Source organism: Dendropsophus ebraccatus, chromosome 3 (genome assembly GCF_027789765.1).
Source record: "Dendropsophus ebraccatus isolate aDenEbr1 chromosome 3, aDenEbr1.pat, whole genome shotgun sequence".
In the NCBI taxonomy this organism is placed as follows: Eukaryota; Metazoa; Chordata; class Amphibia; order Anura; family Hylidae; genus Dendropsophus; species Dendropsophus ebraccatus.
Genome location: NC_091456.1, coordinates 161025995 through 161145994, shown reverse-complemented (window position 1 = coordinate 161145994; position 120000 = coordinate 161025995). Strand labels below are relative to the sequence as shown.

The 120000-nt window shown below is 42.4% G+C and overlaps 2 protein-coding genes across 3 annotated transcripts; one reads left to right on the top strand and one right to left on the bottom strand.

The window, feature by feature from the left end:
• Positions 1-25724: 25724 nt before the first annotated feature.
• Positions 25725-26892, bottom strand: LOC138786561 (putative uncharacterized protein FLJ45035). The gene is made up of 2 exons (XM_069963545.1): positions 26478-26892; positions 25725-25792 (listed from the first exon to the last, which is right to left on the bottom strand). The coding sequence occupies exons 1-2, from the start codon at positions 26890-26892 to the stop codon at positions 25725-25727; spliced, it is 483 nt and encodes a 160-aa protein (XP_069819646.1).
• A 14813-nt stretch (positions 26893-41705) lies between these two features.
• Positions 41706-71408, top strand: TBCA (tubulin folding cofactor A). 2 transcript variants are annotated; one of them, XM_069964709.1, is made up of 4 exons: positions 41706-41878; positions 67256-67361; positions 70168-70254; positions 71171-71408. In XM_069964709.1, exons 1-4 carry the CDS (start codon positions 41826-41828, stop codon positions 71249-71251), a joined length of 327 nt encoding a protein of 108 aa, XP_069820810.1. In that variant the 5' UTR covers positions 41706-41825; the 3' UTR covers positions 71252-71408. The 2 variants fall into 2 exon arrangements, with proteins under 2 accessions (XP_069820810.1, XP_069820811.1); XM_069964710.1 differs by lacking the exon at positions 41706-41878 and adding an exon at positions 50422-50485.
• The last annotated feature ends 48592 nt before the right edge of the window (positions 71409-120000 follow it).

Sequence of the window (120000 nt, the reverse complement as noted above, 5' to 3'; positions counted from 1 at the left end):
GTTTGGATAAAGAGTGATGAAAATAAATAACCGGAGCTATCTCTTGCACTATATTCCCCTTATAGAAGGTCAAGCCTTGGACATGGTCATTTATTTTTCTCCGCACAGCCACAGGCATTTCTTTTTATATTCCAAACTGCCTTGTGGTCTCCTTTGGCGGATTATAAATGTCTCCTTCTAGCTGTGATTTGTTTAATCCGTGGAAATGGTGCCGGTTGTATGTAAACAAGCCAAGTGCAGAATGGAGGCAGCCACCCATGCGTGGCCAGCCTGCCTATTTGTCAGAAAAGCTTCATAAATACTCAGCCGGTCTGGGCAAGATGATGTCTCCATTTTTGCCAGCAAAGGGCATTAGAAGACAAAGGAGAGGCAGCGCTGCGTGTAACCTTTAAGGGACATATAGAGTGTGCGAAGCCAGGAGCTGTTTATAAGTCACCGCCAGGATGATGGTCATCTTAGCGCTCGCTATATGGCATTTATTAAAGGGTGCATTATTCATTAAAGCTGCATTATCCCCAGAGAGGGGAAGCACTCACAAGGTTACGACACCTTTTAACAGACACACACTGTGTTAAACGTATTTGATTTTCCTATAGTAAATGCTTTCAGGGCTTTTTTTTTTTCCTTTTTTTCTTTTTTTTTCCCGATGATATTTTCTCAAAAAAGTGCTTTTGTTTGCTCGCTTGCGGTTTTTATGGCATCTTTTCCTCCAAAACAACATGTGTGTATATAAACATTTTATGAAAGTATTTGCTCTTGTTTAATGAGCTTGGAGAGGCTTCATTTTCTAATCATCTCCGACTAATGAGGAAGTCCCAGACTGCTCCTATAAACATCAGACGGAGCAACATGGAAGGGCTGTCTCATTACCAGCCGGCAGCCATCTTTAGTGCCGTTCCCTGCCGCCGCCGCCGATAGCCTTTTCGTTTAAGTGCAAGTAGCGCTTTTATAGAATTGAAATAAAATTCCTAGCCATAATATTTGGAATGATTGTTATGTGGAGTGTTGTGTTATATTGTTCTATTGTTTACAAATACAAAGTAATATTATTATTATATTGTAACATTCATTATATGTAGCTATGGTGAAAGAAAGGTCCAGTTCTTAGGATCACCGGGGTTTACTTTCTGCTGGATGGATGAAGAGCATGGCTCAATGACTGAATAATATATCAGGTCATGCTTTGGGGTACAATATTCTGGGCTGGTTTGTGTTTTAATATACCTTTATAGTTCTCAGAGCCTAATTTTTCTAAAATAAAATTATCTAAATGACCACAGAGAGGAGTTTATTGCTTGTACAGAATTACCAGAGATGCTTTCTTCCAGAAACAGCGCCACTAATGTCTACAGGTCGTGACTGGTATTGAGGCTCAACTTTATTCAAGTGAATAATAAAAGGGCAGACTAAAGGACCAAGTGGTCTTTTGCTGCCGACAATCTTCAATGTTTTTGCGTATGGTGCCAAACTGCAATACCGCACACAACCTTTATATAGGAGTGGTGCTGTTTTGTTTTTTTTTGGAAAGCAACAATGTTTTTCTAATTCTGGACAATTGTTTAAATGTATTAACAGTATGAATGTAGTATGTGATGCCGCCTAAAGGTGGAAGAAGATAGCAAGGATTCATAATTTAACTCGGCAGAGGATTTTGGAATTCTGAACAAACATTCTGGACTCATTTAGATAAAAATATTAAACAAGGACATTCATTTTAGTGTAAAGTTCCGCAACTGGTATCTTTTGAGTGTTAGGATAGGTTCGCATATGAGTATTTTTAGCCAAAACAATTTTTTTTTTACATTATTGTAAGTAAAGTGTTTGTGTTTTTTTGTTTTCTTTTTGTTATTGCTGCTTATAGAATTTTCTAAATAAGTAGGTGGGACACAGCTTGAGGGGTGGGCTGGCTCTCATAGCCAGAGACAATTACTATTGTTTATATCAGAAATTAGTATAAGGTATAACAGCATGGCTACAACTGGGGTAGACTTCAACGTATGGTGCCCAGGGCCCCCACCCCATATATATATGGCAACAGATTTTTCAGACAATTGACTTTCAAACTATTTGAAAACAGAGCTTAACTTTAGGAAAGACTGATGCTAATAAATATGTTAAGGGTGTCATTGTACCTGCCTAAAGTGTTACTAGAGTATGTACATTCTAATAACGACCAGTATACAAGAAAAAAAAATTCAAATGTGGAATCAATATTTGGCCAATGGATTGCACTGATGAGCTTGCAATTTGGGAATCTGGAAATGTGGAAATGTAATGTCAGTGCCCTATGGTGTTTTTACACAAACAGATTTCTCTGACAGATTTTTGAAGCCAAAGCCAGGAACAGACTATAAACAGAGAACAGGTCATAAAGTATAGACTGAGATTTCTCCTCTTTTCAAATCCATTCCTGGTTTTGGCTTCAAAATTCTGTGTGTGTAAAGGCATCATTATAGTGATGATATAACAAAATCAATATTATAATTAAATTTAAAAAATAAAAATCATACCAATTCCATAAATATATCAATACTCATGGGTCTGATTATGGGCACATTAATATATGTTCAAAACAGAAACATGTATTAACCGTTTGCAGTTGATAGGAGATAGATAGATAGATAGATAGATAGATAGATAGGAGATAGATAGATAGATAGATAGATAGATAGATAGATAGGAGATAGATAGATAGATAGATAGATAGATAGATAGATAATAGATAGATAGATAGATAGATAGATAGATAGATAGATAGATAATAGATAGATAGATAGATAGATAGATAGGAGATAGATAATAGATAGATAGATAGATAGATAGATAGATAGGAGATAGATAGATAGATAGATAGATAGATAGATAGATAGATAGATGGATAGATAGATAGATAGATAGATAGATAGATAGATAGATAGATAGATAGCAGATAGATAGAGATAGATAGATAGATAGATAGATTATTAGCTCAGACATTTACTACATATAGGGGGGGATTCATCATTGCATATATGCCGCTTTTCTGATGTGCAAAAGTTGCAATTTTCTGTGCAAAAACTGCTTTTTTTTTTTTTTTGCAACTGGTTTTACTCCACCCTCGCCACTTTATTTTATTTTATTTTAATGTGGACAGGCTTAGATGGAGGAGACATGAAATTACTATTTATGTCCAATACTGATGTAAATTGCAGTGGTAATCTATGCCACCTCATACCTAACATGTCCTTATGTTTTCAGCCAATGATGCGGATGCTTTAGGAGGCGGGCACTTCTTAATAAATTAACTTTTTTCCCTTAAGAATAGCATATAAATTGCAAGTCTTTAGTAAAGTATATCTAATGCAGTCTTGGTTTAATTCAAAATAGGGACTGAAGTGAAGAGCAGGGCAGATATTCTTTATAAAGGAAAGCATTCCCCAATAATAGAATTAACTCTCCATTTATCTTAGTAAATTAGGCCTAACCAATGTTATCAATGGCATTTAATAGTGGGCTAAGTGGATTATTATACAGGTAAACAGGAGGTTATCGTTCAGTGAAGGTATCCAAACACAGCCAACTCATACATGTATATCTTGTAGAAGAGGCACCCTATTATAGGGAATTATAGAGGTCTAGACTATTTATATATGTGTATATATATATATATATATATATATATATATATATATATATACTGTATATATATATATATATATATATATATATATATACATATTCTGTCTCTAGGGTTGTTTGGGGAAGACCTATTACTAAGAAATTGTATCTGTGTTTATATATGGATTGATATGATCAGAGATTGGCTACTGAGGTCATGTGTCTATGCAGCACTCTCTTTTTTAGTTCCACCACAGGTTTTGGCTAAAAATACTGCGTGAACATAGCCTTAAGGGGCAGTAAGAATTTAATTGATTTTACATAATAAGTTAAGCTACCCAGTGTCTCCCTTGCTTCTCCCCACTCTTTGCAGCCGCTGGGGCAAACGTCAGAGTCCGTCTCTAAAGTGAAAGGCCTCTCAGCCAATCACTGGCCAAGGTAGTCCCATCCCGGCCAGAGATTGGCTGAGCAGCCTGTCACTTCAAAGGCTGGCTCTGAAGTTGCCCCAGCGGCTGCGGGGAGCAGGGAGAAGCCAGAAAGACACCAGGGAGAGCGGACTGTACTGATAGAAATGAATGCCACTGGCCCAAAATTTAGTAAACAAACATTAGGGCCACACAACATTGTCTTTTTTCCTTCTCCATTAGTAATGTGCATAACCTTAATGGTTGTGCTGATATTTACCTTCCTGACATTAAGCATCTCCTAAAAAACTCCCAACTGTGTAGACTTCCAAGAGCAGAACCAATGGGGATTGTATGTCTAAAATAAAGCCGCCATTAAGGTAATTATTATTACTATTGCTTAAAGTTGGTATGGTCACTTTACTATAAATTATGATTACGTTGGATCAATAATTCAACCATGAGACTAGTCTTTATACCAATAAACATAGAATTTTTTTTTTCCCTGTAAAAAAAACATTATGAATCCTAATCACTGTATTCCATTTCCTAATATATAATATATAATTCATTACAATAATGAGGCTGCACTTAGCCTGTGTTCACACTATTCCGAGGCTGAAAAATACACAAAATGAGCTTCAATTTGTATTGTATAGTTATTATGTATGTTTCATGTAAGAAGTTAATTGCTGTCAGTAAGAGGTAGAATTGGAGGGGCAGAGGAAACATAACAAACTATCCCAACCCACTTCTCCCTGTGCCTCTGCAGTGGTGGATTGCTGCTCCGAGACCCCTGGCTCCTAGATCTCCCGAAGAGCCGACATCATGACTCGGCTGATGGACAGCCCGCTCAGCCAGTTAGTGACTGGGGCGGGACACCACTACAGTCACTGATTGGCTGAGCATGCAGTCCATCAGCTGGAAGGGCATTCTTCCCCTCTGAGTCATGATGTCATCAGAACTTGGGGAAAAATGCCTTCTGGTGGGGGTCCCGGACATGGGGAGAGGTAAGCAATGATTGATTGTTATATTCTCCCCTGCCCATGCCGGCTCTTAGATTATAGAAATGGATGGACGTCTCTTTTAATGGCAAAAGGCATCCATCTTTGGCTGCAAATATGGTGTCCCACCACTGGTGTTTCTAGTCTTTACACCATTCGCAAAAGTCTGTACTCTAAAGTAGAAGTGGTAATGAAGTAGTACCCAAGTTTTGCCACTAGATGTCGCTGTTATGTGTATTATGTGTTTAGATATTGTATGGCTGGATGTAACTAAAGGGTTATTGTTTTAGGATCTGTGCACTAATGGGAGTTTTTTTCTCTTTTCCTCCTATCTCTGTCTGTCTCTTTTTGCACTCTCTTGTCACCCACTCACAGCACACCTTATAACTGCTGTAGAAGGAAGTCACATGGGCAGAGGAAGTGTAGCCTTACCATAGTGATTCTTACTCTGGCTTTTGTAGAGGAAGGACGGAAGCCAGATCGGTCCCTGTAGTAGCCGAGAAGAGCCTTGGCTCCTGCCAGGTCCCCTGTGGACAGTCTTACTCTGGTCTCTGTAGTAAACGGGTGCACATGAGACACATTAGCACTCTTTTCTTGAAGAAAGCACTTCCACACACTATGCAGTGCTGAACGCACTCTTAAAGAGGACAAATCAGGGATCACCCCAACCCATGCTGAGAACCAGTCTAAAAGAGCAGGACAGTATCTGGCACAAGAAAGGAACTGATCCAGATAGAGCAAAGTTGCTAGGAACCTACGTACTCTATCTCGCAGCGCGGGTGTAATCAGAAAATTCTGACCACTCTGCTCATCCCAGGTAACAAGGTCTTGGGCTTGTGTCACCGTCTAGAACGGGTCGCCCAAAACTGGAGGGCAATAGGTGGTGCAAAGACCAAAGAGTCAAAACATGGGCACAATTATTCTCTCTACTCTCAAGTATTCTACTTATTCTCCTTCTAAAGTTCCAACGGAGCACACTTCTACCCTGGGTTGGGACTCTCTCTAAATCCTCCTCTCTACTTCTCAGAACTTCTACTACCTCTCAGCACACAACTCAGTTGGCACAACTGTATCTCTCTCTCTCACAACTTCCCAGCACAGTATGAGTTACTAAAGATATTATCAAGTCAAGATCCTAATATATCACTGTATTGAGTCTTCCTAGAAGAGTTTTAACTGGACTCAGTGGTTATTCGCTAAGCACCTACACAGCCATTGCTTCCTCCTTGGGTCATCTCCCCTTTTTGTGGGTGGCGTTACCAATAGTCCAGGTGGGTCATAACTCCACTCCGGACCACCATGATAAGCACCCAAGGGACCCCCTCACATCCCGGCAGGTCACCAACCACAGGGGAAAGGATATAGCCAGCCCCTTTAAAATAAAAGCAGGTGTGCCAGCATACCTGTGTCCCCAACCAGCACTGGCGTCACGACAACCTAACATCTGGCTGAGCTATATCCCAACCAACCACCATAGAAGTGGCAACACGCGTTACCATCTAGCAAGTGACCGATCCAGCGTACACCACACAAACATTGTTCACGAACATTATTTGTGATTGTAATTTAAAAAAGTTCCATCTTTTTTACGACCATCCAAAAAAAACCTAGTGGGAACATAGCCTTGTTTTTGCCTTTTTTAAGTATTTTATGGCAATCATGGCTTTGCTTGCAATTTTTAAGAATTTCTATGCATTTTTATGCAAAAATAATTCACCAAAAATTTTTAAAAACTCATACGTAATAATATATGTATAAGTCACAGCGGTATGTGGATAGTGTTGTGTTTTCCTATGACTGTACATTCAAAATATCTATGTAAAATAGCCAGACTAATATGGCCTTAGAATACAACTTAAGGCTATGTTCACACTGCGTATGAATCCGTCCGTAGATCATACGCCGCCGTACATGTGCCGCTGAAACTACGGGCGTGGGAAAAATAGACATGCGGCCGAACCGTGAATATACGCCCGTAGTACAGTTATGCTTCCCTAGCTTGTTTCGAATCGATCTGAGGCAGGTCATTTACTTGGAAATCTTCGCCCAGCCCCGTAAACCGCACAGAACCTTTTGGATCGAAAAATCAAGTTCAATTTGGCTGAAATAAGTACTTTGTACGGGACCGCATGGAAATCCACGGCCGTGAGTTTCAACATTTCCGTCCTCAAACAATGGTGTTGTTCATTTTTCACAGTGCCGTATACGATCCGGCCGTAAGCTCATATGTAGTGTGCACTGTGTGGGCGTATATCGTATACTTTCAAGCGAACACATTATTATTATATATCATTATTATTATATATCATGCTATTATAGTGCGATGTGACAATTTCAATAGACAGCCCATTCAGTAGACATGGTGCTGCCTTGTTAGGTGATGTCTAAACAAGCGATGTTCTACATGGAGACCATGGGCTATGTCGTGCGCTGTAGCTTTACGGCAATCATGCATATGGGCCTCATTAGATGGCCCTTATTAAGTGCGGCAATCACTTCCTCTAATTACCATGGTCCTTTCTTATTTAGAGAAGGATGCCTGGTATTAGAATGGAGAAGAAGCTATTAATCAAACCTTTACACCTTCCTTATCGCAGGCGTGATGCTGAGGATTATCATAAATCTACTCCGATACTAACACGAGAATAATGAGTTCAGTAATGATAGCAATGATGATCATAATGATTTTAACCAACAAAGAATGGCTGAGATTTATTGCTAATAACGTGATACAGGAACCCCTTCATTACAACCTATAGGTACTCTTCATTATAGAAGAGAGGATAAGACAGAGTAAAGCCCCAGCATTTATTAGCTCACACCGCTAGCTGATAAATACTTATTTAGATTTTCCCTAAAGGCCGTGACCCTTGAAAACTTGTTTCCCTTAATGAAAGGTCTATGATATGGCATCCCTATAATTACAATAAATCAAATATAAAAATAAACACGGCCTCTTCACGGCACTGAATGAACCCAGGCGAATATCAATGAGGTGTTGGCGCAAAGAGGAATTGTCACTTCCGCTATTGTTATGTAAATGGGGGAGCTCCAATGCACTCGATCAGCAAGTATATTGTGCGCAGCACAGTATCTGACAATTGGCTCAATAGTTTTCAGTAAGACTATAGCAGGGTAAGCTGGGGTTACATAGTCTAAGAAGGTACTCACCAATTATCAAGGTAGCAATATAATTTGTCATTAAGGCATTGAAAACAGTAGATCTGTGGGGCTTAGAGGGTACGTATCTATGTATATGGTTAGAGTCACAGAGAAATAGAGACTAGGGGGTAGGTTTATTAATACTGTCTAACAGTCAAAGGCTAGGTTCACACGTCTTTTTTTGGCCATTCAACAGCCGTCTTTTTGGACGTCCATTATTTTAAGGTCAAATAACGTCTATTATTTTGCAATGTCGCCCGTGATTTCAAAATAATGGACTTTATATGGCCTCAAAATGGCGGATGTCCAAAAAGACGGACAAAGACGGGAGATTTATCAAACAGGTGTGAAGTAGATTTGTCTTTGTTGCCCCTAGCAACCAATCAGATTCTACCTTTCATTCCTCACAGATTCTTTGTAAAATTAAAGGTGGAAAAGAAAGTCCAGCGCAGCAGGGGACTAACAGGGAGAAGGTGGCAGTAAATGAGGAACAAGGGGGTGAGTATAGTTTTTTCTAATTAATAGAAAAATATATATATATTTATTTATTTCTCTTTTTTATTATTTATTTATTGTTTGAAGGCAAACTAATTTACATATTTTGTATATATTTTCCCATGATGCCCTGCCTTCAAATAAGTCTCATCAATGAAAATCAGCCATATCTGGAAGAGAAGAAAAATAACTGTGCAAAAAGTGAACCAATCATATAAAGTTTTATTCATTCATTTTAACCTTCCTATATTAACATAATTAGCAAATCACATGCTTCTTTATTAAAAAAAACAGAAGCTCCAATGGGCAGGACTCACAATATACTGATAATCTTCTACGACCTGTATCCTTTTCAATGATTTGTGTATATTATGTCTATTATTTTCCCGCCACCATGGCCTAGGCTGCAGCTATAGAACCAGTAAACGTATCACAAATGTTTACGTATGTATGTGCTGCTTACCTATATACCATTGTTTTGAGTAGATTTATATTATATGGTCACCTAGGTGTCGGCTAATTCGCTTTGTAAGACTAGTAGGAAAAAAATATTCACTTTATAGGCACGCAGGACGGTTTATTTGAAGTGAGTGACAACAGGATAGCTGCCATTTGAGTGGATTGTCATTCAATTAGCATATAAAGCAGGCCGCGGTCCTGGCGTCTTCTCTAAGCTCGGTCCTGTCCTGTAGAAAGCCTTTCGCCTTATGGCAGATCATTCTCTAAGTGAATAGAGATGAAGGCAGGGATATTAAGAGACTCTATAAAACATCCCGGACACAATTGTGTGATTGATGGAGGACAAAGTAGGAACAGCAGGACACAGGATCCTGGGAGAAGCCTCCCTGTCAATTGAAGAAAGCCATGGCTGCGAGCAGCCTCTCCTGGAGGAGTTTGCAGTCTATTTGTATGAGTAATCAGCTGGGCCCCCACTCTGTCAGCAGTGTTTACTCACTGATTTTCTCTACAAGACAGCCATTGACATTGGATGGATGGGGATAATCTGGCGCAGAACTGGTGGCTTTGCAAAGGCTACAGGTCGGGGATGGAGGCTGCAGGTGCCTGGGTCGCCCAGCTAATCTTCAGGCTCCAATCCATCATCCCCTATTGACATGAAACAGACAGAGCCAGGCAGGGGCAGAGACTAGGTAGCCATAGGGCGGATACACTGGGCAGCTATACTTACTGCTATACATAACATTATCAAACGTATAGTAGTAGTACCAAATATTCTAATATCCTATATAAACTCAATGCATGTTGTGTGCACAAATATCGACATGATATAATAAATACTATAAAGTATATAAATACTATATAATAGTATAGTATAGTACATAAAAGTATATAAATACTATATAATATACATAGTTAAAGCCCATCATGATATCTCCTTTATATATGCATGTTGTGTGCACAAATATTGACATAATATAATAAATACTATATAAAGTATATAAATACTATATAATATACATAGTCAAAGCCCATCATGATATCTCATTTATATATACATGTTGTGTGCACAAATATTGACGTGATATAATAGATACTATATAAATACTATATAATATACATAGTTAAAGCCCATCATGATATCTCATTTATATATATATGTTGTGTGCACAAATATTGACGTGATATAATAGATACTATATAAATACTATATAATATACATAGTTAAAGCCCATCATGATATCTCATTTATATATACATGTTGTGTGCACAAATATTGACGTGATATAATAGATACTATATAAATACTATATAATATACATAGTTAAAGCCCATCATGATATCTCATTTATATATACATGTTGTGTGCACAAATATTGACGTGATATAATAGATTCTATATAAATACTATTTAATATACATAGTTAAAGCCCATCATGATATCTCATTTATATATACATGTTGTGTGCACAAATATTGACATGATATAATAAATACTATAACACTATAAGTATATAAATAATACACGTAGTTGAATCCGATCATGATATCTTATATTATTTATATACTAAATAATCCTATTATCATTAATAACGTTAACTCTATGGCATCTTTTTTTTTTTTGTCTGTATCTGTTTCCTATATGTTGCGGCGTTACAATGATAGGGCGTCTCGGCCTTTGCTTATTCAGACTGACACGCCGCTGATAAAGCAGCAATATAACAGGGGTGTGTAGTCTAGATGTGGATTTGCTGTTTTTTTTTTTTTTTTTTTTTCTGGGCAAATATGTCTTTGAAGGGACTCGGACTGTGCGGCTGGAAGAAGATGTAAACTAAGAAGAAGAGATGTGATCTCCTGCTGCTGCCGATCTGGGAGGAATTGAATAAAATGACAGCCTGAGATTGGAAATGTCTTTCACCTAAACTGTCATATTTCCAACTTTATACTCGGGTGGAAGGGAGTGAGAAGGGAATTGAGAGAGAGACACAGCACACACTGGCTGCAAGGGGCTGCTACACTGCAAGGGGGTGCCATGATCAGTGCCTGCTGCTGCTGCCCTTCTACCCAGCCACAGACCCAGTACAGGTCTCCCCATCTCCTTCTTGCAGAAGCCACTAATTGCTCTGCTCCCTTCCTCCACACACCTCCACTAATTTCCCATTTCTTATTCTGCGGGTAGCTGGAAGGCGTCTGAAGGAATACAGCACATTCTCTTAGCTACCGCATGAATATAGTAAGTCATGTCCATCAAGTCATCTGTAAGGGTCGTTTGGTAAATTAACAGCTGTGCTGTATAATCAGGCATTCGCCACTGAGGCCAATGTGCAGCCCCGCTTAACCAGGTGAGATTTCAGCATCTAATGGGCTGGGAGGTATGACATAGATACTAAATTATCAATTAAACTTTACAGATAGCATTCCATTCCAATTCGAGGTCACAGATAGGTTATTAAGAAAATTGTACTTTGCAGAACATTTAATGCTTCTTCTTTTTTCTTTTTTCTTTTTTTTTTTAAAACAATAAAGTCATTTGTTGGAAGATTTCTCAAACACTCGGATTGATCACACAATGTCAGTAGTTTTCTCTGGAAATAGGAACAGATTTCATTTGCGAATGTAATAATGTTTATTAACTAAGGCCGGTGTCCAGGTATTTATTATAGTAATATAAAAAAAACTGTGTGAAATGTAAAAAAAAAAATTTTTTGTATTGTATTTTTTTTTATTAAATATTTTTTTTAAAGCTGTATATTTGTATATGGTAAATATTGATTTCATCGATGTTCCAATTGTACAACAATTCCGAAATATTTAGTAAATACGTAATATACATTCGGAGAGCCGAGAGAAGAACAGGAGGAGGTTTGACCACCGTGGAAGGTTTTTTTTTTATTTTCTACTATAATAGGAAGGCTGCATAACAGTAGATTGCAGATTGTAACCCAGCACCAGCAATACTAGCACTCTGTGACAATACAGATTTTATCGTTTTCTCTCTCTCTGTTCAGATAACGTGTGACTACAAACGTGTAAGGTCATTATTCTAACAGGTTTATTGTATTCCTAGACTACGTCGTAAAAATTGCTAACAAATAGAAGGAAAAAAATCAACGTCGCTTGATAGAAATTAAATATTTACTTGCCTGGGTTGATCCTTAAATTTAAACTAACACTGTTTACAATAATACAAGGGGAAACGTTAGGTGGCTGCAGTCGGCTGGTACTGAATGTGGCGGAAATAGTAGATTTATTTGGTTTATTTGGTAAGATCTAGCATTTTGTATACAGTGTAAGGCCATTTTCTCATGGTCAGTGACACAAAGGCAGCCTATATGGAAATGATATCCCAAACTACAGCACTGGTTAGCAAGCTTGCGATTCCTAAGCCTATTGCTCCCAGTGTCATAGAAATAGAAGAGGAGATACATCAATGTCACATCTGCTCAAAGCTCGTCATCGCCCGATGACGTCACCCAATGTTAATTCGGATATTGTCATAATAATTCTCGGGCTAATGAAACAAATTACCGAGTTTACATTGCAACTAAGTCTATCAACACGTGGGTCATGTTTGCATTATGGTGAATTTAGGTGTTTAAAAAAAAAAAAAAGAAGAAGACCAGAGGCTGCAGTGAGGAAGAAGTTAACTTGCCCAAGCTGTGTTTCTATTTTTCCAGCCCTCCTTAGCAGTTTATGTAAAGATCAGTGGTTTCTTTTTTTGTGCGTGTGTGCTGGAGGATCTTATACCCAAGGGGTCCCTGGCTGGATTGTGCACGTTTCTCTTTGCATTAGCAAAGCCCAAAGTCATCCAGTTTGCGCTAATCACCACAATTAGTCCAGAATTATCACCGGACTCTGACAGACGTTCCTTGTAACTCTCTTTTATTTCCAACAGCCCTAATCAGCAGCTCTCATTACAAACGCTGATTAAACTGCAAATTATCCAGCAGTGGCCCTGTTCCCGTCTACCAGCAGCTCGTTCAATATCAATTAAGGCAGCAAGCAGCAAATCTGCAGCCTCTGAGAGCTTCCAACTGCCTGATAGTGGCACTTATTAGTTTGGAAAACTAGGAAAATACTAATAATCAACAACCAAGGGAAAGAAAACCCAACCATAGACAGAATGGGGGAAAAATACACATCCAACCAACTCCTGCAACGCTCAATTATAACTAGTCCCGGTGGCTGTGGTCCTGACTGGTGACAGCCCACTTACAACAGGGGTCAGGGAGCAGGTAGGAACTAAAACTGTATTAGATAAGCTAATATCTTCAGCTTATTGAAGTCAGTTTGCTTTATAATGAATTGCATTAAGCCATATAAAAAATGTGAAATCTAACATCATTAGGTCGTTCCGGCTTCATTTCTAATTGACGCCTTTTTTTTTTTTTCTCGACTGACCTCCTCTTCCTCTAAGTGAAACGGGAGCTAATGACAGTTGATTTTATTTATTTATTTTCTCAAATTACATTTAGATACGCACATACAGAAGCATTGTCTATTTATTATCACTGATGGAACTGGAGGAGGGAAGTGGCGGAAGGGCGCCGCGCACAACAAAAGATTTTTAAGAGTTAACGCGAAGGTTGGGGTAGACCCGGCCCCGTGCCACCCTAAAAAGGTCAAAGGCAAAGAAATTTGTCATCTACCTGTCGAGAAAGGGAAGAAGGTGGACGGGGGAGGCCAAAAGAGAACGTCTCGTTGACATTGAATGGATTCCTCGGTGGTGTACACTTATTTAAAATGCAAATATGTCTTGACGTGTTCTGGACACAATTAGTATATGTATGACCTAGGGCGGAATTTCATAACTCTATATAACAAAGCTGTCTGATGTCCAATAAATCATATTTGTTAGCGGTCACTTAACAGGTACAATCTGCCACTTAATTCGTAATTAACTGTGCATAGAAAAGTATGCGGAGAGTTCTTTTAACCTTTGTGTGTCAAGTCATTATTTGTCAGGATGTGGCCTACAGATGTATTAGGAACAACGCAATGGTTTCTAACTAGGTGAGAAGGGCCTGATCAATAATGTAAACGAGCGTGGACTGCTAGATCGGCATTCGTTTACTGAGCCTATTACACGGCTTGATAATCGTTTAGAAAGGGCTGCACAGACATCGTTAGCGATGTCCATGCAGCCCTTGTCCTAAACTGTTATGCATTACCTGACCAGGCTCTTGATCTCCTGCCCTATGGATGCTTCCCAGCACTGTGTGAGCTGGTAGGCCGCTTAGCCAATCACTGTCTGAGACCGTTAGACATAGCGATTAGTAATGAGCGAGCATGCTCGTCCGAGCTTGGTACGCATTTGAGTATTAGGGAACTCGATGGTACTCGTTACTCAAACAAGCATCTTGCGATACTCAAGACAATGGCATCTTCCTCTTCCTGTATGTTTGGTGGCTTTTTCTCAGCGAATCATCATGCAGGAAAGTCTTTGGGAGCTGGTAGCATCACATGGGAATCCTACATATCGATAGCAGCTATTGGCTGGCCAGATCAAATGACCCTGGCATATAAGTATCTGGGTAGGTGGTGCTCGTGTCAGATGCATGCTGGAAGAGATTAGGAACATAGCTGCCGTCTGTCAGGGAGAGCATTAGGGAGGGAATAAGCGTTCCTGTAGGCAGGGATACTAGAGAAAGAACCCAACAGCCCTTGTAAGGGCTTAAAATCTTTATATTTTTTTTTATTACTCCAGGCTGCTGGCTGGGACTTGCAGTGCAGCTACCACAATTTTAGCAGCACACTGCAGTGATCGACTGCTGGCAGAAAGAGGACAGCAGGTGGTGCATAAAGACCCCAAAGAAGTCCTCAGTACTATTATATTTTTTGTGGCTGGTACTGCTGCTGGTACATTGTATTGCTGTTATTTGTAGTACAGCTGCATAGAACCTCACTGCTCATTGTCCTGTGTAACAGGTGGCATACACCATATACCACCACTTACACACAGACTATACGACAACCTCCAAAAACTAGTGTGACCAGTATATTTTGTCATCTGCAGCCAGTCTACAGGGTTGCTTTATTTTTTAGCGCAGCCATATCCAAGCTCAGTGCTGATTGTTCTGTGTAAGAGGGTGGCATACTCCATATAGCAGCACTTACCCACAGACTATACGACAACCTCAAAAAACTAGTGTAACCAGTATGGTGCGATTAGGCAGCCTCAGAGGTATCCATACATGCTGCCCCTGCTGTTTCCTGTCCATTTCCGTGGCATTTCCATAATTTTCTGAGGTTGACAGGTTCTCACACAACCTTCCCTGGGCCGAGCTTGGGTCCCCTGCAAAAATGGTCGAGTTTCCCATTTGACTTCAATGAACTCAAAATGAGCACCTGAGTATCGTGAAATATTCGTCTCGAGTAACGAGCACCCGAGCATTTTAGTACTCGCTCATCACTAATAGCGATGTGTTGGCGGCTGCCAATGATCTTGGTGTCAGACCATTTAACACGATCAGCCGATAATGATTACATTATCGGCCAATATGACCTGATTCGGCCGATTATCGCTCCAAGTATATGGCACTTGTTGTTTGCCACTTGGGGAGCTGTTTCTTCTCTGGAATGTTTGTATTGCAGAAATAATGTGTGATTTAGTCAAAACTAATTGGGTATAATTGCAGTGATATTTGTTTTTGGTCCATATACCGACTTAGTAATGTGCATTGAATTTTGTTTAGGTCAAATTACGAGAGAGGAGCACAACTCGAGCATACTCAACTGAGATAATTTGGCATTCGGATACCATAGGGTAAGGAAGATGGATGCAGCCCTAGGGAGCTCAGGAAAACATGGATACAGCCTATGGCTTATGTCTGTATCCATGTTTTCACTCACTCCCTATGGCTGCATCCAACTTCTTCAGGCACCTAAAGAAGTTACTCAAGTAAACAGTTTTTGTAGAATGAGTTAGGACTAGGAGGAAATATCTTACCTAGTAATGCGCGCTCTGGCCATCCGATGCTCTGTCCTGCTGCTGTCATAGCCTATAGGGCAGTCTATAGAGTTGACAGAACCAGGCTATCTCTGTCAGCATGATATACTTTAGAAGGTGCGGTAACATGAATGCAGAAAAGTAATAATGTGCTGTCAGTTATGACTAGAGGCGAAGGTCCAGCACAGATGGAGGCAAAACACATCCAAGGCCTGAGTGGGTCTTCAACCTGGGTAATGGCTATTTACAACTGCAGAGATGCACAGGTTATGTCTTCTCTTATTGAAGTTATTTACTTTTCCTTTTCTCCGTTCAACCCAGACCACTAAGTAGACTCCTTCCAGCCTCAGCAAAGTTTCCCATCCATATAACTTTGGCCTATCACTTTCCAGCACAGTCAATATATATTCTTCATCTTTTACTAAAGCCCAGAAGCTTCTCTTCCTGCTGCCCCTAGTGCCTTGATAGCTATAGTTATACCCACAAAAACAATTCCAGACAGTGCCCTAGCTAATAGTTCTGTACACAATAAGAGTGCCCCCCTTGTTCCCGTGCAGTTAGGGCCCTATTCCACCGGACGATTATCTTTCGCATAATCGTTAACGATTAATGATCTCAAACGACCGCTATTGCGAAAGACCTGAGAACGTTCACTCATTTCCACGGAACGATAATCGTTACTTATGATCGAGTTTTTTCTTCGCTATTTCTTCACTATTGCTTTCGTATCTACTGCGAACGACCGAACGATGTCTTTTTCAATGCGAACGATTTGCGAACAAGCAACGATAAAAATAGGTCCAGGTCTTATAAAGCGATCAACGATTTCTCGTTCGGTCGTTAATCGTTAACTGCATTTCAACTGAACGATTATCGTTTAGATTCGAACGATTTAACGATAATCTGAACGATAATCGTCCGGTGGAATAGGGCCCTTACAGTGTCCCATTTTGTGTCCATGCACAGTTATCATGCCAACCTAATGCACCTACACACTGCATTGCTTACAGTAATAGTGCCCCAAGCATAAAATGCACAATCCTAGTGCCCTATTCACAATAATTGTGCTTCCTTAGTGGCAGCATTCAGGAATAGGATACGTTTACGCAACTTTTTTCCTCTACGTTTTTGAAAAGAAAAAGTGACGTTCATCATTTTGCTGTTTGGTGCCCATCAGTGCAGTGGCGGCTGTTGGTACATTATTCTAGGTTAGGTGTGCTGATTGCCCTTTGGTTGTGTCTTTAATTGAAAAGTCCTTGAATTTATTAGTAAAAACTCTGTGTGAACAACTAAAAAATAATGCCCGCTGTTTGCAAAAAGAAAATAATTGACATAATTATTTTGATGTCCACGCAGACATCCGTTATTTTATACATTGTGTGCATTGGACGTCCGTCATTCCATTGACTTCAATTAAAGAAAATTAAATTGCAGCAATAAAGGATCTGTTTTTATATAGAAAAGGTGGATGCCTTTTTTTTTTTTTGACGTTGTGTAAACATAGCCATAATGTCCACTTACTACTTACTACTCCTACAAGTAATAGCGCCTTTTATTGCTCTCCTTACAGCAATAGTGGTCCCTACTGCCTTTTCTCTGGTCATGAGATAGACAACAATTCTAACTATATAAATGGACTGCAAACCACGTAGTAGAGACGTACTGTCATGGGAACACCACAACTAACAATTTTCTTGTACATTAAAGGGCTTTTAAGAATACAGTGGTACTTTGGTTTAAGATCATTTTGGTTTAAGAGTTCACAGTTTTTTTTTAATTGTGACTTGGTTTAAGAGCATTGCTTTGGTTTAAGAGCTCCCTGTACTGGGTTTGAGCGTGAATGGAGGAGGGGCATGCTCTGCATAGCGGGGTCTACAGAACTGTACTCTGACCCAGGAAGTCTCCATCACCTTCCAAATCATATCAGATCCACTTTAGGCTGGGGCTTACATCAGGGGACAAGACTGTGGAGGTAATCTCTCCATAGCTGTAACCTCTCTCCCTGGACAGAGAGTGCTGCATGTATGTGCCCACATCTGCCCTGCTCATTCCTTCATGCTCCCTGCAGTCTCTGTCCGTCCTTGTGTTTCCCATCCTCTCCATTACTGTACAGTAACTTATATTACATATTCTGCTGTTTCTGAATGTTTGTTTTATCTGTTTAACATGTTATTCAGAATAATAAATCATTATTTTTGGGGTGTGGAACCAATTGTCTGCATTTCTATGATTTCTTATGGGAAAAATTGGTTTGTTTTAAGAGTGGATTTGGATTACAAGCATGGTCCCGGAACAGACTCCAGAAGTATATACAGTGAAACATCTTTGAGAAAACCACCCAAAATTGCATTGAAAAGTCGTCTTCTATGGGGGTGTTCTTCTCAAATAAAATAGTCGCCGTATATACGGTCACTTGAAAATCCATCACAGAAAATCTTGCCTGGATAAGGGGATGGTCTCCTCCTCCTTCTATTAGAGATGAGCAAACCTGCCTAAAGTTCTGTTTTGCACAAACCCGAACAGTATTTGAATCCCACTGTCTAGAGAAGGTGGATGCAGCCTGAAGATTGCCCTAGCAACCAATCAGATTCCACCTTTCATTTTCCAAAGAGTCTGTGAGGAATTAAAAGTGGAATCTGATTGGTTGCTAGGGGCAACTGAGCCAGTTCTACTTTACACTAGTTTGATAAATCTCCCCCTATGTGTATTGGGTGGCTGTCATTCTGTTGACATCAATGTATTCTATTGACTTCAATTACAATAATAGTCACAAAAAGCATGAATCAAAAGTCATCAAAAAGTCTCAAGCAAAATAGTACCAAAAACTACAGATCATGGCACAAAAATGAGCTAGAAAGGTAAAAAAAAAAGCATTTCCAGAAGTCAGGAAGCAGCAGTTGGGTGAACCTCTAGGTTTTGTCCTTTTAGCTAGTGACAGGTCGTCTTTTGGTGGTAAAATAAAATAAAAGCTATAGAAATTGGGTATCATTGTTATCGTACTGACCCACAGAATATGAATAACTTGACCGTTTTACCGTAACTTGCATGCCAAACAAATGAAACCTCCCAAAATTTGAAATCTTTCTCTCCCCTCAGTGCTACAGTGGTTTGCAATAAATTAGAATATCAACAAAAAGTTTTTAGTTTTTTTTCCCAGTAATTCAATTCAAAAAGTGACCTCATATATTCTATTACATACAGAGTGAACTTTTTCAAGCGTTTATTTCTGTTAAAGTTGATGATTATGGATTACAGCCAACAAAACTTCAAAAGTCAGTATTTCAGAAAATTAGAATAATAAACCCAAAACACCTGCAATGGCTTCCTAAGTGTTATAAAAGGTCCCTTAAAGGGGTAGTCCACCCAAAAAAAATTTCTTTCAAATCAACTGGTACCATAAAGTGCCAGAGATTTGTAATTCACTTCTATTAAAAAATCTCAAGTTTTCCAGTACTTATCAGCTGCTGTGTGTCCAGCAGGAAGTGGTGTTTTCTTTCCTGTCTGACACAGTGCTCTCTGTTGCCTCCTTTGACCATGTCAGGAACTGTCCAAAACAGGAGCAAATCCTCATAGAAAACCTCTCCTGCTCTCCAGACTCGAAATAATACAACTTCCTGTTGGGCATACAGCAGCTGATAAGTACTGGAAGGCTTGAGATTTTTTAATAGAAGTAAATTACAAATCTCTGGCACTTCATGGCAGCAGTTGATTTGAAAGAAAAAAAATTTGGGTGAACTACCCCTTTAAGCCTCTATTCCACGGGTCGTTTAAAGGAGCAATATCGTTCGTATTCGGCCGATATCGGCCACTACGGACGATATACGTCCCGTGGAATAGAGTGCAACGATCAGCCGACATTGTTCATGTCAGCTGATCGTTGCAGTCGCTTGTTTTTCAACATGTTGAAAAACAAGCGACTGATATAGCAGCGATCTGCTGCCGTCGCTCCGTTGAATAGGAGTGTCGGCAGCAGATGCTGCTATATCCTATGGGCTGCCCGGACGATCAGCGATCCTCCGAGCAGCCCCTCCCGCACTCACCTGCTCGCTGCAGCCGCGTTAAATAGCGGCGGCAGCGAGCGGGAACGAGGAGCAAACGAGCGCTAATAGCGCTCGTTTGCTCCTCCAATCGACTCGTGGAATAGGGGCAATAGTCTGGTTCAGTATGCAACACAATCATGGGGAAGACTGCTGACTTGACAGATGTCCAGAAGGCAGTCATTCACACACTCCACAAGGAGGATAAGCCACAAAAGTTCATTGCTAAAGGAACTGGCTGTTCTCAGAGTGCTGTATCAAAGCATATTAATGGAAAGTGGGGTGGAAGGAAAAAGTGTGGTAGAAAAAGATGCACAAGCAACTGGGAGAACCGTAGTTTTAACAGGATTGTAATGAAAATACCATTCAAAAATTTGGAAGAGATTCCCAAAGAGTAGACTGCTGCTGGAGTCAGTGCTTCAAAAGCCACCACATCCAGACGTCTGCAGGACATGGGCTACAAGTGTTGCATTCCATGTGTCACGCCACTCCTGACCAATAAACAACGCCAGAAGCGTCTTATCTGGGCCAAGGAAAAGAAGAACTGGACTGTTGACCAGTGGTCCAAGGTGCTGATTTCAGATGAAAGTAAATTTTGCGTTTCATTTGGAAATCAAGGTCCCAGAGCCTGGAGGAAGAGTGGAGAGGCTGTACACAATCCAAGCTGCTTGAGGTCTAGTGTGAAGTTTCCACAATCTGTGATGGTTTGCGGAGCCATGTCATCTGCTGGTTTAGGTTCACTGTGTTTCATCAACACCAAAGTCGTCTACCAGGAAATTTTAGAGCACTTCATGCTTCCCTGTGCTGAAAAGATTTTTGGAGATGGAATTTTCATCTTCCAGCAGGATTTGGCACCTGCCCACACTGCCAAAAGTACCAATACCTGGTTTACTAACCACAGCATCACTGTGCCCGATTGGCCAGCAAACTCGCCAGACCTTAGCCCCATAGAGAATTTATGGGGTATTGTCAAGAGGAAGATGAAAGGCACCAGACCCATACAATGCAGACGAGCTGAAGGCTGCTATCAAAGCAACATGGGCTTCAATAACCCCTCTGCAGTGCCATCAGCTGATCACCTCCATGCCACATTGCCGCATTGATGCCGACATTCATGCAAAAGGTGCCCCGACCAAGTATTGAGGGCATTTACTGTACGGACATTTCATTTGGTCGACATTTCTGTGTTAAAAACATTTTTTTCAGTTGGTTTTATATAATATTCTAATTTTCTGAAATACTTTTGGCTTTTTGTTGGCTGTAATCCTTAATCATTAACTTTAGCAGAAATAAACGCTTGAAAAAGTTCACTCTGTATGTAATGATGGGGGGCCTAATTTAAGACCGGCGTATGAGTACGCCCATCTTGATAAATCCCCCAAAATGTGTACTTTTTAGGGCATGTCCCATTTACAGAAATGTTCCACAATAATATTGGCAGTCACAAGTATTGATTATAATATCTTATGTAATAAATTACATTCTGTAATTAAAGCAAAAGCTAAAAAAAGTCATATGTTTATATGTACAGTAATAGTTACTATACTTCTGGACATCATAAAAAATGAATATTCAAAAGAGAAAAATTTAAAAAAAAAAAAAAGAACATGAATAAGACCTTTACTGTAGATATTATAGCCGGGGAGGATGTTTAAGGTTGTGATAGAGAAGTTAATAGACTTCCTTAATGACATTCTATAGATGTATTCATTTCAGGGTATTGGCAATTAGTTGCACCTTTGATAGCCCTTACAGAATCAATACAAGAGCCTTAGAATGCATGAAGGACATTGAGCAGTAATCTCTATACTTCCATGGCTCAAGGTTTAGCAAAACAGAACACAATCCAAGTGTCTCTTTCTATATAATCTTACCTTATAATTGACTTCAGGTTTTGTGGATGATCAGACATTGACTGGAGATTGGACATTGACTAGTCTCAAAATAAAGTGAACCTATTGTAATAGGTCCGTGAGCAATTTAAAAAAGTTTTATTAAGGTTTTTATGTTTGTTTTTTTTTTATGGCTAAAGTACTGTACGAAATTGACTTGTCAGTTTGTTTTCTTAATTACATTTGGCCAACTAAGGCAATGTACATGGTATACATTTGAATACCCTTAGATCAAAATTCATAAATTTACCACCCACAGTGTAACCGGCAGGGTCTATTAAGTTTAAAGGACCAAAGGTAGACTTCTAACGTGTTTCCCAGAAAATAAAACGCCCTCCTAAAATAAGACACCCCAACTACCCTAGCAACTAGCCTAAAGTAAGGCATCCCCCTACTCCAAACTAGGGCACCCCCTGAAAGTAAGGTGCCCCCCGAAAGTAAGGCTGCCCGTTGCCACCCGCCGCCACCCAGGACACACCTAATCCCCTTGTGGAGCTTCACAGCCGGCACCGCAGGCAGCTTGGTCCATCTGCACGTCCTGCCGCACGTCCCACCGCACACTAACACACAACACTGCACGCCGCTCCTCGTCCCGCCGGCACATATCGCTGCACGCGGCAACCCATCTCGCAAGGATGCGAGTATTCTAGGGAGGTTCAGGGGGATGTCTTATTTCTCTCTGCCCCCATCCGTGTGAACAACTAAAATAATGTCCGTTGTTTGCAAAAACGTCCGCATTAATTTGACGTCTGTGCAAAAAATGTCTGTAATTCAATACACTATGGGGGAGATTTATCAAACTGGTGTAAAGTAGAACTGGCTCAGTTGCCCCTAGCAACCAATCAGATTTCACCTTTAATTCCTCACAGAATCTTTGAAAAGTAAAAGGTGGAATCTGACTGGTTGCTAGGGGCAACTGAGCCAGTTCTACTTTACACCAGTTTGATAAATCTCCCCCATAGTGTCTGTTTTTGAGCAAATATTAATATAAGACACTGTCTTATTTTTGAGGAGACACAGTAGTAACTGCTTTCGGTCTATTTTTTAGTGTACAGTATTATATTGTTGTTTTTTTTATTTTAATTTTAGGGACTCAAAAGTGAACGCGCCTATGGTTTTGACTCCTGTGAAATTACAGTATAATATAATCTATCTATGTTTGCGGCCAGGGCACAGTGGTAGAGAGATGCAAATGTTTGCGCAAACCCCCCTGCTTTGTGAAAAAATATTGCTGCCCTGCACTGAGCTCACCAAGTGGGTGGAGCTTTGCACAGAGGGGGGTGGCCTTCCTGTGTACCAAATTTACTACAATTTAAACCCGCTAACAGGCATAGACAGTAGTTGAAATCTACACCAGCTCCAAGCTAACATAGATTTCCTATGCTGCCACACAAGCAGCCTCAGAGACATAGGATTTATTGACTGGCCTGCACTTCTCTATAAATCCTGTACAGCTGACACAGCATGGGTTTTTACAAAGACCAGCATATTAACCCTTTAAGGACCGTGCTAACTTTCGTTTTTGCGTTTTCGTTTTTTCCTCCATGTGCTTAAAAGGCCATAGCACTTGCATTTTACACCTACAGACCCACATGAGCCCTTATTATTTGCGTCACTAATTGTACTTCGCAATGACAGGCTGAATTTTTCCATTAAATATGCTGCGAAACCAGAAAAAAATTATATGCGCAGTGAAATTGAAAAAAAAAAACGCAATTATTTTTCTTTGGGGGGGCTTCATTTTTACGCCGTGTGTCCTATGGAAAAACTTAGTTGTTATATATGTTCCTCAAGTCATTACGATTAAAACGATATGTAACATGTATAACTTTTATTGTATCTGATGGCCTGTAAAAAATTAAACCATTGTTAACAAATATACGTTCCTTAAAATCGCTCTATTCCCAGCCTTATAACGCTTTTATCCTTTGGTCTATGGGGCTGTGTCAGGTGTCATTTTTTGCGCCATGATGTGTTCTTTCTATCGGTACCTTGATTGCGCATATGCGACTTTTTGATCGCTTTATATTACATTTTTTCTGGATTTGATGCGACCAAAAATGCGCAATTTTGCACTTTGGGATTTTTTTTTGCGCTTACACCGTTTACCGTGCGAGATCAGGAATGGGATTAATTAATAGTTCGGGCGATTACGCACGCGGCGATAGCAAACATGTTTATTTATTTATTTTTATTTGTAAAATGGGAAAAGGGGGGTGATTCAGACTTTTATTAGTGGAGGGGATTTTTTTATTAATAAAAACACTTTTTTTTAACTTTCCCTCACAGTAATATGAAGCCCCCTGGGGAACTTCTATATACACAGAACTGATCTCCCATTGAGATCAATCCTGTGTATATAATAGAGCAATGATCCATCAGATCGGTGCTCTATTATAATGGTCTGCTGCAGACCATCTGAATAGATTGCCGAGCCGGGATCAGCGTCATTCCGACGCTGAGCCCCGGCCGGCTCATTAGAACGGATCTCCCCTCCGCGATTGCAGAGGGGAGATCCCCCACTGGACACCAGGGAGAGGGGGCACAGCTGCTATTCAAATGCAGCTGTCAGCTTTGACAGCTAATACACGCGGTCCCTGGCTACACATAGCAACCGGGGACCGCGCGCTGCAGAGAGGGCTCACGCCGGGAGACCTCTCTGTTTACTCTTAACGGCCGCATGACGGGTATACCCGTCATGCGTCGTTAAGAGGTTAAATGCCTGTCTTAGTAAATCCCCCCACATAGGTTTGATCCATTGTGCTCAATGGACACACAGTGCAGGTACACTATGGTATATGTCAGGATTTTGTTCTGTCGGAATGTGAATGTAGTTTTATATGTGACCTACTGATTCTTCCCCAATGGCCGATCTCTAATTTCTGGGAGATAAAGCCAACACCAGAGCCGTATGGCAGCAGCTTGCTTCCCTGTCCCAATTCCAACTGACCATGTGTAAATGGGGATCAGGAGACATTGCTGTTGGCTGAATAAGTATAGGTATCTGCAATGTAATGCTAACTTAAAGGGGTACTCCAGCGGGGGGTCCCTCCTTCTTCACTGAGTGGCTGAGCGGCCTGCGTCAGACACCTAAAAGCGGCCGGGAACCGGGCACCGGAGCGCTGCGAAGCGGGACCCGCCGCTGGAACCGGGGAGGTGAGTGGACGTCTTTTCCCTCGGCTACCTCCTCCCCGGTTCCAGCAAAAAAATGCCCCCCCCCCCCCGCTGGAGTACCCCATTAATAGTCAACCAATACAATTAAAGAAATTACAAATAGTTAAAGGTAATAAATTCTCTGCCTGAATCCATAGCTCTATATTCATATTTGTCCTTTATATCTTATAAGCGCCTAAAATAGAAACACTTTGAGGTTGTAATACCAAAATATAATCACTCTATGTAAAAATATATATTTTTTTAAATTAACCAACTACTGCCTATACAGAATCTCGAAGATCATGGGCCATATGAGAAAATAACATAAGAGGAGAATAGACAGACCATAGTGCCTTTTCCTGCTGACATCTTCAACATTTCTTTGTAATGAAAAACTAACACATTTCCCGGTAACAAACCACAAAAACTTTGTATTCAATTAATTAAAAAAAAAAAATAAATAATAATAATAATTAATAAAAAAAAAAATTAAACCCAAATGGATCGATTTATTTGTTGTAAACTAATTTGCGTGATTTTTTTTTTTTTTTTTTTAACATTATGAAGACAATTTACCTCCACTTTGTGTTCCTTCCACTTTTACAGACCTGAACCCGTTGAACCCTAAACAGTTTGTCAGCTAAAAGAGAATGAAGTTGAGATAATAATCATGACAATACAAATGCACGGATGAAGGATCTAGAAGAGGATGGGTCAAGAATGTGACAGATGCTGCCTGTGTCATGGAGATGAGTTGTGGTCTAATCGGACCTCACTTGTGTCAAAAGAGATAATTCAGGACTAAATGGATACAGAAAGGAGGCATTGACTAGATATAGCCGCCATTATCTCGTTGGGTAATGAGAATACATAAATAAAACAATCACTTGCGTGTCGGTAACTATCATTGAATCCTACTGATCTCTAAGCGGACTCCTTTTATCATAATGATTTCTTAATGTCCTAATAATGAATGTTTGTGATACTTCCCTTCAATCTGCTGCTGCTATGTACATGTTTGGCAATTAGGGACATAGGAATGACAAGTAAGAATAATGGTGGACAAGACTGGGGGGGAGCCACCATTAAAAGCCCAGATTCAAAGTCGTTAATGAAGAAAAAAAAATACTGTCAAGTAATTTATATAGATGATGCCTGGAAATGCCACTGGATTAAAAAGAAATATATACATGTTGTGTAAGAACTCCCGGCCTCTGTTTAAGTATGTATTAATCTATGGTGGTTACATTGGAAACTCAAGCTACTGTGCTAGGAGAGCAGGATCCCATCTCCTATGTGTGTACAGTACATGGGAAACATTATACCAGCTAGCTCGGTGACTGGAGACATCATGTGTGTTAGCTTGGTGACAGGAGACATTATATGAGCTAGCTTGGTGACAGGAGACATCATATGAGCTAGCTTGGTGACAGGAGACATCATATGAGCTAGCTCGGTGACTGGAGACATCATAACAGCTAGCTCGGTGACTGGAGACATCATACCAGCTAGCTCGGTGACTGGAGACATCATACCAGCTAGCTCAGTGACTGGAGACATCATATGAGCTAGCTTGGTGACAGGAGACATCATATGAGCTAGCTCGGTGACTGGAGACATCATAACAGCTAGCTCGGTGACTGGAGACATCATACCAGCTAGCTCGGTGACTGGAGACATCATACCAGCTAGCTCGGTGACTGGAGACATCATACCAGCTAGCTCGGTGACTGGAGACATTATAATTATGTGAACATACTAGCACAGAGGAATACTAAACACAGAGAATGCCTAAAAGCATAAAACTCAGCTCTGTCAATAATCTCCTTTACCTTGATCCTGGTCTCACATTGCAATTAAAACTGATGAATTTGTAAACAAATAAGACACTGTGCTTTCTATGGTTGTAAGACAACTAGCTGCAGCAGGAGCCTCCCACCTCTGCCCTGTTTGCTTTACATCATGGGCTCACGACAGGTTGAAAACTGACAGACGCATTTAAATGGGTTCCCTGGTGGTCCAGTGGCTGGATTAAAGGGGAACTCTGGATAAGAAAAACTTGTTTTCTATTAAAAGTACATTAAAAGTTATATAGATGTGTCTATACAATGTATTACCGTATCTGTGTGGTTCTGCCACACTGGTAGCTGATAGAAATCCAGGAAGTAAAAAAAATGGCCCATGTGCCAATTCGCATTGTCTCCTGCTCCCACTGCTCTCCCCCATTTGGAGACAAAGATTCCATGCCTCTGTCTTACTTTGTGTGTGTTTGCTGAGCACAGGCTGATGATGCAGAGAGGGGGCAGGGCATGATGTCACAGGAGGCTTGGCTGGATCCCCCAATCCCCTGAGTGATCCACCATCTCTGACCAGCCAGAAGCAGGTTCTGCATTAATTTTACTGATTGTGATGGGTGGGGGACTGTGATGATCAGCTGAGGGAAAGCATTGCATTCTGGGAACTGCTCAACCAGGAAGGACAGAAACACAATACAGAACAACACCCCACCACCACCACCACCACCACCACCAAACAAATGGATTTTTGGTAGTTTCAAAACTGGGATAGACAGGTAAGTAATGCTATATGCTTCTGCAGAAGTTTCATTTTTTTTTAACCTCTACCTGGAGTTCCCCTTTAACTAGTTGTGATGCAATTGCTACAAGCCGATCTGTCATACTTACTGCCCAAGTCCTCTTCTGATTCCCTATGGTATCCCCGGCTGGGCCATTATTTTAGGCTGTCTTCAGCAGCCTGAAACAATCGAACATCGATAACATTGATCAGTGCAGTACATATGTACCGCACTGACCCCTATGAGCAATCATGTTACTGCTCATAGGAGTTCCTTAGGGGGACTTAGTGTAAAAAAAAAAAAAAAGAAGTAAATAAAAATCATATATAACAAAAATTCCATTACCGCCCCCTTTTATATACATAAAAAAACTAATATATTTGCTATCGCACCATGCGGAATAGCCCAAACTATTACATTATCACACTATTTATCTCATACAGTAGACAGCATAAGCACAAAAACTTGCCAAAATGGAAAATTGCTGATTTTTGGCTGCATTACATCCATATAAAAATTAATAAACAGTGATCAAAAAGTTGCATATATGCAAGCAAGATACCAATAAAAACTACAGATTATGGTGCAATAAATGATGCCTCAAATAGCCCCATAGACCAAAAAATAAAATGAAAGTTATATAACTGTCCCATAGTTGTAATCTTAGGAACATAGATAACATGTTACTTTTACTACAGGGTGAACGGTGTAAATACAGAAATAAAAAATAAAAAAATTTCAATTTCACAGAAGAAATATATATTTTTTCGGTTTTGTTGCTTATTTTATAAAAAAATTCAAGTATGCCTTTTAAAAACGAGGAGGGAAAAACAAAAGTGTAAAAAACAAAATTGGCTGGGTTCTTAAAGAGAACCAATCATGGACCAATTTCAAAAATTTTTATTCCCTTATTAAATGTAATTATTTATTAACATTTGCAAATACTTTTCTTTCTTTTTTTCGCCGCGTTTTCGATTTATTCACTAATTAATTCACTGTCTCGCCATCTCTTTCAAGATGGCGCCCAGCCTTACTGCACCGCTACAGAGGAGTAGGTAAAGTATAAGATACAGACTGCAAAAGCAGTCAGTATCTTCAAGAAGACTATTTATGAAGATACAGACTGCCTTTACCTAATCCTTTGTAGCGCTGTAGTAAGGCCGGGCGATGCCATATTGATGACGTCACTTGCGTTCCAGCGGTGCGTTCCACCGTCGGAACGCAAGGGACGGAATCCAGATGGCGCCCGGCCTTACTGCGCTGCTACAAAGAAGTAGGTAAAGTATAAGATACAGACTGCAAAGGCAGTCTGTATCTTCATAAATAGACTTCATGAAAATACAGACTGCTTTTGCAGTACAGCGGTGCAGTGTGGCCGGGCGCCATCTTGATAATGTCACTTGTGTTCCAGCGGTGCGTTCCACCGCTGAAACGCACCGCTGAAGCGCAAGTGACATCATTAAGATGGCGGCGACCGGCCTTACTTTACCTACTTTAGATATAGACTTAGGGAAAGATAACCTTTTATACCAGGGACAGTTAAATTTAGATGATAGGTTCTCTTTAAAGGGTAACTATCAGCAGGTTAGGCTAATTTTATTTGCTGATAGCCCCCTAATGCATACGGGGTGCTAAGGAGGAAGGTATGTCTCTTACCTTTCTCCTCTGCGCTGTTCCTGTGTAATTAGTAGTTGAATCAATGGCCCGGAGCACCATTAGGAGCACTGGCCTGCCCCTATCGCGCTGAGGCCGCCGCTCCTAATGATAATCTATGGAGCAGGTGGGCTGGATCAGTGCTATGGGGGTGGGCCAGTGCTCCTAATGGTGCTCTGGGCTGTGGTTTTAACTATTAACTGCACTGGAAAGGCGCCAATGAGGAAGGTAAGAGGCATACCTTCCTCCTCAGCGTCCCTGTGCACAATAGGGAGCTATCAGCAGGTTAAATTAGTCTAACCTGTTCATAGTTCCCTTTTAAGAGGTTAAAGGGGTTATCCACCTAAGTGTGTGTGTGGGGGGGGGGTGTAGTATAGGTTTAGATCTTTGCTTGCTGACTGTGAAAGAAAACATTCTGGTTCCATCCAGACTCTAAGAACCTCTATAACACTTACAATGCACAGAGCTGTGACACAAAGACAGGTACATATGCCTGCATTTACTGACAGCAAGCAGATATAGAACTATAACGCTTCATATTACAGAAACCTAGGCTCAGGGACACATGTAAGTCTATGGAAGCAGCACAGGTGCATGGAGATGATGCAGATAATGTCTCCTGGGGGTCGGGTTACCAAGTCAATAGACAGCTAACCAGGCCCCCAGAGAGCAGATCACATGTACTCAGACCACAAAGTGAGGGGGGAAGCATGGTCTGAGTGGATTGAGAGTAGAGGATTTTAGACAACAAGAATCTATAAGAATGAGAAAAAAACAGGGAGAGGGTGGATGATAGGTTATACATGTAGATTAGACATAGGGTGGTATTGGGGGATTGTTTAGAATATTGTTTTTGTTACCTGGATAACCCCTTTAAGCTGATGCCTTCAGTTACTCTATATGTCACTAAGGATAAAAAGTAATTGCAGTCTACAGTATCCATATCACTATGGACACAGCGTTGCTCAGATCCGGTGGTGACTGGTGGCTAACTATAGAGTGAAGAAAGGTTAGTATATCATAGTTTTTTATCATCTTGTTATTAACAACATAACATCATGTAAAACGTTAGTTTTCTTTTTTATCAGCATGAAGTTAAATAATAAAAGTAAAGGACGACAGTCAGAAATGGCTCCATGTAATAAAGAGCTCAATGCAAGACAGCGGCAATTAACATTATTATTTCCATTTAATTGAAAAGCAGAGGGAATAGAGCTTTGATGTTGTAGCATAAAGCCACATAACCATTAGAGAAACGAAATACCGTATAGCTCAGTTCTTTAGGATTCTCTTTAGGTCGAAGTCAGAATCAAGGCCTTTTATCAAAGCCCTCTTTAATCTCATGTCTATTATGCAAAATGTAATAGCAAAGTTGTAATGTCTTCAGCAGGAAACACTATAGAGGTCATTTACCAACCAGTTCTATGTAACATACATTAATTTTACTTCTATGAGAATGTATTGCTAAGATGTAAATACATCCACTCTAATGGGGTCTCATATACAGCCCTTGTCCGACCTGTAGGTCATGATGCACCTGGGCGATAATACTAAGGAAATCCTAAATGGCTTGGGGCGCAGAATTCTTAGCAGCACAAAGTGCGAGCAGATTGGTCGAACTGTTCTTCAAACCTGAGCGCTTGGCATTTGACCTCTGGCGGCTGGAGAAGTTGGATGCCGCCCTGGGGTGCCTTGAAAAACATGGACACGGCCATAGGCAGCATTCAACTTCTCCAGTTGCTAGGAGTCAAATGCCAAGTGTTTGAGTTTGCAGTCTGTATAGTACAGTATGGAATCTAGGGGTAAAGAAGAGACCCCACTCCTACACAGTACATACATTCTGTTGTGCCCTACGCCAATAGCATGACGCATTATGGAATGTATGTAGAGGAGCAGGCTGTCTGGACTCCCAGCTTCTGTACTGTACAGCAGTGCAAGACTTCTAGGATGATGTCAGGTGTCACTTGTGGGAGAAAGCTGGGGTCCCACCAGTTCATGGGGCATAGAGCGGAGGACGAAGAAGGAACAGCTTCATCATCTGTGAGTAGTATTTGGATTATTTTCTATTTTAGTGGGTAATTTTCTAATAGGGGATTATCTACCTACAGGGGGCTTCTAACTAATTTGGAAGATTATCTACTTACTGGGGGCATTTATCTAATGTGAGGGGTGAAATTATCTACTTACTAGGGGCGTTACCTAAAGGGGGGACTTAACTACCGATTGGACACATCTACCCAATGGGGGGGTATCTAACTACTGGGGCATCTATCTAATTAGGGGGTGATATCTACTTACTAGGGGTGTCTACCTAATTGGGAAAGCAGGGGCATAGCTAAAATGTCATGGGCCCTGGTGCAAAATTTCAATTTGGGGCCCCCCCTTGACTGGTGACGCCATACCACTCCAAACCTACATATCCCCCTAACACCCTCACTCCACGCTGCCATTGCATAATACTACTGTACTGTTACTGCATAAAATCTACTATATATCATTCTCCCTCAGCAGTGACAGCTGGATTCTGCAGACTTTTTAAGTGATACATTCAGTAACTCACAGGGGGCGTTGTCTCTTCTTGTGACCTTTTTGCAAGTCGGAGTTCTTCACTCTTCCTTTTCTGCTCCTTCTTGCCCAGCCATCATAAAAACGTCTTCAGCCATGACTCGTCTCCACAGGATCTGGCAGAAAAACATTTTAGGCTCCTCGCCACAACATTGTCCTCATCTCTACAATAACTCTCCATGTGTACTGCGTCACACAGTATCAGTGCCCCTCTGTGCCCTCATGTAAGTAATTATGCTTAATATGTCCCTCCAAATAATAGACAAGCCCCTTATGTGCTCCCATATAGTTTATAGGTCCCCTCTGTGCATCCCCCCTGTAAGTAGTCCCCTGGTAGTTGCCTCCCCCCCACAGTAAATTGGTATGCTCCATGTAGGCAGTTCCTCCCCTCCTAAAGGGGTAATCGTGCCCCCATGTCTCATGACCCCTGGCTGTAAGACCCCTCACCCCAACCATGCTAACCTGGTAGATATTTCCCCTCATGTAGGTAAAAAAAATACATACTCACCAGGCTCTGCAGTCCTCAGGCATTCCTTCTATCTCCCTAGTGAGCTGAAGGTTTGCCCCGCGTGGCATCGGTAGGCAGAGCATCCACTCTATGACCACAAACTAAGGGTATGGGCCCGGCAGAGGATGGCACTAGCACACAGACAGACAGCCCACAACAGACATATGCACACAGCACAGACCCACCCCACACACAGAACACAGCACACAAGCCCACCACACACCCAGGACACAGCACACAAGCCCACCACACACCCAGGACACAGCACACAAGCCCACCACACACCCAGGACACAGCACACAAGCCCACCACACACCCAGGACACAACACACAAGCCCACCACACACCCAGGACACAACACACAAGCCCACCACACACCCAGGACACAGCACACAAGCCCACCACACACCCAGGACACAACACACAAGCCCACCACACACCCAGGACACAACACACAAGCCCACCACACACCCAGGACACAGCACACAAGCCCACCACACACCCAGGACACAGCACACAAGCCCACCACACACCCAGGACACATCACACAAGCCCACCCCACACACAGAACACATCACACAAGCCCACCACACACAAAGAACACAGCACACAAGCCCACCACACACCCAGGACACATCACACAAGCCCACCCCACACACAGAACACATCACACAAGCCCACCACACACACAGAACACAGCACACAAGCCCACCCCACACACAGAACACAGCACACAAGCCGACCACACACCTAGGACACAGCACAGACCCACCACACACCCAGGACACAGCACACAAGCCCACCACACACCCAGGACACAGCACAGACCCACCACACACCCAGGACACAGCACACAAGCCCACCACACACAGAACACAGCACACAAGCCCACCACACACCCAGGACACAACACACAAGCCCACCACACACCCAGGACACAGCACACAAGCCCACCACACACCCAGGACACAGCACACAAGCCCACCACACACCCAGGACACAGCACACAAGCCCACCACACACCCAGGACACAGCACACAAGCCCACCACACACCCAGGACACAGCACACAAGCCCACCACACACCCAGGACACAACACACAAGCCCACCACACACCCAGGACACAGCACAGGCTTACCACACACAGCACTATACACACAGAACGGCACCACAGAGACAGAGTGGCACGACGTGAACGGGCAGGACACAGACTTCACTTGGCTCCGGTGACCGGCCAGTATGTTCGCATAGTTGCCATCAGTCACTGGTAAGCCCCGCCCCCTGCACCCACCGCGGCGCTAACTACACAGGGCCAGAGGAGGAGAGACACCATGGACAACTGGAAATATGGTAAGAGACTGACCCATTATACTTACCATACTTCCTGTTGTCCATGGCGTCTCTCCTCCTCTGGCCCTGTGTACTCTGGGGCGGGGCTTACCGCGATGGGGGCGGGGCTTACCCGGGACTGATGGCAATTATGTGTGTGGGCAGAGAACGGGTGGGGTGCGGACCAAGAACGCATAGACGCCGGCGGGACGCCGGCTGTAACTGCTTGCATCCGTGGCTCTGTGTGGCCCATGAATGCAAGCAGCTTCGAGGACACAGCAAGGTGGCATGGGGGGCCTGGTCGGGCCCCCTGGCTGGCGGGCCGGGTCGCAACTGCGACCGTTGCGACCCCTGTAGCTACGCCACTGTGGGAAAGGAATAATGTACCTACTCGGGGCCTTAAAGGGGTAGTGCGGCGCTAAACATTTATTCACAAAATAACACACGTCGCGTCATCAGCTGCTCAGCTGCGATTGGCTGAGCACAGTTATGCTCAGCCAATCGCAGCTGAGCAGCTGATGACACGGCATAGGGGGGCTGGATGAGGGACGGATGGAGCGGTTCGTCCGGCCTCCCGAAGACGACGTCATTGTCACAAGATGGCGGCCGGGGGTCGACATGAATGAGGTAAGTATAATGCACCAACACTTCCGGGTCTAGCGTGGGTGGGGGGAAACACGGGGAAGGGGGCCATTCACATACATAACACACATTACAAAGTTGTATAACTTTGTAATGTGTGTTATTTTGTGAATAAATGTTTAGCGCCGCACTACCCCTTTAACCTATAGGGTATTACCTACCTACACGGGCTTCTTCCTAATGTGGGGAATTACCTACAGACTTTGGCCATTCACCTAAAGGTAGGGGGGAGATTACCTACATATAGTGGGCATTAACCTAATAGGGAGCCCATCTACCTATTGGGGGACAGATATCTAACTACTAGGGCATCTACCTAACTGGTGGGGCTATCTAGTTACTGGGGGTATCTACCAAATTGGAGGGAGGTCTTATCTACCAGCTGGGGGCATTTACCTAATAGGGGGAATTATCTATTTACTGGGTACATCTACCTAGGGGCCCTATTAGGTTTTAACGAACCTGAAATCGTTCACCACATTACACAGAACAATAGTTCTGATCCCAGCAAAAGAAGGAACAATTTGGAATTACACTGAACGATTGGTGAACCAATGTGGAATTACAGCGAACGATTAACAATGATTTTAGGGTTAGATCTAAATTAACGATCATCGACACACAAATGATTTTTCGATCGTTGCCTGCAATTACACAGCATGATTATCGTTTAATTTGAACTATTTCACAATTTTGTGTGTGATAATCATCCTGTGTCATAGGGCCCTAATTGAGAAGGGATTACCTACCTACTGGGGTAGTCTACCTAATAGGGGTGAGAATTGTCTACTAGCTGGAAGCATCTACCCAATGGGAGGAATAACATACCCACTAACTATGCAGGGCACCAATGTAAACAATATTTTGGGGCACTTCGGGTAGGGAAAAGGTTGGGGACATGCTGGAAAAGTGTGAAACCTAAGGGCCCTATTACACGGGACGATTATAATGTGAAAAATTCGAATTTAAATGATAATCGTTCTGTGTAATTGCAGGCAACGATCGAAAAATCGTTCGAATGTCGTTGATCGTTGATTTAGATCTGAACCTAAAATTATCGTTAATCATTCGCTGTAATTCCACATTCGTTCACTCAAGTTCAGCATGTTTTCTCTAATCGTTCAGTGTAATTGCACATTGTTCATTGTTTTACTGGGATCAGATGGAATAAACGATCACAGTTACGTGCGCAATAACAATTGTAGTAACGATCGTAACTAACGACTATCGTTCTGAGTAATATGGTGAACGATTTCAGGTTAACGATAAACAATCTAGTTTGCAATCGTTAGTCGTTAAACGTTAAAAATCGCTCCGTGTAATAGGACCCTAAGATGTTTTCCTGGTAGATTCTGTATAGACAAGTCTTGGTCTTTTTCTATCAGTGCCTGTCTATGTTTCAAAAACAGATCGGTTAGGAGGTGTCGACATATGTACATAACCATACACAATATGCAACTCTGGAAATGCCTTATACCACACAGGAAACAGCAGCTGTGTTTTATGGTTGGGTGGCAAACTTATGATAATCCTGGGCAGCTTCTCCAAGACACTGCGGCCATTGTACTCCTATAGCTAGGTCTAAGCTAAAAACTTCAAATTAAGTGGCCATGAAAAAAAGAGTTTTGCTTCGGCGGAGTCCATTTTAGTAGTGGAAGTGATATGATAAAAGCATCATGGCCTAAAGGAAGGACTGTTTAATATATGCAAAGTGCACTGCAAAAGGTACCTTAGTATATGTGTAATCCAATACATTAGGCCAATTAAGGCATCTCTGAAATATAACAGGCCAAGAAGAGGCATGGGTCCTATCGGCATGTCTCACACATGATTTCTTGGTGATAATTTACATTTTTTGAAGGTAATGTTAAGATATTAAAGTACTATTTAACTATCTTCATTTTACAATAGCCCTTCATAGTAATTTAAAAGCTCAAGAGCCAAGTTTTTAATGACAGTAAGTGCAAGGCAAATGTCATGGGCATAGTCAAAAAATTAGTATTGGAATTGTTTAATAAGCTCGTGCTATGATCTTAAAAGCTGAAATCACCTACCAAAGTGCAGGAGTCAATTAAAGCAGCTGCTCATTTATACTAATTTTTTTACTGTTTCTGTTACAGATACGTAAGATTAAACCAGTAATAAGGTCAATCCAACAGAAATTTCGGTTACCGAAATAAGTCTACACTTTATTTCTAATAGTCGGTAGTTTAATGCTCTCAGTATTAAGTACTACTATAGGCCCACTAACAAAAAGTGCAATGAAGAGTTCTATATAAATGACCTCTAGGGGTTTATATTGGGACCATTCCACACTGGTAACAGCCCTCTACTCGCCACATCAGGGTGTATGTCTGGTTTATGGTGGATTCAATGGTTGGGAGAATCAATAGGTTGATTCTGTTGAAATCAAAAACACTGAGTGCCCACAAAGGGGGGGGGGGCATAATAAAGACCCACGCACGTATATATTTTTTTTTACCTAGGTAAGGCTGGGTTCACACTGCGTTTTTGCAGTCCATTTAACGTATACGTTTTATGGAAAAAAAAAGGATGCAATTGTGGGTAATCCATTTTGATCCATTTTCCACTGACTTCCATCAAACAGATCAAATCAGATGAGTTTTTTTAGCGTACACAAAAACATGGTTGACCACATTTTTGCGTAAGTTAAAAGTAACCATTTAAAAACAGCTATATTATTTACATATGCGTATATGTTATACCTTTGTATACCGTGGATACTGTAAAAACAGCTATATTATTTACATATGCGTATATGTTATACCTTTGTATACCGTGGATACTGTAAAAACAGCTATATTAAATGGACTGAAAAAGCCCCACCCTTAAAAAAGCACTCCAGGAGATTATTTTATTCCCCCCAGGACCTGAAACCTGAACAAAGCAGCGCAGCGGGACATGATCATCACTGGTGAGTATATGCGCCAGCAAGGGGACGAATAAAAGTATTACAGTGCTTCTTTATGGGGGTACATTTGCTTTAATACGTCTCTTCCTTTCACACCTTAAGGCTGGGTTCACACTACGTATATTTCAGTCAGTATTGTGGTCCTCATATTGCAACCAAAACCAGGAGTGGATTTCTGTGTTTTCAATCCACTCCTGGTTTTGGTTGCAATATGAGGACCACAATACTGACTGAAATATACGTAGTGTGAAACCAGCCTAAAACATTTCAAAACTTGGCCTTTACCACCAGAATCTTCTAATGCACGAAAGTTTCTAAAGATTTACTTAAAGGGAACCAATCACCAGAAAATCATGGTGGCAGCTATATATACAGTGTTATATAGCCTGTAGCACTGTTCCCAACCATATAAGTAAACTCTATGGGGTGATTTATCAAACATGGTGTAAAGTGAAACTGGCTCTGTTGCCCCTAGCAACCAATCAGATTCCATTTTTCATTCCTCACAGACTCTTTGGAAAATGAAAGGTGGAATCTGATTGGTTGCTAGGGGCAACTGAGTCAGTTTCACTTTACACCATGTTTGATAAATCTCCCCCCTATGAGCGTTACTGGTACCCCCGAAAATGCACCTACGTATCTAGCATTGTATTTAGAGCTGCCAGCACAATTTTCTGGTGACTGGTTCCCTTTAAGTGCAAACAGTATTGAAAGCGACTGTAGCTGTTAGGTCCTTGCAAGACATTTAAGGGGTTATCTAAGTTTTTTAAAATTGATGGCCGGTAATATCAAGTTGCCCCCAGCACAACACATAGGTGCTCTATGAATAACTCCAAATGGGTTTATCATCTGCCTGATATTTTGGACTGAGCAAGTATCTACTAGTACTCTGATGGGCCAATCCAGTCCTATGCAGCAGAACTTCTGATTCCTAGTGTTGCACACATATATATGGAGTGGTCAGTAGCACGGTACTGACTGGTGTCTTTGTCTTTTCTATGTACTGTCCCTCATGGGAGAGTAGGATCTCTTTTTGGTTTACCTGGGTGCTTTTTTGCTTTTTAACATATAAGATGAAGAATACGGCCTTTTGTATTATTTCTGTTTATTGTGCAGATAACAATTTGTACTTTTTTTGATCAAAAATTCAATGTCTTTGACTTACATTTCTATATCTTGATGTATAATATTGTGCTTTCATGTATCTGGTGATTCTTTGCATTTGCAATATTTTATTTCTGTCACTTCAAGGACACAGTGTGATTGGATTCCTGTTTTCGCCCTGTTAGGGTACGTCCATACAGTGGTATTTTTATGCAGTTTCCAACATGGAAGCCATTAACAACATCTGTGTGAAATCTGTCCAGAGTAGGAGAGGTTTTCTTTGGGGATTTGCTACTGCTCTGGACAGTTCCTGACATGGAGAGAGGTGGGAGCAGAGAGCACCGTGTCAGACTGGAAAGAATACACCACTTCCTGCAGGATATACAGTAGCTGATACGTTCTGGAAGACTAGAGATTTTTAAATAGAAGTAATTTACAAATCTGTGTAACTTTCTGACACCAGTTGACTTAAAAACATGTTTTTTCCTCTAGAATATCCCTTTAACTCAAGCGACCTCTTGTAATTTGTGGTGGTCCCAGCGGTTATACCTGACCAATCTGCTGCTTATGTGCTGTGAAACAGATAATTCCTAAGTTGGTCATGGATATGACATTGTCACACTAGTACACCTAGTGGTTATTATTGTCAGCTTGGTTGTGTTATGAGCCATGACACTTCTGTATTAAAACATCAACATTACAGGTGGCAAATTGCAATATGCACTTTTCTGCACTTTGGATCTTTTCTTACAGCTAAATCACAATTGTAAGGCCTAGGGGCGGATTAACTTTATCATTACCCTCTGTAGTTACCCTCTGTAGTTACCCTCTGTAACTCTGTAACTATGGCGGCACTAGCTTAAATCTTTTTCCTCCATAATGCAGCCTGTAAAGGACCTGTGGTGACATCATTGTCACATGATAAGGTCCTTCAGTATGTTTTCTAATGTTACTGCATTGTCTCCTGGCTGCAGTTCTTCCCTGATTTGTGCAAAATTGCAGTAAAAAGCAGTGATTTTTATGCAAATCATGGCAGAACTGTAGCTTGGGGATAATATACCACTGAAAGTATAAGTCTGTTTCGGGGGCCATGGGCCCCCCAGCAGGGGCGGAGTGACTTTACCATAGGCCCCGGGCTGTTCACTAAGCCGGGGCCCCCCAACCCCGCTATAACTATGGCAGCACTAGTTTGGTGTTCATAGTACAGGATAGATAATGTCATGATGCACTGATTTATGCAAAATTGCAGTAAAAAAGCAGTGATTTTTTTTTTGCCAATCATGGCAGAACTGTAGCCAGGAGACAATACACCACTGAAAGTATGTCTTTTTGGGTGGCCATGGGCCCCCCAGGAGCTCAGGGCTCCGGGATACCGCCCCAAACTTACCTATTATAATCCGCTACTGCCCCCCAGGAGCTCAGGGCCCCGGGCTACTGCCCGAAATGGTCCTATTATAATCTCCTACTGGTAAGGCCTTCTTCGCATATGTCTGGTGGTCTGGGAAACTGACGTTTGAAATGATCCCATTGACTTGATTGTGACATTTCAAACTATCCAGCGTTTGATTCTGGATGCCGGATCACTGGACACGAAGGAAAGAAGAACGCATCTTGCAGTGGTCTTCTATTTGTCCTCTTCAACAACTGATGGTTAATGTATTAAAGTATAGGAAGCCTGATGACAACTAATGCATTTTTGTGGCATCAGTTGTCATCAGTTTCAGGATGCCGGACTTCCTATTGTATGTGAATCCGACTTAACGTGGTTATATAATAATCGCACCAATATACTCATTGACAAAAAGGAAATAATGTACAAGCGGGTGTAAAAGTGCCTCTCCTGCGCTTCTACAAAAAGACTCTCAGAGGCTACTTTTAGGTAGTGTACCTCTTGATGAGAGATGATTGCTAGACATCTGTCTATGATGCACTCAAAGATATTCTGATAATTTTGATGTACTACCCCATTCTGACCAAGCTGTTTGAAGCAATGGTTATGTGAGGGCATGCACAAATAGGCTCTAGATGGCCCAGACAACAGATCTGGCGACGAGTATAGGGAGTATCCATACTTTCCTTGTTTACCAACAAGACACAGGTGACACCGTGTTACACATCTTTTTCTGCCTGGACCATTTCCAGGCACTTAGCAATGGAAATTTATGCTGCGTTTACATGAAACGATTATCGTGTGAATACCCATGATAACGATCGAATTCGAACGATAATCGTACGTGTAAACGCAGCGAACGATCAAACGAAATCGTTCATTTTAATCTTTCAACAAGTTCTCAAATCGTTGTAGATCGTTCGGAAAAAATTTGCAGATCGTTCCGTGTGAACAGTCATTCGCCGATTTAACCAATGTGTGAGATAGGCTTAAGCGATCGCAAAATGATCGAAAAACAAATTTTCCGAACGATATATCGTTCCATCTAAACGCTGATCGTTATGAAAAAAAAAAATTGTTATTCCGACATCGTTAATCGTACGATCTGGTAAATTATCATTCCGTGTAAACGTAGCATTAGTGTTATGGGGCCCATAACGTGCCCTGCCATTAACAACCAGCCACCACTGCCATTGTTTGCGGTGGAGTGTATTAATGAGAAACCTGGGTCGGCGACCCCATTCATAATAATAATATTTATTTGTATAGCGCCAACAGATTCCGCAGTGGAGGAATCTGTGTCTTCAGTGGTTGCGTCACCATGGTTGGGTTTGAGAATATAAGTTATAAAAGCCTGGTGGTAAGCACTACAATCCTGCCTTTGCTTCCCTTTCACCCCTGGATGCATAGGTTACTTAGGTTGAGTGAACCTCGAGCGCGCTCAGATTCGTCTAATCCCGAGCATGCAGGATTGGATTACAGAAGTTGGATGCAGCCTGCGTCAATATTTTCCCTGACTTCATAGGGCGGCATCCATCTTCTGCAGTCACCAGTAATCAAATGCTGCACGCTCGGGTTTGGACCAATCAGAGCGCGCTCTAGGTTCGCTCATCTCTATTGGATACATGTTTCTGTGACCATAACTATTAGGTCGGCTCTATAAAGCAGGTGGGACAATAGAATATCTGGCAATATAGGTAATTTTAGCAGAACCATTTGTATACAGATTGATACTTGACAGAGACAGCTCAGCACTGTATAACCTATCCATCCCGTCTCATAGCAACGGAAGACTCGCGCGCATGCGCAGAACTAGCCCGACGCTTCACAAGTCATAGCAACCGTGCGCATGCGCAGGAGCTCCTCCCAGTGACAACTGCCGCCGGCGGCTCACGTTGTTCCGTCACTGAGCTCACTGCGCCTGCTCCGTGGTCTCGCTGGTGACGGCATCGCGCTTGTATCATCCTCGGTAAAGATGGCGGACCCACGGCTGAGGCAAATAAAGATCAAAACCGGCGTAGTGAAGCGGTGAGTGGGACGGACACAAGTGTGAATAGAGCTGTAGTGCGGCGCTGCCTCCTGGGACTGACCCCGCGGTAACGTATCTGCAGTATACCGCAGCCTCGTGTGCGGCTTCACGGCCCTCATGCCGCATTGTCAGACCGGGGACCAGTCTGCCGGTGTAGTAGTAGTAGTGGTTGTCATAGAGACGGGTGAGCGGAGTCACGTGGTCCATTGTGCACAGACATGTGGCGCGCTGCGCTGGTCTCAGGCGTTGTTCACACTTGGTGTGACTGGTGGCCGCACCCTATCGTCTTCTACTCCTAGGGACCACTATAATATGGCTACACCTTAGTGTCTCAATAATTCGGTCCATAGATAGAATAAGCAATAACTAGCTGATTGTATGGGGGGGGGGTCTTGCTGTTGAGACCCCCACTGATCACTAGAGCGAAGGGACAGAAGCGCCTGCCTGAGCGCTGCCTCCCCTCATGCTGTACGCAAGCAGTAATAGCCTTTGAGACTGTCCGTTCTGAGGATTAGCGGTGGTCTCAGCAGACGGACCCCGACTACTTATCGCAGCCGCCTGATCAGATACAGTATAAAGACACAAGGCTTAGCTCACCATAGACGCTGAGTGAGATGGTACTGTCATGTCATGTAGACGATGGGATGTACAGCAGAGAGCCTAAGGGCCCTATTCCACCGCACGATTATCGTTTGCAAAATCGTTAACGATCTCAGACGACCGCTATTGCGAAAGACCTGAAAATGTTCACTTATTTCCATGGAACGATAATCGTTACTTATGATCGTATTTGCGATCGTTTTTTCTTTGCTATTTCTTCGCTATTGCGTTTGTATCTACTGCCAACGACCGAACGACGTCTTATTCAATGCGAACGATTTGCGAACGTTTTTCGAACGAGCAACGATAAAAATAGGTCCAGGTCTTATAAAGCGATCAACGATTTCTCGTTCGGTCGTTAATCGTCAACTGCATTTCAACCGAACGATTATCGTTTAGATTCGAACGATTTAACGATAATCTGAACGATAATCGTCTGGTGGAATAGGGCCCTAAGGCGTCGGCAGTCAGTGGCCTTAAAGTGATTGTATCATCGGGTACATTCGCTTTTTTAAGTGTTGTACATAAATAGAATGGTGCAGGGATGCCGGTGTCACAGTCCTTTTTTTTTTTTTTTTTTTTTTTTAAAGGGAACCATTCACCCCGTGGCCCCCGGCAGAAACTGACATACAGTGACATAAAGGTCAATATACTTACCACATTGCTCCCGGTCCCGTCCCGGATCCCGTTGTTGACACGGAGAAATCGCCGATTCTTCTTCTCCCGCCCATTATGGTAATGAGCTGAGATGAGTCCAACGTCCATAGGAAACGATGGACGAGTCCAACTTATTCATGAGGTCCTCTTCTCGTCGCCGCCCATCCACGCCTCCTGGAACTTGATTGACGTCTTCAGTCTTCTGCCGAATTCCCGCGCAGGCGCCGCTGTGATGGTCTCGTCACCTCTTCTGCGCCTGCGCGGTAAACAGGATACGGTGTTCGAGCAAATCGGCGCACGCGCAGTAAACAGTGAAGCTGCGGAGCGGCTTCAATTGTGAACTGCGCATGCGCCGAAAATGACTGTCACGGCGCCTGCGCGGGATCCGGCGAGAAGAAAGAAGACGAGGAGGAAGAGGACCCGGCGTCAATCAAGTGTCGGAGGCGGGGAGAAGGCTGGACTTCGGACCCGGCGGCGCTCATTACCATAATGGGCGCGAGAAGAAGAATCGTCGATTTCTCCGTGTCAACAACGGGCTTCGGGACGGGACCGGGAGCGATGTGGTAAGTATATTGACCTTTATGTCACTGTATGTCAGTTTCTGCCGGGGGCCACGGGGTGAATGGTTCCCTTTAAACACTGCTTGGTTTCTGTGCCTGGCGCCGGTCTATTCCCCATGAATTACTGGAGATGGGCCTGCCGGGCCCAGTGTGACTATCTGCCCTCCCCTCTGTGACGCGGCTCCATTAGAATAACTGGGGCAGGGTCTTAGAGGGAAGGGGAGAACATAACAGGCCCGCCTCCAGTAATTCATGCCAGGCCGCTGGCCGGGAATAGACCGGCGCTGATCCATTCATGTAAAAACTTAATGCGATGTCTCTGCTTTGACTAATTGACACACAGGCTAAGGGTGCATTTACACAGACAGGTTTGTTTGACAGATTTTTGAAGCCAAAGCCAGGAATGGATTTAAAAAGAGGAGAAATTTTAGGCTTTCCTTTATGGCCTGTTTCTGTTTATAGTCTGCTCCAGGCTTTGGCTTCAAAGATCTGTCAGATAAATCTTTCTGTGTAAACGCAACATAAGCCCCGTATGTCAATCAGTCAAGGCAGGGAGGGAAGCGGCATGCATGCTCTGGCTCAGCATCAATTCTGTGGCACTTAAGAATTGTAAAGTGCTGCGGAATCTGTTGGCGCTATATAAATAAAAATTCTAATTATTCAGCTTCCAAAGAAACATGTAGTTTTATAACTCTGCAAATTGCCATTGATCTCCTCTACTTGTGTATTCTAGGGATGTCAAACTCGTGGCTCCCCAGCTGTTGCAAAACTACAATTCCTATCATGGCTGAACAACCATAGCTTTAGGCCTTTCTCACATATCTGGGAAGACTGTGGATCCATCCATTTTAAGGGCTCTATATACTCCAAATACTATGTGTTAGGGATTTGTGTTGGGCTCCTATCCATGGCGGAAGGTAAATGGGCGAAATGGTCTGTAGCTGCTGCACAAATCATCTATCCTGAATGAAGAAGTCCATGGTAATGTGACCGATTGAGGACAGTTAGAGATGTGCATCCGTAGTCCCATCCGTAGCTGCGGGTTTCAGACTAAAAAGAAGGATACAGATATGTGAACCAGGCCTTAGCTGTCCGGACATGATGGGAATTGTAGTTTTGCAGGTACTGGAGGGCCACAGTTTGACCCCTTGGTGTATATGATCACTGGTGGTCTGACCCTCATCCTTCAGCAGAATAAAGGTCTCTAATTCACACGCTTATATTTGCTGCTAGATCTCATGGACTTGGATAAAGTACCAAACACGTTTATGGATCCTGCTGTGCCCAATATTGTGGAAAAGTGTTCCCTTTATTCATTTTGTTGATTTTTCCATAGCCCTTTGAAGGGAACCAATCAGCCCAAAAGCTCCTATGCAGCCTTTGGCACGTACCGGCAGCGGCAGCTTTACATTGGAGAAAATGACGCTTAATCCCCCCGTGCGCTGCAGGTAGTCCCCTGGGCAGCTCCCCGCCCATGTCTAGTCACCGATCTCTGCCTGTCAGCGCGCTCAACGGGGATGATTGACAGGGAGAGGTGGCAGTAAGGGGATTCACTGCCTGTCACTCATCTCCGCTAACAGGGAGAGAGCAGTAACTAGACACAGGCGGGGAGCTGCCCAGGCGACTACCTGCTGCGTTGTCTATTCACACAGTGCGCAGGTGAATGGATTACAGTACCAGTCGTTTGAGATCCATAATATCTCCTCCACATACTGCACAATTTTTCCAGCACCTACATGTTACAATCATTTTGTTCATTTCTGTTGAGATTGTCAGTAGGAATAGAGATGAGTGAATTCACAGTAGCGATTAAGCAAAGTGCGTCTGGCTTTGAAGTCTGCTCCGCTCTGTGCCGCTCTTCCCCAGGTGCTGGGAAAAGATGGATCCAGTCCTGGGAAACTTCTCCCAATTTCCAAGGACTGGATCCATCTTTTCCTAGCACGGAGCAGACTTCAAAGCCCGCAGCCTGATGAGCAGAATGCAGATAAAAACGAAGCACTTTGCTCATCTCTAAATAGGAACTTCACCCTGTACAGGGTGACTGCAGTGAATTCACTGTATTAAAAAAAAACAACTGATGGTCAATTCTATGCTGAAAATTCCACAACATAAACCATGTATAAAAAGCGTCACCGCATTGGTGTCCTATAAAGGTAAATGACTTATACCTGTAACAAAAAATGTGGTGCATGCAGAATAGTGAATCGCCTCCATTGTACCATGAACCAAAAAACTGTTAAAGAAGTCCGTCAGATTACAAAATCCTGGAGGCAACAGGGGGGAAATTGATTACAAGTACTAACTTACCTGTCCCCGTGCCACGGTGAGGGCCATAGGATCCCCGTCAGGCTTTTGGTCTCCGGAGCTGACATGTCACGACCCGGCTGATGGACTGGTCGCTCAGCCAGTCAATGTGTGGGGCAGTTTATCAGCTGGGAGCGGCTTCCTCATTTCCCTCCCCCCCCTTAAAGTCGTGACATCCCGCAGCTCGGGGAGAGGTAATTGTAATCAATTTCCCCCCTTCCAACTGTATGATTTTATAATCCGCCGGACTTCTTTAATTTTCCGCATTAAAATGTAGCTAGGTGCTTTTATGGTGATTATGTACTGGCATATAACATGACATGTCCAGGTTTTAGGAGTAAGCTTGGCCTCCTCAAGTTTTCAAGTCTTTTCTTACAAAGCTTCAAGTAGCAATGTCCAATAGGATCTAGCCCTGGTTTGTTCTCAGTTATAAGAATCCCTGGTAGGTTATCGTTTGAGATATCCCCTTAAAGGGTTATTCTATTTCAGCTAATATAGGTTAACTTGTAGGGCTTGTCAAGTTTAACATTTTTTCAATTTGTTTTGCTTAGCCTCTTTCTGTCAGTGGTCAGACTGATATATATAGAAATACAGGGGGCGATTTATCAAACATGGTGTAAAGTAAAACTGGCTCAGTTGCCCCTTGCAACCAATCAGATCCCACCTTTCATTTTCCAAAGAGTCTGTGAGGAATGGAAGGTGGAATCTGATTGGTTGCTAGGGGCAACTGAGCCAGTTTCACTTTACACCAGGTTTGATAAATCTCACCCACAGTGTATACATACTGCATAAGATATATATCAGCCAGACCACTGCTTTTAGAGCAGACAGATGGTCGGTAACCTAGACAACAAGCTATTGACAAAAAAAAAGGAAAGAGCAGCATATCAGCGGGATGAGGCAAGTTTGCTAAATGATTGTATTTGCAGAAATATTTACATTGTCCTACAAGTTCAAAGTCAATCTGTACCCACAAACCGCTTGTACTGGAACACCCCAGGATGGGATTCCCCCTCTTTAGAGTTTTCAAAATCTAGGCCATGCATCTTTGAAACGGCGCTGCTAGATTAGGAGTGAGTACAGGATCTGCAGCAGATTTGATGGTGCAGATTTGAAGTTGCAGATTAAAACCAAATCTGCAGCTTCAAATCCGTGCTGATCTGCTGCAGATCCTGTATTTGTGAATGCACCCTAAAAGATTTTTTTTTTAAAGAAAATATCCATCACCTGCCAAATGGACCCCAGGACAGATCTTTGAAAGGTATCCGACAGTATAAGCGGTTATGAGGGGTCCACCTTGTGTGGGAAAGTCCCACTAATCTGGAGCATCTAAAACATGGATTAAGACCACTCTAATTCATTTTAGAACATAATCCCTTTCACAACCCATGATGCAACTACAGTATGTCATGGCATCACTAGTGGGGTATAGAGAGGGATCACGCCGGCGTGGTGAACAAAACTGACAGCAGCATTTAAATGCTGTTAATAATGCATCCCTGGTGGTCTAGTTGTTCCTACTCGCTGGGCTGGGCCTCAGCTATTTAATGAAACTGATCCCAGCTTGGCAATAGTTTACTCTGGGCTTCAGAAGCCCATAGTAATGGAGCCCCATTTGCAGAGATCAATGGATTTTTAAGCACAGAGGAAAAAGCAAAAGTGCAAAAATGAAAGTTACAAGTCACAACCAGCCAGACTTTACCAAGCCAAGACTTACTGCATCCCAGTTCTGTGGGTATTTACAACAAGAAGATATTCTTCACACGTTGAATGGTGTAAGAAGATGCAAGACCTAAAATTAAGATGGACGCAGGTAGTAGGGAAAGAAGAGAACAAAGAACAGGATATTGGCCACGATGAGATGGGGAGGAGGGCAAAGCGCCATACACATTATAGAAGGTACTCAGGACGCAGCTTTTTTTAGCCAGCTTTTTGTTAGGGTGCTTGGAGTCAGAGCTCCTCAGATCAGATATCGATGGCCTTTACCTCTTTAAAGCTAGAGACCTTGTTGGATGTTTTTCAGTGAAGTATGTTGTTTACCTGTCTGCAGGGTAGGAGCGGAGTGTCTGTTAGGTGAAGGTCTGACCACTGGAACCCCCACTGATAACAGAGCCCCCTTATTTGATTGGAGCAATGGTTGTACATGAATGCTTTCACATTTCAACTCTGTGAGCCGGGCGCAGATAAGTATGTTGTGAATCTGTCGTCTTGTGGAAGGGGCACTGTACATGTCCAAACACGTTCCATTTAAAGAGGGGGTGCATTGCGTGGTATCAGCAAGAGCACAGTTCTTCTGAAAGTGATTAGATCCATGGGGGGAAAAGAACAGTATAAGGATGGCATTATATTATTTAAAGCCAGCACCTATACTTATGGAGTACACATCTGAATTTACCAACTTTTCTTCGTGGGACAACCCCTTTAAGTTTTTAAGAGCAGCCTATTAAGCTTAGAGGGGTTAACCAGTAAGGGAAAATATATGCTGAATCAGCCACCCTCCTGAAGACTAAAATTCTTTCCATACATGTCATTACCTTATCTGTCTCCTTCTTTGGTTTTTGAGCTGCTGCTTTCTGCTGAAAACACAAAAATCTCTTTCTGAGCTGTTCAGTCCATCCCTGCTTTCAACCCCCTCCTCCCCTCTACCCTTCTAGACTGATCACGTAAAAAACATCCCTGGCAGGTTGTTTCTTTACAGTGTGAAGCTTGGAGAGTAATCTGAGGTTAAGTTACCTACTGTGATTAACCATTACTGCAGTACAGAGAGAAGAAACAGTGCAGAAAAAGCCAGCTAGGGCTGGCCAGCCATCTTGGAAGGGAGGGGGGAGGAGGGAGGAGGGGTGGAGAGCAGAGACAGACTTTTGTGTCTTCAACAGAAAGCAGCAGCTCAAAAATCAGGGAAGGAGATAGATAAGGTAATAACATGGAATGGACTGTTAGTCTCCAGGAGGGGGGATGATTCAGCATATATTTTACCTAACTGGATAACCCCTTTAATTAGATTTTCTTAATACTATGGATTACTAACTGTATAGAAGAGACAAAGGTCAGAACTGAGTCATTCCATGGATATAAACTTTCATGCCATTTATCTCTGTTATCCATGCAATAAGGAAAAAGTGAACTGATAAGTGAAATGTAAGAATACACAACCATCAAAGGCGTCGCTATTGGTTGGAGACCTTGGCTGGACATTGGACTTGTGGCTGGTGGGGATAGATGGGGCTGACACCATGTGATTTATAGCCTTATCTTGGCGGTGTAGTTTGGTGGAGGCTCCTGTCGTGCCCATACATTGGTCTTTAATTGCATAAACCATCCTTAAATATGTCTTTTTCTATCCATTTGAAACTAATAATGGCTTTCAATTTAAAGTGAATGGAGAGTGCCCGGGCCATGCAAAAACAGCCCTGACACTGTCCCGTTGTTTCCTTCCGGCTAAATGAAAGTGACATCAGTAGATTAGAATGAGACTTAGACAATTCACATTGCAATTGTGTTAGTTTAACTTTAACAATCTTTTAACACTCTTGTTTAAATGTAGCTGACATCCCATAATTACACATCTACAAGCCTTGATTAAAGAATTTTACATCTGAACCTATGGGGAGCAAGGATTGGATTTTTTTCCAAGGAACCTTTTTTTTTTTTTTCCAAAGTTGATAAACTAGCCAAAAACCATTGCAATAAACCTACAGTAAGCTGCCACCAGGTAGTTATATTATAACATCTTAGATTTTAATAATTTAGGTAATCCCACTAATAAAGTAATCTGGGACTATTATGTTGGGATCAAGAAGGTTTACGCAAAATGATTTTTTTTTATTTACTTGCTGTAATGAGATCTCGGCAATGTTTGAAGCAATATATCACCATTAAAGCATCTGGTCATTGGAGGTATTGCCAGTAATCAGATCCTCAATCAGCTAATGGAAGGGGCCATAGCCCTTATATGAGCACCAAGGCCTCTTTATTAGTAATATAGTACATTTGTAACCAGGGCTGTGGTGTCGGTAAGCCACAGCTCCAACTCCGAATCCTGAATTTTACCAGGGACGACTCCACATTCGGCTCCTTCACAAAAGGCCAGTCAGACACCATGGGAGTTATTTATCACATTGGTAGATCTGGCTCAACAGCTTCTTCCTAATGTCCTACATGATCCTGGGGTGACTTCTTAGTGAATAAGGCAAAGATGTAAAGCAGATTCTCCTCTACTCCTCTATGTATGCAGTGGATGCAGCTAGTCTCCAGCCACCATGTCCTGAAGACTGTAGTGAAAACTAGTCTAGATGGACCAAGTGGTCTTTTTCTGCTGGCATTCTTCTATGTTTCTAACTAAGTATTCTCCATTCACAAAGGAAGACTACTGACCATGCCGGATACCTGTGATATAGAGGTCAGACATTTCTAAATGAGGCTGTGTCATTACAGGATCCGGAGCCCATGAGTCATGACACTGCATTGCGGCGGCATAGGGGCCAGGTAAATAGGACTTCCTTATTTTGATCCCAACACCCCCTGTCCCCCCTGGATGTTTCCCTTTTGCCCAGAATATACCTTTACTATCTGCGCCTCTCTCTCTCAAACACACTCGCAGCCTGCTGCAGCCATAGCACACCAAGAAAACTAGCTCTGACACCACGACCCAAACTCCACAGCCCTGTTTGTAACAAGTGTACTTGGTACTTAATTCAATTGAATCAGCTGCAGTACTTAATAGAGGTGTGTGTGATAGATAATAAAAAGACTGCAGAGATTGTCAACTGAACAGTGGGGGTGGGGGAGTCAAGTAGTTTGATCCCCACCGATGGTATGTTGGAGATCTAGCTTAAAGGGAAACTTAACAGCAGGTTAGAAGCATCTAACCTGCTCATAGGTCATGACTACAGAGCATCTAATCTACTGCTAGTTTCTCTTGAAAGATAGGCCATCAGTATAAAAGTCCTGGAGAAACTCTAAGTTCAGCTCACCGCCCTGTTGATAAACACAAGAACCCAGATGGAAAACCATTAAAGCGTAACTGTCATTTCAGGGTCATTTTTTTTAAAACATTAAATATCAACAGTACAAGCGATTTTAAGAAACTCTGTAATAGGTTTTATAAACCAAAAGAGTTTCCTTCTGGACTGAAAAAGCAATCTCCCAGCCTCCCCCCTCACTGCAGATGAAGCAGGATTTCTGTGTCCATTATGTGGCTATGGAGAGGGGAGGGGCTGTTAGGAGTGACTGAGCACAGAGCAGTCCTGCAAAGCACAACACCCTGCAATCTTCTCTCAGTAAGTTCATAGATAAGCACTGACCTTTCTGACCCCAGAATCCTGCGTTTTAGGTGCCCAGAGAGTCTACAAACAGCTGACCTTCATGTCACCTCTTCCTGCTCCCTCATCTCCCTCAGCCCCTCCCCCCTTCATAGGCTTACAATGGAGAGAGCAGAACCCGTCTTCACTGGCTTCTCTGTAATGAAGACGTGTTTGCCTGATAATGCACAGATAAGAAGTCAGGGGGGGAGGCTGGGAGATTGCTTCTTGAGTACAGAAGGAGGCTTTTTGGGCTGATAAAACCTATTACAGAGTTTCTTAAAATCGCTTATACTACTGATTTCTGCAATAAAAAAAAATATGACAGTTACGCTTTAAAGGGATTGTATCCATACCGCTCATCTGACAGGGCCTTAGGGTATATTCACACGAACGGGAACTGCCAGGACCTGCCGGGCTCGCAGCGAGAATCTCGCTGCGAGCCCGGCAGGTCCTGGCAGTTCCCATACACTACATACTTGCTGCGGTCTAAACGACCGCAGCGAGTATGTAATTCTGCTGCCCTTAACCCCTTCTGCTCCCGCCCGGCTCCCCCGCTGTAAGCATACATTACCTGTCCTCGCTGCACGGGTCCGGTGTCCTGCTCTCCCGTCCGGCCAATTAGTGTGTTTCCCAGCCGCAGCCACTGCCCGTTCGTGTGAATATACCCTTAAAGTGATACTGTCACCCTCTTTCTGTATCAGGACTTACCTACACACTAAATTCTACAGTTTTCTTACCTTACGTCCTAATACATTTCTTAGTGCTTGGTCTAGTAAAAAAATGCCACCTGCCCCTCCATTACGTCATCTGCCGATCTAGAGGGGGTGGGACCTAGACCTCTAGACCGGCCAATTCTAATGGCCACCGAGGGGGCAGGGCCTAGACGCAGATGATGTTACGGAGAGGTGGGGCCTATGGCGTTGGTAGGGCGGGGTGAAGTGGCACAGCAGTTGTGAAGCCCCGCCCAGGTGGCACAAGCCACCAAGGATAAAAAGCACCAAGACATCTATAATAAAGTAAGGTATGAAAACTGCAAAATTTAGGCTTTACAGCTGTGTAGAGAAGTCCTCATACAGAAAGGGGGTGACAGTGTCACTTTAAGGGTGCATTTATACATACAGGATCTGCAGCAGATTTGATGGCACAGATATCAATGTAACTAGATAACTGAACACCGCATCAAATCTGCTGCGGATCCTGTACGTGTGAACACACCCTAAGGCGGCCACACACCTTCAGTAACCGATGTTCTTTCTATGCACCTTCCCATACACAGGAGCACTTCTGTGTTCTCTATGGGGAGGGGAGGGTGAACAAGCTTGGATGTTTCTGGTAGTCACCTGTCTCTACTTCCTGGGCCTTCTCTTAGAGGGCCAGGAGGACAACTATTGCAAGTGTACGTTTTGTTGTGCAATGTTTTTTATAGTGCATTCCCATGATGGGTAAGGTGGCATCTCTTCTTATTATTTGTCTTTATGTGTCAAACTTTATGTTGTTAATTTCAGCTTTATTGTCCTTTTGATTTGTGTGTTTTGTAGGCTAGTGTTGGATTTGTTTGTTAGCGACGGGCACAGATACTAGAAAGACATGTTGCGGTATACTTATGTATATTTGTACGGGTGAAAGAATATAATTGTTTGAGGAAGCCAGCATGTGTCCATAAAGCAAGTATCATGCATGGAATATTTCTCAATATTCTTAGTATGGCAGATTACAGAACAGATAGAAGAGCGATGAACGTCTGTAAAAAGCACGTCTGTTTTAATAGAGTGATTGTATGTAACTCAGTCTGTGATATTAGAGAGAATACAAGGACGTCATGTTGAAGTGTCAGAATTAAACTTTTACACAATAAAGCAGACTTTTTTCTTTTGTGATAAAGTGTTATTATGATGGTGATTATTATAATTATTATTATGGTACACTGGAGCTGGATGTGTTGGGTCAAAGCAGGTCTTGGCAATACCAGGTAGATGGTGAACCTGGAAAACTGCCACTGAGGTCTATGGAAGGGGATCTGCACAACAATCTTACAAATCAATCCATGAAGCTAAATTGTTCAAACCTTTAATGGAATTTATTACTAAAGAGAATATTATAACGCTAGTTAAAAAAAATATACACGGAAAGTAAAGCAGAATATGAAAGGCCATATACTGGAACTAGGGCTGGTCAATTGAAAGAATGCAATTTATTCGCCCTTGAGGGTACTCACGATTAGAAATTTTGCAAATAGTACATTTTGGTTGCAGGGGAAGCCAGTATGGCCACAGTATGTACAGAGTTTATGTGGCCATGTATATGTATATAGTTTATAGTGAACTATAATATGGTGCCAGAACATGTAGAAACCCTGGTGTGACTTTTTGGCCAAAAACACCATGCCCTAATTTTGCCTGTGGTGGTGGTGGGGGGGGGGGGTACCTAGTCTGGCTTGGGAATTTCTTTTTGAATATTACAGGAGAAAGGTCAGGGCTTTGACAGTCCTACACACATTCACTCTCTTTGGCTAGGAGATAATTGTTGTTGGAGTTTGAGAATATGCTGTCATTTATTTATTCTATATTTGTTCAACATTTTTAAGTCCCACAAAAAAAACTGCCCATAGAAACCAAGCTCTCACCTCAAGTGAAATAAGTTATTGCTATGGGAAGTTTATGCCGGTTTCTATTTAGAAACACAGAAGCTTGTCGGCAAACCTGGTCCATCTAGTTGTCCCTTTTTGTATTTCCCTTCTTATTGTCTTAGGATAGATATATGTTTATCTCAGGCAGGTTTAAATTCAGTTATTGTATATTTAACTACCTCATCTGCTAGAAGTTTGTTTGAAGCATCTACTACTCTTTCAGTAAAGTAATATTTTCTAACATTGATTCTGATCTTCCCTTAACTAACCTCAGATTGTGCCCCTTGTTCTTGACCATGTTTAGTCCTTTAACATATTAAGGGTAGCTTCACACGTACCGTATCGCTGCGTATTTAACGCTGCGATACGGTACGTGTGAAGCTACCCTTAATGGAGCGTTCACACATACAGGATCCGCAGCAGATTTGATGGTGCAGATTTGATGCTGTGTTCAGTTAATTAAATGAAATCTGCTGCGGATCCGGTAAGTGTGAACGTACCCTTAAGGTTTTTATCATGTCCCCCCTTTCCTTTCTTTCCTCCAGACTATAAAGATTTAAATCATTAAGTCTTTCGTAATATATATTTTATGCCTGATGCCCGTTTTTGGACTCGTTCCATTTTGTCAATAACCTTTTTGTAGGTGATGTCTCCAGAACTGGACTCAGTATTCCAAATGTGATGTCACTAGAGCTCTATACAGTGGGATCACACACTCCTTCTTCCTACTGGTTATACCTCTAGCTATACAGCCCAGCATACGATTTGATTTCCTTACCGCCTGGTTGACCTGGTGACTCAATTTAAGGCTGTTAGAAATCACTACCCCTAAATCCTTCTCTTCTGAAGTCTTTGCCAACAGAGAACTGCCAATATAATACTCCTCAAGTGCATTATTTTACATTTGAAAACATTGAACAGCAGTTTCTATTGTTTTACCACTTGTCTAGTAAAGATAAATTATTTTCCATATTGCTGACATCTCTAGGAATATAAACCCTATTGCGCATTTTTTTGTGTCATCAGCAAATGGACAAACTTTACCTACCAAACCTTGTCCTATGTCGCTTACAAACATATTAAATAAATAGGACCCAGAACAGACCCTTGTGGCCACCACTTGTAACCAGTCTTTGCTCGGAATATACACCATTACCAGCAACTCTCTGATATCTATCCTTCAGCCAAACACAAATCCACTAAACTATCCCGGAATTAAGTCCAATCTTCTCCAACTTCTCTATCAACTCTTTATGGGGAACTGTATCAAAGGCTTCCCTGAAGTCCAGACAGGCGATATCCACAGCACCACCTTCATCCAGCACTTTTGTGACATAATCAAAGAAATCAATAAGATTAGTCTGACATGATTGGCCCGCAGTAAAGCCATGCTGGTTTGGATCCATCAAATTGTTGGTTCTTAACTTCTGGGCCTGTATGCTCAGAAGTGGAGCAAATGTAATCGCTATTAGACTACATTTATTCCTTTGAAACCAGAGTAGTGTATGGTGGCATACTATATGGCCAGCTTTCAGACTTACACCACAGAAATAACTTTAGAACAGATTTGAACAAGTTCTAAGAACCTTTTTTTCCTCCTTCTGGAGGAAGATATTTTGTATCCCTAATAATGTCCATGTTGCTCCATGGATTTTATTCTGGATTTTAATAGGGTTTTCTGGGCAAATTTAAAAAAACTTCTACTGCCTCCTCTTGCAGTAAAACAATAAAGAGAGCATACTCACCCTCCTCACTGCCTGGACACAACTTCTGGTCCTTGCTACATGCCTGTTGTGGCAGCCTTCAGTTTGTCAGCTGTTGCAAAGCCAGTCACAGAGCTTTGCAGGGGATTACAACATCATCTGAGGCTACCAGAACTGGAAGATTGTTACAGCAGGAGCCAGGGGGGTAAGTATGCACGCTTTTATATTAAAGCACGGGGAGTTTCCATTTGCCCTAACTGTGGAAATGAAGGAAACAACACTGCCACTTAGAACAACATCCCCTGGTGCGCATAGAATAAAATTTATTTTTATGCAGACTCCCAGGTTTTTTAACAAAAAATCTGAACCCCACACAGCCCCGTTATAAGAGGTAAGAGGCTTTTTGGGGACACCTCACTCCTGTTTCTCTAATACTCCGGAGCCTTTGTTCCACTTACTATATAACAGATGCTGAAGATATTTCCATCAAATTATTATTTTTCCCCCCCTAAGTTTTCCTCCGATGAGGTCACCTCCTCTAATGAAAATGAGAGAATCTTCATTAACTCGTGCGCCGCACATTGATCCCTGGGTTTTACACAATCCGTTTACAGCTTAACTACCTGCCTATTGAAACCTGAAAAGCCCCAGATTATGATTAATTTCTCGGCCGTAATAAAGAAATCCGTCCGAGTCAGTGGCAGCATATTCTGCTACTGAAATAGAAATTCAGTGAACAGTGGCCTCTATTTGGTATCATTTATAATGCGGGCGCACATTTACTATAGTGTGACCTTGGGCGAGACCTGCAGTCAGAAACTAAAGGAAAATGAAGCACTGGCCCCGGATCTCCTCCCGGCTGCAAGTTAAGAACACTGTGCATGGCTTTTATACAGTTTTGCACATTTCGGTTAGCTCCGTGCACAGCGGATACCCTTAATAAAATGACAACAGTAATTTGGTTTTGTCATTTGAACCAGCACTGGCTACATGCCTCAAAAATACAGTATTAGGGTTGCTGAATGTGTGTCGGGTCTAATTCTTTTTTCCATTTTCCAGAGAGCGGCTTTTCCATTAACTTTGGGAAAACACACTGGCAGATTCGTTTAAAAAGCGGCGCGGCTCCACCCCGGCTCTAAGTGACTTAGCCAGTGCAATGAGAAATTAAGATCAAGGGACATTTTTCTCATTAGACTGTCGTTCTTTCTTTTTATTTATTTTTTTTTTCGTTATTTGCATTCCAGCGACTGGCAAAAAAAAAAAAAAAAAATATCCACAGTATAACTCATCTCAAGGAGTCTTAAGACACTTACTGTAGCATATGTTAACTATTACAAGATGCCTTGATGGAAGGATATTAAAATTACTGATAATTGACATAAAATATGACAAAGTGTTTTAGGCTTTCTGAGCAAAGCAACACACATTACGGAGGAGCAGCCCCATAATGGAACTGATTAATGAAGGATTGCCGAGGCATACGCCGCTGATGTTATGAAAAATGAATTCTTTGTTGTCTCGCCGACAACCCAGGAACTGCAGCCGGAAAAGACTATTAGCGAGAATCATTATCAATAGCAATATTTTCAAACTCTATTACGGCAATCAGGTTAGAATTTATCCAATAGATTTAGTTCATTTGGCGGTAATTGATAAATAATCAAAATTTATCAATGCGCTTGCACACATTTCACTAACAATCAAGCAAAAATGGTCCATTTACCACCTGACTTGGTCCAAATTAGGATTAAATTGATGATCAATTAATCTTCGAAGGGGCAGCGTTGTATTTTGTAAAGGAGCAGCGGAGAGAGAGAGAGAGAGAGGGGAAAGAGAGAAAAAAAAATAAGGCAAATAAATGGAGTTAAGACGGAAGATTAGGAGAATGAGCCAAGCGGCTATGGTTCACAGCTAATAAGCACGCAGCTGGATTACAAATGGCTGATTTTATAGGGTTGGTTCAGAAAATAAAATGCGTTTACACTGCCGCCGTTGTGTAGCTCGGGTATTTCATGCAATGGATATTAATCTTTTTTTTTTCTTTTTTTTTTTTTTTTTTTTTTTGGGATGGGAATGAATAGAGCTGAGCGCTTGGCTGTGTTAAACATATGTAAGCGGTACATGGATGTGTAACAGGAGGAGTGATGTCACTTGTAGAGTGTTATAATCTTTTACGAGGTCACAGAAAACACCACTTAATAGGATCTTAATTTTCTAATGTCGCCAGATGACGGCAGATAAAATATAATGGAGCTTTATGTGCCATACACTTATAAAATGGTAATTCACAGGAATAATACACTCATTTCTTTAGATAAGAGAACGCCGCTAAATGCGCTCGTGTTAGTCGGGTCGTAACCTAGAGGTACAATTTTATACTTACCATTGTCCGAACAAGCGGATGACAGCTATCTCTCCTGATTATCCTGATTATCCCCTCCCCTTACATGTAAATCCTTGGCTTGGCTGAATGTACAATGGAGGGGGTTAGCCTGTGCAACACTCCTCTGGTGGCAATTTATAGTAGCTCCCTTAAAACAAAACTATTAAACTTAACATGCCCAATCTGTCTCTCAGAGGAGAGTCAGGAGGTCCTCATACACATAAGGGGGTTGGCAAGTCAACAGAGACATTTTGTATTGTATCTCCTTCATATGCCTTAGGATGTGTTCACATGATGGACAACAATCCACCATGTTTTTCTAAGGCACAACTCTGATGATGAGCGTCAGAAACAATGTACTTGCTACAAATGTGCAGCAGATCCATAGAGAGTTTAGGGATTAGCCCTTGTCATTCAGTTGTATCTGAGCCTAAGTAGGACTCTCAGTCTAAATTCAGCTATGTTTTGGAAGTAGGAGAAAACTGGAGCACCAAGGGACACACACACACACGGAGAACATATAATCTATTTGCAGATATTGCACTTGGTGGGATGTGATTCCAGGACCCCATTAACCACTGAGCCACCGTGCTGCCCAATAACTTGCATGTGTGAAAACCTGATTAACATGCAGCGAGGTGGGATTGTCATTCAGTTTTAGCACACAGTACAGAAATCCGCAAAAAAAAAAATAAGTTTGGCAATGCATATGGGAAATAATATCTCTGCATATGTCATTGTTTTGCAAAAAAGGATAGTTGTCTACATATGACCTTTTGTGTGCTTTTTTTCATTGCTTCAGAGGGTGCATAGCTCAGTACATACGGCATTGCGTTGAGGAGAAGATAGTCCTATACATACGGCATTGCGTTGAGGAGAAGATAGCTGTATACATACGGCATTGCGTTGAGGAGAAGATAGCTGTATACATACGGCATTGCATTGAGGAGAGGATAGCTGTATACATACGGCATTACATTGAGGAGAGGATAGCTGTATACATACGGCATTGCATTGAGGAGAGGATAGCTGTGTGCATACAGCTTTGCATTGAGGAGAGGATAGCTTCGACTATGCGGCATTGCATTGAGGAGAGGATAGTTCTGTGCGTACAGCTTTGCATTGGGTCGACAATAGTATTGTACATACAGCATTGCGTTGAGGGGAGGATAGCTCTGTGCATAGAACCTTGTATTTAGGAGACAATAGCGTTGTACATTCGGCATTGCATTGAGGGCGATAGCTCAGTACATATGGCATTGCATTGAAGAGAGGATAGTTCTGTGCACTGGGGGGACAAAGGCTTGGTACATACAGCATATCATTGAGGGGAGGATAGCTCTGCACATATAGCTTTGCTTTAAAGGGAGGATAGCTTTGTATTAAGGAGAGGATAGCTCAGTATATACAGCAATTGTATTGAGGGGGCGATAGCTTGGTATATACAGCATTGCGTTGAGCGGGCGATAGCTTGGCATTTGCATTACAAATTATATATAAATAAACAGAAAAATTGTTAAATTTATTAGTGTACCTGTCACGAAGTCTGGACCCGTCACGGTGTGCAGTCCATTTGCCAGCACCAGGTTGGGTTTAAGGATGGTCCGAACCTGCCGAGGTTCGGGTTCGTATGAACCTGAACGCTCGGCATCATATTCCCGCTGTCTGCCCGCTCTGTGCAGCGGGTGGATACAGCGGGAGGAGCCTATGGTTATGGCTGTAGCCCAGTTTTCCAGGCTGTCCTCCCGCTGTATCCACCCTCTCCATGGAGAGGGCAGACAGCGGGAATAGTTTCCAAGGGTTCGGGTTCGTACAAACCCGACCCGAACCAGGTTCGGACCATCTCTAGTTGGGTTGGTAATGCACACAACCCGAATTAGATCACAATGTGGGTCACATATAGTTGCAATATGGTCCCAGCATACCGGTCAAGCCGCTAATGACATGAATTGTCATCTTAGGGGTAATTCACATGTCTGTAGACTGACTGTGTTCTGTGGATTGCACCTGGGAGTTCCAAGCATCATGATGAATAAAAGTTTCCGCTACTGTACTGACACAGCCGCACCGCCGTGTCAGTACATTAGCACAAACTTTTAAATTGCTTGGGACATGGGTCTCCAAACTGCGGCTCCGCAGCTGTTAGAAAACCATAATTCCCATCATGCTCAGACAGCTAAAGCTTTGGATTTGGCTGTCTAGGCATAATGGAAAATGTAGTATTGCAACAGCTGGAGGGCTGCAGTTTGGAGACCCATGGCTTAGGAGCTCCCAACATCGCAACTAATCATGATGCTGGGAGATCCCTGTTGCAGTCCACAGAACACTGTCCGTGTATGGGCGGAATTCTTTGGACGTGTGAATGACCCCCATACTGTGACTGGTCAGTGACCAGTGTAAAAACTGCAGTATTGTATGTCTGTAGAGCGAGGTGTGAACAGTGATCTACTTTCCAGTGGTTTGTATAATGCACATATTTTAATGCTTAATATTCATAGATTTCCATCAGAATAAATAATGTTACATATAGTGCCCCATTTACACCTATTTCTTGCCCCCATAGAAGAGATGTGTCTTAGAAGTGTACGTCCGCCTTGTATTTTGATCTTGGTGAGAACCCTCTGACAGTAAAGATAAAGTGATAAAGTAATGGATGTTAGCCTCCATTTGTTGGAGAGAAGAGAATTGAGGAGGCCGGGGCTGGCCGGGAATCTTCCTGGCAGCTACAATGAGCCGGGATTGTCTTGTATGTGACAGATGCTAAAGGTAAGGTGAGATTGTAACAAGCAATATCTCTGTAGTAATAGAGGAGACTGAGCGGTTATTATCATGCTACTCTACTGTCATATACTCGCTCTTTTCCAGCAAAAATGGGGCTATATTTTTCTTCTGTCACATAAAAGTATATCAGTAAGATACAGAAAGCTGTATCAGGCTTTCCTTCTAAGCTGAGAGACCCAAACAAGTTGTATTAAGCGGGATGGATCTTGGCTCATCATTACTATTGGCACAATGGCGGTAGCCAGCGCAGAACATCTGCGTATACGTATCATTAAGCTCTATCAATGAGTGTAGGCAGAGCTGCCTTTTATAAACTTTCTGTAGACATTTGTATAGATGCCTGACATATGTCTAAATTTCTCTATATATTTGTGTCCCATACTCTGCTGCTGCTACTACTACTTACTACTGTTTTAAATTTTATTAAATCACAACTTTTTCCTTTTTTTTCCCACTTAAAGGGGTGATACATGGAAAAGACCATGTTTTAAATTCACCTGGCCTCAGAAAGTTGTACAAATTTGGAAATTACTTCTATTTTAAAAACTTCCAGTACTTGTCAGCTGATGTATGTCCTGCAGAGACTGGTGTATTCTTTCCAGTCTTGACACAGTGCTCTCTGCTGTCCCATAGGAAACCTCTCCTGCTTTGGACGGTTCCTGTCAGGGAGAGAGGTGGGAGCAGAGAGCACTGTGTCAGACTGGAAAGAATACGCCACTTCCTGCAGGGCATACAGAGGCTGATAAGTACTGGAAGACATATATTATTTTTAAATTGAAGTAATTTACAAATCTGTATAACTTTCTGACACCATTTGATTTTTTTTTTTTTTTTATTAGTTTTTTTCCCAGAGTACCCCTTTGAGTGTTCTCTGCTTTGCCCTTTTCTTTAGCAGTTTCCATTCCTGGGTCCTAACTGTGGCCAGATACCCCGTAGTCAGATACCCCTCGGGACTGACCATTACAAAAAGATAAAAAGCATGTGTCGGCACTGGCAGGTAGAAGGAATAACACCATAGATCATTGGGGTCGATTACAAATGAAGCAAAAGATGACAAAAACAATAACAAAAAGGACTGGCCTCCACTAAGGCCTTATGCACACGTTCAGTAATTTTTTCTGGTCCTGAAACAACCCGCTAAAATTTACGGATTGGACATCCGTATTGCATCCGTATTTCCGTAAATCCATTTTTTACTACTCCAATGCTTTTCAATGCACTTTTTTACGGAAATACGGAGGATGTTACAATCCTTTAACAATCCGTAAACAATTGATTTCAATGAGAGGATCTGTAAAAAAATCAGGGTCCACACCGGGTCCGTACTAGGACATGTCCTTTTTTATTTATTTTTTTTCAGGATTGATTTTCATCCATTTCTGCTACTGAATAGCCCAATAGACATCAATGTGCACTAACTCGGATCCGTAAATTACGGAACGTGTGCATAAGGCCAAACTGTCCCTGATCTTTCCCTGGAACTAATTCTTGAACTATAAACTAGCACCAGACATCCTTAGCGAAAGCAAAAAAAAAAAGAGAAAGCCCTAAAAAAACTGAGCAAAACTGAAATCCTAAACGTGCAACATGATAAACTAGGCATAACCAGAGCTACTTCTAAAAATACCAAGGTTACATAAAGAATAACCGAGAAATAACTCAAGGAACAAGAACCAAAGAATTTTAGGTATGCAAGAAACACAAGGTTCAAACTAATGAAGTGTACACTATATAACCTGCACAGAACTACACTAACCAAGGATTGTGGTAGAGAGGCCAGCTGATACTCCACTCTAAACAATCCAGAGCAGGTAGCTGATCCAGAGCCAGACCATTGGATAGTAACACATTAATCATATACCCCCGGCCATCAGATGTAATCTGAGGGGGAACCTAGTGGTTAGTGTCCACTTTCCCTGCAGTGCCACTAAAACGAAGGAAAACGAAGTATTAGGCTATGTTCGCGCAACATATTTTTTCGTATTTCTACACGGTTGTTACAATCGGCCGTAGTTAATACGAGAAAATATGTTGGCCGGGTGTCTATGGGATCCCAGACGGAGCTTATACACATAGTATACACTCCAGCCGGGACCCCTAGTGGCACCGCAAACAGCTGAGTTGTCAGTTTTCTGCGGCCGCTAATCAGGAAACAGCGGCCGCAGAAAACCATGTCAGTGCACACTATGGAGCGAGCAGCTGCGGCCGCAATCTTCATAGCGTGCGGTGGGGAGTTTGCACACGGATGTGCCCGCATCAGAACTCTGCGGGCCAAAAGATCATCCGGATGGTACTGCGGTACCGGACTGGATGATCTTTTTAGAGACTGGCCGCTCCGTCTCACGAAATGGCTGGTCTCTTACGCCATGTGAACATGGCCTTAAACGGTATATTCAAACCTATAGGTTGTCTGTGTAATACATGATCGGTCCTCCAGTGTTAGAGACGGTCTATGTAGTGGATTTCCATTGTGGCCATAAGATGAGAATTCTACCCAAAAACTACCCCAGTTTTGACCTCCCCACCCCCCCTCTATTAGGCAGAGCAGATGGCTTTATGGCAGGAAGATGTTCTTGGTCTCCATCTATTCTTTACACAGTTGCCTGATGGATTTCTGTATGTGCCAAGTAGTGAAAAGAGTATCATTAAGTTGAGACCTGACTGTGAGAGAAGGGACTGAGTACGTGTGTCCACCAGCACTCGGCTCAGTAGGTGGACGTGCCTGTAGTTATACTCTGTAAACACCAGTTGGCAGCATTCTATGTAAATAAATGATATAATTCTTCACTTTAATTTCACTTCACTTCAATTATCCTTTTAAACTCATATGTGTAACACTATTCATTTTTGATGATCTATACTATGAATATGTTATTTAATAGCAGGATAACTCATTTAGCTTTCTAAAATAGTCAGATTTCTTATAAGGACCTGTGAAATATTGGTGTCCCATAGGCACAGATTCTATGCGGTATAGTTTCTTTCCTTACACGTCATGGTACAGTTTGTTGATGGGGGAAAATGTCAGTCCATCATCTCACATTTCCTTCATTTGTCTCCAATGTCTCTGTCAGATGTGAGGAAGCATAAAACTCCTCGTCTGCCAGAGATGGAACTCTAATCGGAGAAACTTGACTGATTTAACAGGGCGTAAAATAATTCTCTCTCAAATGGTCCTCCAGTTGTGTCAGGTCATTTTACTTGCCAGTAGCCATTTCCTCATGATCTTCTAAATGTAAATCCTGGTATTTGTATTTATTTTACCCGGTATTTGCTTCATTGTGGCGTTGAGACACTGTAATAAGAACAATGAAGGCTTGTCGGCTCTAGTTTACTAGATGCAGACATTTTGCGCACATCTCGTGTTGACCTTGTGAGGAGGAAGAAGAGCGTTGCGGCTCAGGTTGGCAGCTTTCATTTGGGCTCTGGGGCTGGAGACTTGTTACATTTCATTAGTTGGGGAAGAACCTCGCAGAACATCTCTCTGAATGAAGGAACATTTCTTACACCTCTAGCAATGCCTCCACTGTATATTTGTTGTCATTTTTCTGTAATCTAGGAATCGGAGATAACTTTTCCAGAACAGTCCACCCAAAGCCTGAATATCATAGAGAGAAAAGAGCAAACCTTGAACACGCTCATCCGAACACTGGCTGAATACCAATGGCTGAAGATGTTGGATGCAGCCTGAGGGCCCTATTACACAGAGACAACGATCAGCCAATGAGAACGATCATCAGCGGATCTTGTGTCTTTACTAGGGATGGTCCGAACCTGCCGAGGTTTGGGTTCGTACGAACCCGGACTCTCGGCAATGATTCCCGCTGTCTGAAACCTCCGTGGAGAGGGTGGATAAAGCGGGAAGACCGCCTGAAAAACTGGGATACAGCCTATGGCTGTGGCTGTATCCCAGTTTACCAGGCGGTCCTTCCGCTGTATCCACCCTCTGCACGAAGGTTTAAGACAGCGGGAATCATTGCAGAGAGTCCAGGTTCGTACAAACCCAAACCTCGGCAGGTTCGGACCATCCCTAGTCTTTACTTATCGGCCGAAGGGCTGCATGGACATCGCTAATGATATATATATTAGCCCTTGCTCAGTGGCGTAGCTACCATGAAGGCAGGGAAGGCGACTGCTATGGGGGCCCGAGGAAGCCTGCCCTGCCTTCATGGTAGGTACTGACATCGGACCATTGTACCCCCAGGGGTCCAGTGGAAGAGGGACCCCCACTGCACTGTTCAGCCCCCTCACTGTAGTGCCGGGTGAGCGGGTTGAACAGAGGAGCAGGACCTGCCAGACGGCACAGGAGAGGGATGAAGGACCTTTGGGTCACATGACCCAAAGGTCCTCAATACTTCTATGTGAAGATCAGCCCGGACTACAGGAGGAGGAGGGGGAAGCCTGGGAGCTTTAAGTGCTGTGTATGTGTGTCAGTGAGTGTATATATGTACCTGTGTATATATTTATATGTCAGTGAGTGTATATATGTATCTGTGGGTATATGTATATGTCAGTGTGTGTATATATGTATCTGTGTATATATTTATATGTCGGTATGTGTATGTATGTCAGCAATGTCTGTAGCACTGGTGTATATGTGTGTGTTTGTGTATGTCAGTTGTGTCTCAAGTGATTGACAGGTTTGCTCCCAAAGATGTTCTGCAGCAGCTTCTATTAATGCTGGGCTCTAATAAAAGAACCCACCATTAATATCTGCTGCATTTTCTTTTATTTCTGGTTGAGTATGTATTATTACACTGAGATGATTTCCCTGTGTACAGTCTATTCATGGAGTATACATCAGCACTAGTGTAATCACATTACAGAGTATGTGTGTATGTCAGTGGCGTATCTGTATATACGTTAATGGTGCCTCTGTGTGTGTATATGTGCGTCATTGTGTGTGTTTGGGGGGGGGGGGGCGTACAGGATTCATGGGGCCCCATACAGTTTTTTGCTATGGGGCCCCATGAATCCTAGCTACGCTCCTGCCCTTGCTGCACAATTATCGAGCCGTGTAGTAGGCTCAGTAAGAGAGCACCGATCAGCGCTCATTTACACTAGTCATCAGGCCCTTAGGGCTACATCCAATTTCTTCAGTCACCAGTAATCAAATGCAGAGCATTCGGGTTCAGACAAACCTGAGCATGCTGGAGATTTGCTCATCTCTAATCATAGATGATTATAAATACTTTAGTTGTCCCTGTGTCAGCCTAGTACTGCTGTGGGGACTGCAGTACTTAAAGGGAACCAGTCAGCCCAATTGGGCCGATTTAGCTCCCTGCATCACTGTATAAAGCTGCTGGGCTGGTAGTCATCTGGGCGGCCCCCCACCCATGTCTAGCCCAATTGGGCTGATTGGTTCCCTTTAAATATTGGCAGCAACACTTGTGCTGGTACCAAGTATTAAAGGAGAAGTCTGGCGACAATTTTTATTAAAGTATTGTACTGCCCCCCAAAAGTTATACAAATCACCAATGTACACTTATTACAGGAAATGCACATAAAGTGCTTTTCCCCTGCACTTACTACTTCACTTCCTGGATAAAATGGTGATGTCACGACCTGACTCCCAGAGCTGTGCGGGCTGTGGCTGCTGGAGAGGATGATGGCAGGGGGACAATGAGGGACACAAGGCACTGGAGGGACACTGAGCATCCCTCTGCCATCATCCTCTCCAGCAGCCACAGCCCGCACAGCTCTGGGAGTCGGGTCGTGACATCACCATTTTATCCAAGAAGTGAAGCCTTGATGCAGTAGTAAGTGCAGGGAAAAAAAAGCACTTTATAAGCATCTCCCATAATAAGTGTATATTGGTGACTTGTATAACTTTTGGGGGGCAATACAATACTTTAATAAAATTAAAAAAAAATTCGCCGGACTTCTCCTTTAACAAGCGCTGTAGCAGCAGTACAAAATTCTGCAGCAATGACCCATTCATATGAATGTGGTAATGCTACTAATAGTATGGTGGCATCACAGTATGCCTGCCATGGACCCTTCCAGCAGCTTCGGTACTTCTACCATCTAGTATTGATTGCCTATAGTCAATTTTACAAGGCTGGTTAACTCTTTTAAATTGCTGGCTTGTCTAAAGACTAGACCCTCAGTAATAAAATCCTGGAAATTCTACAAAAGCAGACACTGGTGACGGGAAAGAAATCTGCAAGTTTCAGGATCTTTCGCTCATGGTTTTTGTAACTTTTGAGATCTCTGTGAAAGGGTTCTCCATGTGCAGATACTGTATGTATGCTGAAAATCCTATGTGGATGAAATTTTTACAGGATTCACACACCCTGGTAAAGTTTACGTGTAATCCGCGCAGAAATGGACCCGTGGATCTGGTATCTGCAACATGTTAGATTGCAGACTGCTGCGTATGACAAAATCTGCAACAAATCCATCTATTTTTGTTGAAGGACAAGTAATGAAGCCATTGATGTCTTTTGTTCCGTACAGATTGTCTAAAGAAAAATTTATGTATGAAAAAGAAGCCAAACAACAAGAGGAGAAGATCGAGCGCATGAAGAGTGAAGGAGGGGATGAGTACGTCATCAAAAAACAGGCAAGAAACAATAGTTCTTTATTCTCAGCCTAATCCTCTGTTAATATGATGAAGACCACCCACTTTATCCCGTTCAGAATTTGTGGGACGGACTTTAATAGTGTGTTTGCACAGAGATTTATCTGACAGATTCTTGAAGCCAAAGCCAGTAATGGATTTGAAAAGAGGCGAAATCTCAGTCTTTCCTTTATGACCTGTTCTCTCTTTATATTCTGTTCCTGGCTTTGGTTAAAAAAAATCTGTCAGATAAATCTATGTGTAAACGCACCTTTAGTCTGCCATATATTATGCATAGTGGCATGGGGGGCAGTTCAGTGGCAGTATATCTATTGATAAATATTTGTAAGGAGAACCTTAAGTGCATCTGCCAACTCTGTTCCAGGTATTGGGCTGCACATCCTGGCAGATAGGTTCTAGCGGGATGTCATTAAAAGGGTAGTTCACCCAAAAAAAAAAATCTCCAGTCTTTCAGTTGGGGATTTGCTACTGCTCTGGACAGTTCCTGGCAGCATAGAGCACCATGTCAAAATGGAAAGAATCCACCACTTCCTGCAGGACATATTACAGCTGATAAGTACTGGAAGGCGTGAGATTTTCTTTAATAGAAGTAAATTACAAATCTCTGGCACTTTCTGGTACCAATTGATTTGAAAGAAAACTTTTTTTTTTTTTGTGAACTATTCCTTTAATTATACAATTTTAGTTTTGTTTATCACGGCTTCTAAAATGAAAAAAAGAGTCTTTTTTGTTAGCGGCCAAAGAGTCTGATCTGATGGTGCTCTTCTTTCTTCTCTTCTTCCTTTACCCTGTCTGCCCATCATTGATGTCCAGGGATCATCTGACCCTACACGCAAGGGCGACTTGTGGGAAAGTGTGTGCACTGTTGCATGGCAAGAGCAGGATCACAATTTAGAGAGGGAACCAGGAAGTGATCAGATCCATGAGGGATAAAAACAGTACAAAGGATGTAAATTACTTTACAAAAAAGACCACATTTCTCAGAGAGAGAGAAAAAATAAGATGGAGCGATAGAGAGACTTTCAATATTGGAGAGATAAATAGATATGTAGAACACTTCAGATTTTACCAACTTTTCTTCCTAGGACAACCCCTTTAAGCCCCTACCCCTAATCTGGGACCATCCATTGGATACTATTACACCCCCCCTATCTTAGAAGAGATCTGTTGATGTATCAAGTTTCCTTTAAATATACGGCTTCATTATTATACTGAAATTTTCTCTCCTTTATGACTGACGCCTGATTTATTTATTTTTCATCATAGGAAACATTGTATGTTTTTCCTCCTTAATATACAGCTGGAGAGAGCATAAAGTGGTGACATGTTCTGTACATTTATTTTCTCATCTTAGCCATATTCACGTTAATATTGAGTTAAGCAAGGACGTTCTATATTTTTGTAAAAACATCATTGCCTTATTGAAGGCTTAAAAACAACAATAATAAATGGTGTAACATGGCCCGTCTGCTGCTGAACATAGCATATACATCCCAGCTCATTGCACTTAAAGGCAGCCTGTTCGCTGGGAGACTATAAACTCGACGTATTTCTTATCTTTAACCTAAGGATTTTCACAAAACAACATTTAAGAGTATGTAGGCAGGAAAATTTTCCCATTCAGTGGGGTTCCAGTTTAGTAATTTTACTCCCAACCGCATGGCGAGAATACCATCTGTGCTGAAATGAAATGCAGGGATAAGTAATAACTTTTTATGCATGATAAGCATCAAAATATAAACCCGCTGTTTTCTGCCTTTCATTTTCTTTCCCTTTCCCTTTCCCTTAAAGCCTCCCGCCGGGGCCTCTCGACGTGATCAATAGACTCAATGACAGTTTTTGCCTCTGCAGTAATTATCTCGATGTGATATTATCTCCGCACAGTATTTCTTTATTAACCACAAGATGCAGGCGACCTGGATGCGACCAGCTGATCCCCATTCGGGCGAAGGGGGAAAACAGCAGAAAGAGTTTTATTTTAAGTAAACTTTCCGAGCTTAGGCTGCGATTCCTGCCACTGACAGGGCGAGTACATGCGCAGCGCTCTATCCGCCGCCAGTGTCCTTGGCCAGAATAACTCTTCCTCTTTTGAAGTGTAAATAACATCCTGTATGAAGGTATAATATATGTTTCTCGTCAGGGCTGACTATAATTTGAGGGAGACAGCAGGGAATATCATTTATATACTGTAAGATAGTAGTGTGGCACAAATTTGCCACTCAAGGCAGCGACTTTCTGTGGAAATTCATGTGTTATTAGGTTACCAGTGTTGCCTGGGTTGTAGCTTTTTGTTGTTTAACCCTTCAAGGATAAAAACTTTTTTTTATTTTTTGCCTTTAAGGGAGTTTCCTGAGAAAAGAATGTATAAGATTTATCTTTAGTCCATCAGTATCAGATCAGTAATGGCCAACTCTCAGCCAAGCCATCGATCTACTGTTTGCAGGGAAGCTCGCCCAGGAGTGATCAGGAGTCCTGCAGGCTGTACGTGTAATAGTGGCTGAGTGATCAGGAGTCCTGCAGGCTGTACGTGTAATAGTGGCTGAGTGATCAGGAGTCCTGCAGGCTGTACGTGTAATAGTGGCTGAGTGATCAGGAGTCCTGCAGGCTGTACGTGTAATAGTGGCTGAGTGATCAGGAGTCCTGCAGGCTGTAGGTGTAATAGTGGCTGAGTAATCGTTCCGTGTAATAGGACCTTAAGGGATAATGTTTTGTCTCACTTCATCCATACAGTCCAAAGAATACACTGCCTGGGTTATTGGAATTTTAAATTCTTATTTTGTCATTTCAGACTGAAATACTTCAGGAATCTCGTATGATGATCCCAGATTGCCACCGCAGACTAGAAGCAGCTCACATGGATCTTGCACAGATCTTAGTAAGTACATCAGTGTATCGGTCAAGTCACCTCCAGACTTTAATTTAGTTCTTGCGATCAGTGTGTGTCCCAGCCGTTACCCCCCACAAATCAGCATGTGGATAGGGGATAACATGCTCAGATACGGGTAAGATAGCTGCCAGCCAAATGCTTGTTCAGCCAACAGTTGTCTCCCCTATATCCCCCTCCTATACAAATGACTGCCTGAACCAGCAATGGAGAAAGTGGTAAAAAATGCTTACAGACGCCTGATAGCTCTCGCCGATCCCTCTAAAGCGGCTTATCTTCCAGAGAACACAAGGATTGGTCAGTTGGAGGAAGTTCAGGAGGACTCCATATATATTAGATGGCCTTTGAAGGGGTATTCCTCTCAAACTAAACTTTCAATATGTTGCTTCCTTTGAGGAGAACATCAGAAACCTCCTATTCTTAAGAAAACAGCATCAACAGAAAAATAGGCTGGCACTGCGGCGCAGAATGATGCAGCGAGGGGTAATAGATCAATAGACTACAGTCTTTAGGAAACATCCTATTGGTACCTTTCTGCACTCCCCCGGTGTTGTCCTATGTTATCGGGTCCCTACCTAATGATCCCGCCTCCACTTCGACTCATCTTGGGGGTGACAGCCTGTTCAGCCAATCGCTTACTGAGATGGGACAACACTGCGGCCAGTGATTGGCTGGGTGGACTGCCACCCGGAAGACGAGTCAGTCTTGGGAACCAAAGATGCAGCAGCATATTGAAAGTTTCATTTGGTTTGAGTACCCCTTTAAATGTACCAAGCCTCTGCTGGTATTGAGTAGGTTTAGTGCCTTTTTACAACTTTATAAAGTTATTTCTTACAGTAGATGGGTCAGGGCAGTGGTGTGCACCTCATCCTCTAAGCTTGAACTTAACCATCTTTCTGTCTTTTAGGATAATGAAAAAGAATTAGAAGAGACAGAGGAATATAAAGATGCCCGTGTTATGCTGGAATCGGTGAAACTGGAAGCGTGAACCCCCTCCGGCCTCCGTTTTTATGCCTTGATACCATTCCACTCTCCTGTTTTTGAATATTGGGAAACTTGAATGCATTTCCACAGCGTAACAGTAAAAAGGATAAGATTCCAGTTGTGTAGCTTCAAGGATGCAGACAATAAATTGCTTTATCTTATACAGATATGTAGCAGTGTAATTCCTGGTTAGTCTAGGGGGGAAAATGGCGGTGATCGGATTTTCTGCTTTAAAGGATTTGTTATGACGTAAAGCTGTATGTAGGCACTTCACAGGATGGGAGGGGGATATACTGTGTGAGACTACATCTTACATGGAGTAATAGTTACTGACCAGCAAAGATCACCGAAAGGCAATATGGCTACCACTTCAGTGTATTCACAAGCCTGTAATAGGAGGGAACTGGTTTATCTCAGGAATATACCACGTCACCTGCTTTGTCAGTGGTTGTGTACCGCTCTCACTTTCCCCCTTTGAGGCCTGTGACCTGTAGTTTTTTCCTGTAGATACTTCAGCCCATGTCACTGTCATTTACTATATTAGAAATTTAGCATGGTCCTAGTTAGAGAGAACAGATTCTGATTTGAACAAGTAAGTTCATAAAGCTTCTTAAGGCACTGAACCCCTATGTTCATGTCTCATGATATTGTCTATGTGTCTGCCGCCTGTAATGTGATACATGTACACTGTGTGAGCATTCTCTGCTATATACTACCTGTTTACTGTCAGCCAGGAGCACATGATTGGAAATAAAATATTAGCTTCCTGCAGATCTTGTCCGCTGTCTAACACATTTCCTTACTGGTTACTCTACTTTTTTAGAGGTCAAGATTTCTATCCTTTTTGAGCTCTTTCTACATTTGTTCTGCACATACGTCAGCCGTCTATTTTCATAATGTGGTGTATTCTGAATATACCTGCCTGCAACTTGTTTCGTATTTTGGTAGTAGAATTGCCTAATAGAATCCTATCTCTAGCATCATTTTCATACCCGCTATTTCCATACAGTGATCACATTGAAACCTGATGAAGAAAAATGTTAATTTTAATAATCAAGTCCATGTTAACACAGAAATACATGATCCTCCTGTAACAGGCCACTGCTATTCAGAGACACCGCTGCCATAAATGGGTTGACTTAGGCCTGTGAGGGCGAACCTGTAACACACGTAGTCGACACGCAGCCAGTGCGGCCTGACCACACCACCTATCCCCCCCCCCACACTTGCTAACCAGACACAGCTGCTGTGCGTCACCTCATTAAGGCATCCTGGACCGCTACACAAGTATTGTAAGTATGTGTGGGAAGGGATGGGGGATGGGTCAGGTGGGGTAGCGTGTGTGGGGAAGGATTGGGGTCAGGTGGGGTATTGTGTGTGTGTGTGGAAATGGGGGTCTGGTGGGGTAGTGTGTGTGTGTGTGTGTTAGGGATGCACGATGCACCGAAATATCGATACTACTATCGATATTTCGGGCAAAAAAACGGTTCGATACCAGGATTTCCTGGTATCGAAACTTTAAGTTAAGCTGAGAACACGGTGGGCGGCTAGCTGAGCGCCGGCCGTGTTCTCTATGTGCCTCCCCCTGCCCCCTGCAGTCTCCTCCTCTGCTCTCCCTCCCTCCGCTCCCATTGGCGCCAATTTCAAATAGCCGGCACTTAGCTATTGCTAGTGCCGGCTATTTAAGTATATAGATGCCGCTGTCACACTGACAGCGGCATCTGACCCCTCCTGAGCCCGCTCCATATACAGCGGGGGTCGGCTACTGTGTGTAACAGACCCCCGCTGCTGGTGTCTCTCTGATAACAGAGTCCGGCTCCGCCAGACTCTGTTATCAGAGAGATGATTTATGCCGAGGAGCCGGAGCTGCACGGAGGAGAGCGGCTGGAGAGGGAGAGCGGGAGAGGAGGACGGAGGAGAAGGCTGGAGGGAGAGCGGGAGGTCCGGGAGAGAGGACGGAGGAGAGGGAGAGCGGGATGTCCGGGAGAGGAGCCGGAGCTGCGCAGAGGAGAGCGGGAGGTCACGGAGAGAGGAGGACGGAGAAGGCTGGAGGTGGGGAGGATGAAGAGGGAGAGCGGGGGTCTGTGAGATCCGGGAGAGGAGGCCGGGGGAAGTGCAGCACATGTGAGGATCCAGCCGACTGGCAGGTGGGGGAGGTGGCCGGGGCTGAGAGGAGCAGATAAGATCGGCTGTAGTGTGTGGGATCCTGTGTAACCTCCTCTTCTCTTCCTCCGCAATCTTGGTAACTGGTGTAGCAGAGCTGTCTTAGTGATGGGTGGTGCAGCAGAGCTGTCTTAGTGGTGGGTGGTGCAGGAGAGCTGTCTTAGTGATAGCTGATGTAGCAGAGCTGTCTTAGTGATGGGTGGTGCAGCAGAGCTGTCTTAGTGATGGGTGGTGCAGCAGAGCTGTCTTAGTGATGGGTGGTGCAGGAGAGCTGTCTTAGTGATAGCTGATGTAGCAGAGCTGTCTCAGTGATGGGTGGTGCAGCTGAGCTGTCTTAGTGATGGGTGGTGCAGGAGAGCTGTCTTAGTGATAGCTGATGTAGCAGAGCTGTCTCAGTGATGGGTGGTGCAGCTGAGCTGTCTTAGTGATGGGTGGTGCAGCTGAGCTGTCTTAGTGATGGGTGGTGCAGCTGAGCTGTCTTAGTGATGGGTGGTGCAGCTGAGCTGTCTTAGTGATGGGTGGTGCAGCTGAGCTGTCTTAGTGATGGGTGGTGCAGCTGAGCTGTCTTAGTGATGGGTGGTGCAGCAGAGCTGTCTTAGTGATAGCTGATGTAGCAGAGCTGTCTTAGTGATGGGTGGTGCAGCAGAGCTGTCTTAGTGGTGGGTGGTGCAGGAGAGCTGTCTTAATGATGGGTGGTGCAGCAGAGCTGTCTTAGTGATAGCTGATGTAGCAGAGCTGTCTTAGTGATAGCTGATGTAGCAGAGCTGTCTTAGTGATAGCTGATGTAGCAGAGCTGTCTTAGTGATAGCTGATGTAGCAGAGCTGTCTTAGTGTTATCTGATGTAGCAGAGCTGTCTTAGTGTTATCTGATGCAGCAGAGCTGTCTTAGTGATATCTGATGCAGCAGAGCTGTCTTAGTGTTATCTGAGTGTTATCTGATGCAGTAGAGCTGTCTTAGTGTTATCTGATGCAGCAGAGCTGTCTTAGTGTTATCTGATACAGCAGAGCTGTCTTAGTGATATCTGATGCAGCAGAGCTGTCTTAGTGATATCTGATGCAGCAGAGCTGTCTTAGTGTTATCTGATGTAGCAGAGCTGTCTTAGTGTTATCTGATGCAGCAGAGCTGTCTTAGTGATGGGTGGTGCAGCAGAGCTGTCTTAGTGATAGCTGATGCAGCAGAGCTGTCTTCGTGATAGCTGATGCAGCAGAGCTGTCTTAGTGATAGCTGATGCAGCAGAGCTGTCTTAGTGATAGCTGATGCAGCAGAGCTGTCTTAGTGATATCTGATGCAGCAGAGCTGTCTTAGTGTTATCTGAGTGTTATCTGATGCAGTAGAGCTGTCTTAGTGTTATCTGATGCAGCAGAGCTGTCTTAGTGTTATCTGATACAGCAGAGCTGTCTTAGTGATATCTGATGCAGCAGAGCTGTCTTAGTGATATCTGATGCAGCAGAGCTGTCTTAGTGTTATCTGATGTAGCAGAGCTGTCTTAGTGTTATCTGATGCAGCAGAGCTGTCTTAGTGATGGGTGGTGCACCAGAGCTGTCTTAGTGATAGCTGATGCAGCAGAGCTGTCTTCGTGATAGCTGATGCAGCAGAGCTGTCTTAGTGATAGCTGATGCAGCAGAGCTGTCTTAGTGATAGCTGATGCAGCAGAGCTGTCTTAGTGATAGCTGATGCAGCAGAGCTGTCTTCGTGATAGCTGATGCAGCAGAGCGGTCTTCGTGATAGCTGATGCAGCAGAGCGGTCTTCGTGATAGCTGATGCAGCAGAGCGGTCTTCGTGATAGCTGATGCAGCAGAGCGGTCTTCGTGATAGCTGATGCAGCAGAGCGGTCTTAGTGATATCGGATGTAGCAGAGCTGTCTTAGTGATAGCTGATGCAGCAGAGCTGTCTTAGACAGATATCACTAACTTTATTTTTAACACAATAAAATAAAAATAGTCCAAATATTGGTATCACTGTAATAGTGCAGGGGTATTATATTTCTACCACTGTATTTTTTTTTTTTTTTTTTTTTTTATACTTTACTAAGTATCGAACTGGTATTGAGTATCGAAATAAAAAAGTTAGTATCGGTATCGAACTCAAAATTCTGGTATCGTGACATCACTAGTGTGTGTGTGTGTGTGTGTGTGTGTGTGTGGAAATGGGGGTCCAGTGGGGTAGTGTGTGTGTGTGGGTCAGGTGGGGTAGTGTGTGGGTGGGTGGGCGTGGGGTAGTGTGTGGGTGGGTGGGGTTGGAGTTAGATGGGGTAGTGTATGTGTGGATGGGGTCAGGTGGGGTAGTGTAAGTATGTGGGGATAGGGGTCAAGTGTGGTAGTGTGTGTGGATGGAGGTCAGGTGGGGTAGTTGTGCGTGTAGGGATGGGGGTCAGGTGGGGTAGTGTGTGTGTGTGTGTGGAAATGGGGGTCCAGTGGGGTAGTGTGTGTGTGGGTCAGGTGGGGTAGTGTGTGGGTGGGCATGGGGGTCAGGTGGGGTAGTGTGTGTGTGTGTGTGTGTGTGGTTGGAGTTAGATGGGGTAGTGTATGTGTGGATGGGGTCAGGTGGGGTAGTGTAAGTATGTGGGGATAGGGGTCAAGTGTGGTAGTGTGTGTGGATGGAGGTCAGGTGGGGTAGTTGTGCGTGTAGGGATGGGGGTCAGGTGGGGTAGTGTGTGTGTGTGTGTGTGTGTGTGTGTGTGTGTGTATGGGGGTCAGGTGGGGTAGTGTGAGTGTGTGGATGGGGGCAGGTGGGGTAGTGTGTGTGTGTTGGGTTAGGAGTCAGGTGGGGTAGAGTCTACTGTCCCTAATAGTGCCGGACTACTGGTGAATTTTTAAAACTTTTTTTTTTTTTTTTTTTTGTAGTTTACTTCACACAATAATTATTTTTTGGTTTAATAAAGTTATATATTACAATTACATATTTCTGTTTAAACTGTACATATTGTGAAATTATGGTGTTTTTTTTCTTGAAGTGAAACACCATCATACTACCTCTGCAGGCTAGTCTTCCTGCAGGACATACAACAGATGATAAGTACGGGAGGACTTGAGATTTTTAAATAGAAGTAAATTACAAATCTGTATAACTTTCTGACACCAGTTGATTTGAGAGAAAAACATTTTCGCCAGAGTACCCTTTTAAGGTCATTGAGGTTTGCATGTTAAGGCCATGAAGATGGTTGGAGTTCAGGCACCCCTGATATCACAGAGGTTATAGTGATTCTGATATGAAGAGACCATTGGTTTGCTGAATCTTGGTGTAAATTCTTTTACCTATTATGTAAAACTGAACCTGACAGCTGACAAATTTGCCTGAATCAGAGCAGTTCTCTTATATTCCAACAATATTATCAAAGACTGATGCCAAATCATAGGAGTTGTTTAATTGTACATGCTGGTAAAAGTGATGAAATGGATCTGATCTCTGAAATATCAATTATTAAGAACTAGAAAATCATGGGCACAAGATAGGAAGTCTCAGCCTGGTAACCATTGTCCACAGTTTGAATTCCTCAGTGGCAGAGTGGACACCCCTAAGATGATGCCCCCCATTTTCTGAAATTTATTGGATTCTAAAGTCCATAGAAGTGACTTGGTGATAATATTAAGTTATCTATTGATACTTTGAATCTCTTCCTGAGATTATACAATGCATTTTTATTTTGTCAAAACTGCCAACCAGGAGTAGAGTTTACCAGGATTTACAAAAAAAAATAAAAAAAAATTGAAAATCATCACTTATTTCAAAAAATGGCCCCACATCTGCCTTTAGCTTGTGAGATTTTACATGATCCATATGAAGCCACTGATCCTCAGATTAGTGCACACGAGGAGGAAGCAACTTGCTCTTCATATCGGCCCATTTTATAGTACCCTTAGAGTGTCCTGTCCAAGTTCAGAACACTTTCCAATTAAGAGTAGTTAGTTTTCACTTACAAGCCAGTCATGCCCTCTTGTTGACTGAGGTGCAAGTGAGTCTAAAGCCCATAATAAGAGTGGTACAATTCGTGTAAGCCAGTTTTGGTTTTTAGCTTAAGTGTATCAGAATATATAGGGGCATTTCCAATAGGAATATCAATATCCACATGGAATATATGATTGCAAATGAGCCCTACCTAACATAAGCAGGAATGACTTCTCAGCTTAGCAAGACAAAACCAGTAAATATTCGTGGAGAAACAGAAATAGTAAAGCCCAGACATATCAATAAAAATAAACCCTGAAGATGGAAGAGCAGAGATTACCAGGAACGGAAATCAATACCTAAGATAGTGGATACTAAGGCTTATTACTGAAGTGTATATTTAGGGCTGATTTGCTGGACAAATTTAATGTTTACCTATATTATTATCATATATCACCAAAACCATAAGGAATTGTATAAACTGTGTGTGTACATATATATGTATGTGTATATATATATATATAGATATAGATATAGATATATATATATATATATATATATATATATACACACACACACACAGTGGTACCTTTGTTCAAGAGTAATTTGGATTGAGAGCGTTTTGCAAGAAGAGCTCACAGTTTTTCAAAATTGTAACTTGGATTAAGGGCATTGCTTTGGTTTAAGAGCTCCCTCTATGAGCCCACATCTGCCCTGCTCATTCCTTCGTGCTTCCTGTAGTCTCTTGTCAGCCCTTTTTCCCATCCTCTCCATTCCTGCTATAATCTGCCTGCACTCACACTCAGCTATACACCCTGCTGCTATAATGTGCCTGCACTTACTCTCAGCCATTCACACTGCTGTATAGAAAAGTTTCTGACACTGTCCTCCTGCACAGCTCTGTGATTCTCACTTCCTGATTGGTCCATCCTGAACACCCTCCTTCCCTTTGCTCTCATGGGACCACACAGACCTCTGACAGCAGCCCTGCTTCTCTATTCTAGCCTGTTGTACTACACTACTGCATTATGGGGATCTGCAGTTCCATCCTGTATCTAAAAACTGCTGCTGTTTTTTAATTCTTACGCACTTACTATACATTATACTCCCCATGCTGATTGCTATACTGTACAGTAACTTATAATATCACATATTCAGCTGTTTCTCATTGTTTTGTTGCATCTGTTCTACATGTTATTCAGAATATTAAATCATTATTTTGGGGGTGTGGAACCAATTGTCTGCAATTTAATGATTTTTTTATAGGAAAAAATTAGCTTTGGTTTAAGAGTGGATTTGGATTACAAGCACTGCCCTGGAACATATTATATTCGTAATCTAAGGCACCACTGTGTGTGTGTGTGTATATATATAATACATACACACACACAATTGCTCATATTAGTTTATAAGGGGACTAAAAAAAAGGCCGTATCCATATTTTCCAAGAATCTCTAGGGCTGCATCCAAATTCTTCAGCCACCAGTAATCAAATGCAGAGTGTTCAGGTTTGGATGAACCCAAGCGTACTCGAGATTCGCTCAGCTCTAAAGCCGTGTTCACACAATCATTTTCAACAGCCGTTATTTGACGCTCAAAATATGAAATAAAGGCAGTTGTTTAACATACTTTGGCGGCCATCATTACTAGAGATCAGTGAATTTACAGTAGAAACTAAGTGAAGCGCTTCGTTCCTATCTGCATTCTGCTCATCAGGCTATGGGCTTTGAAGTCTGCTCCGCTCCTCCTAGGGTGCTGGGGTACTGTAGATTCGCTCATCTCTAGTCATTACAATGACGGCCACTGGTACATTATTTCAAGTTTAGGTCCGATGTGGCTGCCTTTTTACACCCTTTCAGGTGTGGCTTTTTTAAAGTTCCATTCAACGTTGTGTAAAAAAAATAATCTAAAATTACGTAAAATAATGTCCGGTGTTTGCTAAATAACAGCCGCAAATTAATGACATAAACATTAATTTGACGGCCGCTGCAAACAGAAGCCGTGATTGCATGCATTGTGTGAACTAAAGGCTGTTCTTTCCATAGACGTCAATGGAAATCATTGAAGACTGAAAACAACGGCCATTATTTTAAAAAAGTGTTGGCCGACATTTTAATAAAAACAGTATGTGAACATAGGCTAATGCAGAATGCTGTACATGTATGTGATTTTGTTGGTTAGGTTGTATGAAGGGGGCAAGGCACCCGCTTCATACCAGGTGGCATTCTGCAGCCGGCCATCTCGGTGTCGGCTATTTCACCATTTAGATGCAGCTGTTAAAACAGACCGCCATTAAAATGGCCTTTAGTGAGTCGTCATTGGTTCGCAATGGTTTGCATGCAGCCATGGAAGTCTAGCATAAGGCCTCGGGCTGCCATGACAATTGATTGGCTGTCTGAGGCCTTTCCTAGACGTCTGTGGCTTTCATGACTATGCTACTGCCTATGGATGTACCAAAAAAATGCATTTCTAGTGTATTTACTGCATCCCCCGCTGCGGCCATGCCATTGTCCCCCACCGCATTGTCCCCCATGCTTTCCCGTGCTGGCCACCGGCCGTCTGCTCTTCTGGTCTCCTCCTGCCTGCCAGCTCCGTCATCGGGTCGGCGCATGTGCGCCTGCTCTGCTTAGACTTGAAGGGCCAGCATGGCCCCTGATTGGCTTTGGCATAGCAGCCTTGCTTATAAATTGCAGCCCTGCTTTGTCATACTTGTTGGAGCCTCTGCATGCTACCTAGTGTGTAGTCCCCGCTCCCCCATGATTCCTGCCCGTGATTCCTGCTGTTCCTGCTATCTGTGATTCCAGCCTGTATCTGCTGTCCTGATTCCAGCAGTGAGTCCTACTAAGTCTCAGCCTGATTGCCTACCTGTCTCCAGTTGCACCTCACCCACTGCTGCTAGCATGCCAAGCCAGGCTTATCGTCCTTGCGGTCTCCTGCCACAGCAAGTCCATCCCACCTTGCGGTGGGCACTGGTGAAGACCAGCTCCCTAGTGCGGTTTACGCCATCGCTATCGGTGGTACAGCGGATCCACGACTCCAGTCGTAACAGGTCCCGCCACATGCTATAGCAGCACTGCTTTTACAGCACAGTGGTGGTCGGTAACCTAGACAAGGAGCTGTCAATGGTGGCAGGAAAAGAGCGGCCTATCGGGAGAAGGAGACACGTTTGCTAAATGATTGTATTTGTTAAAATATATAACTTGATGATTTCTACAAATAAAACTATATTAGCTGAGATGGGAATACCCCTTTAAAGGGTCAAATCCATTTAATTCCTGAGCCTAAAAATGTTATTTCTCTTTATAAATCAAACTTTTTTATTAGCTCTTCTTCTTCTCTGCATCCGTAACGGCTCCAGCAATGTGGAAAGGATGTTGTCTTAACAAGCGAACTCTTTTATATCCTAAATACCACCGGCCTCTCCGGGGATGTATACAGAATGGCGCAACTTCCACTTCCAGCATAATTTATGTGTTACGTGCAGGGGCTGTACGTATCAGGAATGGCGGGTTAGGTATAATACTGATCATTGGTGTGTACCGGCAGAACTGTTGTCTCTCAGCTGCTTATGTAGATAAAGCGATAGATATAGGAGGCAACTTCTTGTCTCATAAAATGTTACTTATTTTCGCAAGCTTGAAAGCTCGTCCGCCAGGGTTGATGGAACTTAAAATAATAGGAATTTTCTTCTTATGTTCTCAAACTGCAATCCGTCTTGGCAAGCCATCATTCTTCAGTAATCACTAACGTTTTATGAGAGAATAAATTGGTTCAGTAAATTATATTATTCTTGAAAGTGAAGAAATGAAATGTGTCTGATGCTGAGACAGGGCTCCTCACATTCTGCCGGTGTCACAGCGGTGGCGGCCATGCTTCTCCAATTTCCGCACTGCTTCCCCTCCTGATGTTTAGCCTATGGCAAATGTTTTTTCCTATATGTTTTATCCCTCTTAGCCATACATAATTATGTGATTTTTGCTCTGACTATAGGTTTTTGTGCTCTAATGTCCGATTTTACAGATAACATTGGTCGTCATAGCTTTTGTTTAAAAATATTTATATTTTTAGTATAGAAATGGCCTCAGTTTCCATAAATAAATTGAGTAATAGTTTATTATAGAGAATGGAGATCTCTCTGTCTGTAATTCTCTGCTCATTCTGCACAGCTTGCTTTGCAGTGTTTGTAAAATAGAGTCAACTGGATATGGATAGAGTTCTCACCCATCAACCAGATTATGGGGGTTCAATGGATTAAAATTTGTTTACTGACATGTTAATGCTCAGCTTAAAAATAGGGAACCACCAGTCAAAAGTAAACACAACCCTATCTACACAACACCATTCCATCTCCGCTCATGTTCAGTCCCTGCTTTCCATGCACCACGGGCCTGGAATCATCTGTTTTGATAGATGGTGATTAGAGATGAGCGAGCACCAAAATATTCAAATACTTTCAAATTGAGCGCTCGATTAGAGTAACAAGCTCCACTGAAATCAATAGGAGACTTCGATATACATTACCCATCCACGTTCCAGGGCTGCTCCTGCCGTCCGCTTCTCCCTGCGTCGCGCGCGCTCTAGCGTCACAGAGGCCTGTCAGCTGATAGGCCGCTCAGCCAATCACAGGCCGCGGCGGTCCCGGCCTGTGATTGGCTGAGCGGCCTACCAGCTGACAGGCTGCTGTGACGCTAGAGAGCGCACGGGACCCCCGGGAGAAGCGGACGCAGGAGCAGCCCTGGAACGTGGATGGGTAATGTATGCCAGTTTAGCAAGGGCTGCAAGGACATCGGTAACGATGTCCTTGCAGCTCTTGTCAAACGATTATCGGGCCGTGTAATAGGTCCAGTAAACGAGCAACGATCTAGCAGATCGCTGCTCGTTTACAGGTATTATCGGGCCCTGCTCAGCCCGTGTAATACCACCCTAAGATTTAGATTTAGAGTTAGATTTGTAAGAGTGCTGGTTCCTCCACCTTCTCATCCAAGATCATCAGTGTTATTTATAAATGCAGGTAGGCCAGTTGGATTTTTTCACATAAAAGTCTAATTTTGACCAAGCTTCACATTAGGATTTTCAGCTTTTTTTCCTAGGTTTAGGTCTCAGAAGGAGAGGTTTATTGTCCCTTGTCTCTGCAGATTTGCTATAATTCATGCCAGACATTGACCTAAATTGTCAGATTGTTTGGCATTTGAATACCAGTGGCTGAAGAAGTTATATGCAGCCCTAGGGAGTCGGGGAAAACATGGATACAGCCATAGCCCAGACTCTCTAGGGCTGCCCCCAACTCAAGTTGCACTCAACTCTAGCATTGATGTAAAACAACAGACCTCTTTATAAGCCAATAAGGTTTTGCAGGTGCTGCTGGTGTCCAGTGTGTCATACATACAAAAGTAATATGCTATATTATACTCAAAGCAGTGCAAGCATAACTCTAAGGGGGACATACACGTATACCGGTCTTAAATTAGTCCCTGCCCCAAACTGCCGCGCTGGATTCACCAATAGGCGCACACCTCTTAGTGTATCTGGCCTGATCTGAGCTGGCCACGCCTTCTCCCCGCCTTGCTGCCCCCCCCCACCTGCCCATCAGGCGAGCGGGGGAAACGGCAGATGTACGAGAGGGAGAAGGGGCAAATTTGCGCCTTCTGCCTGGCGTACGCCCCAGCCGCAACCTTAATAAATCTCCCACTAAAAGTTTATTCCCCTTAACAGAACAGACCACAATATACCTAATTACAAAAACTATTCCTCCAGTGACAGATCTTTATATCTTGTCTTATTTACAAGAAAGAGAACAAAACTGAATAATAGCTAATAGGCCTGTCAATCTGTAAGTCTATTATATCATCACTCACGTCTATTATACCACCCGTGGGTAGTGTATTAACATATTTTCCAAGCAGTTTGATCCTTCTCCATGCCATCATGAGAAGTTTAGTATGCTTATGGTATCATTACTTAAAAAACATTCATGCTCCCACAATGTAGCCCCAGGATCTGCTTGTGGTCTCCATGCTGTAATGTCAAAAGCAAAGACAAGAAAAATCTGGTTTAAAAAGTTGGTTAGAGTCCAAATGCAAACAAGGTTTTGCTGACAGATGGCACGATAAACATATAAATGTTTTCTGTAATTTTTTGGCTTCTCGGTGCGAGAAATTTTGAATATTCACAGAGAAGGTTGGCTGTGGTCTGCAGTAAATAATTTAGATGCTACCGTGGATTCAGCTATAGATGTGATTTAGAAAAATTGAATTGTTTGGACATTTAAAAATGCAGGCACCATGCTTCTTCTGCAGAGAAGATGGGGGTGGGGGGGGGAGTGGGAAAAATGGTGAGCGAATAATTTAAAAAGTTCCGAAGATTTCAAACTTTTACTTTTAACAAGATGTCATTCACTTGGAATATAATCCATCTGTTAAGAAGTATTTGTCTCTTATCAGTACAAAGAATATAATGCTAAAAAAGATATGCAAAATTAATATTCCTGAAAAATACTATCATTCTTTAACCACTGGATATAAGCATGAAAAGATAGATTACCTTTGGTGAACCTATATGTAATAAATCTAACAATGCTATATAAACTTTCAACTGAAAACTCATTGAAAAAATGGTGTTACGGCAGTGACGTCGTACCGGCGACCCGGAGGGTGGTAGCAGTGCTTGTGTTGTGTATGGGGCTGCTCACATTGAAGCGTCCCACACACATTAAAACCCCTTCATAGTCAAAAACATTTATACACGGACATGGAGAGAAAAAGGAGCTGCTGCTCCTCACACCTATGGCTGACACTAATGCCTCTCGGCTACATTTAAAAGCCAACGCCAGGATGTTGGTATAATTTGATCAAACCATATCGCCTCATGTGCCACGTGCAGGTCCCCTGGCCCACATGAGTCCCTACACTAAATCAAAATTGTGTCGGTCAGCAACTGCCAACCCTGCAAAGCGAGCGCAAGCAGGGAAGGGAAGCTACGGAATGGCCCTGCAACCCCACTGTCACAGGACCAAACCCCAAGGGCCCCCCCAGACCCAGCAGGCGCCGCCGGCAGAGAAAACAGCCACCAAGCAACACAAGTGTGAACAAGGTCTTACTGCTCACCACTGCACCGGAGGTAGAATAAGAGAACTAGGAGGTACTTATCATGTGTGCACAGGTGCTTCCTGCTAATTGGGGTCACATGGGTCTTACCAGGAGGAGTGCTAGCCACTCAGAAAGGAAAGAAAAGTAAAATACAGACATGGAGAGAAAATGGAGCTGCTGTACCTCACATCTATGGCCGACACTAATGCAGCTCGGCTACATTTAAATCCAACACCAGGATGTTGGTATATAATTTGATCAAACTATATTGCCTCATGTACCACGTGCAGGTCCTGCTTGCGCTCGCTTTGCGGGGTTAGCGGTCGCTGACCGACACAGTGTGGAGTTAGTGTAGGGACTCATGTGGGCCAGGGGACCTGCACGTGGCACATGAGGAAATATGGTTTGATCAAATTACATACCAACATTCTAGCGTCGTTTTTTTAAATGTAGCCGAGAGGCATTAGTGTCAGCCATAGGTGTGAGGTGCAGCAGCTCCTTTCTCTCCATGTCCAAACATTTATACACCTTTCTATTGCATGGGGCATTGGCAGTAGGAGAGTTTTGTGGACGTGAAGGGGTTAAAGAGAATACAACAAAATAATCTCAGCCCAAATACAGTCATAACTGAACCATAACATTGGTTGCCCATCAATGGTGAGAAGTGATAATGTCTATTGCAACCAATTTTGTATGTGCTCCTTCAGACACGGACACCTTAGCAAAGCATTTTTTATTCTTGCTTTATACGATGTAAAGAAATACTTCCTCTACAGGTCTTTATTGAAGATTTTACTCAGTTTCTCATCTACGGTCCATACAGTTTGCTGTAAATGCCTTTCTTTTGCTCTATACATATAATTCTTGCCTGCAGTCTGCCTTGTATCTACTTTACTCTCTCCAGTGTGTGTGATCTCTCCCTTCTGTCCACATTCTGAGCTAGGGTGTCATTCCTTTTTCACATTTCTGTATGAGTAGCAGCTAAATGGTTGGGAACTTTTAATGAAGACTATTTAGAAAGTTGTATAATTTTGCATTCAGGGAACAAATAAACAAATAAAATATGAGAGCACAAGTGTCTATAGCCTTCAATAGGTCCTCGCCAAATGTACACTATAAGGTACAAATGAAAATTTAGTGACATGGGAGCTCAGGAACATGGACTATTTGGGCATATGGGTATCTGATATTTCTGATGTCGTTCCCGAGGATCTAGAAAACTGGCTGCGGATGAGGAGTACAGTGTCCAGTAATATTGTACTTTAGCTGTACAGCAATAACTGACCATTGATCCACCTTGCCTTTGACTTAATAATATATATGCAATAATATATGCAAGATGCACATACATAAAAGTTGACATAACTGGGCTAGCAACAAACCTGTGAAGGGCTGTGCATTTCAAACAGCTGGTCTGAGTACAAAGAAACCAGAGCTTTTACAAGAAGTAATTGCTATTGATTATTCTAATATCAATATTTTGTATTTTTCACTTCATGATTTTTTTCAATTTATTATTTTCAAAGGTAATTTTTCACTCAACTTATTAATAATGTGAGAAACTGCAAACGTGTATTGTTAATTATTTTTGCTAAATTGAATATTGCTTAAAATTCTTAAATTTAAAAAAAAAATGTTATTTGAATTTGAATTGGGGCCATGTCTGTCCACATGAGCATCTTGGAAACCATGTAGCACTCGGCTTTTTCCAGCAGCTCTATTTAAAACAAAGGAGGGGGGGAGGGGGGCGATATAGAGATCAACGGGGGGTATGGAGGTCGGACCCCCAGCAATCACTTACTTTTCCCCCATTCTGTGGACAGGGGATAAGTTAGTTTTAAGTTGGAATACCCCTTTAATGCTGTTTGGAGAAGATGGATACCAAGACCTATAACTCTCATCCTAGGCTGACTAGGCTTCACCAGTACTGGAGTTCTCTCTTCAGACTGTGCACACTGGGGCTCTACCACCCCATATGATCTTCAGACAACCACTCCCTTCCTGGTTTCCTAAAGGGGTTGGCCACTTTATAGTTCACTTACTGACAGCAGCTCCGTGTGTACCTCATAGAGCTAAAATCATGGAGGAGCATGTGACCATGCCCTGCCACCAGTGTCCACCACTGAGCCTGTGTATGCCTATGGAGGACACTGGGGGGCGGGGCAGGGTCACATGCTCCTCCATGTCGGCCATCTTATGGACAGAAACACCACAGAGCAGGGCAGCACAGCCTGGAGGGGGGTGTCTGATTTTAACTCTATGAGGTACGCAGAGGGCTGCTGTCAGTATATACAGTGAGTACACTTACTAAGGCCCCCTTCACACGTCCGGAAAAACCATCCAGATTTCCTATCAGGAAATCCGGACGGATTTCCGGACCCATAGACTTTAATTGGTCACGGACACCCTTCCGGATTTTTCCGGAAGGGTGTCCGTTCCGGAAAATATATCCGGAAAAAATAGGACATGTCACCCCGCCGCCGCCCGATGACCCCGCACCGTATCGCATCACGCCGCTGCCCGCTGACCCCGCGGCCGCATCGCATCACCCCGCCGATGACCCTGCCGCACCGCATCGCATCACCCCGCCGCCCGCTGACCCCGCATCGCATCACCCCGCCGCCCGCTGACCCCGCATCGCATCACCCCGCCGATGACCCCGCCGCGCCGCATCGCATCACCCCGCCGCCGTATCGCATCACCCTGCCGCCGTATCGCATCACCCCGCCGCTGCCGCCCGATGACCCCGCCGCCGCCTCATCACATCACCTGTTGACAGGTCATGATGGGAGTTGTACTTCTGCAGCCTGTGGCCATCTAGGTTGCAGAAGTACAACTCTCATCATGCCCCTGTTGGAAACACTTTTTTTTTACTCATCAGGAAATCCTGAAGGTTTTTCCTGATGATTTCCTGATGGTAAAAACGGATTACTGTCAGGAAATCCTGATACTTTCCTGATGACTTTTGAGGTCTCCCGATCAGGATTTCCTGACAGTAAAAACTGACACGGACGTGTGAATGGGGCCTAATACTGTACACTGAGCAATTTTACAATAAAGTGGCCAACCCCTTTTAACCCTTAGACGACCCAGGGCGTATAGTTACGCCATGGAAGTCTGTCCCCAGACGACCTAGGGCGTAACTGTACGCCCTGGGTGTTATTCCCGCTATAAAGCGCGCTCCGGAGCGGAGCGCGCTTCATAGCAGGTGGGGGCCAGCTGCAATTAGCAGCCGGGACCTCACCGGTAATGACACGCTGCAGCGATCGCGCTGCCGCGTGTCATTAACCCCTTAAACGCCGCGATCGCGGCGCGACCGCGGCGTTTAAGTGTAAGTGACAGGGGGAGTCCCCTGTCACTTACCGATCGGGACCCCCGCAGTGTGACTGCGGGGGTCCCGATCGGTAAAACGGACTGCCGGAGGTCTCTTACCTGCCTCCATGCGGTCCGATCGGCGCTCTGCTACTCTAAGCCTGCACAGGCAGGCTCAATGAGCAGAGCGCCGATAACACTGATCAATGCTATGCCTATGGCATAGCATTCATCAGTGTAGAAATCCAAGTAATGTATGTAAAAGTCCCCCAAAGGGACTTCAAATGTGTAAAAAAAAAAAAGTTAAAAACACTAACACACTACCCCAAAACCCCTCCCCCAATAAAAGTTGAAATCACCCCCCTATCCTATTATATAAATAAAACATATAAAAATAAATAAATAGATAAACATATAATATACCGTAGCGTGCGTAATTGTCCGATCTATTAAAATATAACAAGCGTCATTGTGACCGGTAAACGGCGTACACGAAAAGAGGGGAAAAAGTGCGCAGATTACCGATTTTATGTTACATTATATATATAAAAAAATTAATAAAAAGTGATCAAAACGTCCGATCTTCACAAATATGGTATTAATAAAAACTAGAGATCATGGCGGAAAAAAATGACACCCCATACAGCCCCGTAGGTGAAAAAATAAAACCGTTATAAGCGTCACAATAGTCCCATTTTATTTATAATTAATTGCCAAAAAAAAGGATTTCATAAAAAAATACATATATAACATTAGAGAATCTGTGTAACCTGCATATGGTTGTGTTCGGACTGACCTATAGAGTAATAGTATCATGTCGCTTTTACCATATAGTGCATTACGTAGACACAGGAACCCCCCAAACGTTACCATATTGCCTTCTTTTTTGCGATTTCACCAATTTATATCTTCATAAATAATATATTTGGAATTCCGTCATACATGTTATGGTAAAATGAATGACGCCATTACAAAGTACAACTATTCCTGTAACAAATAAGCCCTTACATGGCCTGTAGATAAAAAACTGAAAGTGCTAGAGCTCTTAGAAGGGGAGGAGGGAAAAACGGAAACACTAAGATCAAAATTTGCGCGGTCCACTGGGTCATTTTGGGCCTGGTCCTCAAAGGGTTAAAGGGACAGGTACTCACTTTTCAGAAGATCGTTGTCAAGTGCTGTCTGTGGGGAACACTGCATCCACTATTCAGATTTGCTCAGGTTTTTAGGTACAAGCCCACCACGCGGTCAAGAGGCCGTTATAGGGTCATGTGTTTCCATTACAGTTATTGCAGAATGGTCATAAAAATTAAATCAACAGAGTGACAAGATATCAGAAGACAAGAAGACATATTCCTATTCCTAGGTTCAGTAAGGAGACTATGTTCTTTAAAGGGGTTATTTGGGATTTAAAAAAAAAAACACAGCTACTTTCTTGCAAAAACAGCAAAACCTCTGTTGTCAGGTTGTGTGTGGTATTACAATTCATCTCCTTTCTCTACAATGTAAATGAGCTGCAAAACCTACAAACTGAGGACAGGAGTGGTGCTGTTTTTGTAGGAAATGTTATTCTAAGTCTGGACAACCCCTTTAAGTTCCAAAGTTAAGAATTAGTAACTTTTCACACCTGACTTTTTGCTGACAAACTCTAAAACTGGTAACAGATGCTCGCCTAAGTGAGCTTTAAAACTATGTTTTGGTTGTAAATGAGCAGTGCAACTTTTTTGGCAGAAGGTTTATTAAAATTAATGAAAATATTAGTTACATTATGTTAGGGAAATTCAATTGTTAGCTTGAAGTTTCAATATTCTCTAAACTTTTATTAATATAGCAATCTGTTCATTTATTTGTAGTGCAATTGTATTTGGAGTGTAGCGTCTCACTGTTCATATAGCTATTACTGGTGGGGATGAGGTATTTGTAATCCATAGATTTTCCTTTGTGCAAATCAGACTGATTCAGTGCAGATTTCCAATGCGGCAGATCAATTCTTTAGCCTCCATTTACAGGTATTCTCACCAAGCCAGCATTATTTATCCCGAATACTAGTTAATGATGTTGTTCCTTCTAACTTGTGTGATTCAAACCAGTGGCAAATAAATATTGTTGTATAGTGCCAAATTATTTGAGATAATAAGTTTATGGTAACATCCCTGGAGTCTAGGAAAGAAAAGGGGTTAATGCCAATGGGTTGAGCTTCCCTTAGAATTGAGTGTTGTACCTGTTCCAGGAAGGGTGAAAAAAGAATGGGCAGATATTACCTCCCTTCCCTATTGCCCTCTCTATTACAAAGACTGCTCCTTATGGCATCCTCTAACAGACTGCTCCTTATGCTATCCTCTAACATACTGCTCCTTATGCCATCCTCTAACAGACTGCTCCTTATGCCATCCTCTAACAGACTGCTCCTTATGCTATCCTCTAACATACTACTCCTTATGCCATCCTCTAACAGACTGCTCCTTATGCCATCCTCTAACAGACTGCTCCTTATGCCATCCTCTAACACACTGCTTCTTATGCTATCCTCTAACATACTGCTCCTTATACCATCCTCTAACAGACTGCTCCTTATGCCATCCTCTAACAGACTGCTCCTTATGCTATCCTCTAACATACTGCTCCTTATGCCATCCTCTAACAGACTGCTCCTTATGCCATCCTCTAACAGACTGCTCCTTATGCCATCCTCTAACAGACTCCACGGCACTCCGGTGCCCGGTTCCCGGCCGCTTCAGGCTGTCTGACGCGGGCCCGAAACTTAACGTTTCAGGTCTGCTCAGCCACTCAGTGAAGGAGGCGGGATCCGTTTCAAGTCCGCTCAGATCCCGCCTCCTTCACTGAGCGGCCGAGCGGACCTGAGACGTCACGTCTCAGGCCCGCATCAGACACCCGGAAGCGGCTGGGAACCGGGCACTGGAGCGCCGCGATGCTGGAACCGCCGCTGGAACCGGGGGGGGGGGGGGGGTGTGGACGTCTTTTCCTTAGCCACCTCCTCCCCGGTCCCAGCAAAAAAGTGCCCCCCCACTGGAGTACCCCTTTAATTGCGGCTGTTGTTGCCAATATGCAACAACTGCCTTGATTAATATGAAACTTACATGGGGCTGCCATCTATGGAATCACAACCGGAGTGTATAGACTCCGACAGGAATCGCTAGCGGCCACGCAAAAAACTGACATGCACGCATTCAGCAGAAGTGAAGATCATCCGGCCGGTATTGCAGAACTGGCCGGGATGATCTTCAGTAGCAGCAGCCTTTCATAGTGTGAACATGGCCTGACACTGTGCTCTCTGCTGCCACCTCTGGCTGTATCAGGAATTGTTCAGAGCAGGAGAGATTTTCTATGGGGATCTGCTACTACTATGGACAGTTCCTGGCAGGGACAGAGATGTAAGCAGAGAGCACTGCGTCAGACCAGAAAAAATACACCAATTCCTGCAGGACGTTCACCTGCTGGTAAGTACTGGAAGACTTGAGTTTTTAAAAAAAAGAAGTAATTTACAATTTGATTCAAAAGTAATTTTAATGCTATTTAAGGGCGGGTTCACACTACGGAATTCTCGCGGACAATGTCATCGGAATTCCATCAGCTGTCTGCCCGCACGGGCACGCGCTTTTCCGCCGGCTCCATAGACACCGTTCTATGGGCCGGCGTATTCCGCGATCCACTAAAAGAAGTGACATGACACTTCTTTCAGCGTATAGCGGAATATGCCAGCCCATAGAATAGTGTCTATGGGGCCGGCGGAAAGGCGCCCAGATGTGCGGGCGAACAGCTGACGGAATTCTGCGGACATTGGAACCCGCCCTAAGAGTCCCTAAACTTGCAGTTTTTCATTATTTGTCTCATATTTAAAGCCTAATAGTTAAAAAAACACTATATTTAACGCCCCATATGTTGCAGAAAAAATCACAGAAAAACGCTAAAAAAAAAAAAAAGTAAAATCCATCAGCATTGAAAGAAAATTGCAGCTAATGTTTTGTATGTGCTATATAAAGTTCTTTTTGCTGTAAAGTTTCAGAGTTGAGTGCTTTATATCCCTGCTTATTAGTGCACTAATCTAGTGTATATTGTGCTCACTGGGCTTTAATAGTTTGTTAGACTTATAATAACCTTTATTACAGGCGCAAAAATGACCATAACCTCACAATAGGTCACTGTTTTACGTTGTTTCCACATTGCTTTATGCCTTTGGTTTATATGGTCACTGTTTATTATAGACAGCATTTTTGTGGGGTGGGGGGAAGCTATGAGCCATACAAGTATTGCTTTTGCGGAATTTCTCATTTAAGAATTGTGATTATAAGCGGTAAAGAAAGAAAACATGTACAGTCCGATTCTGTCTGACATGCCACGTTGTCATGCAGACCGCAATATTATGTTGTTTGGTGGTTGAGCACGTAAGAGCTTGCATCCCAGCAGATGTTAATAGGAGTTATACATTGTGAGTGAATTACTTTGAAAAATTATTTTATTATATGTAATCACAGTAAACACCTATGTCTTCTCAGATCAATATTCAAGATGTCCGTTGTGCTTAAAGCGGGTGTCTGATTTAGTTAGGATATGGGGACATTTACTCTTTGTAAGGATTTTGTGTAGTTTTGGGACTGAAAGTGTCATTCCACTGAAAATAAATATACACCATGATTTTAAACTTCAAGAGGTAATGGGTGGAGGGTAGAGATGAGCGAGCATGCTCATCCAAGCTTGGTACTCGTTTGAGTATTAGGGTACTCGATGGTACTCGTTACTTGGATACTCGAGACAATGGCATCTCCCGCTTCCTGCATGTTTGGCGGCTTTTTCTCAGCCAATCATCATGCAGGAGAGGCTTTTGGAGCTCGTAGCATCATATGGAAACCCTACATGTCTAGATCAGTGATTGGCTGGCCAGATCAGATGACCTGGGCATATGAGAATCAGGTCCCACGATGCTCGCTTCAGACGCAGGCTGGGTGAGCTTAAGGAGAGAACTGCTGTCTGTCAGGGAGAGTGTTAGGCTGGGAATAATAGTGTCTGTTAGGCAGGTATCATCCACAAAGAACCCAACAGTCCTTCTAAGGGCTACAACTTCATTTTTTTGGCCTCCTCTTGGCTGCTGGCTGGGACTTGTAGTGCAGCTTCCGCCATCTTGGCTGCACACTGTGCAGAGCGACTGGTGTCAGAAAGAGCACAGCATGTGGTCCGAAAAGACCACAAAGAAATTGCCCAAAGTCCTCTCAGTACTCATTTTTGATGCTGCTGTACCTTGGCTTGCTGGGACCTGTAGTGCAGCTACACCTATCCTGGCTGTGCAGTGTGCAGTGTAACGGGTGCTCTAAAACAAACAGCACCTGGTACCTGGTACACAGAGACTCCATAGATTACAAGAAAAGTCCTCCCAGTTGCACCTAGTTGTGTGCTTTCCTAATATGTGCCAGCACCTGTGCCTTGCCCATCTTGGTCTGGGTCAGCAAAGTTGTATTGAGGGCCACCACCCGACTTTTGCCCATAATTTGGCATAATGTTGCGATTAGACAGCCCCAGAGGCATCCATACATGCTGCCCCTGCTGTTTCCTGTCCATTTCTGTGGTGTTTCCATAATTTTCTGTGGTTTCCATGTTTTCAGGCAACCTTCCCTGTGCAGAGCTTTTGTCCCCTGCAAAAATGCTTGAGTTTCCCATTGACTTCAATAAGGGTTCGTTACTCGAAACGAGCACCCGAGCATCGGAAAATATTTGTCTCGAGTATCGAGCGCCCGAGCATTTTAGTACTCGCTCATCTCTAGTGGAGGGGTAAAAAGAGGTATCGGTAGATCTGTGCTCAGAGACTGGTCTTAAAGCGTACCTGTCACAATTTTATTTTTTAAGAAATCAACAGGGGTTTTCATCACAAGCAGTTTTGCAATGTTCTTGCTTTATTTTAAATTTTTCTATGTTTAAACCAATGTTATACATACGACCAAACTGTGGTCCAATAGACCAAACACTCCTGTCCTAGTCCTTTGTGCATGCACACAAGGAAAAATGCCTGTTCATCATGCAGGTGGTAGGTGGCAATTATCTACGGCTCATTATATTATTAACTTTTGCTAATTACATTATCAACTCTGCAGCTTACCAGGAGACAATGCTCTTTGTTAGACAACAATTCAGTCAGTATAATGTCACTGTGTGGTTGCAGAGGTTTTGGTGCTGTGTGACGAGAGAGCTGACCATACAATGCAAGCACCCCCAGGATTGTCTGCTACTGAATGTAGATGTGCTGCAGCTGTACACATGCGCAATGAAGACGTGTCCATGAATATCAAGCCAGGTCTGTGTGCAGGACTGGGTCTTCCTGTGTTTGGTTTCCTTTTTTGAACAGAGAAAAAACCAAATACCGACACAGAGGGAACATGGACTACAGTTTGACAGGAACTGGGACACCTAGTGACCATATGTATAACGTTGTTTTAAACATAAAAAAAAAGCGATTATATTGCAAAACTGCTTGTGATCACAACCCCTGTTGATTTCTTAAAAGAAAAACAATTGCCCAGAGCCTCTTTTAGTCAGGTTGAGACTTAAAGTGGTATTCTAGGGAAAAAAACAACTTTTCCCCTATCCACAAGATAGTAGGAGATTGCAGGGGGTCTGACCCCTGAACTCCCTGCTGATCTCCGTATCGGGCCCCCAGCTTCTATGTAATAAATAGAGCTTCTTGTACAGCAGAGGTCGGACCCCCTGCAATCTCCTACTTTTCCCCTCTCCTGTGGAGAGGGGAAAAGTTGTTTTTTCCTAGAATACCCCTGTAACCAAAATAGCAGGTGTGGCCTGTTACCAACTCTGGTTGGGAAGATACATCACTCTATCTATCTCTTGGCATTGTGCTTGGTGATATAAGGCTTGCATCCAGCTGCTCAGCCATGGAAACCCATTTCATAAAGCTCCTGGTGAGGCACAGGTTTTGTGCTGATTCAATGCCAGATGAGGTTTGGTGACTTTTAAGATTTGTCTCATCACTTGGTGATGTAACTTTACATGGTCTCCACCTTATCGCTCAGTTCCTAAAAGCTTCCACGTCTTAATAATACCACTCACATCTGATGATGGAAGATCTAGGAGTGAAGAGATTTCCAGGCTAGTGTTAAGCAAACTTGCCGAACTGTTTGGATTCTGCAACATTCTCTGAACCCGAACGTTCGGCATTTGACTCCCAGAAGTTGGAGAGGTTGGTTGCTGCCCTAGGGCTGCCAGGAAAACATGGATACAGCCTATGGCCTATGGCTGTGTCCGTATTTTCCAGGACTTCCTAGGGCAGCATCCAATTTCTCCACCTGCTGGGAGTCAAATGCCGAACGTTCGGGTTCAGAGAATGTTCCAGAATCCAAACAGTTCGGCAAGTTTGCTCAACACTATTAAGGACTTCTTGGAGTGATGAATTCGCTAGAATTCAATGAGCTCTATAGAACGGCCCATTCTTTCACTAATGTTTGTAAAGGCAAATTGCATTTGTAAGGGGTAGCTATTATACACATTGGGGGAGATTTATCAAACATAGTATAAAGTAAAAGCTGGCTCAGTTGCCCCTAGCAACCAATCAGATTCTACCTTTTATTTTCCAAAGAGTCTGTGAGGAATGGAATATGGAATCTGATTGGTTGCTAGGGGCAACTGAGCCAGTTTCACTTTACACCATGTTTGATAAATCTCTCCCATTAAACACATATAGGGGGAGATTTATCAAACTGGTGTAAAGTAAAAGCTGGCTCAGTTGCCCCTAGCAACCAATCAGATTCAACCTTTCATTTTCGAAGGAGTCTGTGAGGAATGAAAGGTGGAATCTGATTGGTTGCTAGGGGCAACTGAGCCAGTTTCACTTTACACCATGGTTGATAAATCTCCCCCATGTGTGTTTTGGTGGTAATAGTGACATGCCAAATGATGTTACAATTGAGGGGCTGTGAGATGGGACTGGGCCATGTCGCAGCACCATGACAGAACCTTGGAACCCATACACAGTCAGACATTTCAATTTAAATAGTTCTAAGGAATATATGAAACCATGTACATACTAAGGTTTTGTGTACAGTGACATAGCTTGCATATTGCTTAGGTTCAACATAGCAACATCTAACACACCATATTCTGGTAGTCAGGACATTAGCCAGTAGGATCAACCTATTGCAGAGGCCTCTGCTTAAAGCGACTCTGTACCCACAATCTGCCCCCTACACCTTTCCAAACTGCTTATGCTTTTAATCCAAGATCTGTCCTGCTGTCCGTTTGGCAGGTGATGCAGGTATTGTACTAAAAAGTACTTTTTAAACTTGCAACCCTGTGTCAAATTGGCGTGGCCTAGAGTAACTGCGCCCTAGGCTTGCACCGCCCCTCTGTCCCTCCTCACCACCCTTTTTATCATTAGGAATGCCCCTGGCAGGAGTTCTCCTATTCCTCACCTGTCTGAACACTGCAAATGGGCCGTAATTAACAATCCAGCACATGTTCAGTGTTCAGACAGGTGATGATTAGGAGAAATCCTGCCTGGGGGTATTCCTAATGGTGAAGAGGGCAGGGAGGAGGGACAGTGCAAGCCTAGGGCACAGACACTGTAGGCCACACCAATTTAACATAGGGCTGCAAGTTTAAAGAGAACCAATCATGGCCGAAATTTAAAATTTTTTTTTTTTGCTATTTAGGTGTAAATTAATATTTTATTAATATTTGTAATTTGATTTATGTCATTTTTCGCCCGCGTTTTTGCAATATACACATTCTCTTTTCCTGTCTCGCGCCGGCTCTTTTCAAAAGAGCCGGCGCGAGACAGGAAGCTCCCAACATGCAGAGCGGCGGCTGAGGGTCACATGATCCTTTGGCCGCCGCTCCGCTGTCAATCACTGCCCTCGCGCTATGCGCGCGATGTCAGTGCTTTGCATTGCTTATATTAGCGTGATCTTGCGAGATCACGCTAATATAAAAGGCGCTGTATTAAAGTTTCCCGACATGTTGTATTACCGCCTAAACAGTAGTACAACATACCGAGCGGAGAGCGGCGAGTAGCAAAACAAACAGTACTTTTCAGTACTATCTTTTTTTCTTTTCTTTTTTTTTATATTTTTTCCCCCTGTCAGACGGTTCCCAGAAGGAGAAAGAGGAGTGGGTTCCCGGCGGGGAGGGGGGGGGGGGGGAGAGAGAACGTGCTCCGGAGTACCGGAGGAAGAAGACACCAGCGAGCACCAGCCAGCACCCAGGCAGCCAACACCGAGACAGCCAGCACCCAGGCAGGCTGCGCTCCGCCACTGCTACTGCGCATGCGCCGGAAGAGGCAGGACATCAGTGGAACGCACTGATGACCCGCACGGACAGACTCAAAGATGGCGGCCAAGATGGCGGCGCCCGACGGGACCCGGCTGGAACGGCGGAATGCGGTAATCTCTTAGATACAGACTGCAGAAGCAGTCTGTATCTATAGGTAAGCATTATGGCAGGCAGATACATTATTATTAACTATTAAAAAAATTAGGTGATTGGTTCTCTTTAAGAGTTGTTTTTTAGGACAATAACTGCATCACCTGCCGAACGGCCCCCAGGACAGAGAGAGCTTGGATTAAAAGCAGCTATCCGATGGTACAAGCGGTTGGGGGTGGGGTCAGATTGTGAGTACAGAGTTGCTTTAAGAGACCTATTAATGGGCCATAGGGGAGCACTGCAAAGAAACACAAGACTTTAAACAGTATGACCAGCATTGAAGGCCCAATAGGGATATTGGGAAGCACTGGCTTCTCCTCTTCTAGCTGGGGCCACTTAAAAGGTGCTGCACAAACTACATTTCTTCTCATCTCCACTTTTGCTCATTTCCATCATATATTTCATGACGCATGACAGCAATATATTTGGTTAACCCGAATTTACACAACATATCAACACACACAAGAAAGGTTCCCTACACCCAGCGAAAACATGGCACTAAACCAGCATGAGATTAGGTCACTTTAAGGTTCTTCCATTTGTGCTGATTTATATAAAGCAATTTTCAGAGCTACAATTCACTTTATTTTTTAATGAATTTATTAAAAATATGAAGCGAGAAGGAAATACAACATCTGTTCTTAGGATATTGGCTGGCGAGTAAGAAAATCTGCTCCAGAGTATTAAACAGGCTCTTGTTTCCACATTTACTACTGGAAGGAAAATTCACATGAATACAAATTATTTTCTCAAGATGCATTGTGCCGCTGAAGGATATTCTCCCCAATGTCATTGCATATATATCAGTTATCTAGGAGTACAAACCGGCGTGTCATAAATATGGATTTACTTCTTGGTCACAGACATAAAGAGATCTGCAAATATCCATTAGGATCATCTCATTGTCCGGTATATGGAAGGTATGGATGAATGCTCATAAGCATACGCACTGTGCATCACATATACATATACCACCTGCATGATTTTGTATATTCCTCACGTACACATATCCATGGCCATTTTTTTTAAATAAAACATACTTACCTGTTGAACATGTGCAGCAGTGCTCCCCTCTGGCTTCTCTTTCTTCCTGCTCTGCGAAGACATGAGTGACGTCACAGACAGGCCGCAATGCTGGGGGGGCTCTTGTGGCCAGAGCTATAACTCTTCCAGACTGCTACTCCTGCCCTGTCAAACACTGTGCTGAAATGTATGTGCACATACCATTAAAGGGCCAGCATCAGCACCCGATGGCACTTGCAGACAGTTTCCAGGATGTGCATCTTAAGTTTTCTAGGTGCCCTCATAGTGTTCTATGTTCTATGAGTTCTGGACAATTATAAGAGATGTTCTACAATTTCCTACTTTTCTGGACCATCTGTACCAAATAGAACCCTATGGGTCACTTTTCCCTTGTTCTCCGCTCGTTGCCTGTGCACAGATAGCAATTGGGAAGCAGCAGGAGGGGCTGCCCAAACCATCCTTAGATCGTTCTAGTGGCCTATTGTAGTCAGCAGCGGTCTGCTGCCATCGCTCCTATTGCATGGATCGATCCGCAGCAGACTGTCGCTGCACTAATTGTGATTTTTTTTTTTACTTGAAAGACCACGATCACCTGACATTGTGCATATCGGCTGATCATGGTCTTTCAACATGTCCTATTACATCAAAGGATTATTGGCTTGAACGGCCGGTAATCAACGAAGTATGTTCAGGGTAATAGGGCCTTACTGCGATGCAGTGCTTTCCCCAGCTCAGCATAACTGTGCTCAGCCAATCGCGGCTGAGCAGCCAATGACGCGGCAGAGGGGGGCCGGCATCAGGGACGGCTGCAGCGATTCGACTAGCCTCCCGAAGATTACGTCGTTGACAGAAGATCGGGGACGACGCGCGTCAGGTATGTATGGTACACTACACTACACTGGTCCACGTGCGGGGGTGGGGGAACATGGGGAAGGGGGCGATTCACATACATAACATACATTACAAAGTTGTATAACTTTGTAATGTGTGTTATTTTGTGAATAATTTCTTAGCGACGCACTACCCCTTTAAGGGACACACCCATGGCACACCCACAGCGCACCCACATGGTGGGTTTTTGGACAAAAATGATGGGTTTACTGGGTTTTCTGGAAAATTGTGTTGCGCACCTTTAGTAAATATGCCGGAACACTAAACTGACAGGGAAAACAGACAAAAAGCTGACAATTTGCTGCTGGGAAAATGTTAGTAAATCAGCCCCATAATTTGTCTCATCTATAACTAGAGGTCATTTGAACACTGAATGATCTAAAGCTTTGACAAGTCTGTATGACGTCTTAAGCTATGTTCACACGTTTTTTTCAGCTCCGTTTAATATGACGTCCGTCATTTTAAGTCTAAAATAACGAACGTCATTTAGCTGCCTTGCCTTCCCTTAGTACAATGACGGCTGTTGGTACATTATTCTAGTTTAGATTACTAATTGGACTTTGGGTGGGGCTTAATTGAAAAATCCATTGAATTTAATAGTAAAAACAAAGAAAGAACGGTCAGAAAAAAAATAATCTGTGTGTGAACAACTAATAAAAACGTCCACTGTTTGCAAAAGACATCTAAAAATAATGATCATGATCATTGTGTGCATTGAACGTCCGTCTTTCCATTGACTTCAATGCATTGCCATTACAGTCAATTAAATCGCAACGTTATGTTAAATCGCAAAATCGTCCACCTGTTTTCTATTTTTGGCGTTGTGTGAACATAGCCTTAGAAGATTTTCTATAGGAGGGAAATGCATTAATGGCTTGTCGTTTCATCCCGTTTACACCATATGAACACAACGCATTTCAAACTTTTGCAAGCTCTTCTATGCAGGTGTGAAAGGCTTGAAATGCGTGGTGTGATTATAATATATTTAAAATCTGATTTTATGACGATCTTAAATTACCTTTCCATTATGGTTGTACTTCCCTTACTGGCCAATAAAACTTGCATCCTACAGTATTGTGTATACTACTGAGTATGGGGAATTGCACATCTTGCACCATGGGCGTTTTTTTTTTTTTTTTTTTATTATTGAACCCTGTCCGCCAATGTTATACCAATGTTCCTCCACCTAAATAATGACTCCTATCGGGCTATGTCTGGGCATGATCAGGGTTATAGTTTTGCAACAACTAAACAATAGACAGGTATGGTCATCAAACCAATGAAAAAATAATAATAAATCCTAGACAATAGAATGGGAATTATCATCTGCCATCTAGCTAGGAGCTAAGTGCTATGTATATGTGCACAGTGCTGGATGCTAATGCTGGTATTAGTGGCCATAATGAGTTGGCTATAGAGGAGCCCCCTGTGGCTAGTGAGCAGCAGTCAGGTGGTCCTCAGCTTGGACCCCCACCCATGCAGTTGTAGGGGTAGCAGTGTCCTCCAGCAGAGGGAAGCTATCGGTGTGAGCTCCAATCTTCATTATCGGCCCCTAATCAGACCTCTCCAGTCCGTGCCGCACGGCCGCTCCAGCTCATTAAGGAAATCGCTCTTCAATGCTGATTATTTTATTTGCGGCCATAATTATAATTCTTGCGGCTCAATCACGGTGTAATGGAGCCCACATGGAGGGCAGCAGCGCTAATTAGCGCAGGAGATGCGGGCGCAGGCGAGTGCTGGGCCGGGGGAGGAGGCAGCTGCGGCTGCTGCTGCTGCAGGGGGAAGCTCCGGCAACACGAGCGGCAGCAGGAGCCGGGCAGGAGGAAGAGGGAGAAGAGAAGGGAGAAGAGGAGGAGGAGGGAGAAGAGGAGGAGGAGGGAGAGTACACACACACACAACAACTTATTACTTCTCATTCCCAAACTGTCACCAAATCACTTGCACGAAACAAGACTGGAATTCGTCAGGCTGGCATTTCTGCGGATAGCAGATCGATTTTCTCGTTAGATTTCTCTAATTGACTGAATATAGACTCAGCCCCAGGATTGGTTTCACTTGGACCAACACAGCAATGTAAAAACCAAGCCTAAATTTGCAAGAAAAAAACTTCATGTAGTAGTAACAGCATAACTGTATGTATATAATGTATATAATGTATATAATACATGGGTAAGAGAGACAGAAACAGGAAACTTACATATATATATATATATATATATATATATATATATATATATATACTTTGTAGTAATAACAGCATAACTGTATGTATATAATGTATATAATACATGGGTAAGAGAGACAGAAACAGGAAAAAAAAAATATATATATATATATATATATGTATACTTTGTAGTAATAACAGCATAACTGTATATGTATATAATACATGGGTAAGAGAGACAGAAAGAGGGTAACTTACATTATTTATATATATATATATATATATATATATATATATATATATATATATATATATATATATACCTTCTTTGTAGTAATAACAGCATAACTGTATGTATATATAATACATGGGTAAGAGAGACAGAAACAGGAAATTTACATTTATAGACACACACACACATATTATTATTATTATTATTATTATTATTATTATTATTATTATTATTTTCCATGAGTTCCATATATTCTAACACACAGGGGTCAAATTGCAGCCCTCCAGCTGTTGCAAAACTACAATTCCCATCATGCCTGGACAGCCAAAGCGTTAGCTTTGGCTGTCCAGGCATGATGGGAATTGTAGTTTTGCAACAGCTGGGGGGCTGCAGTTTGACACCTCAGTATACAGCGCTATTAACCCAGGGCTACATGGCCATGACATAGATGTTGTATGTAATATTAGTAAATGGTGTCGCATTAGTTCTGCCTGACTATGATGGCACAGTTGTAAATTACAAAAAATCATCCTTGATGGATTTTTGGCCATGTTACTGGTTTGCGGATATGTTGGCTTCGAAGTATATTCACAGCTGGAGACATTTTGTGCAAAAAAAATCTATGTTATTTAATATAATTTAACAAAAAAAAATACAAACAGCAACACTTATTCTTCTTTTAGTATAGTGCTCTTGCAATTTATGTCCATTTACAATAGGCATCTATAGGCAGCATTGTTCTTATACAATGTGATATTATTATTTTACCATAATGCTTAGGCATACCATATGTGCAGCTTGTCGGGCTCAGTAGGTAAGGGGGCTGTCTACTATCCCAAGGCTGTGTTCACACGACGTAAAATGAAGGTAAAGTACAGCCATAATTTTGAGGTAAAGATGCAACCTTATTTTTAATATAATAATGCTCTCTATTGAAGTCAATGGGAAATGAGATAGCAGGGCACACACCATATAGGATAATGTCCGTAAATTATTACAACCATCCAAATAAAGAACATGCCCAATATTTACCACCTGCTTTTGCAAAATCCGGTCTTTTTTTTTTTTTTTTCTCAACTATTCACACATTCGCCCCTATTGTGATAATTATGGCAATAAATATAGGCGTATTTACTCTTCATTTTACAGTGTGTGAACACAGCCTAAAATGTATGGGGACCTTAAAGGGAAACTATTAGTAGTATGTAATAGAAGTATCTAACCAAAGTATCTTACCTTCATCCTCGGCACCATTTCCGTGCTATTAGGCGTTTATTCACTATGCTAATTAGGCATTTTGGTGCACTGGGGGCGGGACTATCACTCCCAGTGCATAGATCCGACCCGCCTTCATCCGGCCCACTCTTTTTAATAGACAGGATGGGCCGTTTCGGTGCACTGGGAGTGGTAGTCCTGCATCCAGTGCACCAAAACGTCTAATTAGCATAACAATTACATTCCTGATAGCACAGAAACTGCGCCAAGGATGATGGTAAGAAACGTCACTTCATGCGCAGCGTCCCATGCACTATAGGGAGATATCAACAGGTTAGATACTTCATTATACTACATTATTTGCTACGTATCAAAATGATGGCCGTCCAAAAGAAGGGCCACAAGACAACACTGTGTGAACATAGCCTAATATAGGGAATTTGGTTGCCGTGTTGGATGGTAGTTTATTCCCACAACAGGCTAATCTGTACCAATGCGGAATACATCAATACTTGACATAAATTCCCCATCCCTGCCTTAAAGGGACACCATTGATACTGGTAATAATAATAATTCTTTATATATAGCACTATTACAGAGGATGCACGGTGCACTCAGGACTTTTTACTACAGCCTGAATTTTATATTAATTGTCTAATAACCAAAGTAAAGAGTAGTCTTTACCCTGTGGCGTGCCGTTGAGCCCACTGATAGTAACTGGCATGTGGCATACACTAGGGGGTCAGACAGTTCATGGAGTTCTGTATTCTGCCAGTTGTTGCTGGATCATTGGCGGCCAACTGCATATAAGAGCCGGCTGGGTATAGACTTGTGTTTGGTATTTGTGACATATTCATTATTTACAGTCTGTAACATATACAGGGGCGGATTAACTTTACTATAGGCCCTGGGCTGTTGACGAAGCCTGAGCCCCCCAGCCCACTGTAACTATGGCAGAACTAGCCTGGTGTTCATAGTACAGGACAGATAATGTCATGATGTCCTGATTTGTGCAAAATTGATGTAGAAAAGCAGTATTTTTTTTGCAAATCATGGCAGAACTGTAGCCAGGAGATAATAAACTACCGAAAGTATAAGTCTTTTTAGGTGGCCATGGGCCCCCCAGGAGCTCAGGGCCCCGGGCTACCACCCGAAACAGACCTATTATAATCTGCTACTGAATATATACTAGCCTTGGCAGGCGGTGTGGTGCTTTCCTGGTATTAGCTGGGTTTGGGGTCAGGCTGTGTAGGGTCCTACCATCTCTTAGCACCAGGTCCTTGGCTCTAACTGTGTTACTAGCAAAGGGCTAAAGCAGCTGTGCAGGTTCCTGGCAATATCTGGATTAAAAAAAACAAAAAAACAAACAAGCCCTGGAACAGGTCTGGTGTGTGAGGATGGCTGCCTCTCCAGTGGAAAGAGGAAGGCTGATCTCTGAAATTGCTTACAGAATTACATTTGTTTTTCTTGTGATTGTATTAAAAGTCACTCCTCATCTCCAGAACGCGTGAAAAGATCTACTTTCCACTCAGATGCACCACATTAACTTGTTGGAGGAGAATTTGTTTGTTTGTCTATTGTATTTATTTGCTGGCTAAGATTGATGCAGTCTTATTAGTGCTATGTGTGGCTCCAGAGAGTGATAAGGTTGAGATGTTCCCTCTTTATTCCAATTACCAGACTTGTCACCAAACTGAATAACTGATATATGATTATGTATCTTGTGTAAATAGAACTCACAAAAGCAACCAACTTCAGAGGCTGCGAGGAGGAAGCTGTGGCGGTGTAATTACTGACAGCCGCGATATCACCATACAGACCGCCATACTGGCCCTGACAGCTAATTCTGCAGGCCCATACATCCACATCCCCTGGGAATTATTCTACTGTATAGACCCCATTATGGGGAGCACTGATACGTAATCTGAAGACAGGTACATCATTCTATAAATTATAATGTACAATAGTATGTAGTATACCATAATATGCATATATTTGTTAGAATAATAATAATAATAATAATAATGTTTCCCCTATCTTCATACTTTTATGATACTTAAGGATACTTTCTTTTTTTTCTTTTTTTATTCATTTGGTGATTACTGTATGGCTATGTTCACACAACATAATATTTCAGTAAAGAACGGATGCTGATTGCAATGAAATCAGCCTCTGTTCCTTACTGCAGGGGCTGCATTGCATTGAAGTCACTAGGCTGATGAAGACCACGCTTAGCCGAAACGTGTCCTGTCTGTAACATTGATGCATACTGCACTTGAATAAATAAGAAAATGTATTTGGTGAGTGCCGGCTCTTCTACCTACCTGCTGCTAGATCTATCCACCACGTGCACCACCCCACCTCCAGAGTGGCATTTTCTCTACCCAGGGGCATAACTAGGCCCCATGTCTGGGCCCCATAGCAAACTTTTGATTGGGCCCCCACCCCCAACTTACCACTAAGCCATCAAGTGTAGTCATAACTGCAAGCACTCATCAAGAGTGCTTGCAGTTAATAGGGGCATTTGCAGAGCCTAGGAGGCCATTTGCTGCCACAAATTATGACAGCTCAAAAGGCCCAGTGTATTGCAGGAGTGGGCCACCAGGCCCCCTGATGTGGTGGGCCCCATAGCAGCCGCTATGGCTGCTACAGTGGTAGTTACGCCCATGTCTCTACCTACATAACACTAAGACCAGCTAATATTGTCTAGGTTCTTTCCTCATGCCGCCACTCTAGATATCGACTCCAGAAAACATCTGAAGCCCTGTAAGCTGTAAGCTGTGGCCTTACACGGATCAGCCTTGGTTCTCTAGAAAATCCCACAGATGATCGATTGGATTGAGATCCAGGGAATTTGGAGGCCGAGTCACCAACTGAACGAGTCGCGTTCCTCAAACCATTCCTGAACTATTTTTGTAGTGTGACCTGAGACATTACCCTGCCAGCGCATACCGCTGCCATAAAGGAGTGTACAGCACCTGGTCTGTATAATGATAGGTAGGTGATACATGTCACAGTAACCTCCACATGATCAGTTTTGGACTGGGGTGTCTGGGGCCCAACAGAGAAAATGATCCTGGGGGGGCCACCAATGAAGAACCAGTGTGACATGACATGTCAGTCAGTGTTTGTGCAGGTTCTAAAGCTGGGGGCCCACCGGAGGATTCTCCGGTCCTCTAGTGGACCAGTCCGACACGGCACATGATGCCCAAGATTTCCCAGAACATTGTCCAAGTGCATCACACTGCCCTGCCAGCTTGTTTTTTTTTCCATAGTGAATCCTGGTGCCATCTCTTTTTATCCCTCTGTTGCCCCCTATTGGTGGGTGCTGACCACTATGAACAGGGAATACTGGGGATGATGTGGTATAGGACAGCCTCAGACCATTCACAATGCAGGGTATATGTGGGTGCGCCAGGTTAGGGTTACCCTTCTAATGTGATTTCACTGGGGGGAACCCACCACACAGACTATTGATGACACCTGGAAGATTCTGCGCTCTTGTCCAAGGATCCACAAACCCTTCTCATGCCTTTTTTTCTTCTCTACTAGCAGAAAGCTCACACACAAGCTCCTGAGTGTCATTTACAAGGAATTAAAATTGATTATTGTCATCAAGCTAGAAATAGGAAAATGGTAGATCTTTAATTATGAAAGGGGGGCTGGAGGGTCCGCTCCAAGTCAACAATCCAGCACTAGAGACAAGCAATGGGAATAATCTGCTTCTCCACTGCCCTAATAGCTTGGTTTTATAATATCATATCTATTTATAGAAGGGTCAGAAACATGGATAGATATATATATATATATATATATATATATATATATATATATATATATATCCTACATATATATAATGACTCCATGGATGTTTTATGAATAAAAAAAAATCCATATATAGATACTGTAAAGATAGATAGATAGATAGATAGATAGGACATAGATAGATAGATAGATAGATAGATAGATAGATAGATAGATAGATAAATAGATAGATAGATAGATAGGAGATAGATAGATAGATAGATAGATAGATAGGAGATAGATAGATAGGAGATAGATAGATAGATAGATAGATAGATAGATAGATAGATAGAACCCTTTAAGGATCCTAGGAAATCTGGCAGCAGATTAAAGAGTTTATTAAAAGTCTCCTCCACTCAAACAGGAGAGAGAGAGAGATCTTATATAGACAAAATAAAATAGATGATAGATGGATGATAGATAGGAGATAGATAGATAGATAGATACATACATACATACATACATACGAGATAGATAGATAGATAGATAGATAGATAGATAGGAGATAGATACATAGCAGATAGATAGATAGATAGATAGATACATACATACATACATACATAGGAGATAGATAGATAGATAGATAGATAGATAGAAGATAGAGATAGATAATAGATAAATAGATAGATAGATAGATAGGAGATAGATAGATACATGATAGATAGATAGATAGATAGATAGATAGATAGATAGATAGATAGATGGATAGATAGATAGATAGATAGATAGACAGAGAGATAGGAGATAGAAAGATAGAAGATGAATAGATAGATAGACAGATAGATAGATAGATAGATAGATAGATAGATAGATAAATAGATAAATAGATAGGAGATAGAAAGATAGAAGATAAATAGATAGGAGATAGATAGATAGATAGATAGATAGATAGATAAATAGATAGATAATAGATAGAAGATAGAGATAGATAATAAATAGATACATTAAGATAGGTAGATAATAATTAGATAGAAGATAGAGATAGATAATAGATAGATAAATAGCTAGATAGATAATAAATAAATAGATAGAAGATAGATAGATGGATAGATAGATAATAGTTAGATAGAAGATAGAGATAGATAATAGATAGATAAATAAATAGATAGAAGATAGATAGATATTAGAGATAGATACTAGATAGAAACATAGATAGGTAAATCAATTCTATCTATCCATTATAAATCTATCATCTTCTCTATAAACAATGTGTGGCCCCCATTATGTGGCAGCAGGCAGCAGAGGGTTAAGATAGGCAGCCATCCTCCCTGTGTGTCCAGACCCTGTCTGCAGCCCCCCAGCCCCTGTCTACAGCCCCCCAGCCCCTGTCTGCAGCCCCTCAGCCCCTGTCTGTAGCCCCCCAGCCCCTGTCTGCAGCCCCTCAGCCCCTGTCTGCAGCCCCTCGGCCCCTGTCTGCAGCCCCTCAGCCCCTGTCTGCAGCGCCCCAGCCCCTGTCTGCAGCCCCTCAGCCCCTGTCTGCAGCGCCCCAGCCCCTGTCTGCATTCCCTCAGCCCCTGTCTGCAGCCCCCCAGCCCCTGTCTGCAGCCCCTCAGCCCCTGTCTGCAGCCCCTCAGCCCCTGTCTGCAGCCCCTGTCTGCAGCCCCTCAGCCCCTGTCTGCAGCCCCCCAGCCCCTGTCTGCAGCCCCTCAGCCCCTTTCTGCAGCCCCTGTCTGCAGCCCCTCAGCCCCTGTCTGCAGCCCCTCAGCCCCTGTCTGCAGCCCCCCAGCCCCTGTCTGCAGCCCCTCAGTCCCTGTCTGCAGCCCCCCAGCCCCTGTCTGCAGCCCCCCAGCCCCTGTCTGCAGCCCCCCAGCCCCTGTCTGCAGCCCCTCAGTCACTGTCTGCAGCCCCCCAGCCCCTGTCTGCAGCCCCTCAGTCCCTGTCTGCAGCCCCCCAGCCCCTGTCTGCAGCCCCCCAGCCCCTGTCTGCAGCCCCTCAGTCCCTGTCTGCAGCCCCCCAGCCCCTGTCTGCAGCCCCCCAGCCCCTGTCTGCAGCCCCTCAGCCCCTTTCTGCAGCCCCTGTCTGCAGCCCCTCAGCCCCTGTCTGCAGCCCCTCAGTCCCTGTCTGCAGCCCCCCAGCCCCTGTCTGCAGCCCCCCAGCCCCTGTCTGCAGCCCCCCAGCCCCTGTCTGCAGCCCCTCAGTCACTGTCTGCAGCCCCCCAGCCCCTGTCTGCAGCCCCTCAGTCCCTGTCTGCAGCCCCCCAGCCCCTGTCTGCAGCCCCCCAGCCCCTGTCTGCAGCCCCTCAGTCCCTGTCTGCAGCCCCCCAGCCCCTGTCTGCAGCCCCCCAGCCCCTGTCTGCAGCCCCTCAGCCCCTTTCTGCAGCCCCTGTCTGCAGCCCCTCAGCCCCTGTCTGCAGCGCCCCAGTCCCTGTCTGCAGCCCCTTAGCCCCTGTCTGCAGCCCCCCAGCCCCTGTCTGCAGCCCCCCAGCCCTGTACATGGCCGGGGGTGGATTTATATCTATTGAAGAACATTTTTTGTACTTAGTTAAAAGGAAACAAAAATAGAAAGGAGAAGGGGCAGGAAGAAAGCTGGCTATCCTCGCACCAGGCCCTTGGCAGATCCTCTTGTACAAAATTCAATCTCTATTTTTATGAGTGGTAAACTGTCTAAATAAATTGTATTAGAGGCCGACCAATATACTCTCTGGTAGTTTCCATTGTTCCAGTTCTACATGTGTGTTACAATCTAAAACCTATTTATGGAGCAAAAATCACTGCATCCGTCATAGAAAATCCGGTTACCTCTGCTATAAAGGGATTTCACTTCAAGACACTTCTAACATTCTGTGCACAAGTCACAGCACAAATTTACTATCTATGTGGATGTGTGTATATGGGAGTGTGTGTGTGTCTATCTCTCTCTCTCTCTCTCTCTCTCTCTCTCTCTATATATATATATATATATATATATATATTTATTTTTTTTTAGTTTTTTTTAAGATCAGTGAAGATAGATGGAATTAATAATTGTGGTGCATGCAGTGCTGCAGTTAGGTCAAAATAGATACATAGAGATAGATAGATAGATAGATAGATAGATAGATAGATAGATAGATAGATAGGAGATGGATAGATAGATAGATAGATAGAAGATAGATAGATAGATAGATAGATAGATAGATAGATAGAAGATAGATAGATAGATAGATAGATAGATAGATAGATAGAAGATAGATAGATAGATAGAAGATAGATAGATAGATAGATAGATAGATAGATAGATAGATAGATAGATAGGGGATAGACAGATAGGGCATAGATAGATAGATAGATAGATAGATAGATAGATAGATAGATAGATAGATAGGAGATGGATAGGAGATAGATTAGAGATAGATAGAGAGATAGATAGACAGATAGATGATAGGAAGGAGATAGATAGATAGATTATAGATAGAGGATAGATAGATAGATAGACAGACAGACAGACAGATAGGTAGATAGATAATAGATAGGAGATAGATACATAGAGAGATAGATAGATAGATAGATAGATAAATAGAATTCATTTACCTCAGTGATCAGTGAAGATGGAATTAATAACTGTAATGCATGCAAATGGCTGCAATTAGATTAAAATAGATAGATAGATAGATAGATAGATAGATAGATAGGAGATAGATAGGAGATAGATAGATAGATAGATAGATAATAGATAGATAGATAGATAGATAGATAGATAGATAGATAGATAGATAGGAGATAGATAGGAGATAGATAGATAGATAGATAGATAGATAGATAGATAATAGATAGATAGATAGATAGATAGATAGATAGATAGATAGATTGGAGATAGATAGGAGATAGATAGATAGATAGATAGGAGATAGATAGATAGATAGATAGATAGATAGATAGATGATAGATAGATAGATAGATAGATAGATAGATAGATAGATAGATAGATAGATGATAGAGATAGATAGATAGATAGATAGATAGATAGATAGATAGATAGAAGATAGGTAGATAGATAGATAGATAGATAGATAGATAGATAGATAGATGATAGATAGATAGATAGATAGAAGATAGGTAGATAGATAGATAGATGATAGAGAGATAGATAGATAGATAGATAGATAGAAGATAGGTAGATATCGATCTATCCTTCCATTTACTATATATATATATATTCTATTCGTCTATCTACCTATTATCTATCTATCTATCTATCTATCTATCTCGTGCCTATCTATCTATCTATCTATCATTTATCTATCTATCTCCTATCTATCTATCTATTTATTTATCTATCTATCATCTATTTATCTATTCGTCTATCTATCTATCTATCTATCTATCTCGTGCCTATCTATCTATCTATCTATCTATCTATCTATTTATTTATCTATCTATCTATCATCTATTTATCTATTCGTCTATCTATCTATCTCCCTCCTATCTATTATCTATCTAGCTAGCTGTGACTATCTATTTATCTATTTATTTATCTATCTATGTAGACAATAATAGATTCATAAATATTAGGTAGATACCGTAGATGATAGATAGATAGATGGATAGATATAATTGATCTATTTATCTGTCTATCTATCTATCATCTATTCATATCTCTCTCTCTCTCTCTCTCTCTCTCTGCAGAGCTACATCTATGTAGAGATTCATAGATACATAACTACAATAGATGGATAGACAGACAGCTCATACCCCCCATGTACAGTTCTCCTGACTAGTGTGCTGCCATAGCTGTAGGCTGTATTGGCTATGAGCCATTATTATGGGTTGTCTCCCATTTCTCCTCTCATTGTCAGCCAGGCTGGTGCTGCTGTAGGGGAGGGGGGGGGCTCTTTCCCCCTGAAAAGAAATGATTTAGTTTGTTTATAGTAGCAGAAAAATCAAGAGCAATAGAAAAGTGATAAAATGAAGCGCTCTATCAATCACTGGACGGAGGGTAACACAGATTGATCCTCCTCTAATAACACCTTATTGTTATTACTGCTGTCATGTGGCCCACATGTAACTATTACTGCAGGATTTATGGCCTGACCCAAGATTCCTGCACCAGCCTGCACTCATCCCTGCTTACTCTATTATTACTACTAATATTATTACCATGTATTCTTATAGTTATTATCACCCTCACTACTATTACATTACTATTCTTACTAGTGGTGCAAATATTGTAAATTATTTCCACTATAGTACAATATTGGCACAATAGTAATTATTATTATTATTATTATTATTATTATTATTATTATTATTATTATTATTATTATTATTATTATTATTATTATATGTATTTATTCATTATTTATTACAATTATTATTTAGGTACGTGTTTGTATTATTTTACAATGTTGTGTTTACATCAATATTATAATTATTATTATTATTTTTATTATTCGTAGTAACATAATTATTATAGTAATATGAGGACACGACTATTAGATCTTGTAGCAGTGATAGTAGTTTTGTGGATAGGACAATTGTTGGTTTAACAATAATAAACATGACTGATATAATAGGAAAAGACATTGCGTTTCCTTAGCCACATCCCTATTCAGATTCTGCATCCAGGTTGAAACCAAAGAATAAAAACTAAAAAAAGACAATAGATAAAAACCAAAGATAAATATACCGGAATATACCGCGATAACCAGGGGAGCATCTCCCATGTACCGGGGAGGAGGAGGAGGGAGCGGGCGGGAGCTGTCTATGGTGCTGAAGCGGCCAGAGCCGGGATCCTTCCATCCAGATCTGCTGCTCCTCCGGAGAATCCTGCAGGATCTTATTTTATTCTGTTTTATTCTATTTATCTATCTATCTATCTATCTATCTATCTATCTATCTATCTATCTATCTATCTATCAATAATCTATCTATCTATCTATTATCTATCTATCTATCTATCTCCTATCTATCTATCTATCTATCAATAATCTATCTATCTATCTATCTATCTATTATCTATCTATCTATCTATCTATCTATCTATCTCCTATCTCCTATCTATCTATCTCCTATCTATCTATCTCCTAATCTATCTATCTATCTATCTATCTATCTATCTATCTATCTATATATCTATCTATCTATCTATCTATCTATCTATCTATCTCCTATCTATCTCCTATCCATCTATTATCTATCTCCTATCTATCTATCTATCTATCTATCTATTATCTATCTATCTATCTATCTATCTATCTATCTCCTATCTATCTATCTCCTATCTATCTATCTATCTATCTATCTATTATCTATCTATCTATCTATCTATCTATCTATCTCCTATCTATCTATCTATCTATCTATCTATCTATCTATCTATCTATCTATCTCCTATCTATCTATCTATCTATCTCCTATCTATCTATCTATCTATCTATCTCCTATCTATTTATCTATCTATCTATCTCCTATCTATCTATCTATCTATCTATCTATCTATCTATCTATCTATCTATCTCCTATCTATCTATCTATTATCTATCTATCTATCTATCTCCTATCTATCTCCTATCTATCTATCTATCTATCTATCTATCTATCTATCTATCTATCTATATCTATTATCTATCTATCTATCTATCTATCTATCTATCTCCTATCTATCTATCTATCTATCTATCTATCTATCTATCTATCTCCTATCTATTTATCTATCTATCTATCTCCTATCTATCTATCTATCTATTATCTATCTATCTATCTATCTATCTATATCTATTATCTATCTATCTATCTATCTATCTCCTATCTATCTATCTATCTATCTATCTATCTATCTATCTATCTATCTCCTATCTATTTATCTATCTATCTCCTATCTATCTATCTATCTATCTATCTATCTATCTATCTATCTATCTATCTCCTATCTATCTATCTATCTATCTCCTATTTATCTATCTATCTATCTATCTCCTATCTATCTACCTATCTATCTATCTATCTATCTATCTATCTATCTATTATCTATCTATCTATCTATCTATCTATCTATCTATCTCCTATCTATCTATCTATCTATCTATCTCCTATCTATCTCAATCATCTATCTATCTATCTCAATCATCTATCTATTATCTATCTATCTATTATCTATCTATCTATCTATCTATCTATCTATCTATCTATCTATCTATCTATCCAACTATCCAACTATTCATTATAGAATATCTATCCACACACACAGTCTATGTCATTTCCATAGTACTATTACTGTCCCTCTCCATAAAATTATTTTACCTGCAGCCCTATGTCACACCACACACCATACATCACACACCACACATCACACACCATCGTCACACAGCACACATCACACAGCACACCATACATCACACATCACACACTACTTATCACACATCACATACCATACATCACACATCACACACCACACATTACACACCATACATCACACACCACACATCACACACCATACATCACACAGCACACATCACATCACACATCACACACCACTCATCACACACCACATACCATACATCACACATCACACACCATACATCACACACCACACATCACACCATACATCACACACCACTCATCACACACCACATACCATACATCACACATCACACACATCACACACCATACATCACACACCACACATCACACCATACATCGCACACCACACATCACACACCACACATCACACACCATACATCACACACCACACATCATACATCACACAGCATACATCACACACCACACATCACACACCACATATCACACACCTGACACAAGTTATCTCAAATATAACAACCCCAGCTCTGCAACGCCGACCACCTCCCCCCGACCACCTCTCCACCTTTCAGACTCTATCATAACAGTCTTACCCCCTTCCATCTATCTTCATCCACTTCTCCCTCTCCTGATCCCTACACCCATATCCCCTCTCTTGGTTTTGGTTTCCACTCTCAGAGCCCCCACCACCCAGCCACTTTGTGTTTCCCTGATGACCCCTGAGTTCATCTCTAGGTGTCTTGGAGTGATCCATAGCCCAGTCCTTGCAAAAAGAAAAAAAAAAGACAAAACACAATTGCAAACATGTGGAGGGGCCGGGGGGGGGGAGAATAGGGGGAGAAAGTGGTCAGATCTGCTCTGTCGCCTCCTTTGTTCATCTCTTGTCCAAAAAGACAAGGGGAAGAGCCCCCTGCATCTGCCACCCCAGTGTCCCCATCCCCTCCTCTCTCTCCTCTCTCTCCTCTCTATCTCCTCTATCCCTCTGCTCTTTATACTTATGGGCTAAATGAATATTCCTAATTGCATCAATGTAGGATTAAAAATCAATGTTAATGATAGGGGAGAGTGGTAAGTGTGTGGCTGCTGCTCCAGGGCTCCTAGAAGGGAGAGACAAGAAACCAGCAGCAGAGATGACTGGGATGACTGGGAGAGGGCACTGGGCTCTGCCTCACACACAATGGAAACGGATTGTTTGCAGAACTGCTACAGAATTTTGCACTTAATTTCCTCACTTATCATTTACAATAAGAAGCTCTGGCTCTGACAGCCAAGTCTAAACAGTAGTAAATTAGTACAAATTTAGACTGATTTTACTCTAATAATCGTAATAAAAGCTTATAGATTTGGCACTAATTACATAAATGCCTAATGATCTTGAAAATGACTCTGGTTAGAAATATATTGCTAATCTAAACTTTGTTGTTGGCTGGGATTGAAGAATCAGAGCATTAGGGATGCTTGGCTTCCCCTGCTCACAGCTCGCCACATTGGGCTCCTGCACAGTCACATGCAAAGAAAGAAGATTTCACTCTATTTACTGCCTGAGATGGACTGTGTGGATGGAGGAGGATGAGGCACAAGGTGGATGGAGGAGGATGAGGCACATAGTTGATGGAGGAGGATGAGGCACAAGGTGTATGGAAGAGGATGAGGCACATAGTGGATGGAGGAGGATGAGGCACAAGGTGGATGGAGGAGGATGAGGCACAAGGTGGATGAAGGAGGATGAGGCACTAGGTGGATGGAGGAGGATGAGGCACTAGGTGGATGGAGGAGGATGAGGCACAAGGTGGATGGAGGAGGATGAGGCACAAGGTGGATGAAGGAGGATGAGGCACAAGGTGGATGGAGGAGGATGAGGCACAAGGTGGATGGAGGAGGATGAGGCACAAGGTGGATAGAGGAGCTGAGGGCTCACAGCTACTAACCAGCAGCCCAGGGAGACTCACTGCATGAATGAGAAGAACTACAACTATGTCGTGATATTATACAGGGGCTATCGCGATCAATGTTTGAATATTAGGGGGGGGAGGGGTATAGAAGGTAGTATTATACATGCAGTTATATGGGGGAAATGATGATGATGATGATGATGGTAGACGCTGACACTGAACTATATAGATTCTACACCAGATTCAGTTCCAATGACCCTGCGCCTTATTATTGCGACAATATATATAATATAGAATATGTTAGTAGACATATACACAGGTCACAGAGCGACACGGAACCTTCTATATTGTCATCATAATCGTTATCACTATGTTCAAAATGGCTACATCTATCTATTATCTAACTATCTATCATATATTTATCTATTATCCCACTATCTATCATCTATATAATATCTATCATCTAACTATCATATCTATCTATCTATCTATCTATCTATCTATCTATCTATCTATCTATCTCCTATCTATCTATCTATCTATCTATCTCCTATCTATCTATCTCCTATCTATCTATTTATCTATCTATCTATCTCCTATCTATTATCTATCTATCTATCTATCTATCTATCTATCTATCTCCTATCTATCTATCTATCTATCTATCTCCTATCACCTATCTATTATCTAACTATCTATCATATATTTATCTATTATCCCACTATCTATCTATCTATCTATCTATCTATCTATCTATCTATCTATCATCTAACTATCATATCTATCTATCTATCTCCTATCTATCTATCTATCTATCTATCTATCTCCTATCTATCTATCTATCTATCTCCTATCTATTATCTATCTATCTATCATCTATCTATCTATCTATCTCCTATCTATTATCTATCTCCTATCTATCTATCTCCTATCTATCTATCTATCTATCTATCTATCTATCTATCTATCTATCGCCTATCTATCTATCTATCTATCGCCTATCTATCTATCTATCTATCTATCTATCTATCTCCTATCTCCTATCTATTATCTAACTATCTATCATATGTTTATCTATTATCCCACTATCTATCATCTATATAATATCTATCATCTAACTATCATATCTATCTATCTATCTATCTCCTATCTATTATCTATCTATCTATCATCTATCTATCTATCTATCTATCTATTATCTCTATCTATCTATCTATTATCTATCTATCTATCTATCTATCTATCTCCTATCTCCTATCTATTATCTATCTATCTATCTATCTATCTATCTATCTATCTATCTATCTATCTCCTATCTCCTATCTATTATCTATCTATCTATCTATCTATCTATCTATCTATCTATCTATCTATCTCCTATCTATTATCTATTTATCTATCTATCTCCTATCTATCTCTCTATCTATCTATCTACTATCTATCTATCTATTTATCTATCTATCTATCTATCTATCTATCTATCTCCTATCTCCTATCTATTATCTAACTATCTATCATATATTTATCTATTATCCCACTATCTATCATCTATATAATATCTATCATCTAACTATCATATCTATCTATCTATCTATCTATCTATCTATCTATCTCCTATCTATCTATCTATCATCTATCTATCAATTATCTATCATCTTTGTATGCATGTATCTCTTATATATAGTCTATTTATTTTTTTATCTATCTCAAATATATGTATCTACATACCTACTTATGTCATATCTACTTATATATCTCATATGTATTCTACCTATCTATATATCTTAAATCGATCTAGCTGCCCATACATTTGAATACCTCATATCTATCTATCTATCTATCTATCTATCTATCTATCTATCTATCTATCTCCTATCTATCTATCTATCTATCTATCTGTCTTTCTCCTATCTATCTCCTATCTATCTATCTACCTATCTATTATCTATCTCCTATCTATCTATCTACTATCTATCTATCTATCTTCTATCTATCTATCTATCTATCTATCTCCTATCTATCTATCTATCTATCTATCTATCTATCTATCTCATATCTATCTATCTATCTATCTATCTATCTATCTATCTATCTCCTATCTATCTATCTATCTATCTATCTATCTATCTTTCTCCTATCTATCTCCTATCTATCTATCTACCTATCTATTATCTATCTATCTATCTATCTTCTATCTATCTATCTATCTATCTATCTATCTATCTATCTATCTATCTCCTATCTATCTATCTATCTATCTCATATCTATCTATCTATCTATCTATCTATCTATCTATCTATCTCATATCTATCTATCTATCTATCTATCTATCTATCTATCTATTATCTATCTCCCATCTATCTATCTATCCTTTATCTATCTATCTATCTATCTATCTATCTATCTACCTATCACACCATCCATCCAGGTTACTCTATTAAATACAATCGTCTGTATCAATAACCATTGTGCACCCGACACTATTTGTATCAGCTAAGGCTGGGTTTACATATATCAGTTGGCATCAGTTGCGTTTTTTGCCTAAAAACTGACCACAACTGATGTCACAACTGATGCCAAAAATGCATCAGTTGTCATCAGTTTTTCTATCCGTCTTTTCATTAAAAACCATCAGTTGCCATCAGTTTCCATCAGTTGTCATCAGTTGTCACAAGTTGCGCTCATCAGTTGACATTTTTTTCCCCAGTATGTTTTCCTGTCATTTTCAATGGGATTTGCGGGGGAGCGCACGGGGGCTATATACTAATTGGGGGAGCTCACAGGGGGGCTATATACTACAAGGGGAGAGCACACAGGGGGGCTATATGGGAGGGGGAGAGCGCACAGGGGGGCTATATGGGAGGGGGAGAGCGCACAGGGGGGCTATATGGGAGGGGGAGAGCGCACATGGGGGGCTATATACTATTGGGGGAGAGCGCACAGCAATGCTGTATACTAATTGGGGGAGAGCACACAGGGAAGCTAAATATTACTGGGGGGGCAACAGGGGGGCTATATACTACTGGAGGAGAAACAGGGGGGGTGATATACTACTGGGGGACCAAGGGGGGACTATAGGGGAGGGGGAGAGCACACAGGGGGAGAGATATGTTTATTTTGTGTACTATTTGACTGAACGCCGGATGCCAAGCCGAACGACATGCGTCCTGCCCGGCGAGGCATCCGGCGCTCTATTCGATTGTATTGGTGCGGCGCCGCATCACCGGAGCGGCGGTCCGCCAGGACGCTGCAAGATGCGTCCTAACGCACCGACGGTCCGGCGATGCGGCGGCCACTAGTTCACGCCGCACATTTTGAACGATCCCATTGAAAACAATGGGATCAGTTCAAAGATGCGTTTCCCTCCGGCGCTTTTCTCCTGCGCCGGATGGAAACGCCGCCGCACCGCCGGACATATGTAAACCCGGCCTAAATGATCCGCTAAATTTCCCTTATCCGTCCCGACTTAACCCTTTGACGCCACTTAATTGCTGTTAATAACTAACGGACAATTTTAATTGATATTAATTACATTGAATTCCAAATAAATTTTGGTAGAAAGCATAATAATAATAATAATAATAATAATAATAATAATAATAATAATAATAATAATAATACATGCTATAACATTATAACAATCCATCCTATAATACTATAATAAATACATCTTATGATATTATAATAATCCATCCTTCACAAATAACCATCACTATAACAAAGAGGAAGGAAACTCAGCCAAGAATATTTATAGACTGGTTGTCATTTCTAGTAGTAACCATCCTCATCATCATCATCTTCCCCCTGATTTTCATTGCCTTCATTTGATCCCGTTAAGGAGCTGATTCTTAGGTAGGCTTCCTTTAGATATAAAGCAGATTTAGCCTATTATATATGACAGTGTGTATTGGCATGGGTGCCAGGTCCAGAGAAGAGGGCAGTGTATAGTAAGGGGGGCTGGTAGCCGATGGGGCAGTGTGGGTCTGGCAGCTGTTGGGGCAATGTATAGTAAGGGGGTCTGGTAGCTGTTGGGGCTGTGTATAGTAAGGGGTCTAGTAGCTGTTGGGGCAATGTATAGTAAGGGGGTCTGGTAGCTGTTGGGGCAGTGTATAGTAAGGGGGTCTGGCAGCTGTTGGGGCAGTGTATAGTAAGGGGTCTAGTAGCTGTTGGGGCAGTGTATAGTAAGGGGGTCTGGCAGCTGTTGGGGCAGTGTATAGTAAGTATAGTCAGGGGGTCTGGCAGCTGTTGGGGCAGTGTATAGTAAGTATAGTCAGGGGGTCTGGCAGCTGATGGGGCAGTGTATAGTAAGTATAGTAAGGGGTCTGGTAGCTGTTGGGGCAGTGTATAGTAAGGGGTCTGGTGGCTGTTGGGGCAGTGTATAGTAAGGGGTCTAGTAGCTGTTGGGGCAGTGTATAGTA

Excerpts from the sequence above, each read along its gene's own strand:
- LOC138786561 (XM_069963545.1), bottom strand. The coding sequence starts at position 26,892 with ATGTCTCCAGTCACCGAGCTAGCTGGTATGATGTCTCCAGTCACCGAG. Across the intron at positions 25,793-26,477 it reads TCCAGTCACCGAGCTAGCTG|CTGACAAACTGTTTAGGGTT; the intron begins GTATAATGTTTC and ends ATTCTCTTTTAG.
- TBCA (XM_069964709.1), top strand. The coding sequence starts at position 41,826 with ATGGCGGACCCACGGCTGAGGCAAATAAAGATCAAAACCGGCGTAGTG. Across the intron at positions 41,879-67,255 it reads AAAACCGGCGTAGTGAAGCG|ATTGTCTAAAGAAAAATTTA; the intron begins GTGAGTGGGACG and ends TGTTCCGTACAG. Across the intron at positions 67,362-70,167 it reads AGTACGTCATCAAAAAACAG|ACTGAAATACTTCAGGAATC; the intron begins GCAAGAAACAAT and ends TTGTCATTTCAG.